The sequence below is a fragment of the Mya arenaria genome, chromosome 5 (assembly GCF_026914265.1).
Source record: "Mya arenaria isolate MELC-2E11 chromosome 5, ASM2691426v1".
In the NCBI taxonomy this organism is placed as follows: domain Eukaryota; kingdom Metazoa; phylum Mollusca; class Bivalvia; order Myida; family Myidae; genus Mya; species Mya arenaria.
In genome coordinates this window covers 12,560,248-12,704,426 of record NC_069126.1, presented here as the reverse complement: position 1 = coordinate 12,704,426, position 144,179 = coordinate 12,560,248, and the positions used below count along the sequence as shown (strand labels likewise).

Genomic DNA, 144,179 nt, shown 5'->3' with positions numbered 1-144,179 from the left:
TTTGGAAATCGATAGTTGAGTGATACAGATGTTCTTATTATGCGTAAAGTATTTTCGCTGTTGGATAAGGAAATGGAAATTGATAGACATATGATAATTGTACTAGTTTAACATACTCCTTACATAGGAAAGCCTTTTAAATCATATTCTTAAATAATTTCAAACAGAAAAAAGTTTGGTATATGCAAACCATATATTTTAAACGGACGTTTTGGAGTTCTATGTATTTTACCACCAAACCGTTGATCTAATTTGTATTTGCTAAATATGTTCATCAGTTCTAGATCATCATGGTATGAGGTTACAAATTATGGAATCATACTATGATTATATAAGCATAATTCTCATTACGTTTTGTGTGCAATTATACCTTTTTGGCAGGTCGGTGGTGTTGTAGACCACGTCTTATCATTATTGCATTCGGATGTTTCGTCCCCTACCAACTGGTACCCATTAGAACAGCTGAAAGTGGCCTGAGTGTTTGTCACACTGACGCTGCCATCCGTTGGGTTCGACAATACTGGACAGCCTATAATATCCAAGATATAAGAGCAAGAAAACAAACACAGTTACAGTCTTAGAACTTTGTTTAAACATATTCATTAAAATATGGTGAATATGTTTGCCCTACTAGGTAAATAAATTAAATAGCGATATATATGTAGTTCTCACCTTAATTGGATTATCTATTTTAAAATAAGTCCATATTGTTTAGAAACATTAAAGGGCGAATTTACACAATAACAAATACACAGCTATTGGTCGGATGCCAACGACATTGATAGCAATTCAAATCCCTACAATATCAAACTCTAACAATATTTACACGTACGAATGCTATCATATGCATTCGCCATAAACCAAGAATAATATATCCACCTTTTCCCGTTGAGTAATAGTAACCGTAATAGAACTTACTTAGTATTGTTCGTATCGGCAATTTGTATTGCATTAATATAGATTTCTGAATGACAAAAACACAATTCAGTACCTAGTGGACAGGTCGGTGCCGCGCTCCATTGACCATCCGTACCACATGTCATTGCGGCATCTCCAAGTAACGCATATGGGAGATTGCATACAATAGTGACAGTATTTCCTTCAAGGTATTGAGCCTGGGTCCCACCTACGACTGAACCTTCACTTATTGAGGGTAGGGCAGCGCATACTGAAGAACACAAAACATTATACGATATTACAAGAAGTTTTAGTAATCATGCTAATGCATAGAATTAATTGTAATAATTATATAAATTTCCACTCACTAGAAATTGGCAACACAACTAATTACATTCAGGAAAATTGGCAAACGAACATATTTTATTCATACATGTATATACGCCGCCGCCAATTTAGACGCTGTCGTCGGTGTCAAAAGAATCAAAATGGAAAAAGAAAAAACAAATATTTTTATTTTCAATTATTTGCTTCTAATACACCTGTTTGTTTGATTAAACATTTACCAATACAAATAGTTCGATGCTTGTTTGTTGTGTTTATGCAGCCGCCTGTGTAAACGCATATACGTCGATACCGCGTAATGGTCGAGACGTATGCATGTTAATACACCAAACAGGAAGTGACACTGGTCGTCATAAACGCGTCCTATAGTGATATTCCTTTTAATGTTTGTCTTCGTTGACTATTTCCATCATTAAACGCACTTCATTCGGTTTAAAACAAGCGAAATTGCACTTAGATGTTACATGTAATTTCCCGGAATTTCCATGTCATAAATAAATCGCATTAATGATTTAGTGCATTTCGTTAACAATAAACTCAAATCAGCAATTGAATTCAATGCAAATCATTCATTATGAAATATTGCACTTTCTTGAAAATAACATGTAACTGAAAAGTAAGTTTATATTGTGAAAATAAACTTGATTAAACATCAGTCTGTAAAAGGTAGCACTCAACACATGTTACTATGCTGATACGTGTTTAAAAAACGATAGTTAAGTGATACGGATGTTCGAATAAGGCGTGAAGTATTTTTGCTGTTGGGTAAGGAAATGGAAATTGATAGACATATGATAATTTTACTAGTTTAACATACTCCTTACATAGGAAAGCTTTTTAAGCCATATTCTTCAATAATTTCAAACAGAAAAAAGTTTGGTATATGCAAACCAAATATTTCAAACGGACGTTTTGGAGTCCTATGTATTTTACTACCAAACCGTTGATAGAACTTTTATTTGCTAAATATGTTCAACAATTATTAATCACCATGGTATAAGGTGATAAACTATGAAAGAAAAATAATCATTCATGTTTGATTCATATCATGATTTTATGTATGCATATTCCTTATTACGTTTCGTGTCTCTTAGTCTTTCAATCTTTCACAGCATATTTCAAAGATAATAAGTACATAATAATATAATCTCCATGAACATATACCTATCTCAAATAGTCTGAATATAGGACTGTAACAATTCTGGTGTTTTTAAAGTAACGTAATAATTACAAAAAAAATCATCTGTCACAAAAGATTATTATAAACATATAAGATAATATAAAATATTGGAAGGAGCAAATAGATAAATAAATAAATAATCTTTTCCAAGCAGTACAATTATAGTGTGAATATTCGTATGTATTATTTAAAAAAAGTAAAAAGGGTACTGTATTCTAAGGATGATACGTTTATGCGTGATATTCTGGAATTATAACCATATCATATATTCATATATCCTAAAATGTGAAAACCAGTGAAAACTAAATAAATTTTGAGCATTTTTATTTTACGAAAGCCTATTTTAATTTTCCTGTTTTTCGGGTGAAAACACGGAAACATATTCATAATTTGAAATATAATTATAAAAAAATATAAAAAGTAGACAATTAAAATGTGCTAACAGTAGCCGAATTGCATGCCTGTATTCGTTGACGTTGTCTACATACCTCGAGTACAAGTTGGGGAAGTACCCTCTAATTGGCCGTTAGCTTGACACATCCTTACTAAATCGCCAGCAGTACGGGTGTGGCCTTCTGTACATGTGTACGTAACGGCGGTATTATAATCAATGTTTGCCCCGGATTCTGTGGTAGCGTCATTTACGTCCGATACAGGGCAGGTTACCACTATGACAAAGAATACAAAGGAAACAATAGCTCTTCGATTGCAACTTTTTACTTTAACCACAAATATTTTAGGGGATTTCACGGACTGTAATTCAGAACAGCGTTTTCTCATTTTGTTTTAATTGAGTCGTTTTATTTATTTTTTTGTGAATGAACGCCATACAATACAATCATTGTATAACAATTATTGCGTTATTAGCGCTTTGAAAAAGCAGTAAGCACCTCATACTGTATGATCATATAATTATATCAAATACAATTCCTTGGTTAAAATTAAATTAAGGTAATTTCCACCTCAGAGAGTTGTTGAGGTAGAGTTGTTGAGGAAAACTTCGACACTGGACACCCACTTAAAATGCTTTCTGACCACACCCAAACCCCACCATTATTCTCTTAACGCCACTGTACATAACAATCGGTTATACTCGCCAATACTAGTTTATGCAGTCTATAAATAAATGCCCGGCTAACTTTAAAATAAATCTTATTTATTTTAACATGAAACAGAGCTAACAATGATCAGCAAATATATCAATATATCAATTACAAATAACAACACGCACCTTCACACGTTCCATCGGGAATGTTTCCGTTACTATCTATGTAGCCAGAAGGACACGAACACAGTAGGGAAGTAGTACCATCGCAAACAGCGTTAGCATCCGTGCATGAAGTGCCCGTACACGTATACCCTAAATCTGTATATTTTTGGAAAACATACATCATTACTTTATCTAATTATTTTTATGTATTTGCAACATTCTGAAACGTCATATCCGCATGTCGAAAACGTAGTAGTATGCTAATTTCTTATAGCTCGAGTTTGTGACGAAAGCTGATACATTCACTTTCAAATCCGTTTCCTGGATAAAAAGCAGTGGTGGATTCCATTTTGATAGGTCGTAAGGTACCCCTTGGTGGGAATCAAACCCACAACTTCTTTGGTGAGATGCAGTCACCGAAACCACTAGACCAATCTCACTATTTTGGGATCGAACCCATAACATCTTGGGTGAGAAGCGGTTACCTATACCAATAGATCATTCTCTGGTGGTGACCGAAATCAGAACCGTTGGGGTAAGAGAGGCACTTTACCACCAGATCACTACAATGCTGGTGGGGACCGAAATCAGAACCTTTTATGTGAGAGGTGGGCACCTATACCACTAGACCACTATTAACTTATATTTTGTAACTGTAAAGAAACAATATTTGCTGCTGACAGTTGTTATAAAAATAAAGCATAACAGTAAAGTTTGCTTTTAAATGTCTGTATTAAGAACTATTTTAAAATCATTTAACGTTATTTTAATTTATTACATTATGTTCATTTTATATAATGATATATGTATGGTCGCTTGTATAAATGAACAAGATGTATACTATAACGTTAAAATACATTTGGGGAAAACACTTTAACAATGTCACTAATTGTGTTTAATTGTCTGAAAAAAAATGTGATTAAAACAACGAGAACACTAACAGCATCAAATATAAAACATTACCAGGAGCGGCTTGAGGATTTGACATAAAAGGGGGCATAACTAAGGGGTTTAAGCTTTTGACTTTCGCCCCTCCCTCGGAGGCGAAATTTATTTGGCTTAAGTGTTGGTGGGGGTGCTACTCCTCAAAGAGAATTGTTACAATTTCTAGTCCGTAATAGTGCATTTTGGGTGTATTTCATTACTTTTTTCTCCTTTATTGAAATAAAAAGTAAACTCTGACGATTCATGCCCCCCCCCCTCCCCACTATGAATCGTCAGAGTTTACTGGGCCGCTCATGAAAAATATAAACTTGTTTAAGACATGGTGATTAGTTTTTAACATGTCATAACGAAAGCCGAACAAGCAGATATTACATGTACGTTTATACACTCACCCAAAGTTCGTACGCATCAATTTTCAAATTGAAGTATTTTTCTTATTTCTTTTCTTCATATTATGAAAGAACAGATATTGTAAATGCAGGCAAGAGAAGCGAATATTTGAATTTCGGTATTTTTGACTCACTTCTGTTATTCGAAATTTCCTCAAATATGTTGCTTTGTGTAACGTTTATTTATAGCATTACGAAGAGCGCATTTTTGTTACTTTTGCCAAGCAAACATGATGAAAAATTGCAATTTCAAAAATTATTAGTTTTTTCTTGTAAAATAGATTTGCCATTAAAACAAATTGATTTTCTTTGCACTGTGAAATTTAAAATTTACTTTCATGCGCTTTTAGCCGTAACATACACACAAAGTAGTTTAGTTTGTTTTTTACCCAAATAATAGGTCCCAATACGTTGAAAGTGGGTTTATCAACTACTCATAATACAATATTAAATCACTATACCTGCTGTGCAGGCGCCACCGAGGCCGGCGATGGTATCTGTGTACCCCGGCATACACGTACATGTAGGACCTTCACCTGTACAAACTGCATACGGATCGTCGCAGCTAGACTCAGAACACGGGTAATCCAATTCTGGAAATTTATTTTATATATAAAGATGACGGAGCACTAGGAAAGAAACAACTGTTGCGTAACCAATATAACTATTTTAATCTATGTAAAGAATAGTTTTGTTTTGCTGACCATCAGACTAAAGATGAAATACACCTTTTAAAAACATATTTTATATGCTTAAGTGTCAATACAAGCATTTATTTGAAGATAAATACACCTTTGTATGGTGGATGGCATATGCAATCTAACAATGGCGTGGAGTACCAACACGTCAATACGAACAAAACTGCAAATGTCGTTTGGGCGCTTAAGCGTGTTGACGGGGCGCCAAAACTAGCGCCAACAAGCCATTAATGGGACGTAAGAACGACAAGACTAAGTATCGTCCTGAGTCGTGTCAAAATGTCCTATTTGGCGCCTTATCTTATCATTCTGGCGTGTTGGTGGAGCAACAAGCCACCAAGCCAAACGAGAAGGCAGACATCAGCCACCGTGTTTTGGATGTATCAAAACAATTCATAAAACAGTAACATTACAACTGGTTTACCTCTACAGCACCTTGTATACTTATATGATTCTAGTATACTTATGTTGCCCAGGTATACTTATGTTACCCTGGTATACTTTTATAACCCGTAGTATACTTCTATAACCCATGTCATACTTCTATAACCCCTGGTATACTTCTATAACCACTGGTATACTTATATAACCCGAGTAATAATAATGTTACCCTGGTATACTTCTATAACCGCTGGTATACTTCTATAACCCCTGGATATCTACTTTAACCCCTAATTTGCTTCTATAACCCCTGGAATAATTATGTTATCCTGGTATAATTCTATAACCGCTAGTATACTTCTATGACCCCTGGAATAATTATGTTATTTTGGTATACTTTCATAAACACTGGTATACTGCTATAACCCCTGGTATACCTCTATAACCCCTGGTATACCTCTATAACCCCTGGTATACTTCTATAACCCCTTGAATACTACTATAACCGCTGGTATACCTCTATGATCCCTGGTATACTTATATAACCCCAGGTATACTTCTATAACTCCTGGTATACTTCTATAACCCTGTAATAATTGTGCTATCCTGATTTACCTATGTTACCCTGGTATACATCTATAACCCAGGGAATACTTCTATAACTCCTGGTATACTTCTATAACTCTGGAATAATTATGTTATCCTGGTATACCTATGTTACCCTGGTATACATCTTTAACCCATGGAATACTTTTATAACCCCTGGTATATTAATGTAACCCCTGGTATACTTATGTTACCCTGGAATACTTCTTTAACCCGTGGAAAACTACAATAACCCCTTGAATACTACTATAACCCCTGATATACTAAAGTAACCCCTGGAATACTTCTATAACTTCTGATATACTTCTATAACCCCTGGTATACTAATGTTACCCCTGGAATACTTATAAAACACTTGGTATACTAATGTTACCCCTGATATACTTATGTTACCCCTGGTATACTTCTATAGCCCCTGTTATACTTATGTTACCTTTGGTATACTTATGGTTCCCCTGGTATACTTTTATAACCCTTTGTTTACTTCTATAACTCCAGGTATACTTATGTTTCTCCTGGTATACTTCTTAAACCCCCTGTATACTTCCGCATTCTCTGGTATACTTATGTTATACCTGGTATACTTTATACTTAGGTTATTCTTGGTATATTATATACTTATGTTACCCCCTGGCTGGTATACATTTTACTTTTGTTATCCCTGATATACTGATCATACCCGTGGTATATTTCTATAAACCCTGGTATACTTCTGTTTCCCCTGGTAGACTTGATACTTATGTTATCCCTGATATACTTTTGCAACCCTGGTATAACTATGCATGTCAACGTACACGTTTTTAGCATTTCCCTACCTCTGTTTTAAATTTCAAAGTTTTGACTGTATGCAGTTTATTTCAATGCTCAATACAATATCAAACAAAATTTGGTTGTAAAATGTAAAAGTCTTATTCCTATTTAACGTTTTTTTACAACTATGTTAGAACAAAAACATACTTAAGGTTATGAATGTAATGGCAGCCTGATTCAATGTCTGTTCGTGTTCTCGAATTTGAGAGAAATAGTTTGGTATCCAAAGTCATTGAGCCATCATTTTAAGTGCATATTTTGTAAATCTGTGCTTATTAATAACTGACTAATACAGTGAATATGCATCTTTATTCAGAGGCAGAGAAATGTATGAAATGTATTACATTTGAAATATCCTAAATTGTAATTGGCCAACTCAAACACCAATGCACAATATGTGTTAAACATAACAATGAAATATGATTTTTAACCAATATAAATATCAAGTTATTTTAAGTGTAGAGATCAAGAACAAAGGGAGAAAATGGAAATCGTAAATGCTTTATATTGAGTATTAATAGCAACACATCAACAGTAATGATAACAACCTTATGCACTAACATAATCAAAAAATGCTGTTACTTCCCTTTGATAAAAAAAAATCAAAAAATAAATTTAAGATTAATGTACACCGATAAAACCTGTTTTATTCGGTAATTGCAATATATTCGTATATGTTCTTTAAGTTTAAAGCTGCACTCTCACAGATTGAACGTTTTGACAACTATTGTTTATGTTTTGTCTAAGAATGAGCCAATTCATGCGAAAATGCATGGAAACGGGTGATATAAGACTACTGACAAAAAATCAGATCGCAGATTTTCATATTTAAGTTCAAAAATTGATGTTTTATGCATTTTTCTTAAACTGTTAGGTTTAAGCCATAAAACATTCATTTTCGAGCCAAAATATGAAAATCTGCGATGTGATTTTTTTGTCAGCAGTATTAAATCATTGGTTTGTTGATATTTACGCAAAAATTGCCTCATTCCAATACAAAAAATAAATGCGGACGGCCCTCGTTTGGCTAAAAAGTTAAATGCAAACGAAACATTCTCGAATTGTTTTTAAATTGTTAATCATATTATGATATAACTCCAAACTGTCCCCTTTTGTAACAAGAATTTCTGTTAAAATTCTGCAACTCCAAAGCCCTGATTTCAGTGACACAGTTTTTAGCCCCGTTTCCCGTTGCGTGAATCGTGGTTAATTTGAAGAACATGGTCCATATATGATATGTTGTACGAATGGTGGTTGGAATACGAATACTGTCAATTATTCCACGAAAGGACCACGAATGTACATGACAAGGGAAGGTTCCCTATGATTGCTTAAAGGTATGGTACAAGTTATATTCGTACAAAATCGTCATTAAAGTAATGCCACAATTAACAACGATTATCTTTGATTTTTCATGAATGGTCAACCATTTTTATCCAAAGCCCGTAAGACTATGCCCGATTAAGTTTAACCTGCACTAGATTTTGAAAAGAAAATCGTAATAATCGTAGTAGGACCACGACTGTTTTGAACTGCTTAAAACTGTCGTGGCCCTTTCCGATTCATCAGAACCACCCACGACTCACCAAGATGTACGAAGATTCCGTTACGAAAATATTTAAGGTGTTTCAAAATCAAGATAGTTTCTGAATAATCATGGCAGTTAGAGCCCGTCTTACGAACAATCAATAAACAAAAACAATCCGGCGACAACATCTTAGCATTGGAAACAACGAGGCGGTTTCTACATTACCTCTTCGACAACCACCCACCCCAACTATCCATTTTCATGAATCTTCTTCAAAGGCAGATTACAAACGATGAGGATACAAGTGTGTTTTTTTCGTAGGTCAATTTCGCCTCGGGTGACATTCTGCTCTCGGATTAACAATATCAATGTCACACATGCTGCCATATGATATTTATATAATCTTAATCTGATATCAACAAATCATCAAAATACATATATTAAGCTTACCTGTTCTGTAGAAGAACACGCCCTTCGGTGGTATTCAAATTTGACATATTAGTTAGGTAAAACTAGAAAATACTAGGAGTTCATGTACTTTTATCTTACGTTACAGTCAGCATGATGCTATCATGTTATCTTCGCCCGCGGTAAAGATAATGTGTGTTTACAAAACAGATGTATTGGACTCACACGCGACGTGTATCTGTTTGTTATGATTAGAAATTCTTCGAGAGCATTGACAAGAGAGCAAACACACGAAGTTTACGCCTGTCCTGCCATTAGAACACCACGTTTCGTGATGGTTGGTGTGCCATTCAGAAGTTACAGAGCAGACACTAACACGGTTTTCTTTGTCAATTCAAAAGTCATTGCTCTTGGTATTTCCGGCTAATTATTTTACTTGTTCGTTCTAATTTGAAAATAAACATGACAAACAAGTGTGGTGATGAATTTTTGCACATTACCAAAATTGGAAAAGAGAAACCGAGTCAATTCTTAAAATGGGTTTCAATTAAAGGGCAATAACTCTTGTTTGACTGCATTTTTCCTGCTTGTTATTGAACTTGTCTGTGATTTATTTTCATAATAACCCACTTCGTTGATGATCGATGTAAATGTGTTAAATATACAGAGCGGACACTATCAATTCTGCAATTTTGGACACATATCTTCCGGCTAGTTACCGAACTAGTCTGAGTTAATCTGCAAATAATAATTTGACCAAGTTTGCTGATTATGACCATAGCGGATACTGGCAATACACTGGTTAAGCCTAAGGGATGACTTTCATTTCTTGGCTAGTAATCTGATTTATGATTTATTTCTAGACATGTTGCCAAGTTTGGTGTGGACGGCTGTACATTCGTCCGTAAGGTTGGACTCGGTATTAAGGGGCGGACAACTTCTGTGCGCTGTAATCCTTCAAAATAGAACAGCGTTTAAGCATTCTTGCATCTTCCAATGTTGTCAATGAGCAGTATCAAAGAAACAATGAATTTAAAACTTACACCAATGATTATTTTTATCGGTTTAACCGATACGAAGATTCAAATAAGGTTACTTGTATGCGAGAGAAATCATTGGGTCTAAGATTCGAAACACAACAAACTTGAAAACATACCTACCTCAGTATCCCTGCATATATAGGCATATCAACCAATATTTTTTTCTAATAGGAAATTCGTTCATTAACATTTTTATTTAAAAGAGAACAGCAATAGTTAGACGAATTAATCGGGTGATTTTAAACATGTGTAAACTTAACTATACGGATGAGGACTTTCAAATGGTCAGACAATAACTAGAAACTCCTGCTGAAAAACATTTTTAATTGAATACCACCTAGTAGGCATAGAGTACACACCAGCAAGGCAGGTGTCCGTGCCATCGGCTACGTATCCCGTGTTGCATATACACACGTTATTGACGCACGAAGCATACGGTATGGTGCACAGCTGGGTACTGCAGTCACCATCAAGAACTGCAACAAAGAGAGCATAATATTAAACCGTCGTTTAAGGGTCGATAGCAAATTGATTCGCTGTGGAATATACAGTGGTAATATTTTGTGAATTCTTAAAAAAGTTATTTTTAAAGACATATAAAATGGAAAGTTTATCTAATTGCCATAATTCAAATCTTAACTGGGTAATCAATCTTATTCAATCGGTAACTATTGATTGTAAGATTTGTTTTTGTTTCTTTGGCAATAACGTACCAACCCGAACATGATATTATCCCTTACCCGACATCATTCGAACTCAGTTTTACTTAAGATGTCCATGTATTAAAGATTGGATCAAAAGTATGGTGGCTTCCTAGCTTATGATATATACAGTTTATTCGTTCCCTATGGGCTCAAAAGCATGTATTATGGACGATATGATATGATCCAACTAAAAGTTAAAAAAATGCCAATTGTTCAGTATTATTTTACCGTATCCACTTACTAGCAGAGCATGTGTATGTGGCAGTTCCTACCACCTTTGTGTATCCCGCTTCGCAGGCACACTTTTTATGATCACATGTAACCGACTTTTTGATTCCAAAACCAGCTTCCTCACAGTCGCCTGCGTTGTTGCAATCTGCATAAATCACAATAAACATGTCTTATAGCCATTCCTTATTTTCATCTTAATATGCATTCTACTTAACAGCAGAATCAAAACGATCGGATGTATCTGTGGTTTAAAATTATCCCGGGAACTAGATTTCTGCAATGCATGTACCGTGGGAAGCGGCACTGCTAAATGTGGTATTCGGCTCATCACTAGAGCAGGTGAAACCAGTTATGTCGGTTTTGCTATTTTTACTGGAAATTATGTGATAAAAAGAATCTTACACTCGTCGTCATATAAAACACAATTTTAGTCAACTCGTCCTGATATGTATTAGTAATCTCGCATAAGGCTGTATACTAACATACTTCCTGAAATCGTTCAATAAAAGTTTGTATTACATGACGACTCGTGACAGATCCTATATGCATGACACTTGCAAGAAAACATACGGGTTTTTTCAGTTAATTACCATGCCATAAGGGGTCGTTTACCGATGTTATTATCTAATTGCTTTCCAATTCAATCAGGATTCGGGCTTGTTTCTAATGTTCAAACAATTGGAATACAACCTACTTTCTTAGCCAATGAAATTGCATGTAGGCATTAAATTCAAGGCTTTATCATTAAGAATGTAAACTTCCGAGGTCCGCCTACTGTCAATCATCGGATACACACTCACTGCATCAGATTACACATTACAGATTAGTTGTTTTCTAAGTCAGTTAGATAACTTGAAGTAGTATCTTTATAATCAGGATGGCTCGTTCGCTTCGCCAAATACGTAATCATTAGGATCTCACATCATGTCATCTAACTGTTGCATAACACAGCTGGTTCATGTCATCGATTTTACCGCGCTAAACGTAAACTCGCTATGTGGGTCTTTCGTAAATCATACCAAATATAACACTCAATGTATTTCTTATTAATGTAAATGTTTATTTTAATGGAATTTTATTTTTAAACATATTATTCCATCAATTGAATTGATTTAATTGCAAAATCAATTTTTTTTATAAATAATATAATAAGACCAGAAACGTTACTTACTCTCACAGTGGGTTCCCCCTTGACTTTCAGTTAGGCCAATTTCGCACATGCATGTATATATTCCATCACCATCGCGGTCTACGCACTCTGCGTTAGTGTTTTCAGAAGCACATTCGGAACCATCTGGTACACATACTGAAATAACAAAATATTGTATTGGAAAAAATGAGAATGGAAAAGAAAAACTTAATAAAGGGATAAACGCTATATGAGATGTTTTCTATGACAGAGTAAAGTGGCACAAGAAAGATGCCAAAAGCCAATTATAATGAAGTAAGCAAGTTAGCATTGTGTAGTGGACAAGGATTATAAACCAGTATGTCCAAAACGTTATCTATCAAAACATTAAGATAATCGTCACCAATCATTGTTTTACCGTCCCCAACTTTATCCTGACACAAAACTGATCTGTTCAGTAGCACCAAGACGAAACCAATGGACACTTTCATACTGCCGATCTGAAATATGGATAATTTCATTATGAAATATTGTATATACGAACGCATGTAATTCAAAGCATGATGAGTAATGTTTGGTTATTTTTTTTATTTTTTAATTATATTTTCCTAAGTATTTTCACAGACTATGCAAACAGAGCTAAACGAAAGCAATGCATTGTTTCTAATTGCGGATTCAACATACAGACAACTACATAATTAAGTTTTGTATATACGAATGAGCTAATATGGATGCAAATACATGTATTTTAAAGCATGGTTCTTATAAAAAATATATTTTCACTTGCCCAGTCTATACTATACTTTCCCAAATATATTTACAGACTGAGGATTTAGTTGTTTGCAAGAAAACGTGATAACTACAACCATTCATGTTATAAATCAAAAACATTTAAACAATTAGTAAACATGTATCAACTTCGACTGTACATACCGTTTAATGCTATTGACAAATTTGCATCTACCTGATCTAGTACTAATTTCAGGACTATAAGGAACCAAGCGAAATATGAATTTATTCATATGTCCTAACGAGACGATATACATGTTACCACTGTATCTTGATTTGTTTAAATGGTACTAACAGTAGCATTAGATGGTATTAATATATGTGTATATATATGTGTGAATGGGAGCATGTGTGTGTTACCATGTATGGGTTATGTTTATGTATGGATATTTATGTTTTTTCCCGTTTGGTTTCTCTTTTCGTGTCTGTGAGCATATTTTATAAAAGCATGTATTTGCTGATATTGCCAATTAACTGAAACTGAACACGTCTTTAACATAATTCTGTAAGAACTGGTAAAATAAAGACTGTTTTGGAAACTTAGAATGACGGCTAGTGAAAAGGATTGGTATTTCGTCTGACAAGGATTTTGTGAATGTAACCACTGGATCTCAAACGAAAGTACCAATACAGTACTATCACATTTTAATACGAGGGTAAATAACATTTTACGTGTACTTTTTTAATTACCATTAAACAAAAACCTATCAAGTGAGCATTGAGGACTCATTGTACGAGTACAAACAAACTTCACAGCCAACGGAAACGACCACCGTAGTATGCAAAATAGCTATTTTTAACAGTTTATGTGATGGTAATTTGCAAAGAAAATGTTACATAAACATTTAACTAAACCGAAGTGAACGCGCATAAAAATGAAGGCAACTATATTTATTATAAAGAAAATTTTGCTCTAGTGATGTCACTTGATGTCATTGAGTTTCGTATTTGCCGACGTCACATATTCTTTGATTTAACTACATTAAGCAAATTTAATGAACCTAGGCTTATCTAAACAACCCTTTAAAATTAATAAATATAAATAGTACCTAACTCAATACATTATGTTTACTAGGCTTCTGTCAAAATAGTGTATTACTTCACGGTGTACCCACAAGTTAACGTTAATGTGTTTAGGTTAGAGTTAACAAGTAATTTCTTCGTGAATAAGTAACCTAAGAGGGCGGGGCGCAGCAAAACGACCGTGGTTTTATACTCACGAATAAATATCTTAATCATTCTAACCATGTCTGAAGTGTTAGTCCCAAATTGCATCAGCTTGCCACACTGCACACCACTGCTCCAATTTCTCAAAGAACATTATAACAGGGTCACAAGATCAAAATCTTATTTTTTGGGGTATAAATTGTGTAATTTTGACCATATAAGGGGTTTGGAGCCGTTACATGAAAATAATTTCAAAGGTAATCATGTTATTAATTACTTTGTTGATAAAATCATGCGTAAGCAAGTTGTTCGGCTAAAGACAGCATGAAAACTAAACCGGTTACCCTAAGGATATTTGGCATCAATGAAGATTGGGCCGTATCAATGAAGATCAAAGTCGATAGAATGATAAAAAATGCAATTATAAAATACAACAAAACCGAAAGTATAATCTAAATTTAGCGAACACAGAGTTATTACGAAAATCTGCATATCACGTGACTTTCTTGATAACTTATATTCTATGTAGCTTTGAATACAAATCATCTGCATTTTCTAAGAAGTTTTAGGTTTAAAAGGTTTTCCCGCTAATATAGTAATAACACTTATTTAATCAATATTTTACTTTATGATATCGAAATTGCGGTAAAAAAGATACGCAGTTAAAGTATAAAAAAATAATTTGGTTAAAGTTAGGAGCAAACCCAGGTCGGTAAAGTCAAGACAAAACAGATTCTCCAACACCTCCACATCTTGAGCATACATTCATAGAATCACGTGAAAATTAAAATAAACCAATCACGCAACTAAAAAGCATTGAATTGTGGTCTTCAAAGACAATATTTGAGTAGATATAACCATTTGCGAAAGGATTCCGGCATTAAATATCTTAGTATAAACACTCCTTTTGATTTACCACACTTTATTTCGGCATGCACAAAAAGCGCATTTTATTAAACCAAATAAGAAAATACCTATCTGCGAATTTTCACTAAACAACATTGGTGCTTTGTTCCGCCCATTTATCTGCCTCATAAGCATATACTAAGTTAGTGGATCATGATAGAATTATGTTGGGGTTTTTTTCGTACATTTCTAATTAATAAAGCATCGTATGGACCTCGGGAATTGATCAGACAATTTTTGAGTCGCTATTATAGTTATATACTCTCTTGGTTTTTAACTCATTATTTAATCTTAAGGCCAAATAAAAAAATAGGTCTGTTTCAGGTTACCCGACCGACCCTATTTTTTCCCGCCGACCCTAACCTATTTTTCCCTGAAAAAAATGTGATTTGGGTACGAAAAGCATTTGTTACGAAATGTATGTACGTAAAGTTGACAATATTAGAGTTGGATTTCTGAATGTATTTACCGTACTTCACCTTAGAGTTCGGACACCTTAAAATAATTAATTTTTCGCTCTCCGAATTCATAGAAAATAACCATTTTTTACATTTTATCTACATGTATGGTAAACCTGCCTTTTTTCTTCATGTCTGCATTTTACCACTTATTAATTTATCCGTAGTTATCAATGGTTATTACGCCTATAAGTGTAACTCCTTCATCAAGTTATTAAATAATTAAAATCCCATTCAACACCATTTTATACATGCATTGAAATGAATAAACATCTTTTATCGGCTTCAGATCAAACAGCCACATTGTGTGACGCCACATAACTCTCAGTTATACCCATGAGGATCTCATGGAGAGCATGGATATTGCTATGCAGGATTAATGTTTCTGAGTGGTGTTTTCGATTGTAACTTAAGTATTGCATTTCTAACTTTAATTCATCACATTAAATAGTTACCTGTAGCATTGAATGTGTTGATATTTATTGTTCTATTGATGTTACAATGAGTATTACTGTACGATTATTGCTGCATAAAGTCTATATTAAAAGTGTGGTACAAGTTTGAAAGTTTATTGGCGGATCGTTTAACAAACATGTCATGTCTGTGGTTTCTTAATCTCTTGATTGCCCTTGTTGTTTCTTTAATCCTCCATTAAATATATCACACATCCTTTTCAACAGGCAATAAATCGTTTAGAATGGGTAGTAACTAACTAACTTATTACAGTGATGTATACGGTTAGGTAATCTAGCCAGGCAATCTAGCCAGGCATTGTAACGATAAAGATCAATAATTGTTGTCTGTGAGACTTAGTAACTGTAAAAGTTACAATCGATGTCATTTGGGTGTCCGAAAATTAGGTACCTAAAATAAATTATTTTTGAAAATAATAAAGGATGTCTGAATTTTTAGATTATCCGAACTCTAAGGTGAATTACGGGTAGTTTGTGCTTGTGTGGCAGGTATATTGCATTATCAGGCACGGCCAGTCAGCTAACGCCTCGGTCCATATACACTTTCGGTGGCTGACTGGCCGGTCCTTATAATATCATAGGACACTCAGTGGTGTGTAATATTTCTTAAATTAGAAAACTTTACCTTATATAACAATGACTTACATGACCATTTGTATAATTAATAATGACTTTGTTTACTTAAATATTCCCATCAGCCCCGGGGTGTAGCCAATTTTGACCCCAGGGCCATGATTTGAACAAACTTTGTAGAGGTCCACTAGACGATGAATCATGCCAAATATCTAAGCTCTAAGCCACGTAAGTTCAGAGGAGATGATTTTTGAAGTTTTCACTATAAACATATAGAGAAAACCCATGACCCCCCCCCCCCCCCCCCAGCCTTGTGGTTTGGGAGAAGAAGATTTTTAAAGTTTTTCCTTTCCGTTGCCATGGCAACCAGAGTTCTGCATGGAATTCAATTCTTTGAACAATTTTCAAGGGGACCACCCAAGGAACATTCCTGTGAAGTTTGGATGAAATTGGCTGAGCGGTTTATGAGGAGATGTCGTTTAAAGTAAAAGTTTACGGACGGACGGACGGACGGACGACGGATGGACGACGGACAAATTGTGATCACAAAAGCTCACCTTGTCACTATGTGACAGGTGAGCTAAAAAACGTATGCGTGAAATCAAAGAAATTTAACATATCTGTATAATAATGTGAGATATTGTATCCGAAGGTCGAGCAAATGAAAGAAAAAATAATAAATAGAGGATATGTGTTTATTTCAGTGTAAGATCGTATTTTATTTCACGAGTGTCAACATATTTTCACGAGTGGCGAATTATTTCTGAATTACCCCCTTTTTTGAAAAGGGTGGGCTTTACGCCGCTACCCGTGGGGCGCCCCTCATGCATAACTATAGCTGTCAACTTTTCTACTTTCGGTTTGCTGAGAAATAGTTCTCTGCTATTCATTCTTATAGCTTAATATTCGGTCGTTTTTTATTGCAAAGTTTTATGAACAGTAAACAATGAAGTATTATTAGTGCACATATGTTCCAAAAAATAATGAAATCACTTTTTATTTTAAGATGGGGATGAATACATAACCACATTACTACGCCGCGATTTAAAGAATGAAAACTTGGAAGGTCAAATGTGTCAGCAAACAAATGTGGATACTCATTGGATTTTAACCATTCTTCTTAGTTTAAGACTGCATGTACGCGTGTTTTTATAGTAAGTTAATATTCGGTCATCTTACTGTCAGAGACCAGTCTGTTTCGCTTTAAAATGATTGTTTTCCAGATAAAGAGTAAATGTCACGCTAGTTTGTTGACACATTTTGAGGTGTGGGTGGGGTGAAAATTATCGGATCTATCTGTAAATTGTTATGTGAATTCTCCAGGAAGCTCATTTTACGTACTACAACGGTTAACAGTTCAAAATACATTTGAACGATGATATAAAATTTTATTTATGTTCGAACAGTTGTTTTTGTCTGTAATTTGTTTGGTATGAAAGCAAATGTTCGAACATTCAGCTTCAAAGATCAGTAAAATGTTTGATAAACGGGATAACCGGTAATAAACGGTCAGTTGTTAATTTCCAATTATATAATTATTTAAATTTATAAAATATTTCTTTCTTTTTTAAACATTTTTTGACATAATTTACTGAAGTCCAATGTTCTGTTTTGATCAAGGCAAGTTCATGTAACAACAAAGGAATTAAACAGTAGTTCTGAAAGTTGATATTTTCACTCCTTATTTTACAGTGAAAATATCAAATTGATATTTTCACTGTTGTTATTTCACTGTTAAAACCCCATATTTCATCATAAAGCATGAAAGAAAGCATTGAACTTAATGAATGAGTACCTGCAATTTCATTGCCTAAGAAAGTAGGTTGTTTTCTAATTGTTTCAAAATAATTCGATTTTTGAAATTCAAAAGTGATCTTTATAAGTTTTGTATTGCTTTTTTCACCAGCTAATCTCAAGAACGTAAATGTGTTATCAAAGAAACTTAACATATCTTTATTAAAATGTCAGTTACTGTATCAGAAAGTCGACAATCGATTTCTTTCTGACCATGGTTGTATTTATTGGTAATATATCACAATGACGTCCATAATCATGTTTGACATAATTAAAGTACTTTCATCTACGCATAGTAGTAATACGAGTGTTGTCTTTAATTATTGAAAAAGAAATGTTAACTCACTGACTTACTGTTCAGTGAAACATCAGTATAAATTGGCTAAACGACTGGGCAAAATTAAGTGCTGATTTCCATGATATTTATCATTGCATTATTACTTCTACAGAAATGGCAAGAAAAAAACACCATGTGAAAGGATTCTTGGGTTCGTTTGACTTTTTGAAACACTTTTAACGTTACGTCTTAGCAAACTAAAAATCCGCTGGGCGTTTGAATCATTTACACTGGCTAACATTAACATGCCTTACTTCGAATCTTGTCAAAGAATGTAGCTTTCAATTAGTTTTAATTACCATTATGAATATTATGCTGATATGTTACGAATTTGAAACACATAAAAAGTAGTGACAATTCTAACTGTTATAATATTTTTAATGTATGATATTGTGTGTATAAATGCAATATACTATTTTTAAAGAACAATAATGGCAGGCTCAACGCCTATAATATATCCACGACCCTGTTAAAATAAACACCAACTATTACGCAATAAGAAACCAAAATACACTGGCAAACATAAAACATTTTTGAAGATTTATGCCCATTATGAATAAAAAACATCCAAATACCGAAATAATCAAATTAGTATACAGTATTAGAAAAAATTAAATTGTTAAAATATTTCCAGAAAATTTAGAAAAAAACAGTGAATTCATAACGGTGTTATCGTTATTACTTGTTGCATATTAATTTATCAAGGTTAAAGATTATTTTAATGATATTTGAATAAAACTTTTAACATTATACATACCGGTCTATATTCTCATAATTCATATAAAATGCCAAGATAATTATTACAGACACAGAATGATGCTACTGAGACTTCCAAAGCCAAGCAAACGGCAAATGATCTCACGAGTAAGAAACTGGTGGTTTTGATACGTTTAAGCCTATGGTAGAATAACAACGCCCGACTACCTCAAATAAGCATTGTATGATTTATTATATAATACTTTAAATTGTCAAAAAAACGTTTGATCAGCCACATAAATTAACGCATGAGGTGATGTTCGAACCATTGGACATCATCTGTTAAAGTACCCGATTTTGTAATGATAGAAAAGTGGTTAATCATTTTGAATTATAAGTTGTGTGAGACATAAGATATTCTTTATATAAGAATATTGTGAAACAACTGTTTATTTCTTTAGCTCGTAACATATCTGATACAGACAAGACCACAATAGAAACAATATAATGCTGGACGAATTACTTTTTACAAACTTTTAAAGGGGCATTCGTCTGCAAACAGAGGGTTTTATAATTGAGCTAACGAATGTTTGCAAAGATAATTTCTCGAATTGATTAAGTCGCATCATTTAAGCATCCATATTTTGGAGTAGAAATTGATTAAACGATATTTAAGAACTGATAGCTTTGATGTTATTATTGAACTTGCTTGAGTTCAAACAAAGTATGTAGCCTATGAGAGATGATTAGTCTTGATCCTGTGTCATTAAGCAGATTTATGTTTAAACTTTTGGCTACTGAATTTGTTTCAGTATTTTTCACATAAGGTTTGTAATATAAAAGCAAATTACTCTAAAATGAGTGTTGTAATCAGGCAGGTTACCAAATTTCATTGGTAGACAATGCTTTTATGTGTGGTCAAGATCGGAAAAGTAGTGATTGAGGGATAATTTATCGTGAATTATGTCAATGGAAGAGCTGTGACACCTAAGTGAAAAGAAATAGCTGGCCCCACTATCAGGAAAAAACATAAGTCAATTTTCGATCCCGACCTAAATTGATTTCATCACATAGCATCATAAATTAATAAAAGTATCTTTTAAATGTATAAAAAAAAACATTAAATCATAGAATATCTGATAAATGATTTAAGTCAAGATCCCATTGGACAAATATTCAACAGTCAAAAAATACTCAATTCTTAACAATTACTCGAGTATATTTTTCGCTTTAGAATTAGTTTTATTTTAAATATTGATGAAACATTTTTATCAACACAATGTCTGAGAAAATACGTTTTCCAAAAAAAACCATACAATATTTTAAATTGTACAATGATTTTATGTGGTAAATTGAGTTCAGAATGAGATTGGACTTGAGTATTTTTGTGATATTGGGACCTGAGCGAATAGTGTGAAGAGGGTGTTAATTTATATAAGTTGAAACATTATCCATATACACATATGTACATATATTAACATCTCCTTTTCTATTCTTTAATATACCGCCTTCCGGCAATCGCGAATATCTTTCAATTTACGAAATATCCTTGGATAATCATCACGTATTAATATACATGTATATCTAAATTTGTTTATTTTTATTGTATGTATTGTATCAATAGGCCATGAAAAACTTAAATCAACATGTTGGAAAGAGTAAATTTATGATATGTTAAATGTATTATTGTAACGCGTTTTAAATTTACGTTAAAAAGTAATTTAAAGTGATTATTTTTCCCGCGTTATTGTGAAATAATATGATAAATTGTTTCCGGTTACGGTCGACTCGTTCTTTTTGCAGAATGGGTACGAAATAATTACTGTAAGGTTTACTTAAATAAAATGAAGTTGTATTTAACAATTCTGGAAAGAATTGATGAACTGTTATTTTGGGGGTTAAAATGGTCAAAAGTGTTAAGAGATGTCATTTAGATATACATCCACAAAAATATTTTACATAACTGAAACATAATGGGACTTTAAAAAACAACCACAATTTGGTAAAGATTGGATATAAGAAACGCCCAAGTTGAGGAGCGGACAAAATAAATGTGATCCACATCTTGCCAAACATGCTGTGTCATTTTCGCGAAACTTAAAGTGTCGTTAAAGTCGATAATGTTAAGTATTACCATTACATATTAAAGCTATTGATGAGAATAAGCTCATTGGCAAGTAGAGCATTGCAATTCAAACATCATAAAACGTGAATAAGTAAAGTTTATGTTGAGATGAACAATAATGATAATATAGATTATTTTCATACTATTGAGGCATATCCACAATACAAACAAAGCGCCGAAAGCGATGAAAGGCTGAAGGCGCGACAAAACCTAATTTTACTTTTCTTTCAAAATGTGTTCACATTCAATAAATATATATTCCAAACAAACTCTTGAGTTGTCCCAAAATATAACCGATAAGTGCCAGTCATTACCGAAGACAAGGTTATGAGAATTGATTTCTTATACAATCAGCTAGTTTCATAACAGTTACAGATATACATGTATGTATTAGGGCATATACACAATTTCTTCATCTCGTAAGTTTATTGCTAGTTTTAAATTAATTAAATAAAACTCGATATTGACTGAGGACGTTTGACTATGTGAAGTGGATAATGTAAGACAGTGGTCTTTTAGACAACATACAGCCGAAACCCGTTTGTTCGAACTTGCTTGGGTCGAAATCCTCGTTGGCTCGAACTAGATGAAAGGACCGATTTCTCTATCTCTAAAGTAAACTTTCCCGCTTGAGTCAAATTTTCCGAGGCTCGAGGTATTTTCGCCGGTCCCTGAGTGTTCGAGCGCACAAGGTTCAACTGTATTTTTATTTTATGATTATTATCCATAATACGTAATCCCCTTGGTTATTTAAGAATTTTAGGATTGCTTTTAAATTCACATTTATGTTGCACTCTTATGAACGAATTAAATAAAGAGTGTGTTGGGGGGGGGGGTAAATTCGCACTGTTTTAAACCGCATAACACCATACATTTTGTAAACTCGGTTCATTCATTTCTTTAACAAGTCGTGTCAAGAAATAGATCCGAAGATATTTGATTTAGATTTGCGGTACTAAAGTCTGTAGGCCGCCAGCCTAGAAAGTAGTCAGACAGCTGTTATGATCACTCTGTTGAATTGACTAATGAAATGTTATAAATGTCTTTCAGATATTCATTATTTTGATATAGACATTATGTTGTAGAGTATACTGTGAAGACTGCATCAATCAGATTTTCAGGATTAACATGGACGAACAATTCAATTTAGTTTAATAAAAACACAGTTAGAAATAACAGAGATTAACATTTTCAAAGATCTAAGAGTAACTGCTCCTACCACAAACGCCCCTCAACAACTTGCTTAAGACCATCCCGTTTTAACAGAGTCTTGTGCATTGTAAATTTAGCTTTAAAACAAGCATATGCCAAAGGACAAAAATGTGTGCAGAACTAGCAAGCCCTTAAATATTACACATGCTTTGCAATATGTGTACACTTGTGCATCCGATAAACCAGAAAGAAACTCAAATAATTTGAATATGAATTAGCAGACCATATATCTAACAACATGCTTCAAATTGTATTTCGCATTTTGTAATGTGATTCAGCTATTAAAATCTCCGCCAATTTGGGTTGTTTCGCGTTGCACCCAGTTTCAGTGGAACGCATGATTGCATGGCTACCCCGTGTGAATGTATAAACTGATTTTAAAGGTCACTGTTACACAAGTACAGTATCATTTTCGAACCGAATATTTTGACTGATATCGATCTTAATCGCTTCATGGCTGACATCATATGACGTCAGACTGACATAACCTTTTATAAGTTTCAACTAGTGGGTACAAACATACAAAGCAATGCCTAGTTGCAAAGAATGTAACAATACCGAATGTAAGAGACACAAGGTTAAACACACACACACACATGCACATACATTCGAGGATAAACACACAATGTCACAAAGACTAAGGACATAACATTTGCATTAAAATTATTATTTGTATTGTTAAATGTGAAGGTGACTGCCAATGAACAGTCAGCGAAACAGGAAACTCTACCTCTGAGCCATCCAAACATGCTTCAATGCCTGTCAAGTGGTCCCGGATTCAATTAAATATATATCATATATTCAACATACGTCACTGTGGAATTTTCAACTGAATTTGGCCTTTTTCTCTAAGTTGTATGAACTAAATGACCTGCCCCACTATGATTATGATATTACAGAAAAGAAATTAATAATTTGTATTGTGTTCAACACAACATGAACAACACCAGTGTATCTCAATATATAATTTAACCTTGGATTATGGCATTATAATTATAGTATTTCAAGTGGCCACGACATTTACGGACACTCCTATTAATAACGAGAAATGAATTGTTTACATGAGGTGGGTGGGCTTCAAATTTCAATACTTAAGACATTGTTATGTAATACGTACATTTGTTGAACAATGGGTATCATATTCAAATTACTTCAACCGTTGACGTCATTCTTATATGTGGTTTGCTGTTTTTGTCGAGATTCATAATTATATCGGTCATGAGTTTGGCTTTTCATTCGACATTAAATATGTTGGCGATGGAGCGGACCGGGCTTAAATGGTCTTTAATCGACGTGATGAAAGAGATTGTATAATTTACGACCTGTGTGAAGCAGTGCATAGCAAACCTTGCCTATGAAAGCTCATTTTCCTACTCATGCATTGAGAATTCTTCATAACTTTATCACACTAACACATAGCTATAAACCTTCAATCGGGATTGACATTGTCAAGGTGACACAACTGTGTCTCAATCATTTACCCACCTTATGTGACTCGATCCAAAATGTTTTAATTGAACTAAAGGTAGAGTCAATATTTTGTAGTATAGTTTTCCTTGGTGGTTAAGTGTAGTCCTGAGTCAATATTTAGGTTATTACGCAGTGGGTGTAAGTTGTTAGGTGGTTAGCACATTTGTGAGCGCACTCGCCTCCCACCAAGGCCAGAAATCGAACTCGGGTCGGCTTCGGATCATGGCCTAATTGCATGTTAGTTTGGTTGGTGGTCACCAAATCGGACAAGAGGGCTAACATTAACATTTAAGGTGTTGTCAAAAAGAAGCTGTATTGGTTTTCTCAAACAAAGCTTCTTTATTGAATGCGCGTAACTATATACATTTAAAGAGAATACAATGCAATGTAACAAATAAGCGTCTTTAAAACACTAATTTGTAATTTTAAACACTAATTTGTAAATCAGTGCTTTAAGGTTAAGGTATAAATATTGTTTTTTTGCATTAATAAATATAATGAAATGTGTTAAAACTCTTACCGTTCAGGAGTCTGCAACATTACTGAAGAAGTGAATAAATATGACTTCCGGCAGATGTCGCTGTAGAAGACTTTGATGTACGAAATACTGTAAAATGAACGCGGCCGAATAACCGAAATGTCTTGCCATCTTGAAACACCGCCGGATTAAATCAAAATCGAAACTTACTGTACTGTTTTGCGGGCAAGCGGTTTGTTTGTTAAAACCGTACGTTTTTCGCAAAAGGTGGAGCTGCGGATTTACTGCATATACAAACGTGCTTACATACATACAATAACTCATGAAAAAACAAAGCTTGTACGACTTTTCATACAATGCTTAGTGATGCATCTGTGGGAGTGTATATGCTAAGTGACGCATCTGTGGGAGTGTATGCTAAGTGACGCATCTGTGGGAGTGTATGCTAAGTGACGCATCTGTGGGAGTGTATGCTAAGTGACGCATCGATGGGTTAATGCTAAGGGACGTATGGGAGGTAATCACTGAATCACATGATATTCAACACAGTATATGTGTTAGGATTTAAGTCGATTTTTAATGAAAACACTTCGACCATAAATTGACGATACTGGATGAGGGCTTATACCTCCCAGTCGATAAACGACTACTTGTGAAACAATCGCAATAAGGGAGATAACCTTGACCATATATATATATATATATATATATGTTTAAGCAAACATATTCATCCTATCAAAAGTACAAATCTTACGTCATATATGCAATACTAATTTTAATTCTCAAAAAGGATATTCTGGCAGAATGACCGTTAAGAATTGCAGATAAAATTAGATAAATCCAAACGATTTCCGACAGAATTTTGCTTAACTTGATCACTACTTACGCATAACAATGCTTACAAATCCTCCAATCGACGAAAATAAAGAAATTAAGTCAATTTAAATGAAAGGCTGTGTTAAACGGTAAAGCAAAAAACACGACAGAATTTCCTTTTAAGCTATGGTCTGCCATTAAATGGTATATTGGAATCTCTTACCTGCAAGGCATTCTCCTCCTGCTTCCTCTATTCCGTTAGAGTCTGTGTAGCCGTCTTCACAAACGCATGTGCTTCCCTCGCATTTTGCATACGGGCCTGCACATGGCACAACTGATGAGCAGGCCTGTCCTAGTTCTGGAGGGAAAGCAAAATTTAATGTAGGCAAAATTGTGATGATAAATGTTGCAAACTTTTAACTTTTGTTTCAAGATATACCTGTTAATCAGCATACTTGAAACTTGTTAAACATACACGAAATGCTTATTTTGGCTAACTGTACAGATAACATGAGATAATAGAACACAAAGAATACATTGCATTTACATGTTAACTTGTATTCAGTACACAGTTTTAGAATGTGAATAAGTAACATATTGGATTGTGTTATTATGTTGTCAAGGAAATGCGTGAGTTATAACACTTGACATACAAACTATTCATACTCATAATATGCAGGCATTTCTTAGTGAACAGTACTGTTATTGATTGACTCGTTGGTAATTGTCATCTTTAGATATGCTTCAGTGATTCCATTCATTATATTGGTGGTTATTTTTGCAAACCAATCAAAGCACTTAGATTCTGCTATAAGGATGAAGTAAGACCTAGATTGGTTATCGAATACGGGCGCTAAGTAATAGGCTACCTGGTCCCTTGCCGACCTAATAAGCATGTATGACACAAACAACGCGACGGTACATAAGGTCAAATGGCTTGCTTATATTCCAGATTGCTTGACAAGAATTTGGAATGGACAAGGGAGTGAAGAAAATGTCCTGCCATACGTATGTGTTACTACTGGTGTTTGAAACACCCCAATATTACGGTAGTATTTTGCAATGCCATCGTGAAATTCATCCATCGGTGTCGAACCAGGGTGAGTATAAGCTTTGTCAGGTTGTGGGTCATGGTGTAAAGCACTGTCATATGGTACCCCGCATATCATCTATCCCGGATGACGGTCAGTTTTGTTAGTGCTGAGGCGGGGGATCAAACATAAGACCCCTTGATGGACAGTTAAATGACTAACCACTAGACCACGGACCCCCACTTCAACACCTCCATGCAAGTACTAGAATAACATAAGCATACGTATGTATACGTATACTTCACTCACCTGCTTGACATGTGTATTTATCTGTAGTGAAGACTGTTTTGTAGTTAGAGTTGCAGACGCACAGCTTCTTCGTACATTCTACGGATTCTTCAGGACCAAAGTCGGGCCAACAGTCCTTTTTACTGTTGCAATCTAAAAACGATACGTATCTTTGAAGCGCTTTTTAAATTTGATTTCTATATTGCCTAATACTTTTGAAAAAATCATGGACGATGAATATTTACAAGTATTGAATCGTATGATCTTAGTGGCTAGTGTTGTATAACGTTGATAGGCAACAATTTTATTTCAAGTTTAAATAATTTGCAATGAAAACCGTTGTTTAACAAACTAACTTTCCAAATCAATAATACAATGGAATTTACAGGGGCAATCTTTATGTTGTTCGTGTTCAGGAATAAGGATCGAACATAGTCTACTTAAAACGAGACCTATACAGGAAAGCACAACTTTATGAACACAACGAAGCATAGCGCAGTACTGTATCGGTCCAAATTCGACGATGAAGTGAACCACTAAACAAGATCGTAAAACGGTCGAAACATTCATCATTAAATCCAATATTAAACTAATGAACCTCATCGGAGTCAGGTTTTACATTAAAATGAAAAGAAAATTTTATAGAAGTTTAATATATTAAATTCCCGAAGTATCAGATACAGGAACTCGCTCCGATTTAAAATCAATAGAAAAAAAAATATGCATATTTCTAAATTTTCTTAATGAGTATGAAATTGTTCGTTAAATGATATGCTTATGTCACTTTTAAAGGACGATACCTTTTAAAAAATGTATTACATAGGGTGTACATTTACTCTGTCTGAAGGTAGTAAAGGTTTGACCCTGTCATCAAAATGGCCATGTTAAACTTTCAAAATAAAACTAAAGCCACAACAAATTGATCATTTGTTCGTCGGATTTGCCGCACCTAAAATTCGAAAAACGAAAAAAAAATAAAAAAAACTTTTTTTTTTGCGCCCGCACTTACTATTTGGCCGCGCATATTATTTTTTTTGTTTACTTCTGAATTTCCTCTATTTTCTGAAGTTATTTTACTAAGAATTTAATCCTTCAACGTCAACTTCGCCTTTTTTGAAGGTATTTCCATGCTTTACATTCTTCGCGAGCAAAATTTCCTCGTGTCAGGACAATATCAGGTCCGGGTAACCGCAAAACAGCCGATATTTGTTGACAGTCTTTTTTGTCGGGAATATTTTGCAGGACGCACCGTTGTTATTTATTTCCGGTATTAATTTTCGGGTTACTTTCAGTTTTTGTAATGTAAAATACACGTTTTAAATGAAAATCAGTGTCAAAGTCAATGGATTACAGTCTTCAGTAAACAACAACAGTTTCACAGCGTCGAAGTCAATAATTATCTATGTGTGTTTTAAGTAATTCATTGTTTTGTACTCAAAATTTTGTGTTAAATAATAACTAAATCGGATTTTGAGTGCAAAACTTATATTAAAATACACGGACACACGACTTAACACAATTTAACATGTTTTGGTGAGTTATTTTTTAAATTTTCTAAAATGCATTTCTCAGTTTTCATATAATCATAATCGTTATAAACAGATAAAAATAGTAGGACTTGTAAATGTTTTAGAAACAGCCTGTACATTGAATTTATGAACCAGTCAATCCACGCCCCCTTCCCCCCCCCCAGGTCCTGGGGTATACCAGGGATAGTCGGGGAAATGGGCCAAGTTTTTACCTTCCAGGTGGCCCCACAGTGCCGGGTGAATGCAGTGGATATACCCGGGGTTGGCTGGACTGAAAATCAAAGTCCCCGCTATTCCCCGGACCTTGGGGCGTGGTTACAATTGACTAGTGCATTACATACACATGGGCAGTATAAAAAAACATCAGTAAAATCAGAAAATAAAACCTTTTATAAGTAAAATGACTGTTTTAATTTTCTCAATTCTTCGTTTTTATCCACTTGTTTTCTTTGATCCATTTGTATAAAATGGCCTGTAATTAAAGTGGCCTGTTTCTTATGGGCATTGGTTTATACTATTTTTTTAGCTCGATTGTGACGAAAGCTGATAGCTTATATAATCACTCTCGAGTCCGTTTCCTGGGCAGAAACCAGTACTGTGTCCTTTTTTTGAGAAGCTATGAGAAAGTACCCCTGGTGGGGATCGAACCCACAACCTCTTAGGTGAGAGGCGGACACCTATACTACTAGACCACTCTCACCCTCTTATGGGCATTGAAGCTATGGAGGCCGACATGATATTATTTTTCAAGGCACGGACCTATAAACCATAGGTTCAGGGTAAAGGCGGGTTCTTTAAAGGGAAATATCTTTATTCCACCACCTGCTCTAATATAATGACTGGTGCCACATTTGCAGATTTGTTTGATACTGCTTCATTTATGTTGTCCCGCAATTTAATCCACAGTGTCTTTTTTAGATATGTTCTCTGTGTTATTTACATTTTCAATCTTCTGAAATGTCAAAGTCACTAGTAGTTGACACCAATTTAATCATGTGCTTCAAGAGGTTCAAATTTAGACCTGACCCAATATTTAGAAATGCTCAAATCATGAATAACTCTTACAAGTCTAAAATGTTTTTTTTTGTAATAGTAAGTTACGGAATGAATACAATAGTTTTCTTTTTGGTCTTCGAATAATTGTATGTTACTATGAGGAATGGTGTCTTTACAATAATCCACGTTTAAATTGAAGTTAATAGTAAAGCACTGGACCTTATTGCCATTTGTTAAATATTGAGAGAGATTTTCATGTCACTGTGATACAATCAAAACCTTTTCATTAATAACTGAACATATGTTTGCAATTAAAAAGCATTTCTTGACATAATTGTATGATAAATTTGGTAACAAATATACTTTTTTTTTAATTTTTCGCCTTGCGCTCGCCTCTGATTTGCCTTAAATTAAAAAAAAAGTATTTTTTTTTTTTTCGCTCGCTCGCTCCTACTTTTTTTGGGCAAAATCCGTAGAACAAATGATCAATTTGTTGTGGCCTAATTGAAGTTACCGCACTTTTTTGAGCTGTTGAAATTTTAACTCTCTTATTTTCTGTTAGAATGTCCATACATAAACAGTTTTATGAAAGCATCATATTTTATATTAACTCTCGAAACAACTACATCATAATACATAAAGTATATAATTGTAAATGAGAATCCTTTGTAAGTAAAATTTTATAAAAAAAAATCAAGCAACTTCACGGGTTATGCTTTTAATATAACTGCTTAAATAACATACTGAGAGAAGATCTAATCGCAACTTTCATACAGTTCGCGAATTGATTTTATATGGCTAAAAGCGTTTTAACGCTTAAAAAAAGTGTTTCGGCATTTTCCAAACAACTGAGGTCCGTTTTGTTGTGAGATATCTTATATAACTCAATTGAAGGCATTGATGCCAAAATGAGCTGAATCAGAGACAAAAAAATAAAATAAAGTAAAACAAATGTCAATATGTGAGAGTGCAGCTTTTAAACATGGTTGAAAAACAGGGTGAAAACAAAACAGAAAACGGCCATATCTATAAAGGGTAAAGTCAAAGAACGCCTTCAAATCTTACTTCCGCAAACCTGTGAGGACGGTGACTCTCCTTCTGTTCCAATCATACAGTCACACATGTATCCGCCTGATGTCTCGTTATATCTACAGGCGTTGTTCATTCCCGAACATTCGGTTACATCGAGGGTACAGTCTGAAAGAATAATATCCCTACTATATAATGTTTTATCGTTCACTAAAACTTAGAGTTAAGTGCTGTATGGCGACTGCCAAGAGTCGCCCATACTTCGTCCACATTGTTGATAAAAAAAATCTCGACCTGCGTGCTATTCTTTTACGATCAAGTGATATATAAAAATAGATTACAGCTTGAGCCAGTGCTGAGGTAGTTGACAGTATTGGATTGTTCATTGCTGTCTACGAGCACTCTCAGTCAAACTGAGACTGGTGTCAATGAGCAGTCTTATCAAACCAAGACTACTAGAAATGAACAGTCGTCATCCAACTGAAGTTGCTGTCAATGAACAGTCGTAATCAAACTGAGATTGCTGTCAATGAGCAGTCGTAGTTACATTGAGACCGCTGTCAATATACCATCGTAATCAAACTGAGACTGATGTCAATGAGCAGTCGTAGTGAAATTGAGATTGCTGTAAATGAACAGTTCTAATCAAATTGAGACTGCAGTCAATGAACAATAGATTGCTGTAAATAAACAGTCCAAATCAAACTGAAATTGCTGTAAATAAACAGTCGTAATCAAACAGAGACTGCTGTAAATGAACAACAGTTTGCTGTAAATGAACAGTCGTAATCAAACTGAGACTTCTGTCAATGAACAAGAGAATGCTGTAAATGAATAGTCGTTGCCAAACTGAGACTTCTGTCAATTAACAGTCGTGGTCAAACTGAAATTGCTGTCAATTAACAGTCGTAGTCAAACTGAAACTGCTGTTAATGAACATTATAGTCAAACTGAGACTGCTGTCAATTAACATTCGAAGTCAAACCGAGACTGCTTTCAATGAATAGTCGTTGCCAAACTGAGACTGCTGTCAATTAACAGTCGTAGTCAAACTGAGACTGCTGTTTATGAACAACTGTAGTCAAACTGAGACTGCTGTCAATGAATAGTCGTTGTCAAACTGAGAGTGCTGTTAATGAACAGTCGTAGTCAAACTCAGACTGCTGTCATTGAACAGTTTTTTTTAATGAAATCGTAGTAAAAATTGGCAACCTGCAAGACTAAAATCTGCAGTAAAGCAGTTAAAACAAAATGAGCAACGATAATTTGATTGATTTTGATGTAGATTTTTATTTCATGATGGATGGAACAGTTAAAGAAGTGTTAAATGACAATGATGACGACTTATTTCGGAATTTGGAATTGACATTTAGGAAAAATTAAAAGCATATGACAAAACATGAGGAAATAAAACAATAACATATTGTTGTGCACCCAGCAACGTGCAGAAGAAAGAGCTTAGTTCAATACTACTAATAATAATATAATAATAGTCTTCTCGCGTTCTACGGCTTTCCTTCCGCGAAAGTTCCCATTGCTAAACACGTTACCCCATCCACCGCCACTGTCGTTTCATCCAAATTTAATGTTAACTTCCAAAGAAATGACAATGCACTTGCTGATTTGTCCAACACCGTATTCCAACATGGTTCATACACCAACTGATTCTTCATTATAACGCTCAACAAGTAAATTAACTGGAATTTCTCTCCAATTTCAAAACTCGTGACTAACAAACGCTAGTATCGCGTATTATCGCGAGATATAATGAGAACTTTGTAGGTGGCGATATTTTTGTTGTTTTCTTATTATTGTCAATTGTTCATAGCTCAGGTTGTATTTTTCTAGTTGTAATACAGTTAAAATATGTATTTATAATATACTTGTCCTTGAAATATAGAAACATAATCATATTAATAAGGAACTATTTTATCTGCGCATTCATTGTTGTATAAAATTATGTTACGGTAGCTGTTCTAATTTACCCACCGTTGAGAACAACCAGAGAAAGAAAAAAGAGAAATTGCTCTTGAATAATCTATTTATTTTAGCAAATATGTAGATTTAAATAAATGTAAATATAAGTATTAAAATTCGACACGTTTAATTTAAATCCTTAGACAGTCCTAATCAAGCTGAGGTTGCTGTCAATGAACAGTCTAAATCAAACTGAGATTGCTGTCAATGAACAGTCGTAATCAAACTGAGATTGCTGTCAATGAACAGTCTAAATCAAACTGAGATTGCTGTCAATGAACAGTCTAAATCAAACTGAGATTGCTGTCAATGAACAGTCGTATTCAAACTGAGACTGCTGTCAATAAACAGTCTTAATCAATCTGAGATCTCTGTCAATGAACAGTCGTTTTCAAACTGAGACTGCTGTCAATAAACAGTCTTAATCAAACTGAGATTGCTGTCAATGAACAGTCGTAATCAAACTTAGACTGCTGTCAATGAACAGTCCTTATCAAACTGCCAATGAACAGTATTAATCAAACTGAGAAAACTGTCAATTAACCGTCGTAATCAAACTGAGATTTTGGTTGGGGTTCCGACAGTGGTGCGTTTTTCATCTCTCATATTTTTGTTGTATTTCCGAATGGTATTTTTTTCTCAAGATTGTATTTAAAAACGGTATGCATTACAGAACGGTAAAATGGATACATCGTATAAGCTCGTTAAAGGAGGATTTTTGTAAATTATAAAAAACGCTGCAGTTTTTAGATTGTGTCAATGAATAGTTCTAATAAATTCGATGTACTCATTCTTTAGGTGTATTTAGTAAGCCAAAAATGAGGCATATTATATATGACATGGGCATGTCATAAAAGAGTTAGTATTTGATTACATTTTTCGAATTCAATTATTTGATTCGATGTGCGTACTATAAGTTTGCTAATTCGTTTACAAAACATGGCGTGTGCAAGGGTATGTGTTGTTTCAAATAAAGACTTCATTCGCAGAAAAACAAAGTTATTCGTACGTTATATTCAAATTTATCATATGTTTGAGTGGTCTTGTGGTATAGGTGTTTATCTACGATCCATGAAGTTGTGTGTTCGATTCCTTCTTGTTGAATGTCCACGTTGCCTTTATAAAGGAGACATGTCCTGGTTTTCACCCAGACAACCGACTCGTACGGACCCATACAAGGATTATTCATATCAGATTTAAGCTGAATAAAAACTAAGGCAAAATAATGTGAATTGTCCTACTCATTAAGAGATTGTACAGATCACTACACAACTCCTAAATGGGATCTATTAGTATATGAAGTATATGAAAAAACTTTTCCATTTATGCTCCGGACTAAACATAAGTTTGAAAATTAACAAAGGGCAATAATTCAAATCATACTAAAGCCAGAGTTATATTTTATGCAATGCACTTCTTCTCAATGACATATATATGTTTATGAGTCAAAACCTCATTTGCTCCGGAAAAATAATAACTATAAAAATTGACAAAAAGCAAAAAAACTGCAACCAGAGTAATGGTTTGTGTGCACTCAACCTCTCCTTAATGAGATATATCTGTGTTTTGATTTGAATTTAATACCTCATTAACTTTTTAGTTACGCTCTTATCAAAATTTAAGTAGGAAAATTAGCAAAGGGCAATAAATAAAAACAAATCCGCAGTCAGATTAATGGTGTTGATGCACTGCACTTCTCCTCAATGAGATCTAACTGAAGAAGGAGTTTGCAGACACAAGCTCATAGACTTTCCAAATTCAACTCCGGACAAGATTGTCACTTGGAGAGAAAAAAAAGTATAGCAAGGGCAATAAGTCTTAAAAAAAAACATACTCATTTTTTCTGTGCACAGCACGTATCCACAGTCAATATGTTAATGAAGTCACAAAACCTCAAAGACATATTGAAGAATGGAAAAGGGTAGACTTAGACTTGTCCAGATGTTCCAGGACGAACGGACGGATGGCCATACGGACGGGCGGACGGTACTAGGCGATTGCTATATAGCCAACACCAATATTGTGGGTATAATTAGTACAAACATCCAACAATTATGCCTTAAAATAATAATTACCATCAGCTGTATTAGGTTAAACTTGACCTAATACGCCTACGTCATATTTCACACATACCTGACCTGGGTAGTGTTAAGGCTAACAGTCACTAACGTTTGCGATTTGGTTGCTCGCTTGCAGTGTATTCGCTATGACAAAACATGGCCGACTGTCAGCCTTAACTGAACACAGGGCATCTTTCAATAAAAGAAAAAATATTTTTTTATTGCTCATGAAATTTGTTGATTCTCGTTTTATCTGAACCTTTTTCCCACTTATTTTCATATTTTGGGTATAAAACAACGGTAGTTTTCTTCAAATTAAAATAGAAAAGAAGCATTTTTTCACTTCTAAGTTGACTTTTTCACTAAGATGCTTAATGAATACGGCTCCGGGGACTAACTTCAATTTCGTTCAAAATAGCCGCCAAAATTCTTATTTTTATCACTGATAAATCATCGAAAAGCTCATAATAAATAAACATATTTTATAAGGGTGTATTGAACCACTGGGAAAAGGAAATCAGCAAATGTATGTGATTTATGCACCAGTCAATTGTAACCACGGCCCCCCAGGGCCGGGGGTATACCGGGGGTAGCCGGGGAAATGGGCCGTGTCTTTACCTTCCAGGTGGCCCCTCAGTGCCGGATGACTGCGGCGGCTTTATCTTCGCGCCAAATATAGCGGGAAATTGGCATTATCTAGGGTCCCTTGGGTGCGAGGGCATTTGGCGGGGGTTTTACCAGCAGATCGTCCCCGCAGGGCGGAGATTTTGCCCGGGCTTAGCTGGACCGAAAGTCAAAGTTCCCGCTATTCCCCGGACGTGGGGGGGGGGGGGCGTGGTTACAAATGACTGGTGCATTAATGCAACAACGACTTAACGCTTTACACTGAAATCGCAGATGGTCCTCGCGAGAACCTTAATTCTCCCACCTCAGAGTAGATCCAATAATTTAACCATGCTAGATATTCTTATCTTGCCTACAGGCGAAGATAAAATGCCCGTATGGAGGTATGGAGGTGGGAGAAAAAGCATCTACCATAGCCGCTCGTGTAAGATAGTTTCATCCCGACCCTCGTGCAGGGTGTTTTGCGGAAACTCGGTAAACCTCGTTTCCGCAAAACACCCTACGCTCGGGTCGGAATGAACCTATCTTACACTCTCGGCCATGGAAGATACTTATACGCTACCGAATTTTATTTTAATCGACATAATTACTTACATTGTCATTACAATCAGGGGCGTATCTAGAAACATTTAGCATGAACTCGCAACCAGTTTGTAGGCGGTTCGAGGGCATTCTCCCCGGGATGTTCTTTTAAACGGTGCAATTCGGCGCATGTTTCACGACTTTTTTGTGCATAAAACGCTAATATTTTACACAAAGCACATGTAAAATTCAAACAACGATAAAACATTGCGGCCTTTTTCAACCATTACTTCTTGTCATCAACTGTAACATTCGCTTTACATGTTACTATTATGGGTATCATTGTGCCTTAACCGGGTAAGGGTTGGGGTTTTACATCAAATTTCGCAATTAAAACGTTTTTTCAAGTGTGTGTTTTTTTTCAGAAGTACGCGCTCGAATATTTGCGTAACGCTTGGTACTCCGCTGACAACCGTACAAACAAGACTTACCTTCGAATCTGCCATACACCAACACACACAACTTCATCAGAACAAACACGGCGACGAGGTATCTCATTTTGGAGCCGTTTTATCGTAATCTAAAGATCAAGAGAGTATTGTTAACTTTTCAGCCATAATTCTAATTAAATATAGTTGTGTAATGCAGTGATACAATAACATTTACATGAATAAAACAGATAAATACCTTGAAATATACAGTAATGATATTGGACATGCTTTATACAGAAACACAGTGGTCAATTATCTGCAGCCAATTTAACTGCTTTTATGCGCTTTTTTCAAAATTACTCAAAATGTATACTGATTGGTCAATATTTATCAAATACAAATGATTAACCAATCAAATAATTTAAATATGCAATGTCACCTTAAGGTAACAACTTGTGGACAACTCATCCAAATGTTTAACAACTGGCTATCATTCCAATTTAAGGAGTACTGTAAGTCATCGCGACGAACTTGGTCCAGATAATTTATTTACAGGTTACAATATGAAATAGTACTTGGGTCAAACGTCAAGCTTAACTGATTTTTCCAAAGCACAGAATGACAAAAATAACAATTGCTGTGATATTTTCTAGTGCATTATATTGACAAACATCATTGCCAAATGGTCTGTCGACACCTATTTCTAGAGCACAAAATAAAATGATATATACAAAAAGTAAACCTGACTCTAGCACATTCTTTGGTTTTGATTGTAAAGATAATTTATGTGATAGTTCACATTAAAAACAGGAAACATATATACAAATGAACCATGTTATGCGGAAATTTGGTATTGTGACATTGAGATTGAGGTTGAAGATTGACTGAAGTATTTTAGCGATGTTTGTTTCTAGTTCTTATGTATATGCCAGAGTTCATTTTGGCGATCTACAGAAAATTGAGCGAGCGCAGAGAGGCCGCAAGCCGAAAAGCTCGCATCGTTTGTTTGGTGTTACACTTATTTGACGCGCCACTTGCCCTCCTTTTATGTAGTGACGTTGCATTTTGGCGCGAAAGTTAAACCGCCTCGGGCTATGGTTAATTGTAGAGATTTTTGAAAATGTTATTAGAAAATAAAAGTGATTGATGTTAATACAAAATATGTAAACGCATCCAAACATAAACGAATATTATATATAATACTTTTCGTTTATAATTAACAATATATTGATATTTAGGTTATTAGGATTACCTAGGTATGTTTCTATAGTACAAAACTTAACTGGGATGACCTCATTCAGTTTTATACTGAAAATAATCAACACAAGATTGCATATTTTGGTACTGAATTTGCATAATTTATTATGTAATATAAAGAACATATAGAAGGATGAAAGTAAAAGATATTTGTATTTGAGTATTGTCACATAAATATTTTAATTATGCACTGAAGAGATGTCAATACGATGTGATAGCTGATTGCACATCTATTTTCAAATTTGGGTTCATGGTATAAACTTCATAAGCCAATCATATTCATTTCGAACATGCGCAAAGGGCAAGGCAATCTTTACAAAATCGTGTAGATCGACAAGATACTCTCTACGAATACAAATTTTGTTATTCACCGTCAAATCTCCCCTTCACGATATCAAGCTACTGTAAAACGGTAAATGGCTCACAAATATGTGGAACACCAAATCAGGTTAGCGGGCATCAACACTTAACATTATGGCTTTTGGGAAATTACTCATTTGAAGGACTGTGATTCATAAATTCATTGTAAAAGGGTTTGCGATATTTCCTAGACCGGTCTCTCAGCGCCTCAAATAGTTGCCGAAAATTGTTCGTAAGTGAAACGTAGTTGTCATTTTATCGCCATCTTGTCTAACTGTTACTAGTTACCAGTAGTTTCAAAACAATTGGTGTATTTGGAATATATTATTGTAGATAATTCAAGTATTTATAAAAACATTTATTTAATTCATAAATTCTACCAAAGACAAACAAAAGCGAGACAAGTGAAACAGTCCAATCTAATGAAATATAAATGGGATCTAACATTCGCATCTGTTTATAAGAAAAATATTACAACATTTTAGAGCCGATATTGGGCTTTAATCCCATTGCCAAGAAGAATGTGGTTGTTTTTTTCAAATGTTGAATACAAACATTTCATTACTGTTTTTCAATGGAAGAAAATATGTTCAAAAATGTGTTGTTTCCATTTGTTGAAGTTATAAAAACCCACACATATATAATAACAAATAGAATATGAACATTTAACTTACAAAATTTTTAAATAAGGGAAGAGGTCATTTCCCTAAAGTTCTGAGAATAAAAATCTTCTCCGTCAAGAGTTTCATAAGTTTTCATATTAAATGGTAACAAATGTAAGGTCCTTTTAACACATGAAACATACGTCGCCAAATATCATATCAATGTTCCGGAAAAAGTTAAATAAATAAGGCGGTATGGCATCAATGACAAGTTATATTACACTAACAAAATATAAGAAAATAGGTTATGATTGTATATAATAAACTCAAAACAAGCGACATAATGTTATGAAATAAATACAGATAAAAACGATATTTTAGAAAATGAAATCCTTAACTTACGCTAGCATCACTTTCGGTATATGTGTTTTTTTATTGTTTCATTTTCTAATCCCAAAAGATAATCATACTAACCTCTTGTTATATAAAAATAATTCCTTCATAGACGAAACATGTTACATTCGAAGAACTTATCTCAATTAGTTAACTCGCGCGACGATGCTTTGCTTTTAAATGGGATTGATATTAATGGTTTACGGGGTAGGTTTTATGATGTGCGCGCGCAGGTTAGAATAGCAATTTGTTTAAATTGCTACATACTAAATGCTTTGTACTTTAGAGATAACAAAGCAGAACATTAGTTTTTATATAATAATTTCATAACCTAAGTATTGAGTCTTACGTCAGTTGCCACTTGTTACAAAATTTATGAAACGTGTTTAGGAAAAGACTAAGTTCTGAAGCAATTTTATAACAACAAATTTCAAAACATCTTCTATTAAATGGCAAGGAAGTTAAGGTTCTTTTTTATTACATGAAATGTTCTTAGTCTAAATATTCATTTTTCGATGACAATTTCGACGCTAAATTAGTAAGGCGAAATAAGGTAAATTTAAAGTTATGAGGAAATGTTAAGGTATGAAGATTAACATTGAATTTTGCTTGACGACATTTGTATTTTACCTTATGACCACTCCATTCTGCTTGTTAAAATTGTATGTTCCATTCTGATTACTGCTTCTTTCTTTGTTTCTTTCTTATATCAAAGGCATCGTATGTATTGATATGTGTTGTTTATCTCATTATAAGTACCAAATATATATATATATTAATTAAACATTTTAAAGAATGATGCCTGTGGTTGTTAGCACCCATTGTAATAGCGTCGAAGGCATCTTTGACTCTGTCCAAAACGGATGGCACATCAACGTGATAAGACAGCTGGGTCAGAACGGACATTACTGTATAGCCTTAAAATCGTTTTCTACAAGGTATTTTCCATGCGGTAATTCGAAATAATACGCTGCAAAATCATGTCCCTTGTCTCATCTGTCATCGGCAGAATTTCTGGGATTTACTGTTGATTCATTTACGACAGTGTTATAAGTGAAGGTTAGAATGCAATGCTCGTAGGTTAGAATGCAATGCTCGTAGGTTAGAATGCAATGATCGTAGGTTAGAGTGCAATGCTCGTAGGTTAGAATGAAATGCTCGTAGGTTAGAATGAAATGCTTTCAGTAGATACAGAAAATGCGTCTCATTTAAGTTTTGAATATATAAATAAACAGCGTACACAAATCACAACAACTAATTGTTATGACGGATTTAGAATAAAGGTAACGAACCATCACTCCGAATATGTACGGAAACAAATGAATATGCATACAGTGCCTCCTGTTGTCATAATTCGTTATGCCTGTTTCTTGGCAACCGCATTATGGTTAGTTCATTTGGGTTGCATCATTCAGCTCGTATAATTTGGACTGTTTTATTCTGACAGTTCTATAATGCTTGGTGATTGTTGCATTGTGCGTACTTGTTTTTTTTTATTCGGTCTTGTAAAATTTCGAGTTTTATGATAAAAATAAGGAAGTTATGTAGATTGTAACAAAAGATACATTCGTTATAATTAAATGATGTTCACATGCATTTAAATAAAGTGAAGTTAGTACATGATGATGTAATTGTAACAGCTCTAAACAGGATTGGAATGTCAGCATGCGGAACGCAATTGCCGTCATACAATACGACATGTGATAATGCATATTGTAATTCTTTCCTTAATACCATTCTATATTAAGTCATATTACACTAATGTAATATAATACAACTATTAACATATTAACTGTGTCATATCGACCTAAATATCATTATTTACCAAGGCAAAAGCCTCGGTCAATAATGATGTTGCGGTCGCACTGGCACCGGATTTTCAAACTGAATTATTTTTTTTAAAAATCTAAAAAAATACACGTTTAAAGTGATTTTTCAAGAGTTAATATAATGTCATATGGTTAACTGTTTCCGGTCTATTAATAGACTTGTCAATATTGCAATTTGATACTCTCTTCGAAAAATACTTTTCCGGTTTACGAATGGTATATGAAGAACAGTGTTCATTGTAGGCCTAAACCACTGGCACCGGATTTTAAAACTCAATTATATTATACAGTACAGAGTGCATATTTATATAAAAAAAAATAGTTTTCAATATTTTTTCTCATTTTCGGTATTATAATTTTTAGTACGGAATTTAAAGGGTTTTTTATTTTTTAAAAAATAATTGAGTTTGAAATTCCGGTGCCAGTGGCTTTAACCGATGTACGAATGTTTCCTGAAGAATATAGTTCGTTGGAGTTTTCAGCCGGTGTGCGAATGGTCAGTGAAGAACAAAGTCCATTAAAGGCTTTAACCGGTGTACGCAATAAAATATTTAAAACTCTCAAAATATTTGTATCTGTTCTTTTTCCGTTTGTTTAAAGATACTTGCACTACTGTAGCGGATTTAAATTGCAGTTTTATATATTTCATGCTAGTGTAAAACATCAAAACTTGCAGAATATCTTAAATAAAGGGAATCAAAATGTTACTGCATGACAAACTTGTCCTGTTAAATATTAACAGTTCTATTCAACATTTTATCATTTGTAGTCCATAACTAAAATCGAATACATATCAGTATTATAAAATACTTTATATGATGAAATTTCGTGATGCCTAGAAAATAAAACCATCACATAATATAAAGAATTAGTTATATGATATATTATGCAGGAATGATTTTCCAATTAAATATCGATTGGATAAGACTGATTATCCTTCAAAAATGTTTAAATATCATAACCGTATCTGGTTTATCAAGTAAAACCCATTAATCATTATTACTTACATAAACTTTTGTAGCTAATGGTGCGTACAATTTTATGATTGGTAAACCCTTTTAAAATGTTTAATGTTTCAAACATAAATAAGTCGTAGTTTCATAATAGGGACTTTACTTTACGTCCATCTTTTTTGCTATTGATCGCTTGCACGTGTATGGTTTTAATGCTCAATATCAAAACATACTTCAGAGCGATGAGCTTTTGTAAATCTCCGTTTGATGTTCCTTTACTAAAATGAAAACTGCTTGTTCAAACTCGTTACAAATTCTAAACCCTTATGACATATTTATAACAGACATAATGCATTTAAATGAATTGTCATTGTATACCCACCAATAGTACTCTGTTGTTTTAGTTTATAGTGATTTATATATTTTCCAAACAATCTTATAACATAATCACACAATATGATAATTGCCATAACGAAAAAAAAAATGATATAATAATTAAATAATCAAAAACATACTTCATCTAATTAACTTTTAAATTTTTTGATCGCAATATAAAACCATTGAGAAAAAAATGGAAGCCATTATATACGGCAAAAAAACGAACGAATACGTCATGTCTGACCAAAATCTATTGTTAATATAACGTCAGATCATTACGTTGGTTTAATATCGGGGCTAAGATGTTAATCCGATGTTGGATTATGGTCGCCGACATCGTGATGTAAATCCAACTTTGATACAACGTTATTCTAACATCTGGTGTTTGCTGGGATATTAAAATGATGCATATATGTTGAATCTAACCCTGTTAATAATTATGGTCCTACATGTACACATTACCTCCACACCACATTCTCTTGTGCTATTCAACTTTTTATTACTCGAATTAAGGTTCCTATCATACTACTATATATCTCGCCATTGTGATCGATCATATGTAAATCAACGTATAGGATACCTCCCCCACCTCACCTTGATACTAAATGTTGCTTCATTTTCTCTGCTTTATTCATTCGTTAGCCCAACCTTTTTCACGCATGTCCCCACCATCCGCACCATTTTAAATCAACCCTAAGGCTTGTCGGAACAACCTATTTTCATTCTTCCTTCTATCAAACATGCGTACTTGTCTTACTTCTTGTCATTTCTTTCTCTTTACTTATCTTATTCGTTTTGCTCTCGTCACTTAGCCCTCAGAGATGAAACACACTATGTTCTTCATCACACAGCAATCATATGAATGTAGATAATTAGTCTATAGACTTCGTATGGGTATTTTCAGTTTCTGCCAATTGTAGTGTAAAAGTACAAAAAAGTCTGAGCAATTTCGAACTGGTGAAATGGTTGTGTATCTCAATCGTTTTTACCGTCAAAATATCTTTATCGAACGCGTTTCCAACATCCACAATGGAATCCACATCACTGCAGTCATTTCGCTCGGCGTTAAAGAAACATGCTCGTGGAGTACCTGCTCACTATTACCAAGAGTCAAGGGTCAACAGCATCTACCTAAAAATGCATTGCATCTTTTCTCTTATCTAAGAATATCGTAGAAAGTACTATGTGTACACGTGTGTGGAGCGACAGATGACACTTTCCATTTTCTTTAACATATCCATTTATTTCTAACCAGATAATGGTATTGTCTGAAAATCTCAGTACCCGTTACATTATTAATACACAACTATGAAACGTTTATGCTTTCTTCTCAATTCTGTAAATGTGTACTTTAATTGCTAGTAGGGCTTAATTTTGCTATCTCATACAAATATTGACTATCATTATTGCTTTGTGATTACCTGTCTAATTGCTATTATATGTGTTTTGAACGTGTTCTATTATCAATATAAATACTGGTTTAACCAAACATAAATTTTAGCGTTATTATTTTAGATATTACTTTTTTGTGGTTATGCCTACTAAACTGGGATGAATTCTTCATGTAAAAAACTAATGGAACCATATCCTTATAAACAGGTTATTTCTAAGACAGCTAGGTCACATGTGAGAAGATTAGACCAAGCGGTTGTTAATTAACCATTGACGCATAAAGATATGCCGGTTTCAAGTTTTTACCATACTGTTATTATGTCCGGAATAAGATTGATGTATATTTCATATAAAAGAAAACTATTGGTACCATATTTACATTGCGACTTGTCATTTACCGAAAACGTTCCATGGCATCTGGAAAGGTTCCAGGTGTATGAGTAACACTTTTAAATTAAACGTGATACTCAAAATGCAGGCAGACAGAATATCTATGCACATATTTACATAGTGATAAAAGTTTCGTCAAAATTAACACGATTTAAGACGTAATAAAACTAAAAGTATGATGGCAAGTCATATAAGTTATTTTTTTAATTTTATAGTTTTTTACCACATAAATATATCTAAAAGTTTTAAAAAATATCTTAATATAATATTATATTGAAACACAAGTGGATGTGTGTTTACGTATTCATATTTCATAAGTAATCTAAATCGAATCAGTTAATTGCTTTGTACAAACAATAATCATATTATCGCACCATAAAATGTGCATAAAATATACTTATTTAATACAAATACCTCTCTTAATCCATTATCAGACAAAAACAAGAATTTGACATTCATGATACTACATTTATGTTATAGTTCAATAAATTTTAGTACGTTTTACTAAAGGAATCAGAATAAAGAAAACAAGCTTATTTCAATATGACTTTTGAAGAACATTCTTGTGTACCGATAAGGCTGATAGCCGTACAATTACGCAACTTAAAATTAATTGCTAGATTTGTATCCCCACCTGTCTCCTCTTTTGTCGCCACCCCTTAAATTTTGTAGACTCAAATAAAAAATGTTGAACTGGAGTCTGTATTTGCGTATCGGTACGGGAACGGCGTTTATTCATACCAGCCGGCGCCGATACAAACATTCGCATATAAAAAAGAAATTTGTTACGATGGTGTTCGTGGTTTAAAAACAAATGTTTATGGTCCTTTATGCAATAAGAAAGAGCTTAAACACACAATCTACGGTGACACAGTCATTTAGGAAACATAAATATAACAAATAAAATGTTAAGATGAATATAAATGGATGCAAATCCATCAATTAATTTGATTGGCATTTTGAACAGTTGAAGTGGCAATCACTGGCTGTATAAGGATACTGAAATGTCCATGAAAATATGCAATGCAGTTACATCTAAAGATTCAAATCATGTTTAAACTTTAGAGAAGCGATCTACCCGCAATAATAAAAAGGTCACGTAATGATTTGAAACCGTATGCCATAATCGCATTTTCATCAAATAAATGAGTGCTTTGTTGGTTGTCTGCTTAAATTTGATAGTGAGTGTTGTGTCTGCTGACTTGACCTTTTATTTCAATTACTGCAGATGAAATAACAGGCCAGATACACTCACTGCTGTGGAACTGTTTTATTTCAAATGATCATGTATATACCGCACTCACCCTGTGTTATTATCAAGGAAAGGCCAAACACACACACTTATATGTTCTTGATTGATTGAAAATGATCAAGGACATACAAAACGCATCCACCGTTATCTTCAACTTTGATTCTAAATGATCAAGGGGAGGGGAAACGCTCCCATTGTTATGATGATGGACAGGCCAGACATATTCACTGTTTGAATAACAATGATCAAGGGCATACCAAATAAACCCACTGGTATATTCATGTTTGATTGCAAATGAACACGGACAGGGAAAACACACTCACTAAAATGGTCTTCATTGATTGCAAATGAATTTTCACATGATCATAACAATGGGTGAGTCTGGCATATCATTAATCATTTGCAATAACACATGCATATGACAGTGGATGTGTGTTGTAAACACATGCCAAAATCACCCATTGTTATGATAATGTGTGCTTGCAAATGATCAAGGACACAAAAAAACACACTCACTGCTAGGTCTTGTTTGGTTATAAATGGTCAAAGACATATCATTCATTCCATTCCATACTTTTATTGTAGAAAAACAGCACACTGTTTATAGCAAAACATCAATACATACATATGAAATGGATAAGCCCATTGAATTAACAAGAGCATAGAATGATTGGATTGCATTCAAATGCTTTTTTTAAGACATAACATTTATGAGATTCTGGTTTGATTTGCAAAATATGTAAGTTTTGAAATATTATTAAGATTTTTATTTGAAGTTGAACTAAAGAAATGTCAACTTTGTTAATTTATGGCAAATGACAAACATATGTTTTTAAACATTTGTTTTTTAGTTCTCTGTGATGTTCACATACTTACAGAAAAAATATATTCTGTTTCAATTCAATTTATATTACATGGTTTACACAGACTTTCAATGTGTTGTGTTTGTATATCATTCCGTTTCAATAGCACAGTTTTGTTTTTTAGTTCTCTGTGATGTTCACATACTTACAGAAAAAATATATTCTGTTTCAATTCAATTTATATTACATAGTTTACACAGACTTTCATTGTGTTGTGTTTGTATATCATCCCGTTTCAATAGCACAGTTGATGCGATGATGTTCAAAAAGTTTGCTAATGCATACTAGCACTTTTCTATCTGATAATAAACTTAAAAACCTATCCAATGTTATAATATTGTTTAATTGCAAATGGTCAAGGGCATACCAGACACACTCACTGTTTTGGTCTTGTGTGATTGCAAAAAAATCAATGACATACCATACACACTCACTGCTATGACCAAGTTAAATTGCAAATGATCATGCAGATACGAGTCACGCCAACTGTTATGAATAAGTTAAATTGCAAATGATCTAGGACATACCAGACACACCCACTGTTATATTCTAGTTTAATTGCAAATGATGAAAGACCTTCTAAGCACACTCATTGTTATCATTTACTTTGATTGCAAATGATCAAGGAAAGGCCGGACACATTCACTGTTATGGTCTTGATCGATTGCAAACGATCAAATTACCACACTAAACATTCTCATACAAATAAGAAACATAAACGACAAGCAGAATCATTAAATTGTCGGACAATTTATACTATAGAAATATCGACTTCCTCGAGGGGAAGTGCATCTTTTGAACTTGAGCGAATACTTTCGATCAAAGCTTTCAAGTCAAAAATATTGCAAAAATATAGCAATATCTGAATAATCTAAACAAAATTTTCGAAGACTATCAAAATTCGTTTTAACCTTCCAAATTACACGGTTATTTATTTATTTAAAGTCTCTAGAAAATTAGAACATTATCATTCGCAAAAATACATTTGGAGAATTCAAGCGTGACGTTCAACCACTTGTGTCCGTTAACCTGTACTTTTCATTCAAGTGTGAAAGTAAAAATATTACGCTTGGATAATTCGGAATTTGAATAATATTAGAGTACATTAGTTTTTAACTTTGAACAAATAAACATTTGTTCAAAGTTAAAAACTTGCATTATGTCAATTAACAGTACGATCTGACGCTGCACGCATGACGTCATTTAGCAGCAATTTCAAAATGTTACCATTCTCGCCGTCAACAGTATTATTGCAGAATTAGCCTTATCCACTCGTGCGTTATAGGACCCGTTGCGGCCTCATGCCGTTCATCGTCGCCTGTTCTCGGCGTGCGATAACATCGGCCGTGTCAGATCGACAAAATACGACGCTAGACGAGTAAAGTACGACTTTTGCGACATACCTGCGGCTGAGGTACGCCTGCTCTATTTCCATCGATCGCACAAATTGAACTTAGGGATACCTTTAACGTGATCCTTTGGGTTAGCAGAAACAAATGTGACATACAAGACGAATTGCGGAATGATTCTGCAGATACCGATTACCGACACTCTACTACGTCGCTTGAAAAGCTACCTCAATATCATACTACCATATCATGTACTATCATATAAGTACATATTCAAATGAAGTAAGTTTGAAAATAGGGTATAAGTCAGTCAAAGCTTGTGATCGATCGGAAGGAATCCCATAGAGGAGTTGATAAGAACACGTGATATTCTTCTGTGTCCGTATAGAACAAATCAAGCAAGGAACGAATTATGCAATGTGTGATTGTTCGCGAACATAAAACAGTTACCGATAGGATTTTTTATCTACGATTTTTCTTAGTGAGCTTCATTTCATAGAGATTGTTTGCGATGATGCTTTTAAGCTTTTTTCAGAATGTTTCGTTGATAAAAATTGTGTCAGTTAATCTACATTTTAAATATTTATTGTATTTGTTGTTCTCTTCATTAATTATATGTCACATGCAGACATCCTAGTGTTTGTTGTCGGACCATTGATTTCTCAAATAGCTATGAGCAATAAATAATTTCGATCTTTTCTTCTCATTATAAATATCATCAACCTCTACCTTGTTATATAACTGATGGATATTGCTTTTACGGCATTAAATGAATGACCATTTAAAAAACTTATCTGGTCGTTTGTTGATTACTTACTAGTTATGGATATGAGAGTCATAACCGAGCCTGATATACTACATTGATATGTGTGTGTGGGTTGCGCACACGCATAATTTATTTCATGGAAAAGTCAGTGACGAAAGAAATCACGACTAGTTACGAAGCAAAAATGGAAAAGGATGCGAATCATGCTAGTACATGTGTAGATTAACAATAATTGCAAGGTTCAATAACTGCAAGTATATTCAGACTAAGTGCTTAGTTTTGATCTCAATAATTGTACAATTATTTTGAAAATTATCATTTGTTCGCGCACTTTATCGTCATGCTTTGCTAAAACGTTTCAAGCGTGTAAACATTCAAAACATTTATTGTTATTTTTTTCATTTTGATCATAGACCGTAGTGTAAGATATAATGTCGAAATTACCACAGTTTTAATAAAATACAGTTTATCAGTACCTAGACACTTCGTCATGAAATATGATTTATAATAGCTACACCACATGAACACATAAAATGCGCATCAGAATGCGCAATAGGGCTTGTCAATGTGACGTTTGCGTAAGGAGTCAGTTGTTAAATGAGGGTTTGTCGAAATGTTAAACCACAAGTCGCCAATGCAAACATTTTAGTTTCGACTGTTTTCATTTGAGTCAATCCTTACAAGACGCCGACTTTTACGAAAGTGTCTCTCCCAGACTGTGGTTCAACCATCAACCATTTTGTTCGAAAGTTTATGTTTTTCTCCAATGTTAAATGCTAACGACGACGGGGTTTTTTAAAGTGAATTTCCCAAACTGTAGTTCAACCATTTTGTTCGAAAGTTGTTCATGCTTTGCTTCAATGTTCAATGCTTTTGAGGGTGTCACCCTCTCCTCTTGGAATCTGGAATACCGCTAAAGTTTGGACCGTAAATCGGGCCCCAATATCACAAAAATACTCAAGTCAAATCTCAATCCAAACTCAATTTATCACCAGTATTTTCATGGTATGGGTTCCCGGAGTATAATCGAGTATCCATATTTCTTAAAACTGTTCAATATTGCTTGATTTTCGTATATTTTATTAATATTTTGGCTTTTCTGGTCATTTTTTACAACAATTAGTTATATTTATTGGTCTGTTCGTAACGTATTATAGCATTATTCCGCGTAATATTTTGATTTATTTATTATCAGATTTAACTTCCATGTCAACTATACGTGACTAGCAGCAGTTCGTGTACTTGAGGTTGAGAGTCGAACGGTTGTAAACCATAGAAGACGTTCTTAATTCATGAGCAAATTGCAGTTAATTTCTTCCTGTTTTTTATGTTAACTTTTTCTTATGGAATCCGAATCCGGTTTGATTTTTAAGTGGAATCTGGCGCAACAAACCTCGGCATCCGTAATACCGCCCAAAATGGCCTGAAAACTGGGGACATGGGTGAAGGGGTAGGGGGTAAACTTTTAGACGTCCAAACTTTCTTACCTAAACTACTGTATTATAGAGTATAACAAATAAAGTGAGTCTCATTTTGGTACCAGTGGTTGTCCATATGCTTTATCTCTTATGTTAATGAAAGTTCAGTTATATGTATGTTTCTTGGTCAACCAATTACAAAGGGCGAACATATAATGGAATTCTACGTTTTATTCAAATATCAAATTATGATGTGTTGAATGTTTAAAGTCTAACTTTGTATATTAAGCAATAGATGGGATTTAAAAAGTTAAAAGTAACTAACTTGAGGTTGTTACTTATCTCTCCTCCCTCCCACCCCGTCCCCATTTTTTAAACCATAAACTTATGGTTGAAAACATTTACGACTTATTTTCATCTTTGTCAATACTTTTTAGTTATCACATTGACTTCTTATGAGTTTTTTTAATTGGAATTGTTCTAGTTCTACAAAGTAACTTCAATTCCTTAATCACTTTTCAATGGAGACGGCACCGAGCAGGGCACAAGTTTATGGTTCTTGCGATCTGCACGAGTCAACTATGTCTTATGTCTTTAACACTTTTAAGTAAGTGACAAATGCCTCACAAGTTCATTCTAGTTCATTTACATAAGATTATGCAATAACTAATATGCCTACATTCAGGAAGAGCTATCAGAAACTCTAAGCATACATGGCATATGATAGACCCAATGATGGTTGACCTCAAATGTTGAGTGAAGGTGGGGGAGGGTAGATGCAATTAAAAGTAGGGACGTGGGATTATCACGTGACATATCACCCTTCTATAAAGAACATATACGCCTATTTAGTTTAAAATACCCAATTACATGACAAGGTTAAAACCCACACATGAACAACTATTCTTATACTGCAAGTGTGACCTTGACAGTTGAGGTAGGGACGTGGGTATTGCATGCGAATTATTCTACAGAGGGGAGGGGTACCCGGGGGTGGAAACCAAACAACATGTGAACGGTCAGTCGGACGGCGGCCAAGACTAGCACATCACTTTAGGCTGGAAGTAGGATTTCTTATTGGTCCTGTGCACAGTTTAGACTCCGCAAGTCAAAGTCAGCTGCAAGCAGGTACGCTTAATGCATTTTTAAATCTGTCTGTTCAATCAAATAGTTACTGGTAATTTATTACCCGAAAATGTGTTTAATGGATCATATTATGCTAAAAAGCATTAGTGCTCACACAGATTACGTGACAAGTGGCGTTTAAGAGAGGTTTAAGCAAACATCGTGTTTCATTTTTTATTAAATGTGTGTCTCACTGCATGACATTGCCATTTTTTCCGAAGGAAGCATCTGATGCAAATCGTCACAAAAAATATTATTAAATAAATGCCTTTTAAGTAGTCCGACCAAAACATGTGTGAATTCTGGACGCCTGGTGATCCGACGTTCATTTTGTATCATTCGAAAAGTGTTGTGAGCGGAAGAAGAAAATGTGATTTTTTTGCCACAATGATTGCAAAATATGTCATTTATTTCCGATTTCCTTTAAAAATAAAGAGCATGTTAACTTACAGTAATAACGTTATATATGATGTCATTTCAGTCCATATTTATTGTTTTTTAATAGTTCATGTATGTTTGTTATTCATGTCGGAAAATAGCTGATTGAGCTTATATTTCTTGTTAACATATACCTGACCTCAAATAAAGATTCTTGTATCATGTATCTTAATCGTCTATTTTTAAATATTGGGCGTCAGTAAGCAAATACCTTTCGAATGATACCAAATTTTATAGGGTCACCGTGCATTACATTAAAATATTGGTTTAAACTTAAGTTATGTCACTCTCGTTTGCACGATGTTGCGCGGGGGTGGGGGGCGTCTTGTGTTTGGTGGACACAGGAGAACGCGAACACTTGTACGGCTTGGTAACTACCAACCAAACTCGCGTGCACCAAGCCGGTGATAGGAAGAAAAAATATGTAAATTATTATTTCACATTAATGGTAAATTGGTCCATCCAGGATATTTGTGTGTCGGGTGTTTGAAAATTACATATATTTGGAAAACAGCGATCAACAAAACATGTATACATTTTGATAGATTACAATTATTATTCTAAATTATTACATAATGATTCTCTCAGCATTAATGGAAGTACCAAATACGGCAGTAAGCTCGTTTTAAAGATGAAAAACAAATCAGAAAACAAAACAAAGAGAAACAAAAGTGGCTACAAAAACTGGAAAATTCATCTCATAGCATTGTCAATGTCAAGGTGTTTAAAGCTGCACTCTCACAGAAAGACAGTGTTGACATTTAAAAAAAATGGTTTATAATACAATTATTTTGGACTCAATGCCTTCAATTCAGTCATGTAAGGTAACTCACAATAGAAAAGATTTGAAATATCGACTTCCATGAGGGGGAGTGCATATACTGAACTTGAGCGAATTCATTCCAATAAAGCTTTTAAGTGAAAGGGATTAAGAAAATAATCCATAAAATATTTTCAGAGACAATAGTTAGGCTCAATATTTCAGCCTGCTTTAACTCAAATATATATATATATATATATATTGGATGACAAGTAAGCCTTTATAACCACTGATGGGTAAATTATTGCGTTAATGTTAAAGAAATACTACAATCAAGTTGCAATAAAAACTGTGTAAAAATGTAATTTTGTTTTACTTTTTATTATATTAACGTTTTAATGGGTATAATCATGTTTAAGTTTATTTTACGCACAAGTTATTTAATATCATTACTGTATAGTTTGTCAATAAAAAGGACAGCATTGCTTCAAACGATTTGCTTTGAACAGACTTGAAATCGAAATTCATTTTAACCTTCAAAATTACAACGTTATTCATTTACCTATAATAGCTAGTAAATTATTACATTATTATTTGCAAAATACGTTTGAAGAATTCAATCGTGAGGTTATACTGACAAACAACCACTTTTGTCCGAAGTGTGATGAAAGTGAAAATACTACGGTTGGATAATTTCGGAATTTGAATAATACTATAGTGAACTAGTATCGCTCACGTTGAGTAATCATTTGTTGAAAGTTAAAAAACTTGCCTTATGGCGATGGGATAACATCATTTACTTAAATATCTTTATTGGATCACAAGTGAGCCATATTAACCATTGATGGGCAAATGATTGTATTAATGTTAAATAAAAACTAAAAATCAAGTTGTAATAAAAACTGTGTAAAGATATACATTGTGTTTTACTTTTTATTATATTAACGTCTTAATGGGTATTACCACGTTTAATTTTATTTTACGCACAAATAATGTCATATCATTATTTTAAAAGTTTGACAATAAAAAGTACAGGAAAAAAAGTTTAAAAGCATTTCTTTAAACGATTTGCTTTGAACGGGAGACGTGAAATCATTATTCGTTTTAACCCCCCAAATTACACGGTAATTTGTTTACTCTAGAAAATTATTTCGTTATCAGTTGCAAAAATTCATTTGGAGAATTCAAGCGTAACGTTATACTGCCAGTCAACCACTTTTGTCCGTAAACGTGTACTTTTCATGCAAGTGTGATGAAAGTGAAAATATTACGGTTGGATAATTCCGGAATTTGAATAATACTATAGTGAACTAGTATCGCTCACGTTGAGTAATCATTTGTTCATGGTTAAAAACATGTCTTATGTCGATGGGATAACAATGAGATGATTTCATTAACAACATCGTCTGAAGTTGAAAGCATGACGTCATTTAGCAAACAGTGTCGGGAACGGCCGACGATAATTTCAAAATGTTACCATTCTCGCCGTCAAAATTTGTTTTATCCACTCGTGCTCTATAGAACTTGTTGTGGCCTCATGTCGTTCATCGTCCCCTATTCTCGGTGTGCGATAACAGCTGCCATTTATGAGCGACAAAAATACGACTTTTGCGACATACATGTACCTGCGGCCGAGGTACGCCTGCTCTATTGTCCATCGATCGCACAAATTGAACCTTGGATTAGCAGAAATAAATATGACATACAGAACGAATTGCGATATGATTATGCATTTACCAATTGCCTGGTGATTCTACAGATACTTTCACCTTTGCGGGCCAACACTCTACTACGTTGCTATAAAGGCTACCGCAATATCGCGACTTTATTAGTTCATAGTGAACATGAAATAAGTTTGCAAATAGAGTGTATGTCAGCCATAGCTTGTGACCGCTAATGTTCTTTCTTTGTCATTGCTATTCTCAACCGATAACAGGCGATGAACAAATAATGGAATTCAACCTTTTCTTGTCCAAATATCAAATAATGATGTATTGAAAGTTTTAAGTCTAACATATTTATTTTTAGAAATGGAGGGATTTTTTTTTCAGATGCATCGGCTTTCGAAAAAACTCCATTCTTATGAAACATAATGTTTATCGAACTATCAGTTTGTCAAAGACTGAGAGACGTGACTTACTTTTTAAAAAAATTTAGAGGTAGTTTTAAGTAAAAAGACATATTTAAATGCCCGGCCTCTTGGGACGTTTTATAATATAAACCCCCAAGGTATCCTCTAAAATAATTTGAGGTTGTTTCTTATCTCTGCCCCTTCCCAACCACGTTCCCATTTTTTTTAAGCCATGAACTAATGATTGACAACATTTACGACTAATTTTCTTTTTTGAAAATAATTAAATAATTAAGATATTATCGCATTGTTATCTAATTACTTCTTTATTATTTACTAAATCGGAATTGTCCAAGTTAAAAAAAACTATTTAATTCCTTAAACACCATTTCACAATAGACAATATGGGAACAATGGGCCACAGAGTTATAGTTCTTGCGATCTGCACGATTGATATATATAATTTGTTTTAAATTTCCATTTTTTTTACATCATACTGTGTTTAAGTTTTGTGAAAGTAAATCGATTCGCTGACGTGTTTATATCGTTAATTAAGGGTCCAAAATCTGACTTGATTCAAGTTTGAGCAACATGTATTGTAGTAAAAGTGCGTATTATTACTGTGCGCTGATTAATGTGGATCAAAGCTTATGTCTTTAACAGTTTTAAGTTTGTGACGAATGCCTCACAAGTGCAATCCAGTACGTAAGATTATACAATGACTAATATGCCTACATTCAAGAAGTGCTATCATAAACTATAAACATATGTCAGACCCAATGGTGGTTGACCTGAAATGTTGAGTGATGGGTGTGTGTGTGGGGGGGGGGGGGGGGGGGTTGATGCAGTTAGAAGTAGGGACGGTTTGTACAGAACATATGCGCCTTTTTATTTTAAAATCTCCCCGTGCATGACAAAGTTAAAACCCGTACACAAACAACTATATTTATACTGCAAGTGTGACCTTGACAGTTGGGGTAGGGACATGGGTCTTGCATGCGACATTATGTCTACCGACATTAAGTCTACCGAACACATGTACCAAGTAATTTAAAAGTCCCTTCTTGCATAACAAAGTCAGTCTTGACACGGAAAACCGGTCAGACACACGGTGCGATTTTAATATGCAAATCTTGGCGGACGGGGGGGATAACATCAAACAACATGTGAACGGTCAGACGAACGGACTGAAAACACTTTAGGACACCAAAGATTTTGCAGGGCCAAAACCTAAGCTCGTAACTATAGGCTGGAAGTAGGACTTGTTATTTGTCCCAGATATAGGCAAGTTCATACATGCATTGTATAGACTCCACAAGTCAGGTGTATGCGGGTACGCTTAATAAATTTTGATATCTGCATGTTCAATAAAAAAGTTACTGGTATTTCATTTCCCAAAATTGTGTTTAATGGATCATAGTATGCTAGAAAGCTTTAATATTCGCACAGCTTACGTGATAAGTGGCGTTTATTGGAGGTTTAAGGAAAGATCGTCAACTTAAACAAGAGGGCCATGATGGCCCTAGATCGCTTACCTGTAAAACGGTCTATGACACAGACCGTTTTCGATCTGAAGGGCCAATTCGACCCTCATTTGGCACAGATCCAACAGAATCTGCAAAACTGCAGTACGTGCAAACAACCGCAAATAGGATTATATCAACATGCCCAACAGATGAGGAATCAGATGCTTTATCCTTACATCCCAGTGCCATCCTTGACGAACATGAAATTAATACTGAATAGTGAGAACTGAAATCTGTGACCTACTTTTTGACCCTAAATGACCCATATTTGAACTTGACCAAAAAATTATAAAAAAACCCAAACCTTTCTGACAAATTTCCAGGATATTTGCGGTGAAAATGTAGCCTCTAAATAGTTTACAAGGCTTTTCAATACTAGGGCCCTGTGACCTAGTTTTTGACCCCAAATGACCCATAATCGGACCAGACATAGAAATAATCAAAACAACCTTTGTAACAAATTTCCAGAATATTTGGGCTGAAAATGTAACCTCTAGAGAGTTAACAAGTTTTCTTCCATATTTGGGCTCTGTGACCTAGTTTTTGACCCCAGATGACCCATATTCGAACTTGACCTAAAAAATATCAATACAACCTTTCTGACAAATTTCTCGGATATTTGGACTGAAAATGTTACCTCTAGAGTGTTTACAAGGTTTTTTTCATATTTGGGCTCTGTGACTTAGTTTTTGACCCCAGATGACCCATATTCGAACTTGACTTAAAAATAATCAAAACAACCTTTCAAAAAAATTCCAGGATATTTGGGCTGAAAATGTTACCTCTCGAGTGTTAACAAGGTTTTTCTATATTTGGGCTCTGTGACCTAGTTTTTGGCCCCAGATGACCCATATTCGAACTAAGCTAGAAATCAACGAAACAACATTTCTGACAAATTTCCAGAATATTTAGGCTGAAAATGTTACCTCTAGAATGTTAACGTTTTTCCATATTTGGGCTCTGTGACCTAGGTTTTGACCCCAGATGACCCATATTCGAACATGAGCTAGAAATAAACAAAACAACCTTTCTGACAAATTTCCACGGTATTTGGACTGAAAAAGTAGCCTCTAGAGTTTTAACAAGGCTTTTCTATTTATGGGTCATGTGACCTAGTTTTTTTTTTATCCCAGATGACCAATGATTGAACTTGTCCGAATAACTACTGGGACAAACATCCAGACCAAGTTTCGTGACAATTGAGGCAAAAATTTGACCACTAGACGGACGACAGACGACGGACGTTCATCGACCCTAATAGCTCACCCTCAGCCTACGGCTAAGGTGAGCTAAAAATCAAGAGAAACTGCAAATAACCATGCGTTTTATCAGTTGACTGGATGATGTTCTTGTTATTACATACATTTAAGTAGTCTGATCAATACATTTGTGAATTGTGGACGCCAGGTGATCCAATGTTATTTTTGTATCATTTTGAAGTGTTGTGTGCGAAAGAAAATGTGATTTTTTTGCCACAATGATTAACTTTTACTAAGTCACTCTCGTTTGCACGATGTTGCGCGAGGGTGTGGTCTTGTGTTGTGGTGGACACAGGAGAACCCGAACACTTGTCCGACTTGGTGACTACCAACCAAACTCACATGCGCCAATGCCGGAAATGGGAAAAGAATATATTGTAAATTATTATTTTACATTAAGGTACATAAGGCCATCGTGGAATAAGGTTATTTGAACGTCGGGTGTTAGAATGTTGCATTTATTGGGAACACAGCGATCAACAAAACATGTATTTGATTAATTCACAATAGTTTTCTTAGATATTACATAATGATTTTCTCAGCAGTAATGCAAGTACATTTTATGCATGAGTAAGCTTGTTTTAAAGATGAAAAACAATTTAGAAAATAAGATAAAAGAGAAACAAAAGCGGCAACAAATACTGGAACATTATTCTCATAGAAATGTCAATGTGATTAAAGCTGCAATCTCACAGAAGGACAGTTTTGACATTTTTTTTTAAATTTCTTAAAACCTATTTTGGCATCAATGCCTTCTTCTATTCATAACTCACCATAGAAAAGCTCTTAAATTTCTTATCTCATTTTTTATATTTCTGAAAGAGTTACTAACGCTTTAAGCCATAAAACGTCCATTTTCAACAGTAAATATGACAAACTGTGATCTTATATATTGTCAGCAGTCTTAGATCTCTGGGGTCGACTCATTCACACAAAAAAATGGCTCATTCAAAGACAGTCATAATGGTCAATCTGTGAGAGTACATCCTTAAACATCACATTTCATTTATAAAAATGACGACACTGAGGCGTTGACAAATACAGTGTGGTGTTCTTTCCTTTTATAATTATGTTTGAAAATAAAGTACATGTAGTAAATTATGAGCATTCATCAACAAAACTGCTCATTAATGAGTTAATGCTGATACTCTCCATCCATAACTTGCACTCAAAAAAACAACCAACATGCCAATTTGACACATGAAAGCGATAACATATATAATAGTAAATGCTACCACAACCTGAGTTAATGAAATTATACAAGAGCACTATAGCACTACCACTATGGGTGAAGTGACCTGTTTGGTATCATGTTGTCAAGGACAATGTTCAATAACTAGCATGTCGTATAAGTGGAATTGCGTTGTAGTTTAACTGCATGATAGTTACTAAATTGTTAAGGCTTGTGTCATTGTTATTGATTTCAACTGGGAGTTGACATATAGACAAAAAAGTAAACATGGTACAAACAACATTATGACATAGTTCGGGGCATTTTTCCAGTCTCGGGGGACGGGTACAAGCACCCTTGTGAAGAGGGAGTTTTTCGAGATTTTCCCTTTTAGGGAGAACTTTGAAATTTATTATTTTAACACAGGATTTAAAAATGTAACATTCTTTAACATCTTTCAATAGAAAAAATCTTTGAAGTGCATGTACACGTGTAGATACCTGTTTAACAAAGATCGATTATTTTTTTCAATTTAGTTGATGTTTATTTAGTAAGAAGAATATTGGCTGTCTTGGGAGAAAATTACATACTTTTCGAGGGTGGGTGGGGCTAAATTCTGGCCCCAATACAGGCTGAAATAATGCCCTGTAGTGGTTATAATGGCAGGGGTGCAACACTGAACAGATATGATAATGCCCTGTTCAATATGACTATGTTTGATATTAAAATTTTATGTACATTTCACAATGTGATATTTGTTAATCTGAAATTAAAACAAATCACTACACACTAGTTTCTTGACAAATTCTTCAGTAATCGATTATAAATTACTTCAACTTATTTGACAATTTTACACCCTATAATTTTTTTGTTGTTGCTTACACTGTCAGAATCATATTTCATTGAAAAATTATATTGATATAGATTTTTGGTCAAAAAGTTGCAAAAAAAATTGATACCATGAAATATACTCAAATAATTATTCCATTGTTTTAGTTATGCTTAACTGTTTTCTTGCATACATAACGACTTTATATAGAAATTTTGATACACATAAATTGGTAAAAATATTAAGAAATAATCAATTTATGAAAGGATCAGAATTCATTTTCTTTCGGTTGACAATATACACAGAATGTAAATAGTTTACTCAATTGATACTTCTTCTGGACCTGTTAAGCAATAGTTACAACATATCAAATTGTAAGTTTAACAATCTCTAAAAACTATGTCACGTCCGAAAATCCAAACATAAATAAATCTAATATCAAGTCTTAAATATTGTTTATTACAAAGTCAAAATATAGTAACATGATTAAAAAATTGTAGTTTTGGGCATTATCTGAGAATAAACACCTAAAACAATACTAGCAAAACTTATGATACTGTTAATATGGTTTTTATTCACGAAATTTATGCCTCATATTATGTTGCACCAAGAGACATGTGGCAATAAAAATGGGGAAAAAAAAATCCTCTTTGACATAAAACAGACTGTTGAACAGTGCAGTAGGTTTTCAGAACTGTATAGTTGAACAGATTTGTTGAGCTGTGCTGTGGATAAGATAAAGGTTAAACAATAAAATACTTTGCACCAAGTGGGGAAATAACATCAATACTTTTGTCATAAATAGTTATACAGTGCAGTTGGTTTTCTGAACTGTACAGTTGAACAGATTTGTTGAGCTGTGCTGTAGATAAGATCAAGGTTAAACACTTCACTTCATCTGATTGTTTTAATAGTGTCCTAGATTTGACTGGTAGTTCAACTCTACTCTGAATCTGATTGGTTGAATGCTAGAAATTGATACATGCTCCAATTGGTTTAACTGGTTGTACATGTAAGTTGCCCTGTTACTTTAAGAGTAAACTTAATTGACTGGTTTTCTTAAAGCTCAAGTTCCCTGTCCTGAGGTAGTGGAGAGAAATACCAGTCTACATGTTCTTTTGTCACCTCTTCAAGTGTGGCAGGTTTCCATTTTGGTTTCTGGTCCTTGTCAATTAATACTGAAAACAAAAAAGTGACATATATAAATGCATCTACCCTCAAACTGCACTCTCACAGATTGAAAATGCATGGAAACCAGTTATATAAGACTGCTGACAAAAAATTAGATCAAAGTTTTTTATATTTAAGTTCAAAAATTGATGTTTTATGCATTTTTCTTAAACCGTTAGTAACGGTTAAGCCATAAAACATTATTTTTCGGACGAAAATATAAAAATCTGCGATCTGATCTTTTGCCAGCAGTCTTTTATCATTGGTTTGCGGATATTAACCCAAGAATTTGCTCTTTCCAAGACAAGAAATAAAGAAGTTGTAAAAACGGTATATCTGTTAGAGTGCAGCTTTAAAGCTGCACTTTCACAGATTGGACGTTTTAAAAAAAAATTGTCTTCGAATGAGCCATTTTTTGCGTAAATGTCTGGAAACGAGTAAAATAAGACTACTGACAAGAGATCAGATATAAGTTTTTTATATTTACTTGGAAAATTGATGTTTTATTGCTATAAGTGTAACAAATGCTTTAAGAAAAATGAAATATTCTAATTTGGCAGTTTATCCGACAATGAGATCTGACTTATTGTCAGATATCTTATATGACTGAATTGAAGGGATTGATGCACAAATCAGCTGATTTTGAGACAATTTTTTTTTTTGTAAAAACGGTCAATCTGTGAGACTGCAGCTTTAATACAATATTAGTAAAGTGTACATATTGACTGGAGCCATGGTGTTTCAGATGAATATACATGAAATGAAAGTTGTCCTGCACTGTCCAGGCCAAGCGAGGTTCTCACAAGCTGTCCTGTTCATTACTACCAGTAGCAATATGACCTGTTAATATTATTCTCACTTTTCAAACATCCATTAAGTTATGTTAATTAAAATATGTGTATTATCATTTTTACCATTAACTAGACAGTTTGGCTAAAATTTTGTCATTATCAGTAATGTTCTGACTTTAGCCAACTCAATATTAACAAGAGCTGTCACAAAAGTGACAAATACATTCAGGCCCAAACCTGGACACAGGAATGGTAAACAATTTCTTTGAAAAGGAGCCATAACTCTGTCAAACATTGGTGGATTGTAACCAACGTCAAATTTGACCTGTATTTTATAGTTATTAAATGCGAGTACCAAAAGAAATTATGCATATATTGACTCTCATGGATGTTATTAGTTACATAAGTTGACCCTCATTTAATGTGTACCACAACTTTGGTAGGCATTGTGTCCAGTAGACATGGAATGCACACGGAAACGGATGCCTAACAATTATTTATTTGCACATGAACAAAGCTTTACAATTAAGTTGTGCAATAGTCAGTGGAAAGTAATGTACAGAAGTTCATAAACAGAACACAAAAATGGCAATTAGTTTGATCATAAAACCATTTCTTTACAGTCAACTGATTATCTGTAAAAAACTTAAGCAAATCCTGTCAACATTGTAAGAGGAGTTCAACTCACTCGGTTGGACAAACACGAGGAACTTAATTTTAATGGGAGGCATAATTAACCCTTAAGCAAACATTCTCTCTACCTGCTCGGACCCCCTCATAGAAATCGTTGTCCTCAATACATCGCTGACTAAGCCTGTATTCCACCTGAAAGTTATCCTGGAAACTTCTTTGTTCACCCTCAATCAACAGTCGCAAGGTGATCTTCATAGACACTGGAGACTGTGGAGAGACAATGAGCATATAGCATAACAAGAGCTGTCTTAAGACAGCACGCTCGAATATGGCGCATTGACTTAGAAGTGAATACAATAATGATGTAATATGTGCCTGTCAAAAGCAATAAAACAATCAAATTAAAAAGTGAACAAGAATCGCGATGTGACAAAACCAGGTTTTGAATGATTGGCAGAATAGATTCAGTTTCAACTGCTTTCTTCTATTTTTTGTAACAGTGACCTTGATCCTAAGGGGCCTCAAACACAATCCCATGGAAGTCCTCCATAAACTCTTCCTACATATCAAGTTTGGTCACAGTATGTCAACCATAACTGAAACAGTAATCTATTTTTCGAAACAGTGACCTTGACCCTAGGGGGCCAAAAGGCAATCCATGAAAGCTCTGCATAAACTTGTCCTATACACCAAGTTTGGTCACACTATGTCAACCCTTACTTGAGTTATTCAGTACTAAGCATATTTCTATTTTTAGCAACAGTGACCTTGACCTAGACCATAACTCTGGGGGCCCAAAACACAATCTCAGGAAAGGTCTCTATAAACTCCTCCTATATACCAAGTTTGGTCACAATATGTAGACCCTTACTTAAGTTATTCAATACCAACCCTTTTTCTATTAATAGTAACCTTGACCTTGATCCTAGGGGTCTCATACGCATTCCAATAAAAGGTCTGCATAAACTCTTCGTATATACCTAGTTTGGTCTCTTTATGTCAAACCTAGCTAAAATTATTCGATACATAAGGTGACTTTGACGCTGCCCTCCCACCAGCCTGCCCGAACATTGACGCAAGTCATTCAAATAACTTGTTTTCCCTTTATGAAAATGTGGTTAAGAATATAAAAATGTGCCTTTCAAAAGAAATTAAAAGTAAAATTAAAAAAAAAAAAATCATTAAAGGGCCATTATTTGTATGGAGGTATGTTCCTTGTTGTTAGATGGTCGTCAATAATTCTGCGTAGTATAAAGTGTATTGAATGAAGGGTATAGAAGTTTTTTTATTAAAATCCCAACTTGCCCTAAAACTTTAACCGAAGTCAATCAGGGGCCAAAACTTGTATTAAGGATAATATGGAGTTATGTAACCTTATTGTGTGATGGTCCTGAACAATTGTGTGAAGTATTAAGTCAATTAAATGAAGGGTATAGAAGTTATCAATAAATATCCCAACCTGCCCTAAAACTTTAACCTAAGTTCAATAGTCAATCAGGGGCCATAATTTGTATAAAAGATAATATGGAGTTATCTAACCTCATTATGTGATGGCCCTGAACAACTGTGTAAAGTATTTAGTCAATTAAATGAAGGATATTGGACTTATAAGTGAAAATCCCAACTTGCCCTAAGACTTTAACCTGCCCTAAAACTCTAACCGAAGTCAATCAGGGGCCATAACTTGTATAAAGGATAATATGGAGTTGTGTAACCTCATTGTGTGACGGTCCTAAACAACTGTGTGAAGTATTAAGTTAATTGAACGAAGGGTATAGAAGTTATTAATAAATATCCCAACCTGCCCGTAACCTTAAACTTAGTTCCTTAGTCAATCAGGGGCCATTATTTGTATAAAGGATAATATGGAGTTATTTAACCTCATTATGTGATGGTCCTGAACAACTGTGTATTAAGTCAATTGAATAAAGGGTATTGGACTTATAAGTGAAAATCCCAACTTGCCCTAAAACTTTAACCAGACACTGACGCAGACGCTGGTGCGAGTAGTATAGCCCTCCTTATTCTTCGAATAGTCGAGCTAAAAACCTTGTAGGATTATATACTTTCAACTTCTGCAGTGCTGATTTGAAAAGAGCAGGGTGCTAGGTTAGAAAGGCCACTTTTGACGCGCATTGCATGAGCCTTAATGGGGCACTTGCAAGGGCAAATGTGAAATTCATATTATGATTGTGTTGTAACTACTTTCAATATTTTCAAAACTAATAGTTTGTTATAAATACCTTAGCTGTTATTTTTACTTCAGTGTCAAAATTATGTGTATGTATTATTAATTTTAATACTTATTTCTAAAAATTAACTCTGTCAAACAAAAGGGCACAGCGAGATGTAATAAAAAGGCAGTTGGGGACCAGAAAAGGGCAGTGGGGTGCCCCAGCCTGCTATTTAGGCCTAGTAGCTGGAGCACTGTCCTGTATATGATGCTTTCAAGGGTGTACATCTATCCTACGCAATAGAGGATTAAACTTGTCCAGGGAATCTCTACTTATGTCAATATTGCAGAAAATCGTGATTGAGCTCCAGTATCACTATTTGGGACTTAACAACAGGGAAACATTTCGTCAGGGAGGACCCCATACCCACATTCATATCATGACATTTTAGGTTTTGGAAAGGAGATGCATGTTCAAAGAGGCAACCCAAGAGTGCCCCCTTTGTGCCAAATCATAGATCTGCCCCTGCTTTTACCCTTCTACTTCATCCTTTGAACGTGGATACACACATGATAAATGGCTAGGGCAATACTTAATGCAACATGCAATGTAACATACTAATGTTCTATACACTAAAACAATAGGGAAACATGACAGTTAAGAATATTAATTACCATTATAATTGATATTAGTTCTTTTAATTGTTTTGCATAAACCATATCAATAAACTTTATGTGTCAGAGGTTCTAACAGCAGATAAGTATTGTCAATCCTGAAAAATAGCAGGGGTCCGTTTGAATATGAGGGATTCATGCCCAGAGCAGGGAAAATGTACTTAGATTTTTTTTGAAATTGTTTTCAAAGTCATTTATATGATTTTAAAGTCTCAATACTTATCTCAGGATTTTTCTCATTCTTAAGGACCTCTCCATGAATGATACATTGTACATTATTCAATTAAGATCAGGGGTGTAGCCAGGCTTTACTAAATGTTACGCACGAAAGGGGGAGGGTGTGGGAGGGGGAATATCCCTGTAGACGGAGGGGGGTTCGGGGGGACCTCCCCAGGGGAAAAGAAAGTAAAATGGAACTAACATGCTGAGCGCTGATGTGATTTGGAGGGATTTACAGGTTCGAGGCCACCGACTTCGTAGTTACCAAGTGATTGATTTAGGCTCAGTAAGCCATCTAGCACAGAAAAACAATGCTTACTATAGCTAATCTTTCCTTTATTCTGATATCAATATTTAGCTAAGCCCTCGACTTTGATGCCATTTTTGGCCATATTTATTTTTTTATTTTTCAAATTGATGTTACGCACATGCATAAGTGCGTAACGCTGGCTACGCCCCTGAAGATTACAATATAAAAGCAGTTAACCATTTTGCTGAGAATCTCCAGCTGTGCAGCAGCCCAAGGTGAGCCATCTTTCCTGAGATTTTCTATGATTTCTTCCACTGTGTTACCAGCAAACAGCCTGTTAATGTCTTCCATGTGGTCAGCCAGAACAAACTCGTTGTCCAGTACATCTGTGCTCTGTAAATATAATGTCGATCTTGATATAATGTTAAAATGTAAATGTATGTATATTAATCTAGATCTAGCTTTTTCAATATATATTTTTAATATCAACAATAGGATGTTATATATTATGTTTTATTGCTCCAGAAAACTTTGTTTAAGTACTTTCTTCATTCATTGTACCATGTATGTTATATGCTATGAACATTGTATAATGCAATAAACTTATTGTATCATATCGTAGTCGAAGTTGCACATAAATCGTACAAGTTTTAGACAATTTGCAGTCATACTTTATACTGCTTAATAAATCAACCAGGAAATTGGCAAAGTTTTATTAAAGTTAAAACCAAACTTTGAAACTTGCTTTTGTCAATATGTTTCTTTCTATTTACGCATCAAGAAACAAACGAATACTGGTTGCATAAGGCAAATTGATGGCTTAAACTTCATAACAGTGAAATATAGCAAATTGTTACTTTACTGTTGGAAACAGTGCAATATTTGTTTTCGTTTCACTGATAAATTATCGGAACTCATCCCTTGTCAAAATAAATATCTAAATGTTGACAATTTTCAATGCATTGTTGACAAATCAGGTATAATCATGAATTGTTTTTACAGTATTTCAGTGGTAACGACCATGATAAGCAATCCAGGGTCCCTGTTTTGAGTTCTGCTGCCGATTCAAACTTCTTTTTTATTTCCTTTGTTTGCTTTTTCTTTGATTATTCATATCCTTAAAATCTATTGCCTTTAGTCTTGTGAAAGTATTTAAAATGTTCGAAAAAGTCTTTTAACTAATTTTTTTCAATACCACAGCTTATGGGTCTTTAAGAACTTCACAGCTGGCAGGCTATTAAAAGTGAAACACAGGTTGTAAACTTGCTACTATGTATTATAGATTATATAGTGTGCTAACAAACCTCTTCCTGGAATTTGTTAATCCATTGATTTCGGTTATTGGACTACAAACCTCTTCCTGGAATTTGTCCAGAGTGTGCGCTATGTCCAGGGCCTCCGGGTCGTGAAGTTTCAGTAGGGCCTCTTCCAGAGCTTGAATCTAAAAAATATAGAAGAAACAAATATCAAAGAATTGGAAATTCACAATTATCTGTGCACAGACCAAATATTTTCATACAAAGATAAATCACATTTCTTTTTTTTTAATATTTTCACACATCATTTTCATTTTTATTCTCTGATATAATCCAACTACGAGGGTTGTCTGGAAAGTTTTGAGACTGCATTCATAAAAAACTTACCACTCATACGATGCATTTAAAATTTTACCAGCTGTCAATTGTATCTAATATAAACAAATCCTGAAAGTTTCAACAATATACTATGAAATGAATGTATACAACAAACATTACAAAAAGTACAGGTTACAAGCCAAAGAGCACTTCGTTTTCTCATTGCGTCACGTCATTATCAGTTTTTCAAAATAAGCTCCTTCTGCACGAACACACTTACGGTGACAATCAACCCATTGCTTGAGTATCTGTCCATACCACTCTTTTATGATATTATGAACAACTGTCCTTTTTAGCCGAACAGATTTGTCAATTTCCCTCACTGTCCTCCGCCGGTCTTCTTGTAACATGCCCCGAACTGAATTTACGTCACTTTCACTCATAACTGACAGTCTGCAACTCCTTTTTAAATTGTACACATTTCCATACCCATCACTGAAACGTCCATGCCAGCGAAATACCAAAGCCCTTGAACATGTTGGCTTTGATTTATCCCGAGGTAGAAACGTATAAGTATTTGTAGGAGTTATCCCGCTGCAAACACAGTGTTTGATCATAGCGCCCTGCTCCTTGTGTGACGTCAACGTTGGATTATTTTCCGACATCTTCGAAATACCTCTCTACTTCTGCTGAATGTTACAACCATGTCTACAGTTAAATTGCGTCAATAATTTGCGCAGTAATACAGCTGATGTCATACTGTCGTCATATGCTTTGACGTGACGTTTTGGAGTCTATTGTTCAGACAGAGTAGTATATATGAATTGTGAACAATTTTTAGAAAACGTCAATTTCAAAGTGCTCTATGAAGCGCTAGATGAGTTGTCTTGACAACCATTTCCTTCCTTATTATGAGATTATTAAATTCTATTTTTCAAAAGGAAACTCGTGAACAGTCTATATTCACAGCTGTATATTGTTTGTTGATTTATATTAAAAACGTTTTGAAATATAGACACAGTCTCAAAACTTTCTGGACAACCCTTGTACATAGCTGAAATTACTTCCAAGACATTTGAACCTCGATAGCGTCAATGACATCACTTGTTTCATCCATGTTACATTTAATATTTGGCCAATCACAAGCACAATTTTGTTATAACAAAGGTATTCCAAAGACGTTGTGTTTATCGGCTTATAACACAATAACTGCAATTGCAAAGATACGCGTTCATCTAAGAAAGGGCATTGGGAGTGTAAATATATCAATATGGCAGCTATTTTTTTAAACATGAAACAATCGTAACCTCAAATGTGGATCAAATTTAGCCATAGAAAGTAATAGATATTGAAACAGTTTCCGATAAAAGAAATTTTGAACACCGGTATCTTAAAAAAAAAAGAACAGAAAAACATAATTTTTTAAAATCCTATTCAAATTTTTAACTGTCTTATAATCTAACAGTTTGTTTCATTTGTAGTTAACTCCTCATTTAAACTAGAACATAGGCAGCACCAATGTTACACATTTTTTAACTAATACATGAATTGACTGACAAGACATTTAAAAGATTTATTCTAAAAAAAATATAAAAAAGCGATCATCAGTCTAATTTTAACCTTCACCATAGAGATTCATATCTGACTTCTATTTAAACTTCTCTGCTCTACCGACTTAGCTATTTAAGCTTGTGAGTAATACAGCTGATAAGTCTTTAATACAATTATTATATGGAACCCAATTAACATATCACCTAAATATAACTTCATCGAGGATGAAAAACTATCGTAAGTAGACCTCTGATTGACTGACGAAAAGCTTGCCTGAAGATGACCTTTTAATGGTGAAACTCAGATTCTAATGGCAAAACGTGTATCATGATATGATTTTAATTAGATTGTCATGCCATCAGCTATGTTGAACCTTAAACTGATTTGCAACCTTATCAAAAGAAGAATGGCTTAACATCACAAGAATGATACAACTTGCCAAAGATATATTATACAAATGTGTTTTTAAAACTAACAGATAAGGTTCCTCTACCTTACTAGACTGTACAAAGTGTGTTGCAATGCCAGCTTTGTGGATGTCCCTGCCCTTCAGCCTGAACCCAGTTAGAGCTAGATACACGCCCAGTCGCCCGCCCAACCGGGGTAGGAAGTAGCCACCTCCAACATCAGGGAAAAGGCCTAAAAAACAAGGGATGTTTGTCAAACATTATGCCCCCCCTGAGCGCCATGTTGTCAGGATTATATGGACAATTGAATGAAATATGCATGGACCGAAATGACAGCTGATTTGTCGCTGACATTGGATGCCGTTGAGGCAGTTTTAAGATTATGACCATTCAAAGTTTGAGGATAGAGTGTGTTATGACCATGACCTTTGACTCTATGACCTCAAAATCCATAGGAGTCTTCAGCTGGTCACCAAAATTCTAAATGTTAAGTTTGAGGGCCATGGGTGCAGGCATTGACAAGTTATCACACAGACAAGCTTTTTTCATTCAAGGTCACTGTAACCTTGACCTTTGACCCGATCACCCCTATAATCATAAGGGGTCATCTACTGGTCAGACACAACTCCAAGTCAAGTTTGAGGGCCATGGATGCAGGCATTGTCCAATTATCACAAAACCTTAACATGAAGGTTGGGCCTGACCAGTAAATGACCCCTATTGATTTTAGGGCTCATTGGGTCAAAGGTCAAGGTCACAGTGACCTTTAATGGTAAAATAATTATAAAGCTTGTCCGAGTGATAACTCAACAATGCCTAGACCTATTGTCATCAAACTTGATATGGAAATTGGGCCTGACCAGTAGATGACCCCTATAGTTTTTGGGGGTCATCGGGCCAAGGGTCAAGGTCACAGTGACCTTGAATGTAAAACGGTTGTCCGAGTGATAACTAGACAATGCCTGCACCCATGGCTCTCATGCAAAACATCATTTATTGTATTGAAATCTAATTAAACTGTTAAATTAGATTTCAATGCAATACATGATGTGCTGAGATATTAACATAAATGTGGTTACATGCAAAATTTTAACCAGAATTTTTAAGTGTAATAATAAAGAGCCATTATTTGCAAAATACAGTTACCTAACTTGGTTAATCAATTATGTTGGGTGGTTGAATACCATTGTATAAAGTCTCAATGCAATACAACAAGTAGTTGCTGAGATATTATCCTATGTGTGCTAACATGCAATACCTTAACCAGAATTTCTAAGTCGCATAAAAAAGGGGCAAAAATTATATAGTATGCAAGATAGATTTATCTTATTAGATTAATTAAGAAAGTGAATGGTTGGGAGCCTGTGTATAAAGTTTTAATGCAATACATGAGATATTGACTTAAAAGTGGTTACATGCAAAACTTTAACCAGAATTTCTATGTTGAATAATAAAGGGCAATTATTTGAATTTAATGCAAACTAGAGTTATCTTACTTGGTTATTTAAGTAGATTGGATGGTTGAGTACCATTGTATCAAGTCTCAATGCAATACATCTAGTAGTTGCTGAGATATTAACCTATGTGTGCTTACATGCAAAACCTTAACAAGAATTGCTAAGTCAAATAATAAAGCCCCATTATTTGCATTATATTCATATTTAGTGTTATCTAACTTCATTAATCTAGTAGGTTAGATAGTTGGGAATATATGTCCAAAGTTTCATTGCAATAAATGATGTATTTACTAAAATAATGACTTATATGTGATTACATGCAAAACCTTGTCCAAGGTGTGACGCCGATGCGGAAGCTAGGGTGAGTAGTATAGCTCTCCTTATTCTTTGAATAGATGAGCTAAAAATAATAATTCAATGGCAAATACACCTTATACACTCACCTATTGCAGTTTCTGGCATGGCAAAAACAGTTCTCTCAGTGGCCACCCGGAATGCTCCATGTACAGACAGGCCAACACCCTAGAACAACAATCAAGATAGACAATGTAACTTCCATCCTAAACTAGAAATGTGTCCATAGGACACGGATGCCCCCACTTCGGTTTTTTGTCACAGAAAATAAGCCATAATGATTTTTGAAGTATTTTTGGCAAAAAAGGGCCGTAACTCCTAAATGACTAAAGCGATTTCCATGACTATCGAACTTGATCAAGATATTATGGTCACAAACATGTGTTTAAAGTTTGGTGAGGATTGGACAAACAGTTTTCAAGAATTAGATCGGAAACAATCTTCGGGACGTATTTTTCAAGTCTTTTTTTGCAAATAAAGGGCCGTAACTCCTAAATGACAAAAGCGATTTCCATGGCTATCGAACTTGATCAAGATATTATGGTCACAATCATGTATGTAAAGTTTGGTGAGGATTGGACACATACTTTTCAAGAATTAGATTGGAAACATATATTTTTGAAGTATTTTTGGCAAAAAAGGGCCGTAACTCCTAAATGACTAAAGCGATTTCCATGACTATCGAACTTGATCAAGATATTATGGTCACAAACATGTGTTTAAAGTTTGGTGAGGATTGGACAAACGGTTTTCAAGAATTAGATCGGAAACAATCTTCGGGACGTACGTACGTACGTACGTACGTACGTACGGACAGACAGACAGACGTACGTACAGACAAGGGCAACCCTATATGCAGCCACTTTGTGGGGGCATAAAAATCATATTATGTTTCACAACATAGAATAAAGGAGGTGAGAGTGGTCTAGTGCTTAAGGGGTCCAACTCTCACCAAAGAGGATTTGCGTTCGGTCTCCACCAGGAATACCTTCTCATAGCTTCTCAAAAAGGCCACAGTTCTGGTTTCTAACCAAGAAACAGACCCGAGAGTGATTCATATCAATTTTAAGCTGTCTTCACCATTGAGCTAAAATAATTAAGTTTAAACCAACAAAGAATGAAACTGGCAGTCTCAGTTTGATCGAGACTGCCTATTGACAGTGATCATGGTATATGCAACACTGTCAGCATCCCTTAGCAATGATTTAAGAGGTATGCATTTTCATTCAATTTATTTCTCAACAAAATATTACTAGTACTAGCTATAGCAAATTGGTAAGGTATCTGTTTTAGATGCAAAAGGTCCTGGGTTCAAACCCGGATCACGTCATACTTAAAGACATTAAAAATTGAAACCAAAGTGAGTAGTTGCTTTCCCTGTGTGCTGTAGTATCTTTTGGTCTTCACAAGGTTGTTTAACAACCTAGAAGTTTTGTTTTTTTATGCCCCCACAAAGTGGCGGCATATAGGGTTGCCCTTGTCCGTACGTACGTCTGTCCGTACGTACGTACGTACGTACGTACGTCCCGAAGATTGTTTCCGATCTAATTCTTGAAAACCGTTTGTCCAATCCTCACCAAACTTTAAACATATATATATAAACACTAAAAAATATATGTTTCCAATCTAATTCTTGAAAAGTATGTGTCCAATCCTCACCAAACTTTACATACATGATTGTGACCATAATATCTTGATCAAGTTCGATAGCCATGGAAATCGCTTTTGTCATTTAGGAGTTACGGCCCTTTATTTGCAAAAAAAGACTTGAAAAATACGTCCCGAAGATTGTTTCCGATCTAATTCTTGAAAACTGTTTGTCCAATCCTCACCAAACTTTAAACACATGTTTGTGACCATAATATCTTGATCAAGTTCGATAGTCATGGAAATCGCTTTAGTCATTTAGGAGTTATTTTTAAACGGTTACACACCCAAACCTTCAATATATTAAAAAATGTCAGTCTTGTTTATAATATTACATGTGAACGGAGAAACACCAGTCCTGTTCGAGCATTTAATGCACAAGTTTAATTAAAGTATAAATGATGACTTCATTACAACAAAACTAAAGAAGTATGATAGGAAACAACTTACCCCTCCCATAGTGATTCCATCTATAATGGCCACATAGGGAAGCAGATATGTACCTGCAATTTGTCTTTTATATAATACTCTAGGCAACATTTTTTTGGTGCATGAACATTTCCTTCATATTAGCTAGACCTATCAATGTTATTTTCCACAAAATACACAATAAATTAAGCTGTAAGAGCCACCAATACAAGTGACAAATCTGTCACATTACAATGTTTTATAAACAGATAAACATGTTAAACATTATTCAACCTAAATGTAGCCATGCAAGAAACATATCATTTCCTTTGAAAGAAAAATTTGAAAGACTAAATAAAGGGTTTTTCAAAAGAAAGTCTGCAGACCGTTTTCATATGTCTGTTGACCATGACCTTCAAAACAAAACAGGTCACCTACTGATCAAGGACAACCTACCATTGAAGTTTTATGGTCCTCCATCTAGCTGTACTCAAGTTATTGTGTGGACTAAGTATTTTAGGACCATTGACCATGACAGTAAATGACCTATGACCTACTGACCCCAAAGAACAATAAGGGTTGTTTATGGGTCAAAGGCAACCTACCACTAAAGTTCCATGGTCCTTGGTCTAACTTTTGATTAGTTATTGTGAGGACAAAGTTTTCATAAGACTGTACACTGTTACCTTGACCATTGACCTACTGACCCCAAAACAATAGGGTTATCTATCGGTCAAGGGCAGCCTACAGCTCAAGTTTTATAGACCTATGTCGAATGGTTCTCAAGTTTTTGTGAGGACAAGACTGAATGACATACCAACAGACAGCCATTTACAAACCTCAATGCCCCTTTTTTTCAAAGAAGAAAAAAAACAAAACATTTCATATTGAATGCAGAAGTAAGCCAAATGATGATAAATAATTATAACATTGGATTTAAACTTATTCATTACTAGGGTGACATTTGAAAAGTCATTAAAAATATGAAGTAACTAGCAAATATTATTTCATTAATTTCTTTTGACTTTTATATATTATAGAAAACTAATTAATTATTCGCCCACCTATTTTATTGTTGAGAATGTATTCCTCCTTGAAGAAGTCCCTGGCTAGATCTCCTCCCACCTTCCCTGCCTCTGTCACAGCTGTCACATAGAAATATAGATAGTTATACAATATATACTACAGAACTGAGAAAATCTTTAGCAGACAAGATTTTAACCATCAGAAAGTTAAAAAGCTATAGTTATAGAAGACATACGAGACGAAAACTCAATGAGACACACAATGACTGAAGACAACTGACACTCAATCAGACACACAATGACTGAAGACAACTGACACACAATGACTCACACAATGACTGAAGACAACTGACACACAATCAGACACACAATGACTGAAGGCAACTGACACTCAATCAGACACACAATGACTGAAGACAACTGACACACAATGAGACACACAATGACTGAAGACAACTGACACACAATCAGACACACAATGACTGAAGACAACTGACACTCAATCAGACACACAATGACTGAAGACAACTGACACTCAATCAGACACACAATGACTGAAGACAACTGACACACAATGACTCACACAATGACTGAAGACAACTGACACACAATGACTCACACAATGACTGAAGACAACTGACACTCAATCAGACACACAATGACTGAAGACAACTGACACACAATCAGACACACAATGACTGAAGACAACTGACACTCAATGAGACACACAATGACTGAAGACAACTGACACACAATGAGACACACAATGACTGAAGACAACTGACACTCAATGAGACACACAATGACTGAAGACAACTGACACTCAATGAGACACACAATGACTGAAGACAACTGACACACAATGAGACACACAATGACTGAAGACAACTGACACACAATGAGACACACAATGACTGAAGACAACTGACACACAATGAGACACACAATGACTGAAGACAACTGACACACAATGAGACACACAATGACTGAAGACAACTGACACACAATGAGACACACAATGACTGAAGACAACTGACACTCAATGAGACACTCAACAAGACACACAACGGCACTCATTGAGACAACATACACTCATTGAGACAACATACACTCATTGAGACAACATACACTCATTGAGACAACATACACTCATTGAGACAACATACACTCATTGAGACAACATACACTCATTGAGACAACATACACTCATTGAGACAACATACACTCATTGAGACAACATACACTCATTGAGACAAACATTGCTTTTAATAAATATAGTGTGTTTTTTCTGATATTATAAATACACCGTCATTCATCAGATACTAAACATTTGTCAAGCCATTATTGGCACAATGTCATTTATGATAAATTGTATGGACAGTGATTGATTTTGTACAATTGAAAACAAACCACCTTCCAGAAAAAAAATGCAGCATGTTTTCAGATTTTATGTAATAAAGTTCATAGCTTATTTATATAAAGCCCTTTATCAAGTGGCATACCTAAAATGTCACCTCCCGCACAGAAAGCCTTGCTTCCGGTCCCCTTCATAATGACCATATCCATATGTGGATCATTTTCCCAGTCCTGCAAAATACACACATAATACTGGGGGTTAGCTAACAACAATCTATCCTTTCCCATTGATCATAAATATATTTAAAGAATGAAGATAACATGTTTTGAGCATTTAAATTCTAAGATATGTTTGACATTTGTTCTGCGACATGGACCCATATTACACCAATATTGAAAAATAGTTAACAAGAAATTTTTGGGCTACCAAGTTGGAATGCTCCGTGAATACAGATGTTAACTAAGGGGCAAAGTAGATCAAAATTAGCTCTTATCAATATTGTTTTTAATGATATAAACATTTCTGCAGGTCTTTGCAATTTGCTAAGTCTAACTCTTTATAGGATTTTACTTTAAAAGGTTAAATATAATGTTAAAATCAGACTTTTCAAAAGCCCTTGAAAAATGCATTGTCATTCATTGACGAACTCTAGGTGTTTTTCACAACAGTGTTTTTTCTATTTAAGCTAACAACCCACTGACATCAGAGTTGACTTCTCTCTTTACCACCGGCATTTTAATTATTTCAAGGCAAGTGTCATACAGGTAAGACCAACAACGTCATGTGACATCATTCATACGACTGAAACTGTAGCCGAGTCCGAAATACCAGATACAGGATTTGTATTGACAACAAATACAAACCACATGTAATATCTGAGTTCATGTGACTTGTATAAACATATATCACATTAATAAATTAATTACACTAAAAGTGTGTTTTTCTTCAAACCCATTATTGATGTTGAAGGATACTAGTTAAATAACAGGTGATGAATGAGCTGAGAAAATTATTAGTATATGCGATGCAATGAAAGAATGATGCTACATCATCTATGAACTCTGCTGCTGGTATTTCAATGTTTGTCAATTTTGTGACTTAATGACACAATAACATTATCACATTATTCATTGAGTTATCAAGTTCTGCCCGAGCCAATTCCCTGAATTCTTACTCGACCCCACAGTGACGCCATCACAACTTATGTTGTGTTTAAATGCCAAAAGTGACATGAGATAGAAGTGACAGCGATTCGCAGAAAAATCCAGGGATTGGAAGACTTGAAGAAACAGAGTGATATCAAGAGATAAGGGTGCAATACCCTAGCTCTTCGCGATGAGTTATCTTGGTTCTGTTACTGCTCTGTATATCACTGATACACGGTCTGTATATCACTGATACACGGTCTGTATATCACTGATACACGGTCTATATATCACTGATACACGGTCTGTATATCACTGATACACGGTCTGTATATCACTGATACACGGTCTGTATATCACTGATACACGGTCTGTATATCACTGATACACGGTCTGTATATCACTGATACATGGTCTGTATATCACTGATACACGGTCTGTATATCACTGATACACGGGATACAATTTTTCTGGCTTTAACCCATACTGAGTACACCATTTTCCCAGTACTACCCTACAAACCAATAGGCAAGGGAGCTACTAACATATTTTAAGATCTTTCGGTTTGATGCTGCAAGGGTTTGATCCGATCTTCCACACCTGAAGCAACCGCTCTACTACTGAGCAATCGAGGCAGTATTGTACACATTAAGGTATCAAAATTAAACTTTGCCTATAGTTAAGAAAATAAATCTTTTATCATTCTGATCTAGGAATACATTATAAAGTTGACATTTAATAAACCAACATGTCCTTCTAAACACAATCATCATACACCTACTAAAAGCTCTCTTTATAGCATTTAGGAGACCTACTGTTAATACTGGCATCATCTTCCGAATCATGCGGAGGTTCAATGCGTTAAGTGACTTTGGTCTGTTTAACGTCAGCACACCAGAGTTTTTGATACGCTGAACAATCACTTCATCGTCAATGCTGGAGGAGGTTGAATACGGTGCTGCCAGCCTCTGTTATTAGGTAAATAATTGTAAATGTAATAAAAAAATAATAGTAATAGCAGAATTGTACTAAAGCACATACAGTGAAATATTGTGGTCTACCTCAGTTAACCTTCTATCAGTTTATGTATAAATCCAGTGTTTTTTACAACCATTTTGGAAAAGGGTCTGGTGCCTTTCTGTGGGAATACCAATTTTACCAAGATATACACAAAAAGTTTTTAAAAAAGATAGAAGATTTAAAAGAATGTTATAAAGTTTGTTTACCGTAGTTAGAAAAACACCAACCCTGCGATACAACAACTGTTATGGGTCCAATGTTGTTTTTTTCAAACCATAATCTGGTCATTTTATTTTGCACATTTAGAAAAAAGTTTATGTTATAACATATGAGATGGCGCCAAATTTTGGTCCAGAATTGTTGAAAAAACACACACACACTGAAATATATGACTAACTCACTATGGTTTACTCCATGTACATAATAGTTGATTTTTGAATACATAGCAGATCGAAATATACTTTTTGATTAACAGACTCTCAATTTGGTTAGAAATCAAGTTTGGTAAGCCAGATTCAGGCAGAAACAAGACCAGTACACTAGCAGGGAGGTGTTACAACCTCACAATTCTTGCTGGGACAAAATCCTTTATACTGTCAATTTTTTAGCATTATGATATATATTATATAAATCAGTCATCAAATTAAACTTTTGGACGAACCATCCCATGTTCTTACTTGCTTGGCATTAAAACATATTCAACATTAGCCCTGCTATGTATAATTCAGAATTCGAGCAAGCTCTGTAAGCATTTGACAATAGGGCTTGCAGGACTTAAGTGCTTATTTTGATTACTGTATAAGACATGACAAAAACACTTAAATGTAATGCACCAGTCAATTGTAACCACGCCCCCCCCCCCTCCTCCAGGTCCAGGGAGTAGTGGGGACTTTGAATTTTGGTCCAGCCAAGCCCGGGAAAATTCCCCGCCATGCTGAGAAACCTGCTGGTAAAATCCCCGCCAAATGCCCCCTAACCTCAGGGGCCCTAGGTAAGGCCCATTCCCCGCTGTTTTTGGCGCGAAGACAAAGCCACGGCATTCATCGGCACCACAGGGCCACCTGAAAAAAACACAGCCCATTTCCCCGGCTATCCCAGGTATACCCCCTGATCTGGGGTAGGTGGGCTGTGGTTACAATTGACTGGTGAATAAGCTTTAATCACACATACCGCATGGTTCATCATAACACACAGTCTTCTCACTGGCCTTAACAGCATTGTGTCTTTGTTTTCCACAGTCTCTTTCTCACATGGATCTGAAATGTTCAAATGTCCTTTCATAGTAAATATAATCATGGTTAGATATGTCTACTAGCTGTTACAGTAGATGATAGCTTGTGAGATGTAGATTTATCAAAGATTGTACAACACATTATCATTTATTTTCATAAAAAAAAAACACCTTAAAAGCAAAAATAAATCTTATTGAACACAGTTCTAGTTAGGGACCACAGACAACTTATTCACCTTTACCAATTATACACCAGCAGCAGCCCTGTGAAATTCTTCTCTAGCAATTCTTGTATGGTTGTTTTTCTTAAAAGATGATATTTTGTGTTCAAATGAAGATACATTATAATTGCAGTTTACCAGATATATTGAAATTGCAACAGGTTGCGCCATATTTCAACGAAGTGGAAAATATTTCAACCCTAAAAACTTATTAAAACACAGCAACCTGCTAAATTTTATGGAAAATAGAAAGAAATATTAATTCCTTCATTGTCAGTCAGAAACATTCTTTTGAGAATTTTCAAATGATTACAATTTCAAAAGTCTGAGCAAATTATTGGCACCGTACAATGTCATTTCAGTGGACATTACGGAGTAAGTTTGGCATGTGAGTTCATTCTTATAATAAGCATTCATCATAAATCTTATCATACTGATTTTTAGATCAGGGGCCTAAAATATTTCCCTATAAAATTCATTTGAAAGTTTTGATTATTTAACAAGTTGTTGAAGAAACAAGAGCTGTCACAGAGACAGCGCGCTCGACTATTCCGCCGCTTTTCAGTGTAAGGATTGAAAAGTTTTGGCGAAACATGCATGGATCACTGTTAAATTAGATTTCAATGCAATACATGATGTGCTGAGATATTAACATAAATGTGGTTACATGCAAAATTTAACCAGAATTTTTAAGTGTAATAATAAAGAGCCATTATTTGCAAAATACAGTTACCTAACTTGGTTATTCAATTATGTTGGGTGGTTGAATACCATTGTATTAAGTCTCAATGCAATACAACAAGTAGTTGCTGAGATATTATCCTATGTGTGCTAACATGCAAGACCTTAACCAGAATATTTAAGTCGCATAATAAAGGGGCAAAAATTATATAATATGTAAGAGTTATCTTACTTGATTAAATAAGAAGGTTATATGGTTGGGAGCCTGTGTGTAAAGTTTCAATGCAACCAGAATTTCTAAGTCTAATAATAAATGGCAATTATTTTGCATTAAATGCAAACTAGAGTTATGTAACTTGATTAATTGAGTAGGTTGGATGGTTGGGTACCATTGAATAAAGTCTCAATGCAATACCTCAAGTAGTTGCTGAGATATTAACCTATGTGTGCTTACATGCAAAACCTTAACCAGAATTTCTAAGTGGAATAATAAAGGGCAATTTTTTGCATAAAATGCAAACTAGAGTTATCTTACTTGGTTTATTAAGTAGGTTGGATGGTTGAGTACCATTGCATCAAGTCTCAATGCAATACGTCAAGCAGTTGCTGAGATATAAATCTATGGGTGCTTGCACGCAAAACGTAAACCACAATTTCTAAGTAAAATAATAAAGGCCATTTGTTTGCATTAAATGCAAACTATAGTTATCTAACTTGGTTAATTAAGTAGGTTGGATGGTTGAGTACCATTGTATCAAGTCTCAATTCAATACCTCTAGTAGTTGCTGAGATATTAACCTATGTGTGCTTGCACGCAAAACCTTAACCAGAATTTCTAAATCATATAATAAAGGCCTATTATTGGCATTAAATGCAAACTAGAGTTATCTAACTTGGTTAATTAAGAAGGTTGGATGGTTGAGTACCATTGTATAAAGTCTCAATGCAATACCTCACGTAGTTGCTGAGATATTTACCTATGTGTGCTTGCACGCAAAACCTTAACCAAGGGGTGACGCAGACGCTTGGGTGAGTAGTATATAGCTCTCCTTATTCTTTGAATAGTTGAGCTAAAAATGGAGGTTTTAGCTCAAAAAGGGGCCCCAAATCAACATTTTAAGCAAAAGCATAAAGAATCAATAAATTAATCACTCAAGATGAATAATCACTACACATGTGCATGAATGTTTATGATAAGTTTATGCAAAAACCCGATTGATTTTGAAATTATTTATATAATGTCAACTCCTTCAAATTTCACTGATCATAAAGATGGGAAGGGTTCAAATTTGGACACCCATACTCGCAAATTCAGACATTGAGAAAATCGTCCGTCTGAATGTGACCTGATAGGAAAAGTTTGACGACTAAATTTGAAATTGGATCTGTCCCTCTGACAGATAGTGTTCACATCCAGATGTAAAAAATTGCCAAACAAATCAACCATTCTAAATTTTCATTACGATTGAGCATGAATGGCAAAATCTTAATACCTTTTTATTCCTTGTCAATGTTATATATATATATAAGCAACAAAGGCTGTGAAAAAGCAAGTTTTCAAACAAATATTGTCAAACCGGCAAATTTTCTCTCGAACCGACAAAATATCGGAAACTTTTTCTGAACTTTCGTGATGTCTGCAAATTGCAAGTAAAATTTGAATATTGCAAATGACTATTGCCCAAGCTTACAAGTTGTAAATAGAAATAATGGTTCCAATTTTTCATTCGCCAATTTGAATGCTTAAAGTACATGTATTAAGTTTAACAATATAGATTAAAACCCTATAACAAAAGAAAACATTTGTTTATCTAAAGCAGTCAATTCTCAGAAGAAATAACAGTGCCTATGCTGGCCTCTGTTAGGGGATGCCACCAAAAAGGGTCAGGGTGCAGCATTCTCCTATAACTCTTTAAATAGCTTAAACCTTTGTTTGCATACATGTAATCGGCATTATCAAAATGTACATGAAGTACTTCAAAATTAATATACGTACATGTATGCAAATAATTGACAACAATACGTTTGAAAAAAATGAAACAATCTGCCATAGATACATAGAGCATAGCTCAATCAAATACATTACCAAATCTACAGACCAGCTGGTATAAACCAGAACAGTTCTACAGAAAACAGAAAAATGTACATGTATACAATTTCGTTTTATTTACCCATTATGATTAAGCATTTACATGTGTTGTTTTAATCTTAAATTAACAAACAAGATATGTTAACAAACGAAGTACTGTTTACAGTCTATCGCTCTTTTAAACAAAGATACTCATTTACTGAAAAACATATTTCTAATGCTAGTGGCCAATTTACAAATTATCAACTTCGTCCAGCAGATATATTAGCGGGTGTCATGTCAAAATCTAGAATGCCATATTATAAATAGATGCTATACTGTAGTAAATGTATGCAAAGATAATTTATACCTATGATCGTTTAGTAGCCGCTAATTTGTTATCTTAAATTGTGTCAAAAATGCAAGGGCAATTTCAACCGGAAGTTCTCTCTTTCTGGAGGTTTTTGTTTACAATATGGCGGAAGCAGTGGATTTCTTTAACAAAACAAGTGAACCACCTGGATTTCAAGTAAAATGTGATAAAATTAATGAGTTTTGTCGTGACCATAGGACTTGCAGAGATATACCAATAGTCCTTGTAACAGTAAGCTTAATTTCGTGGCTTGTCATTGAAAATGAATTGAGAACAACCGTTTTTAGTTTTTAACAGGAAATTACTTCGGATATGCTATATTTCGGACAGAAATTTATTACTATATCCCGGAACAACCTATTTTCTTAGATATAAGAACATAGTCTTTGTTTTAATTTATTACAAGTTATTGAGTACAGTGTACAATGTATGTTTTTGTCGACTTATCTTATCGTATTTAACCTTTATAGATTATTCAAAGAAAAGTTTGTTTTATTGTTTAAGTCTGGCGGAACAACTGTCCCACTAGAAGGCAACACTGTCAGATTCATAGACAACTTCAGCATTGGCACTCGGGGATCTGCATCCGCAGAGTATCCTTTGGTTATGTTACAAGACTTTTTTGTTCATCTGTTTTTCATTCGTTAACATTGGTCATAACTCAAAACCTTAATAATTTAAAAATATTCAATACTAAGAAATATACATGTAGCCTGAGACAAAACATACATGTATAGCTCTGCTTAAAATAATTGTCAAATTATGCGCCTTTTTTGGACTTAAAAGAACAACAGACAAGCATAAGCGTTGCTCCTTTGCTCTCCTGTCAATCATTTTGCTTTTACTAATGCACGTACAGCGTTTTACTTTTATTGTCAATAATGATCTATTTTTTTAGCACTTCCCTCATTCTGATGCACATCGTTTTCCTCTTATAAATTGGCAATTAGCAAATAGGAAAAACATTCCCCTGGCCTGAATGCAAGTTATAGTATTTGTATTGGAAATAATTTTACTAATAAAGTAAAAAATATAGCTCAAACGCCATGTAAGAAATGATATTAATTGTGAAAATCATGTCTTTGAAGTTGTTGGCTTTGAACTGCTTTAAGAATGCGATTTGATAATGATAGATATGGCCACACATGCACAATTGTCAATACTTCTTTAATTAATGCTCTGATATTAGAACAGATGAAGATAATATCACAATCACTGGGCATATTTTGCTGGAATACTGGAAATATCTTACCAAGATCAACATCATCCTAAAAGAATTTGTTAAAGGGACTAGACACCAGATGATTCAAATACAAGAAAAAAAGAAAATTTTCAAAAACTTACATAAAATTGATATCGTTGTGTACAACACCTTGAATCTTACTGATATATCACATTGCTTTCGACACATGTATATTTACAAGTTTTTGCATATTTTTCCAAATCGAAATTTACTGGGGTTGTCTGCCATGTAAATCCAAGTTAATTTAAAAATAGCATCGTTATATGTATCTGTACTAATCATATGACTCCCACATGCTAAATTCACACACTTTAAACGGGAAAACCATTATGCCCTAAATATAAACGAGTAAACTCATCTTGGACAGTGACAAAATATTTTTTTGACCATGTAAAATAATGTGTTATAAGCCTCATACTAGGTAGTATTGACAATTATAGGCTTGCCTTATGGAAATAATGTATTTGCCAATTTTGGGACCATCTGCTGTCTAGCCCCTTTAAAGATGTTTTAATATTGATTAAATAGATTATATCGTAAATCTGGGTGAGCATCCTGAATAGATTATACACACAGTGTGACAATTACAGGATAGATTGGTTAATCATATTTTTGATCCGAAAGGTCATACATATTATGTAATGGCACTGGGCATCCTTCACTCAATCAATCTGTTAGGAAATTCTTGTGTGTGCAATTCCTCATACATTTCAAGGTTGATCAAGGTTGATCTTCTTAATAATTTCATTGTGATCCTATATGTCCTGCCTATTCACCAAACATCGTCTCCTGCTATCTGTCATCTACAATACACTGTTTATGACACTTGCTACAGTGAGTAAATTAAGTTACAAGGGACTTAAAGGGACTGTACACCAGATTGGCACCAAAAACGTTTTTCTGAAACGAATCTTAGGACAATTATTTAATAAAATGTTTTACTCTTTGATATTAAAATTGTGAAAAGAACAAGCCAAAATGTAAAAAAATAATTGAGTCGGAGACCAGGTTCGAATCGGTGTCGCCAAAATTGCAGTCCAGTGTTTTATCTACTGTGGTGCGTAGGCTAACGGTAAACGCTTGGAATATTTAAGCTATATACCTAATTTGGTAATATCACGTGATAACTTTGACTAGCCAATCACGCATAAGGAATGAATTCTACTGGGTAGACATACCTAGTAATCTTTTTTTAATGGAAAAATACAAAAAAAACTGCGAAAATAAATTAATGGTAAATTATGTGGTACTTCAGTTAGTAAGTTTCAATGCATTATACCCATCGACACCAAGTTTATGTCAGTTTTCGATAATTTTCTTTTGTTTCGTTATTTCATAATACGGAGTACAGACCCTTTAAAATTGTTCATTAATTTGTGCCTGGTTATCATGACAAATTGGATATTGAGACAAAATAATGGCATATTTTTTAAAACTTTCTATTGGTAAAAGTTTCTTTAACTTAAGCTAGATATTTCCTGGACCAAGGTTATGCTGTGATATTCCTGCACCGAGCTCGGTCATTGCAGCCTTTTGCCCGACATCTTCCTCAAACTCATCTCTTAGACATTCTACAGATTCAGCCAGATGGATGTCTCCAAGGTAATATATTCAAATTCATCTCTGACGTAATTTTAATTTGTCCAAATTAGAATACACATTTGTACTATTTGGAAAGTATCCAATATGAATATTAATGTTGTAATGAAATGTTTCTTCATAGTACATGTAAATGTGTAAAATCATTTTCATTGATTTTACATTTAATATTTCTCATTCTTGCTCAAATAATCAGAAAAATATCTTGTAGCTTTAACCAAGAAGATAAGTATCTTCCATGGCCGACAGTGTAAGATAGGTTCATTCCGACTCGAGCGAAGGGTGTTTATCGGAAACGAGGTTTACAGAGTTTCCACAAAACATCCTGAGCGAGGGTCAGGATGAACCTATCTTACACGAGCGTCTATGGTCGATGCTTTTTCTCCCACCTCATTTAAACAAAATTAAGTAAAAATGTATATTTTGCTGGAACTCTTTTGTGCTTAGTAAAAAGAATTGCGTATGGATATGCGATTATTTGTGGTTGTCATGGACATACGCGCAGTGATTATGTTTATGTTACTAGTCAAATCGGTCTTTAAATAGTTCCAAGGAGAGTGAAGCATTATTTCTTGAAAGGTGCGTGAAACTGTTTTATGGTGACATTTGAAGCGAGAAATACTTAATGAGCGTTCTAAATATTGCCAAATTACAAGATTTCCATGATGCTACAGACAAAAGTGTTCAACAAGGGAGGGAATTGCAATGTGATGACCATTAAAAAGGAGTTCCATACGGGCATTTTATCTTTGCCGTGGGCAAGATAAGAATTTCTAGCATGGTTAAATTATTGGATCTACTTATCTGAGGTGGGAGAAAATGTCTAACATTGTGATACTAGTAAGCTATTTCAAACAATATTTTTTGCTGCAAGAATATAATGTGGACACTTTGTTATACAAATATTTATATTATGAAATAATTATTTAATTTAAACTGATACATAATCATTTTCTTAGACTGTTTTCAAATTCAGTTCGAGAAGAAGAAAGCCAAAAGATTGCCAAAGTTGTAGAGAGATACCATTCTGTCATGAGGGAAGGGAGACTACTCCTGGTGGATTTCACATCACTTGGGGATTACCTCCACTTACTGAGGGCCACATCACGAATTCTTAATCCCCTTGGAAAAAGGGCTATTCTGTATCTGGCAGCTGCTGTGTCTGACTTTTATATTCCTGTTGATAAGATGGTAGGCTTTGACTGCATTAAGAACCATTGTTTTCGACATTTATTGGAATATTAAAACTATATTAATAATTGTGGTAAATCTTATCTTGGAGTAAGAGCATTTCACGGTATAGGTATGGTCATTGCCTTTGTTGTGTTGGTAGAGACAAAAAACATTGTAACTATGATAATAGCTCAAACCATTCAAGAATTTTACATGACACTAAAAACATACCGTATGTTACCAGTGGCTGTATGCAATTGTATAACTCTGGCTTTTATAATTATTGAGTTACCACCCTTCATAGACTGAAAAAAAATGATTTTTTTTTGAAAATTGCCTGTGATGCTCTTGTTCGAAAATTTAAACACTGGGAAAAGATGTTAGTTTTTGTTACACCACAGAGAATAGTATGCATCAATACAAATCAGTTTAAAGGATGAGAGTGTTCTAGTGTCCACCTCTCACCTTAGAGGTTGTGTGTTCCATCTCAACCATGGGTACTTTCTCATTGCCTCTCAAAAAGGTTTCTGCCCAGGGAATGTACTCCAGCGTTATTCATGTCAGCTTCCAGCTGTCTTCACAATCAAGATTGAATGAATAAGTCTTATGTTTACAAACACCGCTTTAAAAACAACAATTATGTACCTTTATACAAATGGAATCTGAAGATTCTTAAAAAATGACCAAAGATACTTTTATTATATTTATGAATGTTTTTCCGCTCTTATCAATAACATAATCATGGCATTTATATGTTTATGTCTCATGTACTCTATGGACAGCCTGAGCACAAGATTCAATCAAGCAATGGTCCTCTACAACTGTCACTGGAGCTTGTACCAAAAATGTTGGAGGCCCTTGTAAAACACTGGCTTCAGGAGGCATACATTGTCTCCTTCAAGGTAATTGACTATACCATGTTAAAGTGTTTGTTGTTTGTTTTTTTCTCTTTTGGGTTGTTTGGTTTAAAGGCCTAGTTTAAGGAATGTTTGGCAAGACAATCACCTGCTGTGCATCTCCTGCTAATTGCATTGATGTCACAGTAGGGGCTAATTTCCTGTGTATTTGTTTATTGGCTCAGAGCCATTTAGGGTCCATTTCTTTAATAAAACCTCCAAAACTGCTCAGCAGGATATTTTTTTTTGGGGGGGGGGGGGGGGCACTTGTAGAAGGATTAAACTAGGCCTTTAAGCAAAAAAAAACGTTATAAATTGGAACCTTTTTTGTCTCATCTATGGTAATGATCAATTATAGTATGTGAGATTATGGATTATAAAGTTTTACAATTTGTTAAGGCATAAAATAACTACAACAAACTGCAGAAGCCTGCAATTTTTCTGTTGTGGCTAGTGGTTAGTTTTATTGGTTGTCTTAAAAAACGCCACAAAAAGGAAATAACTATTTCTTTGTAAAATGTACCTTTTAAATGCATACTTTCAAAAAGGTGCCAAATATGCTTTAAATTTATACATGTACTAAAGCTGGGCTCATTTGTTGCATAAAAAGCTGGAAATTATTAAAAATAAATCGACATCATGTAACCCTGAAACTGAGCAAAACTTGACCTTGACCTTTGTTTGCATTAAATTACGCTGTTTTTACTAGTTTACTATTACTATTTGTGAATACGATGCACTTAAGTAACTTTGCACGACCCTTATAAAATCTATTGTGATTAATAAGTCATTTCCTAGTTGAAGTCATTTTTCTAAGCAGTGATATCTTAGTGGTCATATAAAATACTTAATTTTCATTTGTTGTATCTGGGACCAATAACAAATCCTACTCCCAGATTGTATTTAATATAAATATGTTTACTAGTGTTAAAAACACTTGAACATTATTTCTTTAAATTTGGCTATGAAAATTATGAAATTGACCTTAGTTGAGAAATGTTTTATGTCTTATCAATACCGGCCCTGTTAGTAAAACCATTTCTGATTACAGCTTGAAACAAACCCAGACCTTCTTATTGGAAAAGCCAGACAGGCCCTCAACAAATATGGCCATCAGCTCGTCATTGGCAACATACTTACCACGCGTAAACACTCTGTGGTTATGGTTACACAGAATGGGGAGGAGAGTATACAACTAAATTCAGGGGAGATCACTGCTGGAGTTGAGATCGAGACCAAGATTGTGGAGAACATTGTCACTCGATATAATAAGTTTTGTGAGGAACAAAGTCATTGATGGATTTTTTATTTTAAATATGAATTTATTTTTATTCTTAATTTTACATGGGTAGTCAAAAACAAGTGTATCAAATGTTCATGATCATCATTGATGTGTGATATATAAATCAAACATCATGGCTGTACATACTGGTTTTATATATTTTTCGTTTCATATCGTTTTTGACAATTGTTGTGTTAGGGACATATAGCTTATCTGTTGTTGTTGTTTTGCGCAAAAAGGTCGACTTATTGTGAAAAAGATACACACACGGAAGCCAAAATGTTGTGTGGTCTTGTTTCATGACATAATAGCCCCAAGATTGTGCCTATAGACAGGGATTATTTTTGAATCGTTGACTACTGGGCTTGTCCCTGAAGTTTTCATCGTATTATTATCATTATCTGAAAATTGAACAAACAATCATCTAGAGACACACAAGATGACAGACACAGTTTACGTAGGTATGTGAATTGTTATACCTTATTTCCTTGTACAATTTGCATTGTATAGGAGCGTAATAAGGCACCAACCAAATAGACTGCATGATATCCACATTTTTGAAAAATTATGAGAAGCAAAGAATGGTTTAGTATTTGGAAATAATAGCCAGCCGAAGTTATTGGCCCGCTACTAGTCAAAATTGGCCACTAAACTAAGAAGCTACTAGTCTCCGTTACCCTTGATATGCGCATAATACACGGCCAGGTGCATGTAGTCACTCCAAATGGAAATTTGGCATAGCTTTACCTAAATTTTGCAACAATGTTTGCTGATATTATCTGATATTGGCTCTGTTTGTCCGAAGCGACCAATTGTATCTAAAAAAAATGATTTGTAATAGTATTTACTATTGGGAAATAAACAGTGCAGTTGACCGGCAAATACTGTTTAACTTTTGTCAAGTGCTGTGTTTATTTTACTAGTACCTTGCCTTGTTGCTATGGTTTACAATAAATCATATTACTACTTTTTGCAAACAAAAAATGTTCGTTTTTGATGTCACTCAGATAAATGACGACATTATGTTTCATCCGGGACCAATAAATCCTACTCCCTGTTTATACAAATGTACAGCCAAAACAGGATCAGTCACACCCATCGTTTCAAACTGGTTTGAAGATGCGTTTAAAGTCACCCCAATGCGTTCGTATTTGTAGTTCTGTCTGTTGCTGGCTGTCAATCATTTAAGTGTCGGAGCCAAATGCCCTAAATTTTAGTGGAGTGTGGCAGTTCAATTAAGCGGGTTTGTCACTTGATACTTTTACATCCATTGATGTTCTCGAAATTTAATTCGTTCAATCTTGGATTTAGGGTTTGAGTACACAAAGCCACTTATCACTATTAACTGTGTTTATTGTTTCTTATGCCCCCCTTCGAGGAAGAGGGGTATATTGCTTTGCACATGTGGGTAGGTCGGTTGGTCAGTCTGTCGGTAGACCAAAGCTTGTCCGAGTGATAACTCAACAATTCCTTGACGTATGGTCATCAAACTTGACATAAAGATAGGGCCTGACCAGTAGATGACCCCTATTGATTTTAGGGGTCATCATGTAAAAGGTCAAGGTCACAGTGACCTTAAATGATAAATGGTTGTCTGATTGGTAATTTGACAATGCCTGCACCCATGGCCCTTAATCTTGACTTGTAGGTTTGGTCTAACCAGTAGATGACCCATATTGATTTTGGGGTTCATAGGGCTAAAGGTCAAGGTCACATTGACCTTGAATGATAAAACGTTGTCCAAGTGATAACTCCACAATGCCTTCACCCATGGCCCTCAAACTTGACTTGGAGGTTCGGCCTGACCAGTAGATGACCCCTTTTGATTCTTGGGTCATCGGGCCAAAGGTCAAGGTCACATTGACCTTGAATAATAAAAGCTTGTCCGAGTGATTACTCGAGAATGCCTGCACCCATGGCCTTCAAACTTGCCTTGTAGATTGGGCTTGACCAGTTAATGACCCCTATTTATTTTGGGGGTCATCAGGTCAAAGGTCAAGATCACAGTGACCTTGAAGGCAAACTCGACAATTCCTGGACCTACGGTCATTAAACTTGACATGAAGGTTGGGCCTGACCAGTAGATGGCCACTATTGATTTTGGGTTTCATCGGGTCAAAGGTCATGGTCACAGTGACCTTTAACACGAAAAAGTTAACAAAGCTTCTCCCAGTGATTTCTCAACAAAACCTGGACCTATGATCATCAAACTTGACTAGGTGGTTGGGCCTGACCTGTAGATGACCCCTTTTAATTTTAGGAGTCAAAGGTCAAGGTCACAGTGACCTTGAACGCAAAAAGCTTATCTGTGTGATATCTTGACACTGCCTGCACCCATGGCCCTAAAATTTGACTTGTAGGTCCATGCATATTTCATTTAATTGTCCAAATAATCCTGACAACATGGCACTCAGGGGGGGGGGGGGCATAATGTTTGACAAATATCTCTTGTTCGTATTGTTTTACTGTATAAGGCGTTTTCATATTCAATTAAATATTAGACGAAATAATTTTTACATTATTCGCGATTTTCTACCGAATTCATTCATTTCTTGTTATTAGAACATTTTCTCTTTGGCAAAACGTAGATTCATTGTACCAGCTAGATTATATAATGTTTGCATGCATATTTTTTTCAAATGCTATTCCTTAAACCGTCTCGCATATGTGCCACCACAGACTTATGAACAGAGTATAGGTCAGTAGTGTCACGCGGCCTTTGTACAGAAATAACATTGTGCTAAATCAATGGCATTGCTTTTCACTTGAGAACGATACAGCGTCGCTGATTTAAATGCTTGCGTCTCTATTTAGATGCAAATCATGCCACTGAAATTGATACAATCGTGTTGCAGAGAACACGTTATTTATCACGAATGGTAAAAAGTACTTAATAACAAAAAATTGCTAAAATAGGTACAAGCTTAAGAATGGTGCACTTTGACAAACAAACACAGTTTCAAGTCACGCAATTTTCTATTTTCACTTTGTTAACAAGTAATCGTTCAGCTTTCTTCGTGTTAATGAGAGCAAGACTGAATAGTTTCACCTGTTGTTGACAGAAGAAGCTTCAGGCAGAGACCTTCCACATAAAAAAACAAGTCTTCAGCACGTACTGGGACAACCTGCTTTCAGCACCAAGGAGTTGAGATATGCAGATTTGCAGATTAAAACAATGCACACAAATGCGCGACAGAGTGGTACATAACTGGTCACGATATGGACCTGCGACTCTGATGTAGTCGTGAACATTCTGTCCAAACAAGCAAGCATTCCAATGCCACGTGAAGTCTTTATATCGTTTGGTGTAGGGAGAAACTTAGAAAGATAAATTGCAGCACATACTATTACAACTACTTTAGGCCCACCTCGAGAACCAGCATTGACCTAATGCATGTGTTCACGGGAAGTTACGCAATGTCCATCATTTTAGGCCTCAGCAAGAAGACAGCATGGAAACATGGGATGTATTTCCGGATTATGCATTCTCGTTAGTCCCTGCTGCCCCTCTAAATTTATTTGTCAGCACAATGTGTTCTCTTGCACGATAAAACAAGTCAACAGACTGAGGTAATCGAAGCAAGGCAGCATCTCTTTACACATCAATCAAGAGCATTGGAAAATATTCCTCCAACACAGGCAGCCCGGAAACCGCATAAATTACGAACAGCCTAACACGCACGGCATGTCTGGGTCAATCACTACAAACATTACCCATATAACAAGTCCTGTAAATTGGGATGTCACCAAAGTGATGGTTCGTGGACACAGATGTGGACCACCACTGGTCAAGCACAATACATGTGTAATGTACTAATACACTGAAACTGTCGCAAGGCATGCGGAAGTTTGTGCAAATGCAGCAAGGCTAGCCATCAGTTTAAAGCCCTTTGTCATTGCAAAGGCAACTTTTACCAGGAGTGACTATAAATGGGTAGTTTTAATAGTGATATAAACCTTTATTCATGATTCTCATGCGAGATGTACAATAAGCGACGAATGCCGTATGTCATCCTCGGCACCCCACCGTATCATAACCTATATACTGTCATATAGGATACGCTGGGGTGCCGAGGATGGCCGTTTGTATGAAAACCCTTAGTATTAATGTTTTCATACAATAACTTGTAATGTCGCTCGTACTGGACATGTATAGTATTAATTCCGCACTGTTATTTGCTGTGGTAATACAAGTCCTTTAATTGTTATAAGTTTTTATAACATAGTATACATATGTGGGTTGATTGGTTGGCACAATTCAAACCGTCGTTTTTATTTTTACAACTTACAATGATTCACAGGTTGTATAAAATTTCCATCTTTAATTAAAAAATGTTTTTAAAATGTAAATACTTTATATATCAAATTATGTGTGTGCCCAACGGCTTCCTTGGCCTAAAATCTGTATATGTAGACACCAATAACATGAGTCTATGACATATAGTTACAAAGATATTAGCATTTGAAGAAATGGTCGGCCATTTCGGCGGCCATTTTGAAAAATGGCCGCCACGGTCACCAGGGGGCGCTGCTGACTTGGGTCAATATGTAAAACTAATCAGTAGGGGATGTTTTATATGTGTGCCAAGTTTCATGCTTTTAACCCAAAGTGCACAATTCTACCAAAATATGTCCTTAACTACTATTTCTTCACCATTTTAAATGAAACATAGCGCAGTCTACGCTGCTTACGGAGCCCCACCTTCGGTCTTTTACCAGAATTTGATCGAGAGTTTAGTTTCTTAAGACACTTCGACAAACCTTTTCACAATAAGGCCGTCTGACGGAGCACTGTCAAAACATTATTTTGGAAACAGGTTTGTCGAAGTGTTTGATGAAACTAATGACCTCATCAAATTTTGGTAATAAAACAAATGCGGGGCTTTTTAAGACTGCCCTTTGTTTCATTTAAAATGGTGTTGTATAAGAAAAGTTATCGTTGATTTAAGTCTTCATTTTAAGCAAAATTTTGCCTTCCGACGTAGCATGTATGACGTCATTTATCACGTGGTATATACACACACTGTGTTTGCGCTCAACCTTACAGTTGTCCCAATATTTATGTACAAAGACGAACTATTATACCGACACAAAACAAGACATAACAAACAAGAATCACAAAAAAAACAGCAGAAAAATTAAATACATATATCTTTGTTTATCTTTGAGACAAGACCGCATGGTTCGCAAAGCATCGATACGAAACACAACTTTCCTGGGTTTAACAGGTACTGAAGACAACCATATCGAAACGTGTTTATAAATGTTGAAATCTTAGATGAATGCTGAATAACATATTTCGGGATTGGAAATATTCTTGCATACCTGACGTGTGTTTTCGGTCATGTGACCAGTGCTGGAAAAACCCATCTTACATGTAAGATGAGTCACGCGTAACAACGCGCCACTTCTTATTTCATTTATTGTATGGTTTATGAAAAATATATTATGCCATTCCAATAAAGGCGCAATCAAGTATATATGTTTGCCTAATTAAAATTGAACATAAATAATCGTTAAAAAACACTATTTTTAGTTATTCAGAATTACTGCGCTCTATGACGTCGGTAAACAACGTCGCACGCGTTTTTTTTGGTGTAATTGGACAAAAGTTAGTCACGCTGCGTTATCGGCTTACGCACGTGCCCTCGGGTCGGATTTCTCTATCCGTACCGGAAACGCATGATAGATACTCATGAATTTGATTGTTTTAGACTTGAAAGAGAGACGTTGTCCTAAAACGTTTGCAATAACATTGATTTACGGCCCAATATGTTTTTTTGTCATTTAAACATACACATTTCTTAGAAAAAATATTTTTTATAAAGTCGAAAGCCTACAAGGAAATAGGGAAAATCAAAAATAGCTTTTTGTGATAAAACTTGAACTGAAACTTAGATCACTACTGCCTGAGTGCGTAACAATTTACTAAAGGATGCGTTTCAGGAAGCTGGCACTTACTGATGTTTGTTCAATTATTTAGGAAATGAATAAAGCTCTTGAATAAGAGTTGGAGACGCTGACTCATTGCATTAAAGGCGCTTGTTTATAGTTTAAAGTTAAAAACATAATAATCATAGTACGTACGCAATTACAACAAATACATCAAATGTACGTCATGTTGTGTTTCATAACATTGTTTTATTATTACATTTCATTGTCTCTCATACTTTGCGTTATTGTGTTATTATATGACTTACACTTTGGGGCAAAAGTCTAACTGTACTAATATAGTCAAACAGAATCCGAGATGCGCTGGTGCACATTTTTGTTCATACCTTACAATAAAAATGCACTTCTTTATTAAAGCTGCACCTCTGTTTTATTCTGATACAATGCGGATGCATTTTTGGCATATTTTACTCGTATTAATTCTTTAAAATAGAATATCGTTTAGTGTAGCTGTAGCTGGTGATAGAGGCTGTATATAGCGTTTGTACCCTTCGCTGTCTACGATACTAAACTTTTCTTACTTGTGTTAACAAAGTGCTTTCGCAGGTACTCTCAGAAAGTATTTGCTAATTTAACATGTTTGCCATGCACTGTTGTTACAGTTGGTCTATCACCTAATTAAATGCCACCATCATATTCTATTTTAGCAGAACAACATATTTTTATGTATTACTAAGAGCTAAATACAGGTTTTCTATGTTCATACAGAAACTTGAAACTGTAAAAAACGTATTTAGTATTTAAGACTCCTAGTTTTTGAGACATATTCTTCTTTTAAAGGCCTCGTTTATGTTATTCTACTGTAATTGTACCTCTCTCAAATTGTATGCATACCTGAGATTCCATTATCAGAGCGTGGCTGAGTGTGCAAACAAACTGACCAGCTTTTTTATCCTCAGCTGACCATCCACCAACATGCCAACAGACAACAGAGGACAAAAGATATTAGGTCCAATAATCGACATTGCGTTATATCTCAGATTTATTTGCGGGAGATGGGGTGCGAGTTGCCACTTATGGGAGGGTTAAATTAGGCCTTCATCTCGCTATAAGGGGACACATTTTTGTTGTTTTTGTACATGGTAAAGAGCCTCTTGATATATCAATGGTCTTTCAAGAGAGATACTTGTTCCATTTTGGTCTAAGATGTAGCTGTTTAGAAACATGGAATTATGGTAAACAAACGTTGAATTTTATCACATTTTCAACTGGGTTCAAAATATCACCCCTGATAGCAATTGCAGCCAACTAATGGAAACTCATACATTAAATGTCAGTTACTATTTTGTCAAAACTGCGTTTTCAAAACACACTGTTTTGTATGAACTGACTTCGTGGAGTATTATTTTTTTATTTTTGCATGTTATTTGGGCAGTACTAGGGCCTAAAAAAATTGTTTGGTTAGGGTTACATTCTTTTCAAAAATAGGTAGGGTAGGTAGGCTTTTTATTTTTTTTAATTATTTTTTTTATTAGGCTTTATATAAGAATGTCATTTTCATCATTGGATAATAGTGTTAAAGTTATCGTCTTTATAAGCATTTAAGGTTTTAAACTACATATTGAAAAGCAAAAACAAATTATTTGTTTTAGTTTTTCATTTTTTTTCAAACTGACTATAAAAACGGTAGGGTCGGCGCCTATTCCGTAGGTAGGGTCGGATAACCCGAACCAAATGTATTTTTTTAGGCCTAGTATGACAATCAATTTATAACATATAATATTGCGACACTTTATGAACAGAACAGAACAGAACAGATATTTTATTAGACTTATACAATTGTACATCGTCTTAATACATATAGTTATACATAAGTTTATGTACAGCTATTAAAACTAATTTCGAGTGTAAATACAGGCGACTTCCTTTAACACCAATAAGTGTCACACAATTCAGTGACATGTTTTTATGCATACCGTTCACATGTATTTTTAAAGCCTGTTTTTGAACAGTTTAGTGGTGTGAAAGACACAAACTACCTCGGAAAATCTAGGACTAAATTTTTTTCCAACAAGGCCGCCAACAACAATAGAAGGAACATGTTATAAAATGGCTGGGTTAAATAATGAGACAGTTGAAGAAAATGGTAACTGCAATTTGTTTTTTTTATCTGTCTGTTGATTATGTTGAACTAGTTATGTGTATGCTACACTTGATTTTTGTTTGTATATAATGCGTTTATTTAAATGTTTGTGTTATGTTTTATTCTCTGAAGAATCTGTCGTATATAGGATATCTTGGTTCATAGATGTATGCTATAGAAGTAATTGTTTGTTTCATAGTAAGATCGCTATATATGCATATTTCACTGAGTGCTCACCAAAATCCATATTTCACGAGTAGCGTAACCAGTAGTGAAATGTTTCTTTTGGTGTTCACGAGGTGAAAGTTATTGCGATATTACACTGACCCACTTTATATTTTATTGAATGCTTTAAAAGAATATCAAATTACTGTTAATTGAACTTTTTTTGAAAACGTTTAAAAATAACGTTGTATCGGTCGCTGGAATCGTATCCAAGCCATTTGTGCGCTGACGTTTCATTTTGAAGTGAGAGCGGGCTAAACGATTTTTTTTCATTATGCTTTTAAAATTATAGCGTTATACTTAATATAACGCCATTAAATAATTCTATGAGCATAATCGGAATAAGTCTTCGAAAACAATATGCATTTTTTAGTTCTCATGTTCTTGTTTAACCGAGTGCACATTCTATTTAACGTACATTTTGTAAATAAAAAAAATCAATTCTTGTTCTTTTATAAACAAATATATTTTTATATTTTGTTTAAATATTTTAACCAAATTGTTTGCGTTAGCGTCCTTATACATGCACTGAACACGTAAACACCAGTTAAGGACAACCTTTTTTGAGTAAAGTTACTCAAAAAGTTGCTCTATAACAACTTTTTTAGCATTACCAATATAATGTATAGAAGAAAACAATAAGTATTTTGAACCATACAAGACAGTAAGACGATAAAATAAATTGAATTAGTTATCGAGTAAGAACTTAAGTAATTTCTATGACTATGACTATAACTATGGCCTCATCGTACTGGATGGCAGCAAGAAAGTCAATCCACGTTGTTATCTCCATTCAATGTCCCCAGTTTAACATTGTACGAAAACACAGGGAGTTGACAAACATTTACTTGGCATTTTATGTTGTCCTTCTTCATTTTATCGAGTATTGACTTAAAATTTTATTTTGTATACTATGGCGGCATATAACTGTCGTATGGCGGCATATAACTGCCGTAAGATAATATGTTCGCGAATTGTTTCGTTTTAACTACTTAATTTTCGCGATAAGTATCTAGTTATCTAGTTAATATTCGCGAAACTCTCTCTGTAAGATAAATACCATAAGACTAAAAACAAACTTAAATTTGCCCAGGACTGCCACGTCTTACCTTTTTTAGTTGTACAACATTAACAGGTTAACTAGTTATGGTTTGCGAATTCCACTTAAATTCAAATCAAAAGTGCGTCTATCAAGTGTGCCCTTTAATATACTAAGCACATTTACTTGATGTGACACTCTTATTCAAAATCAATACATACACATGTATAACAAACATAATTTAATTACTTACTAAATAATGCATCTATGGATATTATCAATTACTGATAACAAGATTGTAACCGTGTATTTAATAGCTGAAATGCAAACATATTTAATGATGAGTGAGTGCTAAAACATTAACTGTGATCTACTATCGTCTCATAGGGTAGAAATACACATGTACCTTGTTTTCTGCACCTTTCCTTCAAATAGAACGCGGCATCCTTCATAAGAATCATCGTTTTCAACATTTATTCATCCTTTTCGGTATATCAAAACAATTGCATTTATTGTGGTAAATCTAATTTGGGAGTAAAAGTGCATTTTTAAGTAGATTGTATTGGAAATCAGTAGTTTTCTTTTCTTACAGCCACCGAAAACACAACGGAGGTGGTCCCTGAGATGTATCACCACTGTAAGCATCGCTTTCAATGTTTTGCAATAAAAAATGAACTAAAGTGTATGAACCCACTCTATGAATTGTAATCCATTTCATTTCGTCGTAGTTTTGGTTACAAATTCTGATCGGTATAATTAACTGACTATATGAATTAAATCTTTTAAAATCATAATGAAATTCATACAAACGGTATTTTTTTTCGTAAAAAACAAACACTTATAACGGCATGTCTGAGGGTGTCACCCGAATTTCGGTAAGCTGAATGCAGACCATTTTTGTCCGGTATTCCGGACGTCGAGGTAAAGTACGCCGGATTCCACTATGAGTATATAGCAACTGGAATCTGATTCCATATGAATACTATCAAACAAAAATAACAGTCATACAAATGAATTTACAAATAGTTCGTTAATCTTGCAACCATTTCTAGAGATGTATACAAAAACTTTTTGGATATAGGACATTTACACACTTATATAGTTCATACGAAGAGCATGCTCCGAGTTCTTCTTTAGCCCAACCGTGATTTCCAGGAACCGCCGCTAGTGACATTGATGCAGTATGGAAGTAATTCTGTTATTGGAATAGCGTAAATAATTCAGAACAATATATCATTTTCAACAATATTTATCGGTTAGATTGAGTACGTGGTATAAACAGCTCTTAAAATAAATTGCATGCGGCCTTTTAACGAATAACACTTAAATTTCCTTGTCCCTTTGGTATAGTTATATGTAGCCTTTAAGTGAATTGCCACTAAATTGACCTAAGAAGCCATTATTAAAGTAAACAATACGAAATTCATCAGGGCGTTGTATTAGTGAGTGCTATTAAAAGGTATACCATATTCCAGTTCTAGAATTAGCGACATTCCTGATTCCGACCCAAAAGTAAACGGGGTTGCGGAGATTCCGACCTAAAAGCGGTATTGCAGAATCCGGCCCAAAAGTAACCAGTATTGCGGACTCCGGTCCAAATGTAAATAGTATTCCAGATTCGGACCCAAATGTCATCGGTATTCTGGAATCTGGCCCAAAAGTGAACGGTATTCAAGTTTGATCAGGTTATCATTGAGGCGCGGTTTTCTGACATATAGCAAATAAAAACACATTTTTCGCACAAAGAAATGCCCGACAGCAGTATAAACTTAATTAATACGCGGATTTTTAATTCGACCTTCCTGCCATTCCTTAGATCCCGGACAAAAGTAAACACTATTCCGTATTCCAACCCACAACTAAACCGTATTGCGGCCAAAAGTAAACGGTATTCCGGATTCTACAGGAGGAAGGGATGACACTCTCATGTCCGTATAACGCAAAGGCTAACTTTCAATATAATAATTCATATCGTTAACTCATGCCAAAAAGCTATTTTGCTAAACATATTTACTTATTTGTTGTTATGAAACTGTTTTGCCAATATACACAATTTACTTTCCGTCTGCGTGTTTCAGTAACCCTCTATATCGGTGTCAGCGTGGGTGCTGGGATTGCAGTCTGCCTCATCATTATTCTCGCCATCGTCTGTTACAAACGCAGGTACATATCAACAGGCCAGAATAAATAGAACAGCAAATATATCATAAATGATATTTGTATGAACACGCCGACTTGATTGAGCTCACCAGGACCCCCCAAAAATGTGTTTGTAGTCTGATGTCTTTAGTGTATCGAACTACTTCAAAATGCTGCATGTGAAGTTGTTAACGCTCTTAACAGTTGCAACTTCTGCCCTTTCGTCCTTAATTTAAGTGTGAGAATGTAGTGTAGTCAATGCCACATTCACTTACGGTTAATGGGGCAATCTTATCAAAGCACTTATAGTACGATCACTTTTTCGAATTGTTTTCTTTTCTGAGAAGTTATAATATATACATATGTATTTAGAATCTAAGAGCTTTATTGGTCCGTTATGGGACAGTTTATTTCAATTTAATTTGTGACACTCGATTGAATGTAATTCTTGATCTTACGTTTCTTTTTGGCATACGCTCGTAAATATACATCCTCGGCACCCCAACGTTAAGAGCTTCCTTTCATATACAGTCGAACTCGCTTGCCTCGAAATCCTCGTTGGCACGAACTTGATGTAAAGGACTGATTTTATTTTAAACTGAAGGCAAACAATCCCGTTTTGCTTGAACTTTCCGAGGCTTGAGGTATTTTCGCCGGTCCCTGGGAGATCGAGCCAACGGGGTTCGACTTTTTGTATGATATATTCGCTGGGGCGCCGAGGATGGTTGATTTAAAACCGACAACAGGGAGGTCATTAGGTCAAATGATAAAACAACAGTTATATATTATTATGGCTTTTCTTTTAACCAATGTTCATTAGAACTGTTAAGAATGTAAGCCTCTGTGACATGTAGTGGCTCAAGTTATAGTATTCATAATACTTTGTCATAAAATAAGCTACTAGGTCAAATATTCGAATAATTTTGTAAACAGTCTAAATATCATTTCTTTCAAATCTAATGATCTTTTATCAGAAAGTTTATGTCTAAAGACTTGAGGTACAACACGCTCACAAATCAAACAAACAAGTTCGGCAAAAAATATGGTCAAACTGTTAGAAAACTTCGTTAACATTACAGAGATCACATTTGTAGCGCATGTTTATGAAAGGTAGTGAAATTTTATTTTGATTTATATGACAATTTCTTATACGTAGATTATGTTTGTCAAAACGTACGTAGCGATGTCAGCTTAATTTAGAATAACGAAGCGTTCTCTGAACTGAACATTGTGAAACCTTTTCCGTAAAAGGATTTTTGCTCAAACAATTTTATTCCTAATAAAATACAGGCTTCACATTCGGTATGGCGGAGACAGAAGATCCAGTTCGAGACGACTGTTTCTACGTGGATTTAGCACTGTTTCCCAGCGTGGTGTTATAGACAGTACTGCAGAGTTCGAAATTTCCAACATACATGGGGGAACCAGCGTATCAAGTAGTGTTGATAATAGACCAACTTCCGGTGGTTCAAAATCTGGACAGTTGCCTAAGAAACCTTTGAGAAAAAAGACTCGGACCTCATCTTCGGCTGTGCGTTACGAGAATGTGGCCGTTGACCCCAAATGTGGTATTGTGGTTAAAAGCACTAGTTTGGAATCGGATATACCGTACATGGACCGAACTTTAGAGAGCAGGTTGTCGTTCGATGGTGAACTGCATGACGAGGTGTTTGAATAAATGAAGTTCTATGGTCATGTAGACTGATGTGATGTATGATTTATCGTTGTAATTCCAATACAGATGTTATAATAAGAACATGCGGATCATACTGTCCGCAAAAGACAGTTCAACCACGACAAAGCGTTTGCAAAACCACACACTAGATTAGTTAAATATTCTTGTGAATATAATGATTGACGCAATTAGACTCATTGCTGCTTGTAACTTTCTGTGTTTATCTGGTATGAAACAGAACACAATGGGCCGATTGCTCAGGACTTTGTTAAAGTTGACAACGTTTTTAACGTTATCAATCGCCAGGCGCCGTATTCAATAAGCATCTTAGTAACAATTTTCAACTTAGTGAAAAAAATGCCTTTTTTCTAATTTTAATTTTAAGAAAACGAACAATGTTTGTACACACAAAAATTGAAAATAAGCAAGAACATGGTCTAAACAATATATGAAAGTACGGGGTATTTAAAATATTTGATGTCAAAAAGTACGAAATTCTCGCTAAGTTAAAAATATTCACTAAGATGCTTATTAATACGGCCCCAGGAACTTTATTGGACACACTTGTAATCTACAGTTATTATAACAAAGTTCGTGACGACCGTTTCAGTTATGCATGTTTCATTTAAACATTTAAGCATATCACAAACTATTTCACCATAGTGTTAACAAAGTTGTCAACGAAGTTCTGAACAGTCAGCCCAATATGTGAATACGTCGTTAAGATACAAGAGGTCATTCATGAACACCCTATATATTGCTAGCTTTTGTGACTTTGCTAAATTGAATCAAGTTAACAAGAACTGCAAACTTGATGAACATGTTCTTACTGTACCAATAACGTTCTAAATTAACATGGTACATAACGAGTTGGTGCACAGTCCCTTTAGCTTCTTAGGTACGATGTTTCACTGCGTGTCATAGTTTGTTTCAAAACGGTATGCTATAAATCGATTAACAAAAACAAACACATATTGTAACAACATTTAAAGTTGCAAAGGATTAATTCACATGGAACGTTTTGACCGAATTTGACCTGGTTTCCAAACTGATGTGACCATTCGTATAGCTTGACCTGGATTTGAAGCGAACTAAGCGAGTACAAATGTGTACATGTTTAAAATTAAAAAAGTTATCAGTAATACTTGAACTTTAAAAATCAATAAAATGAAATTTTTGAAAAAATCTGCCAGTCGGTGTTTATTTTCCACTTTCCTAACACAGAGTTTTCATGGGGAAGGGCGGTGTGTAAGCATTTCCAGTTTGATCCTTGCTATTAAACTGTCAAGCATGTTGAAAAATACCTCTCACACAAGGTGGAAAGTCATATCATTTTTTAATGTCACTGTAATCTTTAACATAAAAGATTTCATAACAATTCTTTTTATATGATATAACCGAAATACACTTATAGAACGATCCTACTTTACCTTCCCCTCATTACACTTGTTTGCCGTTGTGCGTTTTTTTTTTTTTCGTTATTTCCTAATAGGTGAACATTTATTGAGTGAGCATGTGTAAAATGTGACCATTTTATATCTTTATAAAATCTACAAAAGTGAATTACCCCGATGTAGGTCGGTTTGGTTAAGGGTCCCGGTTCTCCAAAATAAAAAAAATAAAACAGAAAAAGTTATGCCTACATACCTTACCTATTTTTGTTTAGATTTTACTGGAAACAAAAAAAAACTCTTTTGGCATTATTTCATTTTAAAGTAGATTGGTCATTGAATAAAATCTTTCAATGAAATCAAAAATGAACGAAACAACTTTGTCTTTAGAATACACATGAGGATCATAGAGAGGTGGATTGCATAAAGCAATATACGTACATAATGCATCGACAGTTTAACTCTTTATTCGTAATTTGTCAATGTAAGTAAAGCACAACTATGCACTTGTGTACCCGTAAATTTTCATCAATGCTAAAACAAAGGAATCCTGATAAAAATGTAATAGTTGATTACACGGTTCGCGTTCATGGTGTTCGCCAGGAGTACGCTGGGTACCACAAAACATTTTCCACTGGTAACAGACGCGAGCTAATGTAACGGTCCACTGTAGGAGGTGGATGTGCGTTCGTAGTATAACATTTCGTTATAGACGGAAGTATGTTCATGGTACGTATGTTTGCTTGGCTGGTAATATGCAAATTAGCAAAGCACGGATTCTGTGTGGATTGAGAATTTACTGTATATAAAGACCAGTCGACCCTTCTAGGTCGAGCATGCTTTTCTCTGAAGGGATCTGTAGGGCTTGTTGGTCTCGCACGTTACTTAATGTCGGCAGTGGTGGGATGTTGACAACTGCCGAATTGGAGTTGCCTTGACCAGGAGTTTCGGAGGCCTAGACTCGGGACGACTCTTCTCGTAATAGACGGAAGTATGTTCATAGTACGTATCTTTACTTGGTTAGTAATATGCAAATTAGTAATGGACGGGCTCTGTGTGGATTGAAAATTTACTGTATATACGACCCCTTCTAGGTCGTGCATGCTTTTCTGTGAAGGGATCTGTTGGGCTTGTTGGTCACGCACGTTACACTAGTATAACGAGAGCGTGAACCCCTCCCTGTTCATAGGATAAGATGAAACTTAGATTATTTGTATTTTCCGCTTATACCGTTAATCTTAGACATGTCATTTGGTTAAAAATTGACGCCTCTTTATGAGGGGTTTAATGGTTTTTGAGCTCTGGCCAGAATATTTCGCACGACGACGGAACGGACCCTATAATGTGGAGTTCCTTCCCCTAGCATTATCGTTATCGGGGCGTATTTGTATGAAATATCAGTAAGCAGGGAACAAGATTTCGGAACCTATGAAAATATCCCGACACTCTCCGATAACAAGGACATAGTTAACAAAGGGAAAAGCAACTTCAACACATATGAAGTACATGTATAATAATTAACAAAAGGACAATAATTGAAATACTGCACAAAGCGTTATGGTTCCTTTGCACTGTACTTCTTCTACATGAGATCGATCTAGATATGAACGTTGAAGTCAAAACCTCAAAAACGTTTTCAAGTTAAGCTCCAGACAACATTGCCTGGACACATACACACGCCTACCATTTCCTTTTTGCCTGTAGTCGGCGTTGCCAACACTGGAGCTTATCAGGCTAACGGCGATCTATATCGATTTCTCCTCTCAGTGCAATGGTAGCGTAGATATTAGCGAGTTGAGCAATTATTAATCTGTTGGACGCATGGCTAGATTAAGGCAGATAAGCAATATAGAATTTAAGGGGGTCATTAAGTTGACCAGTCTTCATAGCTTATAATATACGTTTCGATAGAACTTTTAGTATTAGCCATAATTGAGTAGAGGCAGCTAATTTGCAGAGGAAACGTTGTTTGAATGACTTGACTTTGACTTGCTACAGGACTGAAATCTCAAATCATATCTAATTAGTTTACTAGACATTACATTAAAGCCATTTTCACACCATTCTAAAAAGAGTTTGATATTTCTTCAGAAGTGTAAAACAAAATAGGGTGTGATATTTCGGAAAAGAGAGATAAAATAAACTATAATCTGCTGTTGCTATTATTTAGTACCGGTCTTTTAGGACAATTTAAATGCCATTTATGTTGAAAAAAACGTGAGAACGTTAACTACAACGAATGCATGAAAGAGGATATCTTCTATATGACAAGCCGAAAACAATCAATGTTGAGTTGGGTGCAAAAGAAAACTGAACCAAAGTGTATACAATTAAGAAGTAGAACTTGTGCATAACTAATTAAACATGACTTCTCTCCTCTCTCCAGTGTTACAAACATGCAGGAAAGTCTTGGTTGGCGCTCACTTGAACAACGTAGACTAGATTCCCGACTTGTACTGTTTTACAACATATACCATCATCATGTTGCTATTACGCTGCCATCTTATATTCAAACACCAATAAGATTTACCAGACTAATGCACCCACTATGTTTCAGACAAATTCAAGTAAAAACTGACTATCACAAATTTTCATTCTATCCTCACTCGGTTGTACTTTGGAACAGTTTGCCAAATCATATTGTCACTATCCCCACCCCTGACACATTCAAGGGGGCTGTGGCAACCATTAAGCATTAGATAAGCGAGCAGTGTTTTTATCCTTCTACCAGTTCACCAATCACTTTTTATCATTTATAATTGTGTTCTCTTTCATACCCTAGTTCTCACTTTTCTGATGTGATTTGCCGCATCAGTGTTTTATTTTTTCACTAACAAGCCGGCGCGCACCGTTCATGTCAGTAACACTCGGAAGAGGAGTTGACATTAAACAGAGATAGATAGAATTATTTGGTGACTCGATGCAGTCATGCAAATTAATATCTTTCAATACCCTATTATCATGTATCATGTTTCATAGCCCATATTTATTGTCAAATTAAACTTGAAACATTAACATTTTAAAAGAAAAAAAAATCAATTCAAAACGTTATATAAACTATATTTCGGTAATTTTAAAATTGTGAACATCTGTTACGCAATAGCACCTGTCGCCCTGTCTAACTCTATAGGCACGTTGGCTACATTGGATTTCTCCAAAGTTGGCAATGCGGGGGGGAAATAAATTAATCCGAACCTTATGGAGGGAACTGATAAAACACAACACTCTACCATCTAACTTTTATTTTGGTATATATAATCACAACAATAACCCATCCTCAAAATATGTGTATAACATCAAATTTGGCTTAAATGTATAAAGGCAGCCCTGGGAGATCGAAAGACTTCTGTAATGGACATAGCTGTGTTGACATTTTATGCAATAAACATTTGTATAAAAAACTATGAATAGTAAAAGGCAGCCAAACTTTTATAGTTATTAAAGTAGTCTATTTTTTACAAAAACATTTTGTCAAGCTTAAAAGAACTATCAAGTGTTAAATTAACTTATACTGTAGTGGTCAATTCAATGTCTATTTATGTTATTTCATGATTTTTATCATTTAGAAATAAGAAACATTTGAAATAAAGGCGAAACACAAGAGTGTCACAGTGTCCAAGGTATATCATATGTTTATGTATATGGATTTTTTAAGTTATTCCAGTTAATTTCTAACATTCATTCTTGCAATATCAATATATTTATATTTGAGTATTTCTAATAATCAGCAGATAAACGCACTAAAGCTTATATAGAATAAGCACTAAGCTATATTGAATGAGTTCTAATGCTACAATGTATTTCGAATACATATCTGATTTTGCTTCTGTAACACAGAAATGCGATATTGTGTGACTAGAACAAAAAGTGGATAGGTATGTCGTCAAAAATGGAGAAATTGTTAAATTATGACACAGCAAAAGCCCTAGCTTTGGTCAACACTGGTCTTAATAGTAGGTAATAATTATAACAAAACTCATATTTTCCAACGTTTTGTCTGTTCCTGATGCAAACATTAATATTGAGTCTTCAGTTTAAATTTTAGCACATATATAATTCAAGCTATGAGATTCATTATACACAACACTATCTATAAATTATAAAAGTGAAACAGATTGAAATTTGTCCACTACTTTACAGACTTTAGAAAGCCTGCCCTGTACTCATAAAACAATTTAAGTATTTACCTTAATTAAGTGGATTTCCTAAAATTGTCATAGCCTGTCAAATTAAAAGAAAAGTAGAAGTGTTTTTAACATAAAAAGGTGTTTTTACTATTAATTCTATGAAAATAAAGTATTAAGGAAATTATTACATCATAATGTCATTTGAACAATGATATACTTAATTTACGAAAATGACTTAAGATAGGAAATGACTTAAGATGTTTAATTAATACAAGCTACGGGCAACCAATAGTCTTTTCAACTTGTGTTAACAAAGTACAGAACATTTCCATGTATGCAATTTATGTAGCGAAATATATATGTATGAACTTTCAGATTTGAAAAATGTCACACTACTTTCATAAAAAAAGTACTAACAAATGCATATCATAAGGAACATTATCAAATCATAATAAAATTTATGATTGGTTTACTATTACACAATGATATCCAGCAAATGAATAAACAAAATAGCAAATATATGTTTCCAAAAAAAAAATGTGATTTTAATGACAATTTGATTAAAATTAGCTTTGAGGCAAGAACCCATATTCAATACATTTCTAATCCTTATCCTTAAAGATGACCATGCAATTACATTCAGTCTATTGGTCAACTAGTTTTACTGTCCAATCATAGCACTTGATCATAAATTTAAGTTAAATCTTATTTTTGATATCAAATTTAGCCCTAGAGCATTCGGAACTCCTCGGCCATTTTCCAGCGAACATGATCTCAGATGTTTATGGATGGTTTACAATTTCAGAAATCTTTATATTTAACTACATTGCAGTAGATCCCTAGTAATTTCAATTAAGCAGTTAAACCTAAGGACTTTACTCAGGAAATCTTAATTATTTATGCACTTAAACACTTCACTTACAATCACTTTAAACTTAGGCATATATATATGATACACATTAAAACACTTCAATTAATTAAAACTTTTATTTAAAATTTTCCAAACTACTTCTACATACATGCCATATTTCTGAGAGGCTTCCCAGGGGATTTTGGTCTGAATTCCAGGGGATTTTGATATTACACCAGGGGATTTTTATGCGACGAAAATTTGCACAATATCTGCATTTATAATATAAGAATAAATACAGAAATACACTCAAATTACAATAATTTTTGGACTTAGTCATCATGGTCCTTCATGGAATTTCACACTCATAATATTATTGATGCTTTCCACTGTTTGTTTTTTTTTTAAATTCCAGGGGATATGGATCCCCCGGCGGGGGACCAAGGGATGGGTCGAAATTCCGGGGGATTTTTCCCCCCGCCGGGAGATATGGCATGTATGCTTCTACTGATGTACGGGCATACATTCAAGGTTGTTTTTGATGCAAAAAGGCTGAGGAATTCAGAATGGCCCCAGAGTAAATGTCGCAAAAAGTTAAAAAAAAGTGTAACTACCACCAACAATAAGACAAGATATATACTTGCTTGAACAATATTGATACATACAATGCTCTCTTTAAAGACTACATGTACATGCATTCTTGCTTGTCATATGTATTGTATTGCTAGAAACATGCTTATGATTACAGATAAAAACATGTATGCTTTGGTTGCATATTATTAAGAAAACTTTGTAAATTTGGAAATAAAATAATCCTCAAAAAGAACTTCATTCATTTTTTATCACACTTTTTAACCAAAAAATGTATTACAAACTGGAATGTTTATGTACATGTAAAATTGTAAATGCATTTAGAATGGTGGTGTGTGGCCATAAATGCATATATGGTTGAGTGTAGCCTGAGAGAGCTTAGGAAGACTTGGTAGCAGCAGCGGCAGACTCTATAAATGTCGCCAGTTTGACATCGCGCTGGGACAAACCTCCACAATCATGGGTGCTCAGGGTGATTTGAACCTGCAGACATAAAATAAGTAAAAATCATTATTATAATGCATATACTGTAATACACAAACTTGTAGTAGTAGTTTATATGTCCTTTTTTCTGTATTATCAAATGTTAGCTTCAGCACCAAATAAACAATGCTTAATGCGTAATTTTATATACAGCAAAGTCTTAGCAAAAAAAAGTCCAATTCATCCATCATTTTTTTCCCTTGTTTCTACTAAAAAAAATAAGATAGGAAGATAGGCTTTCAACTGTTGTTGTTTTTTTTTTTTTTGGAGAACCATGATTCTGTTCCAAACCAACCTATATTAAGGTATATAACTATTGTAGACAACTTAAGATATAAAATTGTCAAATTTTGACATATTCACTCAAATTAATGCACATTTTTTATGAACTAAGGAAAAGAATCCACAATATGGCAAACAGAAAGTGTAGGATCGGGAGAAAAAAATGGGTTTTAAGGCAGGTTTATAATAGTGGATATGAACAATTTCTTTTTACGTCTTACCAAACAATAGGGTTGAAAAACAGGATTATTGTACATAGTACAGTAAACACACACTGTTGCAGTGTTGTATATAATATTACTACTGTATGCAAATGAACAATGAGCATTTCAAGTTATTGAAGCATTTAGAGATAATAACATTTTGACATTTTTATAATGATTGTTGTATTGTTACTGTAGTGGGTCTCTCAGTTTCGAATTGTTTGACAAGGGGCTGACTGTTCAGAACTTTGTTCAAATTAACTACATTGATAATGTCATAATTGTTAACTTTCAAATCTTTACTGCTCTGGAAGTTAAATGGATACACTTGTGATCTGCAGAGCTCCTCACAAGAGTCAACTGTAACAGCTGTACATGTTTTTTTTTTAATATCTTAGCACATAATCAAATATTTCATGTCTGAAAGTTAAAGCTGCACTCTCACAGATTTACCATTTTACAACTTTTTTTTTTGTCTTGGAAAGAGCAAATTTTTGCTTAAATATCTGCAAACTAATGATTTAAGATTGCTGACAAAAAATCAGATCGTAGATTTTCATATTACCATTATTAATGTTTTATGGCTTAAACCGTTACTAACGGTTTAAAAAAAATGCATAAAACATAAATTTTTGAACTTAAATATAAAAATCTGCGATCTATTTTTTTGTTAGCAGTCTTATTTAACTGGTTTCCACAGATTTTCGCAAAAAATTGGCTTGTTCCAAGACAAAAAATAAAAAAGTTGTCAAAACGTTCAATATGTGAGAGTGCAGCTTTAACAACCATGTCATTAATCACTTCAATATAGTTCTGAGTGATTGTTTGCCTTAAAAATTGGATCTAAAATTTGAGGCTAGGCCAAAAAAAAAAATAGGTCTGTTTCCGGTCGCCCGACCGACCCTCTTATTTCCGCGCCGACCCTATACTTTTTATTGGTGTAAAAGTTAACTGCGCGCATATTTAGTACTTTTCGGTACTTTATTTCCGTTAATTTTCTTTTCTTTGGTCACAGTGCTCCAGCTAAGCATAATTAGCGTGGCGGGGCGCCCCGCTGCCCTTTTATGGCGCCCTGCTGCCTTTTCAAACGCCCCGCTGTGCCCTTTTCATTGACAGAGCCGCCTTTGATGATAAATAAAACAAATAAATCGCCCATTTGTGTCATCAAAGCGACATTGACCTCGCCGAAATTTTAACACATTGTAAATCTGTCAATCAGCGAGTATTTGGCCACTGTCCCATTAGTCAAAACATCGCAATTAGCCATAGGGTAATCCCCTAATCCGATAATTGGGCCGTGTCATCCAATTACCAAAACATCGCCGGTAGGCGGAGCTATTGAAAGTTAACCAATCAGAATGTACATTGAGAAGAACCTGATAATATGATATACGTTCATTAAAATGAGATAGAAAAGGCGACATAATTATGAAAAATCGTGTCAAGCATTGATGAAATTAAAAAGTAATTGTTATATGTATTGAACAAACAATGCCAGACATTTTAAACATTGATGTTTTTGAAGCAGACGGTCATAGCCATCTCGGGCCATCGGCAAGGTGGCGCTAAGAAAATCAAAAACATGACGTATCACCAAATATTTAATTGGTTTTCGTGAAATGTTCATGATAAAAAATTGATTTGTAAACACAAAAACATATTATTTTTTTTGCTTTATGTAGAGTTTTAATACTTACAGTATTTTTCTCCTGTTTACGATGTCAAAAATATCGGCGAGATCGCCATTTTGTCAGAACAATTTTCCGAGTTAATTTCTCAACCTCCCATTATGTATTGGTAAGTTTTCATCAAAGACAGTGATTTAAATGTCATTTGGTTCTTAAATGTCAGCATATTATTTAGCCAGAGACAAGTAAATAACAGCATAGCTGAATGTGACATTCGTACCCTATCCCGAACGTACCAAAATAAGATTCGTCCCCCTACTATATTGACAGGTCATTTATTAGTCATTTTGATTGTTTAAAATCCTTAGCTGTCTTGGTTTTTGTTTCATTTTTAGATGCTATTTGGAGATAAACTATGTCACATTGACACATACACTTTTGCTGAGCCAAAAATGATACATTTTTTATGAACATTTTATATAGTTATAGCAATCAGTTTGAATGTGAATATAAACTGAGGTGTGTGTTATGGCATAGTTTTTGTATCAGGTGTTACGAAAGTATCACTTCTCCTTAAAGTCTCCCCACTTCTCCCTAAATTGACTGAAGGGAGAAGTCACTTCTCCCAAAGTTTTCAGGAGAGTTTTAGAATTTTAATATTCTATCAAATATAAGAATAGCATTATAGCACAAATGTGAAATTGGTAAATATGAAAAATTGACAAATCTGAGGCACTCTTTTTCGACATCTGTCATACAGACAAACATGTTCAACAATACATGCATTTATATTCTAGAAAATGTATATCTATACATTATAATTAATACACATTATACAGTTCTTAATAAATGAATGGACTTGTATTTACATTTTATGCTTTAGTACCTTTTAAAATTGTCTCATATGCAGTTAATATGGTTGTTTTTGAATAAAAGTCAGCCGCCTTCTATTCTAGATCACTTCCCCCCCCCCAAAAAAAAAAAAAAAAAAAAAAAAAAAAAAAATGCCTACCTACCTACCCTCTTTTTTTTGGGAAGGAGACCGGAAACGAACCTATTTTTTTTTTTGGCCCTACTGAGCTTGTCCTTAAAGCTTCCATCGTCATATTCAGATCAAGTGCAAAATTAATATATAGCCTGTTTAAAGCCTGATTAAAGAAACCACGTACTGTTGCTATTTGCCTAAGTATGCAACAGTGTCACATCACTTGGCTATTTAAATATTAACATAGCATTACATGAATGTCATGGTGGCATAGAAAGCTTTAACAAATGATGAAACTGGGGCGCTGTTTTGGAGGGGGGGGGGGGTAAGGGGGGGGGGGGTACAAACTGACTGTCTCTTCAGTGCAAAAAGGCACTGTCAGCTTTGTTTAACTGACTCGCAAGCATATTTTAAGTTTATATAAGGCTGTCTTCCAAGTATTTTTTTGCCCAATTCCCCACAAATGAAATACAACCCTGAGGCAGTGGTTCATTTTTTTTGCCATTTTCATTATTTGTATATGAAAATATCAAGCAAGAAGACTGACCTTGTTATAAACGTTAAACCATTCTGGGTGATGATCCATCTTCTCGGCTTGTAAGGCAACACGACTCATAAAACCCCATGCCTGAAATAAAAAACAAAGTTGTCTATTATATTTTTTGAACACTTTATTTATAATAGGAATTTGAGGGACTTTCTTATTTATGGCTAAATTCATAATACAAGCAAACCTAATCATAATTATTATGCTGGGCCTGCTCGAGTGAGCAAGCAGCTTTCAAACAAGAGCTTTCACAGAGACAGCGCGCTCGACTATATCGCCGCTTTTCACTGTAAGGATTGAAAAGTTTTGGCGAGACATGGATCACTGTAAACTTTGATTAGATTTCAATGCAATACATGATGTATTTGCTGTGATATTATCATAAATGTTGTTACATGCCAAATCAAAACCAGAATTTCTAAGTCCAATAATAAAGGGCCATTATTTACAAAGTACAGTTATCTAACTTGGATATTCAATTAGGTTGGGTGGTTGAGTACCATTGTATAAAGTCGCAATGCAATACATTAAGTAGTTGCTGAGATATTAACCTATATGTGTGCTAACATGCAAAACTTTAACCATAATGTCGCATAATAAAGGGGCAAAAATTATATAATAGGCAAGATAGAGTTATCTTTCCTGATTAATTAAGAAGGTTAAATGGCTGGGAGCCTGTGTATGAAGTTTTAATGCAATACATGATGCATTTGAATTTCAATGTTGAATAAAAAAGGGCCATAATTTGAATCATTTTTTTGTGACAGCTTCCAATAAAAGCTAAAAAGTTCACGAAACTTGATTTAACCTGAACTTAGATATTCTGTTGAGGTGGCCAAGATTTAAAAATATTTGCCGAACAGTAGTTTTACTTGTCCCAGGCTCTGAAAAAGTGGGTTATTTCTGGCCAAGGTTAATAGCTTACTTTGTTCTTTACCAACAGTGGCCAAATGGTTTGGACTATTGACCAACAAGCTGTTCAATAAATGCTTTATTACATGATATATATATAAGTTTTAAGTAATGAAAATTGAATGGAATTTTTTTGTTAAATTTTCAACGATAATTTTTTTATTAAATACAGCAATATGAAAAAAATATGCAATATAGCAAAATAAAATATTTTGCCCACAAGAAAAATCGGACATGATGACTGGCTATAGAATTAAAACAAAAAAATATTGTATCGCATCATCGCATGAAAAACATCTCAATATTATAAAAGAGTATATGAATATGGAATATACATGTATAACAGTGTATGAATATTGAGAGAATTAATGATATAAATGTGAATTTCCATCCACTGACTGTACAGTGTAGATGTATAAAAATATTTGTACAGCACACATGGCATTCAGTGAAGTTACACAAAGGTCGTTGGGAAAATGGCGGCCTTTAATTGAATAAAAAAAATTGGCATGTACCTCATTGAAATTCTTGAAGAGAAACTCCTTGTAGATCGCGTCCCTGCCTTCAACCATCGTCCAGCCAGTGGTTTTCAGCGGTGACAGGGAGCTTGTACGCTCCTCCTCTGTGAGCTTAGCACGCTTTGCATCTGATGCCTAGGGAAGAAAATAACACCATGAAACTAGATTGAATCAAATCTTTCTAGGCATTTCTTACACAATTTAGATGAACAAATTTAGGCCTAGTCCGATGATTGAACAGGACCTCTAGTCTGGCAGACACCATACACAACAGGTACAAACGGTAATGTGTCGTACTACTGGCAGAAATATCTTTTTAAATTTGCCTATCATTTTTCTCGATATCCTTATGCACCAGTCAATTGTAACCACGGCCCCCCAGGTCCGGGGGTATACCGGGGAGAGCCGGGGAAATGGGCCGTGTTTTTACCTTTCAGGTGGCCCTGCAGTGCCGGGTGAATGCTGTGGTTTTGTCTTCGCTTTAATAAATATAGCGGGGAATAGGCCTTACCTAGGGTTCCTGGGGTGCGGGGGCATTTGGCGGGGATTTTACCATCTGTTCGTCCCAGCAGGGCAGGGATTTTAGCCAGAGTTGGCTGGACCGAAAGTCAAAGTCCCCGGACCTGGGGGGCAGTGGTTACAATTGACTGGTGCACTACCCAACACATGTCCTTTTATGAGAGACTTGCCTTGCCATAATAATGCGCATTTAGGGCCTTCTTTCACATTTGGGCATTGATTTTGTTCAGGTAGAGTGGCCAATACATGAGGTATTGACTTAAAAAAGTGGTTACATGCAAAACTGTAGCCAGAATTTCTATGTCGAATAAACAAAAAGGGGCCATTATTTTAATTTAATGCAAACTGGAGTTATCTTACTTGGTTATTCAAGTAGATTGGATGGTTGAGTACCATTGTATAAAGTCGCAATGCAATCCATGTGTGCTTACATTCAAAACCTTAACCAGAATGTCTTAAGTCAAATAATAAAGGCCCATAATTTGCATTATATTCAAAAAAAGTGTTATCTGGGAATACATATCTAATGTTTCAATGCAATACATGATATATTTGCTGAGATATTGACTTAAATGTGGTTACATGCAAAACCTTAACCAGAATTTCTAAGTCAAATAATAAAGGGCAATTATTTTGCATTAAATGCAAACTAGAGTTATCTAACTTGGTTAATTAAGTAGGTTTGATGGTTGACTACCATTGTATAAAGTCTCAATGCAATACCTCAAGTAGTTGCTGAGATATTAACCTATGTGTGCTTACACGCAAAACCTTAACCAGAATTTCTAAGTCAAATAATAAAGGGCAATTATTTGCATTAAATGCAAACTAGAGTTACCTAACTTGATTAATTTAGTAGGTTGGATGGTTGAGTACCATTGTATCAAGTATCAATGCAATACCTCAAGTAGTTGCTGAGATATTAACCTATGTGTGCTTACACGCAAAACCTTAATCAGAATTTCTAAGTCAAATAATAAAGGCCTATTATTTGCATTCTATTCAAATAATTGTTATCTAACTTCATTAATTTAGTATGTAAGATAGTTTGGAATACATATCCAAAGTTTCAATGCAATTACTGATGTATTTACTGAGATAATGACTTAAAGGTGCTTACATGCAAAACCTTAACCAAGGTGTAATGCCAACGCCGACGCCAGGGTAAGTAGTATAGCTCTCCTTATTCTTCGAATAGTCGAGCTAAAAATGCTCAAAATATAGCTGTTAATACGGTAAGCCTTGCCCTAAACTCAGCCAATGGAAATTGCGACACAAAATTGGTCAAAAACATATACTTTAAAAGGTTGGAAATGTACCCAATGATGCTGAAACCCTTAAATACATGTATAAACAAATGCAAAGTCACATCAACATCATAAATGTACATTACACGAACATCTATAGGGGGACTAATAAAAACTGAAATGCTCACGTCTGCCATATTCAATAAAGAATGTGCTCCAGAAGTTAGTCTTCTATTAAAGAATACCAAATGAAAGCTTTTGCGTGTTTTCAATTTAAAATTACTGAGTCTAGAAAGACGCCTAAACTAGCCATATGTTGATTATCCGAAATCAATATCATCCGAATAAATTATAATTGATAAGGATGGTTCAAGGTTAAAGGTTTAAAAAGAGATGACATCGATATTTATACCCTTGATATGTAAGATACATACCATCTTTGCTAAGGAACGGTAGTTTTGCAATGAAACGATACTTCTTTTTGAGAACAATTGTAAAAGCATCTATCCGGCGAATATCAGGACAATATTTTCGAGGTAAATAGGACCGTAACACCGTCAACGGTAGCAGTCAATACTTAGTTTAAGGTTACACAAATCTCGGCAACTGTGCGTCGATATCGCACAGTATTTTCTTAGCAGAAGGTCTTAATATAAAGGTAATGTATTATACTTATTGCACGAATGATAAATATAGCTTTAAAATTAATGATTGAAAACAATTATTTATTCCACGAAAATGAAAAATGATATTAATTCAGTATTTCATATTACATAATCTAATTAATTTGATTATATTACTATAAAACACCATAATTTTATACTAGATGTATAAGAAAACACCGTTTGAGCATATTACAGTTAATTAACAAGGTCCATGAAAGAAAATACGATTTTAAATTTGCCCATTTATACGATGTGACTGAGCCCTTTTGACTTAGTGCATGAAAGCTCATTTCAATGCCAGTACAGCCCTTCATTATTCAATCAATTATATATTGAACTCAAAGTTTGATTTTGATATGTACTTCTTTTTTAAAACCTTCTTGGATGTTTGGTTTTACTTTAACTTACTCGTTTCATTCTCCTTTCCCTCTATATTGCCATGCATCGTTGCAACCATACTGACTATATGTATCTATATACATAGATCTAGCTACAACTTTGCAGACGATGCCGCAGTGATATATGAGTTGAAAGAATGTCTAGTGTAATCATTAAATCGCCTGCAGAGTTATTGTAATCGCTGGAAACTCACAGTTAAGTTGAGAACACTAAACAAATCTTCCTCAAAAGGTGGTACACTGTCGAGAACTGACAAGTTGAAATATGACGGTGTTGATGTTGATATAGTTGACTCTTTAAATTAATAGTACTAACGTATGATTGTTCCTTTGCTCAAGCAGGTAAAACTTTAGCTGGTAAAGTTCTTCAATAAATAGCCTATAAATGATACAATTGCTCAGGTTAGCATAATGTTAAATCTAGTTGATGTTGCGTCTTTACTTAACTAACAATAAATATGACTGCAGTTGTACATATATGCTTAAAAAATAAGAAATAGGTTACGGAATATTAGTATTTCAGACTGGAGAGTGGGTATGGAAAGTTGTAGTTCATTATACGTACAAATGTATATACGAAGTTTCAAGCTATATTTGTAAATTAGATAAAATTAAGTACAAACAAATACTTTCTAAATTACGACTATCGTCCCATAGATTAAGTCAAAAATAAATTTCTTTTCTGTTCTGCTCTGTATAATTTAATACTTATTATATTTTGTCAAGAATATGTTTTTAAAATACTAACGAAAACAAAGTTTTGTGTCCGTCTGTCTGTACTAACGATAAAATACGAGGGCTGCACGTCCAAATTTTCGTCCTCTAAATTGCATCTTCTCTTAAGCCGAATTCTGGAACCGCCCATCGGAGTGGCAATACATGTGTAATAAAAATAGGTATGAGTTTCGAAATGGCTTAAACCTTAAGGTTTTTCCCCAAAAAATGTTTGTAGCAATTTCGCATTTGAAAGGTTAATGTTCAAGGTTTCATGTGTTGGGGTGATATACGTACATCTCAAAAATGTGAAAAATCTGTTTCTCTTTATGGTCTGCTCAGCGAATATAACAATATGGAACAATATAAAAATGGAAGAAAATTATCTGATATAAGACATTTTAAATCATTATTGTAAAGGGGTTTTCATATATGTATAATGAGAAGATTTTTTTGCTGACAAAAATATCAAAAGGGAAAATGTTATAAAAATCTTAGTTTTCTCATTTTAGTCTATACTTAACCATGCATGCTTGAATGGCCGTGAACTGTGAATGCCAATGGACAGTGAAGGCATTTTAAGCGATATGATTTTTATACAAAGAATAAGTTATATTGTTGGGAGTTGGAAGTATATACATACAAAGAAGTTTTGTAGGCGTTTTCTTGTGCTATAATATCTACAAAGGACTGGGAGAAAGTGTTTCGACTGAAAGACATATGTATTGTCCAATAATAAAACCGGTTGAAACAAAGGTAAACTCACGGTGCGTATACATCCATATCGGTACCCTCTTTGCGAAATCTACTGAAACGGTACCCTTTTTGCACATGCACCGGTCATTCTCTGCTGAGAACAAATCGGCGATGGACAACAATCCAGTTAATGTTCGTTCTACTGATGAAAGGAGGTACGTTATTTGCAAAAGAAGTATACAACGGAACACTAGAATGTTATAGCTATGTCTTTTTTTCGAATGTGCCCATTTTTCAATTACTGCAACTCCACAATAAGTTACACAATATCGATATGTCTTGCCTCGCCCACCGCCTCAGCATGTTCTGCGGGCTTAAGTGAACCACTGGTTTGATTATGTACACACCATACATATTACATGTATTCATTTATATGTCATATTCACACAAATTTCAATAATTTGTCAAAATATATGTAAAATTCAATAAAACACCTTACTTGTATGTGTTTTATTGGGAATAGTGGTCACGGTATGCACCAAAAGTGATTGAAAGTACTCTAAACAATTGACCTTGTCACTTCAAGTGTTTTGGGCAAAACACCATTGCATACTGCGCAGCAAGTGTGTAAAATTTGAGAAAATATTTCTTAAACGGTAATATATAGATAGACTTGTATGACTGGAAACGGAACTCATCGACATCGCCTTATTATTAGTATTTACCCAAGCTTCTTAAAGTTAATTCCATAAATGTTTGAAAAATGATAGAGTCATGGAATGCGTTGTACAATTAGCTTGGCATTGAGCTGAGACAGTTTCGAAACGTGATGTGATGTGTAAAACATGTTACAGAAGTTTAATGATTCTGCGAGCTATTTAATGATACGGAATTAATGTTTAAAAAAACGGTATCTGTTTAACTAACATATTAACTAGAGAGTGATAAATGTCTTTCCCTGACAAATGTTTTGTTTCCGAAAATAGAAAGATTCTTTGACAAAATAATACTTTCTGTGTTCAACAATTCTTAGTTTTATTCATATTTGGAGGAGTACAATAGAATCGTGGTATATCTAATTTACTTAATATAGTTTTACCATCTACATACCAGTTTGTTTTATTTCAGAATTTAAAAACAGTTTTGTAAGATTAAACTGGTATTTAATGATATTTATTATACAATGCATCATTAAAATATACTTTCCAAGTCCCTGGTTATACAAAATCATTTTGTGTTGTTTATATTACAGAAACTGAATTTGTTCACTGTATTTTTGCAATTGCTTTGTAAATCCCAAATTTTTTGTACTATAGATGAAAATAAGCCTTCATTTAAATATTGCCTTATGTACTTGACTAAACATAGTTTTGGCATTATAAATGTGATCCTGTTATTAAGTCTTAATTTGTAAAGCTTTCCATGGGGATCCCTGACACAGAAATGAACGATTTAAAGGTAATCTACCATACTCTTTGTTTTATATGTGTTGACTTAAAGTTTCATAAATACATGGAAATTTTCTGCCGTAAAATGTTGAGAACCGACTGTTGATCATGACCGAAATTTATTTTCCCGAAACAATTAAATACTCGGATTCCTAGAAAATTCCAATCCTAGTTTAGAGTGCTCTGTTTATTTGTTGGAACTGAAATGCCCTAAGTCCATATTTCCGGAGAATATCAGAGAGTTAGTAATTGATTGAATTACCTTAATAAGAAAAACGATATATTTGTTAAATGTATACCAATAAATCATTTTATTCGATCTGGCCCTGGGGCGATATTCATAGATCATACTATGTCATTTCTTAACTTAAGTCGATTTAATTAGATTTTCATAGTCATAATAAGCCTTTTTACAGAAAAGTATGTATTTTGGATAAATTAATGTAAACAAAGCAAATGAGATATAAAGATGTGAGTATATCATTTTATAAGTGACATACTTAACGAAAGAAAATGACTAAAGATGTTTTATGAATCCCGTTCCAGCACTTTTGCCCACATTGAGATTTGAAATTGTCTATATAATTTTGTCCCCATTTATCCTCAGTAAATAGCAAATGTAGTTAAAATATAACATTTATTTCATATTGTTAGTAATACTGAGGAACATTTCCACAGTGTACATTAACGATAGTATAGTGATCTAGGCTTGTATAGAACACTTAATGTATTATTTTAAAATGGCAAAATGTAGGTTGATGTAAAAAAAACTTTTTCATTCTAATTCATTATTATGTTTTACTTATTGATTTTAATGATCAGAACAAAGCGTATGATTTGTGTACAGATAAAATGATTAGCTTTTCAATACTAGCCTCGAGGCAACACAGTTCAAAGTTTAAAAAGCGCGATGTTTTATGTTTTGCCAATATTGTGCCCCTTTACTTATAAAAATCATTTTTTGACAGGTAACTGTAAAGTATGTCGGGTATAATTTGAACTTCTATCAGTAGTACTACGGAGAATATTTTCATATTCTTTCAACGCGTATAGCAATTCAAAGTACCTCCCTATCATGCATTTACAATGCGAACAGACACTGATGCTCGTATAAAATAACTTTGAATTTGACAGGTTCACTTTTAAAAGAAGTTAAAAAGTCCGTCGTATCTACATTTTGCCAGCTGCATACAAGTAACACAATCTTACATGCTATACATTCATGACATCTATCACATGTGAATTCTACAACCAACTCTATCCTTAAGGGCGTAGTAAATAATGCATTAGTGACAAGCCCTACCAATGTATGCGTTAGGCTGTGATATTTATCCTTAGCACGGAACCATTGTGTAGGCTGAAAATACTGGAAGACATGTTTGTGTTTTCCTTGTTCCCAGATGGCCCATCGTAGTCACAAGGCGATGCAATATTGATGACTGAGCCATTTTCGTATTTTTATTTAAAACGAGCTTGGTCGTTAATGGCGATGAACAAACAAAGCGGTATCAATCGAGTTTCATTTCATGACTGATGTTTTGGTAGCTTGCATCAATCATCTGTTTGCATTCCCCACACAAAGGGCACACGGTGATTTGTGTACACTAATAAACTATCAAGGGACGCCTTATATTTTTACCATAGGAGTTCATTGTAAATCACTGAAAATATAACGGCTCAAATAAGTTGCAGTTTGGTTGCAGCTCGAAAACCCTTATCTGAAGCGTACTGCGACACAAGAAATGTATTTGCGTTGTTCGCCGATAAAAACAGAAAAATGATGGCACATTAATAGCGATATTAGATTTTTAAAAATGTTTTCATAACACAGCTGTTTCTGATTAAGTCCGTTTCAGTCTAAAAAAAAACAACAATTTACGCAACAATGCTGATTAAGATGAGGTAAAACGTTTAATTGTCGGAGATAAATAATCAGGTTTGTTTGATACTTTTCATTGACAGTAACGGTAAGTGTCAGCTTACACCGACTTAATTAAGCATTCTAATATTTCAACAACCATTGGAACTTAAATGCTATAAATCCTTAAGGACAGAAAATAACCAAGGGCGCTTCCAGGATTTGTCGTTAGGGGTTCGTAACTTATGCGCGTAACGCATAAATGCATTACGCATGTTCGTTATGTGCTTGAAATAAAATTTCCTTAGGGGTTTTAGGTTGCTTCGTTACAAGATGCAAATTATACGCTCAACCCCATACACATGACTGAAATCGTTCGATGCTGATAGGTCTTTTAACGATTTGCACAATGCTATTTTCTTTTATTCCAATCGTCTGTAAATGATAAGAAAAGCATTGTTTTTGCTACATAAACTACAAATCAAATATACCATTTGAGACATACTTGTTTCTGTATGAGGTTCTTTGTTTATATGTTTGTATTATTATTATTATTATTATTATTATTATTATTATTATTATTATTATTATTATTATTATTATTAATAGTACACGTTACAGAAATACTTTTTGCACACAAATACAGTTTTGAGGTAATTCAAGAACACGCCTTAGAAATATGGTATAGACCCTAATCAATAAGAAACGTATCTCACATAATACCGGCGATTTTGCTTAATTAATTAGTATATCGACTAATAATAACTCTCTCTCTCTCTCTCTCTCTCTCTCTCTCTCTCTCTCTCTCTCCACAATACCTATGATTATGAAAGTCTCATACAAATCAAGTTCCCACTTGTCGGTAAACTACGTGTAAGGTCACGATATGATTTCAATGAGATTTAAGCATTCTGGTGGCTGAGTATAGTTTTCCTACAAAGATTGAGAAAATCATTATTCCCAAAAAAGGAAATGATTTTAGCTTTAAATGACCCTGTTTTCCTAGAGGAAATGAATTCCACACACCACACGAAGTTAAACAAGAACTACATGTAATTTTGTGATTGTCTTTGGTCTAATTCACAAAAAATGAAAGCTGTCTCGGGAGACAATAAAGATAGCATTTTGATTGAAGTAGAACAGTGTTAAATGTACATTAGTATTTTAAATTTTCGACTCTGAAATTAAAAATCAAACAAGCAGACTAAATTAAAGAATGTGACAAATATAATTCGAGGGATCACAGCAAAGAACAATGGTAATGCATTTAAAAAGAAACCTTTTCTGAAACATAACTCTTTCCTGGTGCTAATAATGAAATGAAATTCAAAACGTTTAAATAATGGTGTTTGATTCTCATGTTATTGCATAACAGTGTGTGTATACCATGTGAAAAATTGCGTAATAAATGCTACGTCGGAAGGCAATATTTTGCTTCGAAAGAAGACTTTAAACAAAGATCCACAATTTTTTTCACCATTTTAAATGAAACATAGCGCAGTCTAAGCCGCTTACGGAGCCCCGCCTTCGGTCTTTTACCAGAGTTTGATTGCGAGTTTAGTTTCTTAAAACACTTCGAAAAACCTTTTCACAATACGGCCGTCTGACGGAGCACTGTCAAAACATTATTTCGGAAACAGGTTTGTCGAAGTGTTTGCTAAAACTAATCACCTTATGAAACTTCGGTCATAAAACGAAGACGGGGCTCTTTAAACGACATAGACTGTCCTTTGTTTTATTTAAAATGGTGTAGTATAAGAAAAGTTATCTTTCATTTAAGTCTTTATTTTAAGCAAAATGTTGCCTTCCGACGTAGCATATATGACGTAATATATCACGTGGTATACACACACTGCATAAGTATTCAATTTCTTTAATGTTGTTTTTTGTCTTTAAAACGTTTGATTCCTCCCTACAGTCAAAAGCTTAAAAATTTATCGACCGGATTTGAAATATTTTATTTTTATTCAAATGTAGGTAAATCGATTTCGGTTTGCATTATAGTGGAAATCCGTTAATAGTAGATATACTTGCATATTTTCGTTACTGCTTATGTGCTAGGTAAATATTATAAACCTGTTACCCATGATCATTCATTATCTACTTATTTTAAATAGGCCCTTTTTTAGTTTATCCAGATATATTTTTCTTATAAATCAATTTGGAAATTATTCAATCATACTTTAAGGTGCTGTTAAGCTGATAGTTTAACCTGTTTTCAAACCGAAAGTAAAACTGTGTCGAAAATGTATACCAATTCTCTAATAAAACTATATTTTTTTCGATCAGGTCAATCAGTCTTTAAATAAGAAAAAAATACAATGTTTGAACCATATTTTCAAATTATCACATTTCTATGGGTAAAAAATGATAGCAAAATCCCTACCTTGATTATCTTGTTTACCATAAAATAGTTTCATTGAATATTTTCTGGATTGGAATCTCTAAAATCCCTATTCTAAATGTGATACGAACGACTCGGGTTTGCAATATGCCCATTTCACTCAAATCATATTTTAAATGCTAAGTATGTGGACAGGCGGCCCTCCTGTAATACCCACACTTAATTGATTTTAACGATTATTGACAGGTGCCAGAACATGTAAAAGTAGAATAGTTTGCAAGACACCTCCCATTTGAGAAAATGTTGTCCATAAATACTGTTTATGAACTCTGCCATCTTTTGCCTCGCAACATTCGCCATTTAATAGCCATTTTCTGTGGTTATTCTCCCGTAGGCGTTCATAATTCATGCCTAAAATGTTCCAATCCTCTATATTTCTTCGGTTGTAATGAATTAGAATTGGATTATCTCCTTGCCATGCACCATTAAAACTATATGATGATAGTTATTGTTTAACCAAACTATCAACAATGCCAATAACGAGGGCTGTCCAGAAAGTTTTTGACTGGGGTATATTTTTTATAAACTATTTTTAGCAGAAAATTGAGTATATCAGAATGTAGAAATATTATTTATGACATGTTATGGCTGATATTTAAGTCGACCTCTTTCGAAGTCAATGAGCAAACTAGTGCAACCCATGTAGCGTCACATGGAGCACTTTGAATAAACCTATTCTAAAGCATGATCACTGGTCTAAATATAGTAATGCTTAAAGTTGTACCCTAACTCCCTAATAAGTTATACCACAAGCAATACAATTTTTTATTTACCAAAAAGGATGAATAGATGTCGAAAACAATACGGTTTTTATAAAGTATATCGTGTTGGATTTGAAAGGAAATGCAGAAAACGCTATATTTCTACCTGATGATAGTTGATGGCTGTAAATCTTTTATTATCACCAACCATTTAATATTTGTGCGTATTCAGCTATTAAATACATGGTAACAATCTTGTAATCAGTAATTAATATTTTGCATAAATTATTTAGTAAGAACTAAGTAGTTTAAGCGTTATCACTCAAAATTTATGTTTGTTATAAATGTGTATGTATTGATTTAAAATACGAGTGTCACCTTAAGAACAAGTCAGCAAAATCCGCGTCAATAACTCTGATGATAAAAAGATGCCAGCGAAAACTCATTTTAAGTATTTCATGTTCTTTGTTCATAAACAATTTTGAACATAACAACTGAAGTGTTGTTCAAATTACAGTAAAAAGAACGCACGGAGCAACAAACTGAACATTATGGGTATTTTGAGAGCACCAAACTTTTGATTTTGCCTTTTTTTAAAAATATGACGCATTTGATTTGGGGATACAAGATGTAAGATGCAAGTTTTCTTATGATTTTACCAATATCATCATGATTGTTCAGAGTGTATGTTCAAGTTCCTGTGCAATTATTATTTTGCTCCATAGTTATTAATTTCTTTTCATGTTTATAATTCCTAAAAATCTATTTTTGAAACTGTTTTTGATATGATAAGTTGATGGCCCAGTTGCAAGTAAAAAGGTCAAATACGAGGTTGCAAGTCGGTGCCGACTGCCTTCCTGTGCCCGGCTAGCTTAAAGGACAGGGGTCGGTGTAAAGATGTTAATCGATCATAAGTCTCTCGGAATGGCCCTTAAAGGAATTCGCTCACGTTTTGTTCAAGTATTGACTTTAAATCCATGATTTTAAAAAGCGTAAGTAACGCGATTTCAAAAAAAGGCTTAAAGGTTAAGTTGTCTTTATGATCTTGTATGAGTCCTTGTGGGAGTGAAGTTTTTTTGTCAGTTATCTATTTTAGTCCTTGACAGTATCGGTAATGAGTGGCACTACACTTATAACAGAATATTGCTTCATACTTCAAGTGTATTTTTTTTCTGCAATTTCGGTAGGGTAAAAGAAATATACGCAAAATGTTTTCAGATGCATAAAAAAATGGTGCAAAAATATGAGCAAATCCCTTTAATTGAGAGGGGTGACACTATCAATAATAAACACTACTTTAGTTACTGTTTTTATGAACATCAAAATTTTAAAGGGACTGTACTCCGTATGATGAAATAGCGAAAAAAAATTTGTCGAAAACTGACATAAACTTAGTATCGATGTGTACAATGCATTGAAACTTACTAACTGAAGTACCACATAGTTTACAATTAATTTAGTTTTTCGCAGTTTTTTCGTATTTTTCCATTAAAATAGATTACTAGGTATGTCTACCTAGTATAATTAATTCCTTATGCGTGAGTGGCTAGTCGATGTTATCACGTGATATTACCAAGTTAAGTATATAGCTTATATATTCCAGTCGTTTAGTGTAAGCCTACGTAGCACAGTGGATACAGCACTGGCTGCATTTTTGGCGACACCGGTTCGAACCCGGTCTCCGACTCGATTTTATTTTACATTTTGGTATTTTTTTACAATTATGATATCAAAGAGTAAAACATTTTATTTAATAATTGTCCTGAGATTCGTTACAGAAAAAACAACTTTTTTGGGTGCCAATCTGGTGTACCGTCCCTTTAACACCTGCTCCTCAACAAAAGCAGTATCCAGCTACAATAAAATACGTTACAAGTTTTACATAAAGAAATTCACTTCGAGGGTCTTATTTTGATAACTTTGATTTGCTTTATTCAGTTTAAAAATTGCACAATATGTGCCAGTCTTTCTAGATTAACCACTAATTGTTATTTAAATACTATAGCTATTTTAACGTATATGTTTATATCGGCCGGAAGGAAAATGTATATCATGTGTCAATGCGGTCACGTCTTTTTTTTGGAAAACCGTGATTCTGTACAAAACTGCTTAAATCAGGATATATCACTATTGTAGAAACTCTTAACTATAACATGGCCATATTCTAACATCCCCCCCCCCAAAAAAAAAAAAAAATAATAATAAAAAATAAATAAATAAAAAAAATAAAAATAAGAATAAAATAAAATAAAATAAATGCATAGACTTTCGGAAATTACGAATACAAATCCACATTACGGCAAAACAAATGTATGGTCGGGATGAAAAATAGGGTCGGTCGGGTAAATTAAAACAAACATTTTTTTTCACGCTTCATCACTCCGAATATTAGAGGAGGCTTTTTTCCGTTTGTTTTTACGATTCTCTGCATTTTTACATGATCTGCCTTTTTGAAAAATCGATAAAAGAATAGCTAACAAAAATAAATAAATGCGTAGGCTGCATTTCATAAGAAAGGGGCATTCACAATCCTTCTAAGACCTTACATTCCTTCAAAGTTGATGGTATTGTTTTAAAATATATCGTTTGAACATATATCGCTGCAATACATATCGAAAACTTAGATCTATAAAGTCACACACAAAAGCGATGACAGAGTGAGTGTTATTGAGTAGGAAACGTTTGCATTAAAAAAAATAATAATAAAATGAAACCCTTAAAAAACTTTCTTGATAGAGTAAAAATTATTTCGTTACATACACGTGGAAACACGCGACATAATTGTACACTATTCTTGCGTTCTTAACTGAAGAATTCGTTCAAGTTAGAGCCTTTGCATTCTTATTTGTAAGTTTAAATTCGAGGGGTGAAAGCGAAAAGGTTCTATCTGCTTCTTTATTTAATGTCACTTAGAACCTTTTCGCATTCACCCCTCGAATTGAAGATTGAGACCATAGTTAAACAATGTAGACTTTCATGTAAATGCAATCTTAAGAAAAACTTTTTGAAAAGATTGATTTTCTTACTTTAAGATCTACTTAAGACGTATATTGTATACCGACCAGTAGGTCTACAAATGCTACTCCCACACGATTGATAGATTTTATTTTTTACATCAAATCAAAACAAACCTCCGTTTAATTCAGAGTGTCCGCTGGACAAAATGAATGGTTAAATGAAAAACAGAAACCCCCTGGTATATAACAAAATACATTTAATCTGAAAGTGAGTTTAAGTATTGATATAGATTGGTTTATAACGACTTGCGTTCGTTTGATTAACGTTTTTATGTTTCATAGTGGCACTAAATGTGTCATTCGGACATTGTTCGAAATATATCTATTGTAGCCTTAAAGAGTCATAACGTTTCTGTAAATGAAAACTCGATATTTAACGAACCAGTGAGTCTTGCGAGGCTTTATTTCTTGTTCGATTGTTACAGATATAATAGCTAGTATTGTTTTTTTTCGATAAAGACTAATGCTTTCTTAAGTCTTATGTATTGGCCTCTTGATAGTTCATGAACACCATTATTTCTCTTTCATTATGTTTGCGTCCGTGTGATACATGTATAAATGGCATAATTTATGATGCAATATAGCCAAATTTTTGTGTGTTTTTAATTTAATTTTTTATTTCGGGGCCGGGGGGCGGAGGGGGTGGGGGCGGAATCCTTGATGTGCCCGTGTATTACATATCCAGGCTTCAGTGTGGACATGTGAAGATTTCCTACTTTATAGAAAAGTAGTAGATCTCGGACACTTTTGAAAAATAATGATATAATATATATATTAGTTAGTTTGTTCTTGTCAGTTATAGCAACCATTTTGTTATAGAAACAAATTACGTGTTACATAAGGCATCCTGAAATGATACACTATCATAATTATCCGTATGGCACTTCGTGTGGACACAGATCTTATGTCTGTGTCAAAGCACGTACACGTGTTTCCTGTTCTATGACTTCACTCTTTCGCAAATGACTCCGTGTCGGTTATGACTCGATGTCGCAGGATAAAATATTATCATTTACCCGAAATACTAATTACATGATCAGTAAGTTACCACACACAGAAAGAAAAAGAAAACATTATTTCTGAACGATTCAGTAGTATTCTTGGTATCATTTGTGATTAACTAAAATTAATAAAATACGTAATACGCCGTATAAACTGGAATAAAATGAAATAAAACTTAATTTTCATTGGGCCAAAACAAGAAAATACACGAAACTAGGTTGATGTAAAGTTGAAATAAAACAAAAATGTGAATTATATTCTGCTGTAATTGTGATTTTCTCAGAATTCCTGTTTCAAGCATTTGTACTCGAAATAATACGTTTCATTTATAATAATTAGAAACAATCGATAAATTCATTTCTATTATTTTGTTATTTAAACAGAATTAAAATTAAAAAAGTGAGGCTTGATAATTGCAGCGCAAGAATTAAAGGTTAATTCTGCACGATGTGCCGCTAAAAGTTTACATCACTATTAATGCAGGTAGCTTATTTTTTAACACCAGCCAACTCAACTGAAGTCTATTTTATAATATGCCCTAGTTCTATCCTACGATTTAAATCCAATGTTTATTGTTCTACAACTATCTGCATCTATTAAATTTCACAATAAATAGTTTTAACGTTCTACAGAGAAAGGTAAGACCTCTATCGGGCTGCACCCTCACTTCATGCTTTCTAATATCGGTCGAATGTTAAAAATAAACGAATATAATAATACATAACCTTAATTTCATGATTTAACCATAAACACCCGAAATAAGGCTTATTGTACACATATCCTGCACATTTGGTGCTGTAGTAACTTTTACGTTCCTTTCATTGTTAATTATGAATAAAAGATACAAAACGTCTTTAACAACAGACAATTTCGGTACGTTTCGTTCGTTTACTTAAAGTAACACTCGTATTTAAAATCAATATCTATGTATGTATAACAAACAAAATTTATTGAGTGATCAACCTTTTATAATTTATTAAATAATGCATTTATGATTAAATTATTTAATTAATGATTACTGATAACAAGACTGTAACTGTGTAATTAATGGCTGAACACGCACACATATTAAATGGTTGGTAAGTGCTAAAAGATTAACAGTGATCAACGATCGACTTCTAAGTAAGACATATCGTGTTTTTTGCACATTTCTTTGAAATTAAGCAAGGTATCCTTCATAAGCACCACTGTTTTCGATATGAATTCATCCTTTTCGGTTAATTAAAACAATTGTATTAATTATGGTAAATCTTGTTTTGGGGTAAGAGTGCATCCTTAAAATTCAACTTAAAATTGTTATTATGTTTATTAACGAGACACGTCGCCAAACTTAATGTATTAAAGTTTTAAGCTCTATAAAATGTATAATACTATAATTCGTCTATACAATGCTCATACAATGTATAATGATAAAACCTGTCTCAAAACGGTAATCATAAATACATCATAGTGACACTTCGAAGTTATTTTATAATGCTCTTTCAATACGCAGCAATGTTTTTAAACACTTTGTTTCGTTCTGTGTTTAATATAGAGTCGTTAGAATTACTAAAATTCTTTTAGCATTTTTACAAGCTCGTTTAGCTAACATTCGTGAACAATTTTAATATTACCAATATATATGTCAGTCACTCTTTTACACCAGGGACTATACAGACGAAGCATGTAGAATAACAAAGTACTATGTATCTTTTCAGAATCTTACGCATGCCCTAGGTTTATAAATAACGAACTATTTTTCTGATGATTTTATTATATTGTTCGCCAAGAAATAACAAGCGTAATAGATATTAAACAAATTATAAATCCATTTACATATGTATTGCAATGTGATACATACCATCTCTAACTCATGTATTCAAAATATACATTAAAAGATCGTTTTTCAATTCGGGAAAGTCTCAATTTAATAACGTGAATAACTGTCAATCTCATCCTTTTATTTCTATCACAATGCACCTAAGTAGCAAACAAAATGGCAGCCAGTTTTACTCTTGACTGTGCAACTAAATATATCATTTATTGTACCTCTGTATAAAGTCTTCATCTAAAATTTGCGGAATAATTGTTTCTATTTCTGTCAGTAGTTTAGCTTCATTCGGACCAACTTGATCTCTTGGGTCTTTTTGCAGAGCGATCTTGTCGTTTTTCTCTAGAATTTTGTATAGAAACTCCCTATCCGTGTCGCCGTCTCGATAAAACGGTCCTGTGTCGCTGTCGCGGTATACTGGTTCGGTGTCGGGATCCACTGGGTTATATGCCCGTTTCCCAGCAAAATGAAATCCATTACACCTGCAAACGTTGCCGCCTTTTCCAATGTTGCATCTTCTAGCGCAAAAGCTCCGTATGAAGCTACGTTTGTCCATCACACGTTTCGCGAACTCTTCTGGTGAGGTGTCCATCAAGTACAAAGATCTAGCCTCATATAACAAGCAGTTCGATAAAATCACTAAACACACTGAAGCACTAATACACTTCTTGTTCATAATTCAAATTTCTTCTCGCTTCCTCCAAAAACTAACCGCCGTTATACAATCCAGCAATACAAGTGAACACTTGCTATCTTTCTGTTAAATATATCACAAAGTTCGGATTATTCATTCGTTTGATTTTGAATTACGTCAACCAGATAATGATTAAGAGTGTTGTTCCAAAGAAATTCAATGAACGTTTCGTACTTTTTTTGTTACGTCACCACACACTGCCGTTGAAATATATTTAATGTTCCCTTGAAGTAGTTTATTTGTATGTTTTCAACGTGATCTCTCTAGTTCCTGATGATGTCCAAACTTGTCTTGCACGATGGGGCGCGTGACTTAACCAGCCCTCTTGTATGAGAAAACTAAAATTAATTAGAAGCTCGTCGGTGATTAAATACACAAACTGGAGTCATTGGTGATATCACATGACAGTGTGCCTAGGTTCGTCACCTAGGAGCGAAGCTGACGGACGCAATAAGGTATCTATTTCACCTAACGGGTGCCTACTGGTGAGATCAAATTCATTGGTGGTCGTATTGGAAAGTGATCGGGAACCGGGCGTCGCCTTACAAGTTTTCATTAAGAATTACGATAGTTGCTGCGCAAATTAATTGCCATCCAGTATCTGGTTTTTGATGTTATATTTATGTACGGGAACGACTATATATTTCCTCTCCTCGAATAGGCATGCTAGGAGAAAATATATTAACAAAATGAAACAATTTCCATGGCTTTAGCGAATATTATTTATTCTAGTTTTGATCATTTTATAATAGAAATATTTCATATGTGAACGCTCGAATAAGCCTTTCTGTTGAATATTCACCATGTTTAAATGGATTCACTCTGATTGGCAGTTATGAAATGAATTTTTTTTTTCTGACAGTTTTGATTAAATGTCTTCATTTATTATTTTTGGATGTCTGCAAGTTATAGTAAAATTGTAACTATTCCGTAATAATTATTAATTTAATATTCCTTTTGTAGACCCTGAAACTGGACTTATACTTGATTACAAAATAGAAAATTATGATTCCAGCGAAAGGATTTCGAAAATATAGCCATTTTTTTCTGGTAACTACCATTATACCAATGCATTCAAAGTAATGTTTAAAATTGTATTTGTATATTTATTAAAAATACCACTACATGATATATTGTAGATGCCGTGAATATTCAGTTCACAATTATGTTTGTAAGTGATAGAAACTTCTGCTTTTTTTATTATGTTACATTTTCACCACTATTTAGCTGTCCCTTTCGTCGAGTCCATGAACACAAACTGCGTGCAATTAATGTCTATTGCATAATATTGAAAACTGTTTATTAAGGATGTACATAGTACATTTAAATCTAAAAAAAGGCTTGAGTACTTGTGGGTTAAGTACAGCATCAAATGTACGAAAATTCTTAGGATACAAGCACTGACTCTTCACTGACTCTGATGTGTTGTTGTTGTTTCCTTGATAATGCTTTTTTGTATCATGTATGTTTCATAAAAATAAGACTTAAAACTATGCTATATGCTCATAAATTGAATATTTGTTATCATTTATACAAGTATAATATTTCCTTTGATAATATGCTTTGATGCATGTTCTCCTTAGCAATAGTATATATTTGATATGTTTGTAATGTATTCTAAATGTAATACTAAATGGTATATTGACTATTGTATATATGTCTGATTATGTTGATGGATGATAAACTGTATGTTTAAATCCAAATAAACTATTTTTATTATATTATATTCTATTATAAACAACACGTGATATCCAGTTTCGCTTACCTTTCCACGGCGACAACGTACCTAGCATTTATTTATATATTGTAATGTATATGCAACCACAACCAGTAGGTAATCTATACATTGTATATGGTTTTTATATATAGTAATATATATTCGTCATGTTCTACAGAAAATTGAATAGCCAAGAATGAGAGCACAACCCAAACGACACCTAACCATTCCCCTGAGGATTTCTATTTTCTGTAGAACGTTGATATTTTAATAAATGTAGTTATTTGTGGCTCAATTTTTATCGAGCTTCATTCAATTTGCTATCCCACAGCACGTTTTTAGAGGAATGACTTCAGCAAATATTTAAGTAAACTGTTCAATGGTGGATTGTGTAATCCACAAAAGCTCAGTCGAGAGAGCTCAGAACTATTGGTCACAGAGTATTTTTCGTCATGGGTTCGAATTTCACCAAATCGAAAAGTATAATTTATTTTTTTCTTCCATATACATTTGGCGACGAAGCGATCTATGACATATGAGGAGGCGAACATTTAAATATTACTCAATTATCATGGGTCTACAAATTATTGCATACACTTGGTACAATTAATACATCAACAACTAATGGGCGTTTTTTACTCAGGACAAACAACAGAACCATCTCATAGAACCCGACGTCCTCTCTAGCCATTATTGGTATAAAGATAGTCTGCATTAAGCATTTCCTGACATAACCAATTACTGAAGCAATCCCGAACAAGAACAGAGTTTTATAACAACACATTTGATGGATGATTTGACTTGACACAACCGCTACCAGCCTGTTTTGGGAAACAGAAGCTATTTTTTTGAATAACATTTTCTTTTTGTATTGCAATAAAGGGTGGGGAATTATGTAGTTTACGCACCTTATATACATGTGTATACTATATAGACATTTAAGCAATGCCGCAAACATGTGTATATTCAACAACACTATGATACCGATAGATTAAGATCTTAATGGATCTTAAAATTGACATTGATAATGCACGATGACCAACGCCTTATAAACACACAGCTCCACATTATAAAACAAACACTTCAAATAAATATTAAAATAGGTACTACCTTAAAACGGTCTGTGAGAAAGTAGAAGATCATTGCGTTGACAAATCGAACTAGTAGTTTTGCATTGGTTTTATGTTCTTCAAACATGTACGTTTTAAATGAGCATTTGGATTTATAAGCAGGTGCTACATAAAAACGTTCAATTGAAAGAATATAGTTAAATTAGGTGGCTATTTTTTCTTTTGATTTCTCACGGGCATTAACATTCAAAGCACGAGATTACCCTAAAAGTAATTCATAAGACCTCATACAGCCCTCACGCTGTCGCCATTTGCGGTAAGACGAATTCAAAACTCGTGTCAAGGGATAGGTGCGACGATAATATGTTATCACTTGTAGTGTGAACTCAATCAGAAATGATTTTATTTTTTACTTTGTATCACAATAAGTGCATCATGTGTCCCAAGATGCTTTTTACATTTTCTTAAGTCATGAATTTATTCAGATTGCTTCTCACTTTTTTAAGTATTACCAGTTTAGCAGTATAATGTACATTGCTTCTATTAACCTGCTTTTAAATTTATTTTATTTATTTGTACAACGCCATTGAATATGTTTTTACGTAAAAATAGGAGTTTTATCAAATTAAAATGTTTCATGTTTCAATCCAGGTTCTTCGTCAGTAATTGCGTTCGAGACCTTCTAAACGATAACAATCACCGCAGTTCAATATCGGTTCGAAATATCGCTACTCACACGTTCATCGTCGTACATGGGTCGTTGAAATATAGCTACTCACACGTTCATCGTCGTACATGGGTCGTTGAAATATAGCTACTCACACGTTCATCGTCGTACATGGGTCGTTGAAATATCGCTACTCACACGTTCATCGTCGTACACGCGTCGTTGAAATATCGCTACTCACACGTTCATCGTCGTACACGGGTCGTTGAAATATCGCTACTCACACGTTCATCGTCGTACATGGGTCGTTGAAATATAGCTACTCACACGTTCATCGTCGTACACGGGTCGTTGAAATATCGCTACTCACACGTTCATCGTCGTACACGGGTCGTTGAAATATCGCTACTCACACGTTCATCGTCGTACACGCATCGTTGAAATATCGCTACTCAAACGTTCATCGTCGTTAACGTATCGTTGAAATATCGCTACTCACACGATAATAGTCGTACACGCTTCGTGGGAATATCGCTCCTCACTCGTTCATCGTCGTTCACGTATCGTTGAAATATCGCTACTCAAACGTTCATCGTCTTATACGTATCGTTGAAATATCGCTACTCATACGATAATTGTAGTACACGCTTCGTGGAAATATCGCTCCTCACTCGTTCATCGTCGTTCACGTATCGTTGAAATATCGCTACTCAAACGTTCATCGTCGTACACGCGTCGTTGAAATATCGCTACTCACACGTTCATCGTCGTACACGGGTCGTTGAAATATCGCTACTCACACGTTCATCGTCGTACACGCATCGTTGAAATATCGCTACTCAAACGTTCATCGTCTTATACGTATCGTTGAAATATCGCTACTCACACGATAATAGTCGTACACGCTTCGTGGGAATATCGCTCCTCACTCGTTCATCGTCGTTCACGTATCGTTGAAATATCGCTACTCAAAACGTTCATCGTCGTATACGTATCGTTGAAATATCGCTACTCATACGATAATTGTCGTACACGCTTCGTGGAAATATCGCTCCTCACTCGTTCATCGTCGTTCACGTATCGTTGAAATATCGCTACTCAAACGTTCATCGTCGTACACGTATCTTTGATATATCGCTCCTCACACGTTCATCGTCGTACACGTATTGTTGAAATATCGCTCCTCACATGTTCATCGTCGCACGCGTATCGTTGAAATATCACTCCTCACACGTTCATCGTCGTACACGTACCGTTGAAATATCGCTCCTCACACGTTCATCGTCGCACGCGTATCGTTGAAATATCACTCCTCACTCATTCATCGTCGCGAATATATCGTTGAAATATCGCTCCTCACACGTACATCGTCGTACACGTATCGTTGAAATATCTCTCCTCACACGTTCATCGTCGTATACGTATCGTTGAAATATCGCTCCTCACACGTACATCGTCGTATACATATCGTTGAAATATCGCTCCTCACACGTTCACCGTCGTAAACGTATCGTCGAAATATCGCTCCTTACACGTACATCGTCGTATACGTATCGTTGAAATATCGCTCCTCACACGTACATCGTCGTATACGTATCGTTGATATATCGCTCATCACACGTTCATCGTCGTATACGTATCGTTGAAATATCGCTCCTCACACGTACATCGTCGTATACATATCGTTGAAATATCGCTCCTCACACGTTCACCGTCGTAAAGTATCGTTGAAATATCGCTCCTCACACGTTCGTCATCCTAAACATATCGTTGAAATATCGCTCCTCACACGTTCGTCGTCGTAAACATATCGTTGAGCGAACGACAACAAAACATAAGAATCGCAAATTTTAATTACATACTTGGCCAGTGTCTGAAATATAAAAAAAAAAAAAAAAATCTAAATCTAAATCTAAATTAGCATGAACAACATTTTCAGCCAAAGTTTTTGTTTCAAAATATATCTCGTAACAACAAAATATAATGGATTCGTAAAATAGATCGTACGATTCGATCGTTGAAACGATGGCCTCTTTGTCACTTTTACCCATGTGAAAATGTAACGACAGAGAATATGAGCTGCCTGGAGTACCTAACTCGCCTAGCGTCTATATTTCTCAGTTCGACTAACAAAGTCCAACTAGGTTCGTCGTTTCTTGCTTATGTTTGGAATATTGAATTATTTTAGAATTGTTTCGAGAAACTCTTGAACATTTCGATCAGACCTCGCCATATAGCGTTCTAAATATCATACACATACGCAGTTACATTTTCTCAAATTCCTATAATATCGCACAAGCCAACAGAAACTCGAACCATATTGTACAAGAGCTATATATTCTCGCGCGTCACCTTATTATGAACAATATACATCGCAGTAATCGGAGTAACCCTTCTAGACGTTGCAAAATACTTGTCTCTATGGCTCACATAGTCACAAAGATGTCGTATAATACCTGGGGAAGGAGTGTTAAATGTTTGAGCGATTGTTCAACGATATTATTACGTAATTTCCTCTAAATAGTATCAATATAACACGGTAGGAGTGGAATAATCATGCTTTGTTGTAAAGATGTCGAATACACTCGCGGAAAAGTTGTATTATATCCAAATTGTGTCGCATTTTGTTGCAACTGTCTTGGCAAATGTATGTCGGTGGTAAGAAAAGATTATACGAAGATATTTGACAATGTATACGGACGCCGTACGACAATGCACGAGTGAGTCGTGAGATTCTTATAGAAGTTTTCTGGTGTGTGAGTCTTTAAGTATTTGTTAGAGTTTATTTAGTATTTTATCGTGAATAACTAAAGCGACCGTGGTTTCTTGTTCACGAAAAAGATTACTTAATTGTTACCCCCTTCCAATTTGCATCAGCTTTAGAATAAGGTCGTGCGCCTGTAAAATAGACCTGTCAATCACTGCAAGATATCGCGACGACATCAGCGCTGAACCTGAAATTGCGCCAATTAGCATGGCTATATGCGCTAGCACAGTTATAGCAGTTTACTAAATCATTAAGAATCGTCTTCAGCTATAATTAACTATTCAGAAATAAACATTCTATAAAATATATCTCCTCTGATTGGCTGACAATGTAGGGTCTAACACTAAAACTGTTTAAAGTTCAGGTAAAAACGGAATCATGGCGATGTGCTTTCGACTTCTACACGACAAAATGCGAGTCATGAGCTCACTGCAGCTGTTTGTGGTTACAGTGTGACAGGGGTGAAACACGTTCAGACATCTCAAGGCTGTCCCCGGCGCTTTAGGGGGAGGTCTTTCTCGCCGTTTATAGCGACATGTCACGTAAAGTGTCGTGACAGTGTGACAGGCCTCATACACCTCGAATTATATTAATTAAACTAGCGTTCATTTGAATAATTGATTTTGGGTGATAAACCAGTTAATTATACAACTGTTTAACTGTAACCATGCCCTTCGATTAACTAAAGTTAGAGTCGCTCACGTTAGCAAACAATTTGGTTTTGTAGCCCTGTTTTATCTTAGCACATACACTGCAATAGGGGAACAAACTCGCTCACGTTGGCTATTACGATACATTGTTAGCATTTACTGGGCAGTATTTGAGCAACAGAAGCGAGTCAGACTACACAATAGAAAAAGAACGAAATTGAAAATGACAAAAAAACAACAAAAAAACAATTTCATTGAATATAAAAAAAAATCAGCCGCTGAGCCAGATAAACTTTATCTATCCGGCACACTCATTGAAAATAGAAATTCCCAGAAAGAACCTTGGTTTCGGTCTAAATGGATATGCCTACTTTTTAGTGCATGTTCCAATAAGTAAGCTATTCAATATTGAAATATAGTTAAATTTACATTGATCGATGTTCCGGTTGAACAATTTTTTTAATATTCCTGTAATTATTGTAATTAATATAATCAAGCTACTGTATTTTGCATGCAACTTAAAAGGGCCGGTTTTAAATAAAATACTTATGATTAGATATGATTGGGATTTATACTATTTTTTATTTTTTGGTAAGTTTACAGCAAACGCTTGAAAACAGTAGCGACACCGATTTTCGACAAACAGCATCGGTTGTCGCCGACATAATGCACCAATCAATTGTAACCACGGCCCCCAGGTCCGGGGAATAGCCGGGACTTTGACTTTCGGTCCAGCCAACCCCGGGTAAAATCCCCACCCTGCCTGCGGGGACGAACTGATGGTTAAACCCCGACCAAATGCCCCCGCACCCCAGAGACTCTATATAAGGCCCAATATCTGCTAAATTTGGCGCTATGACAAAACCACCGCGGTCACCCGGCCCTGCGGGGATACCTGGGAAGTAAAAACACGGCCCTTTCCCCCGGCTATCCCCGGTATACCCCCGGACCTGGGGGCCGTGGTTACAATTGACTGGTGCATAACGTTATCAACGAGGATCATCTGTTTCTACTCGGTATTCGCTACATCTGTACGTTTACTGTATTGTTCTACAAACTGATTGTTTGGAAGTATCATGTTGTTGTTTTTTTCATTCGAGTAATCGTGTAGTGAGCGAACTTGGTTTTATGATTACCATCACAGCCACAATACAATATAATACCTTGATTGCAATACAACATTTTTATCTCAACAATCCGTAGAAACACTTCCCCGTCTTCTTTAAGTAGCCCTTATTGTCTGATGTAGTGCAATTATAGTGTAATTGTATTTTTTTTATTATAAATTGAAGTCCATGCTAACTACATAGCTTGTTGAAAACACGTGTAATGTGTAATAAAATTAAACATGTTTGTTAAATGCTTTATCACCCACCATAGAGATCATATATTGTGCGTTGATTTCGTGTAATCTTTGGCTGTTTATGGTGTTCGTAGAAGGTATAGTTTGCTTCACTAATTATTAAAGTCTGATGTCTAGTCTTGCATCGCTAATGCGTTTATGGTGCTCGTAGAGTACACAGTTGCCTCTATTATTTATGAAGATCTCCTTACTGACCTTGCATTGTCAATATGTAAATGTTGTCATTAGAATGTACCGTTACATTTACTAATTATACAAGTCTGCACACTAATCTTACATCGTTTATGTGTTGATGGTGTTCATAGAATGAACACTTGCTTTAATCAATTATGAAAGTCCGGATGCTTCGTTTGCACATGTAATGTGTTTGATATATTAAAGCTGCACTCTCACAGATATACCATGTTTACAACTTTTTAATTTTTGTCTTGGAAAGAGCATTGTTTTTGCGCAAATATCTGCAAACCAGTGATAAAAGATGTGTGACAAAAAACAGATTGTAAATTTTCATATTTCCGTTCGAAAATTAATGTTTTATGTCTTAAACCGTTACTTACGGTTTAAGTTACTAACGGTTTAAGAAAAATGCATAAAACATCAATTTTTGAACTTAAATATAAAAATCTGCGTTCTGCTTTTTTGTCAGCAGTCTTATATAACCGGTTTCCATGGATTTTCACAAAAACTGGCTCGTTCCAAGACAAAAAATAAAAATAAATTGTCAAAACGTTCAATCTGCGACAGTGCAGCTTTAAGTTAGAAATCGATTTAAGTGATATGTATATAATAACAGTTTTGTTATCTTTGTTAAGTCCTCATCTGATATAAACTAACTCTTTTTGGGTTGTACATTAAAAGTACACAAAATACAGCTCCAAAGGTAGATTAAATCTGTTTGAATATACACAAAATAAATAATATACTATAAATACTTTACGAAGAACGGTCGAAAGATAACTAGCCTTATCGGTCACACGACAGATTATGATTGGACTGAAAGATGAATAGATCAGTTCGGACAAAATCCAAAAGGGTTTATGCACCAGTCAATTGTAACCCCCCCCCACAGGTCCGGGGAATAGCGGGGACTTTCACCTTTGGGCCAGCCAACCCCGGGTAAAATCCCCGCCCTGCGGGGACGAACTGATGGTAAAATCCCCGCCAGATGCCCCCGCACCCCAGGGACGCTCATTACCCGCTATATTTTGCGCGAAGACAAAACCACCGCATTCACCCGGCACTGCTGGGCCACCTGAAAGGTAAAAACACGGCCCATTTCCCCGGCTATCCCCGGTTTACCCCCGGACCTGGGGGTGGGGGCCGTAGTTACAATTAACTGGTGCATTATAAGTAAAACCGTAGCGACTCAAATTGTCTAAGTTAAGCCAATACCTACCTAGATACAAGATAAGTTCAATAATAATATTCAAACTAAATTATGGCTACTTTTTATTCAAATTAAGATTGTATCTCTAGTAATTAAAACATATTCTAATAACTGTTGTGTTGTCGTTCATTAGCTTTACTATTTTTTAAAGTAACATTGCTATTTATTATTGAATTGCAAGTATTTTCCTTGTACACGACTTCGACTGTCAATATGTATCATGGCGAAATGTGTTTTTGGCTCTTGCACAAATAAACAACTTGAACGCTTGACCACGTTGAACCACGAGGGTCAGGTGGCAATAGACAAGCATTGAGAGTTCCTGATCTCAGATTACGTGTACATTACTTAAAAAACCAGGTGAACTTGAACATTATCTGATATGAGCACTTACAGTACCATGAAGGCAGAAAGTGTTAAAGTTTCCGCGAAGTACGCGAATCGTATGTGACATTGATAAAATAAATACTTTTAGGAATGTATATTATAACATAACTTGTCAACGTTGTGTGATTTACATGAACCGGTAACCGTTATATAAACTGTGTATTACGTGAAAAATTAACCGTTATATAAACTGTGTATTACGTGAAAAATTAACCGTTATGTAAACTGTGTATTACATGAACTTTTAACCGTTAGGTTAACTACATGTATGACATTGACATTTAACAATAAGACAAAACCCACTGACACCGGAGTTTAAAAAAAAATAAAATGAAATAATAAAAAATGAAAATATAAAGACAATACTAATTGCATTTTCATGAAATCATTTTTTTATATTTTTTCACAGTTTTGGCATCGTAGTTTTTAGTTTGGAATTTTACCATTTTATTATTTAACAAAATAATATTTTGAGCTTTAAAATCCGGTGGCAATGGGCAAATAGGAGAGAGCAAGTGTTTGTTTCAGTGTAAGATCGTTATATATTTCACTAAGTTAGCTTCAAAGGCTTTACTGTTGGTGTTCACGGGGCAGTGAAAATATAAAGCGATCTTTCACTGAAACCAGCTTTTATATGATAGGCGTGATTGTATTTTTCAGAAAAGCGCACCAAAGTGTATGAGAACGTAACTTTATTTCGGAAATGACGTTGCTGGAATTGTGTCCTGAGCCCTGTGCGCTCTGACGTTTAATTTGGATTTGAGACTGCTTTACAAAACAGTGAAAAACATCAAATTGTTATTTAACATTTTGAAACAGTGAGATCACATTTTTTATTTTGCTAATAAATCTCTATCAAAAAAGGAAAGCATACAATAATCGGTGTCTACTACACACTGACTTCCATCGTTCTCTGTCTTTCTTTTTTATGTTATTCATAAAGTCGCACGTAACACAAATCAATTCACGCCATTCTGACGGTTACAGTCTAGTTTTTATTGTTATTGCGTGTTCCGTTAACAGCAATTTGGATTCCGCTAACATTATGTTTTAAATGACAGGAATGTTCTGTTATCTTTTTAATATAAATTGTATTATTTTCTGGTATTATTTTGAATTAACTTTCATTTTCAAATATTAGCATATTAACATTAGAATATCCTTCACATTTTCTTTTAAATTTTATTAACAACATTTTCACTTATTGACATTGATCCGGGCAAAAAGTGTGACATATAAACAGACATACTCCGCTATGTAATCACAAGCTACTATATGTAATAAATTTAGAAAGTATACTTTATTTTAAAAGTTTTTATATAAAAAAAATACTATGGTTTAAAATGTATTGCAGCATAAAAAACGAGATGCAACAATAACTTCATACTCTAAATTCTTGTTGAATAGTAAAGAAACCCCAACAATATCGTTCTCGTAGAAGTGCGTTCGTTGGTGAAACATTAAACGCATGATACAATATAATATACTTAAAAAACTATGCAAACTCGCATTTAACATGTTCAAAATATATTTCAAAACATTTTGTAATTGCGACTAGAAGGCGTCCTTAGTAATCATCGTTCGTTCAGGCATAATTACTGAATTATTATTATAGTACGTTTACAGTCGTATAAACAAACATCTACGTACAAATGTATTTTACAAATATCAAGTTCAAAGTCATACGCAAAGCAGGCTTTTTGTTACAATAAATATAATTTGAAGATTGGGTTCAACTCCATTAACGCCGTTCTACGAAGACACCACCTCTTCAGAAAATGAGCTGCAGCCATTATAATGTACAATAGAAAACATGCCTATGCTCGTATTAAGGAATCACAATTATTCCTGACCGTTGGGCATGCTATGCCCTCCGCTAGGAGCTAGCATGGTGGGCTTGAACACTAAAGAGCAACCATGAAATACACAACAATTTATTCAACCTTAAACGTAATCAGGATGCACATATTATCGGGCATTGAAAAGATAATGAGAAATGTCACTTCTAAATGGGCATTAATGCTCGATCACCTTCCTCGAATTTTCATTAAATTACTGGGTATCATTTTAAATAGAATTACAATTTAATACATTCTGATAGATTACGCAATTTAATTCATGAGTGATGGTCTCGTTTAATGTGATCAGGACCATACATTATATGTGAATCATGTGGGCCTTGAAGGACAGATCATCAGATCACGGTGATGCTATACAGCCTTGGGTCACAACGTCCGCGCCACATCCAGAAACCGTGAATAATGGAGTATTGCTAGAAACCACATACTCCTCATTTTGTGAACTATGTGATATTTATGCTCGCCATGGGAAATTAGACTGGAAATTTGAGCAGTTTTAATAAACAACGTTCATTTCTATATCATTTGTTCCTAACGGAATCATTCATTATTCATCAAGGTGTATTGTTTATAGATACGCTTTTGTTCTTTGTTTTTCTTTCTTGACAAATTAGGAGGACGGTGGCGTTTGATTCCAACACATCAGACATCAATAACATGATATTAATAATGTGATTGAATTTTCATCCCAGTTTGTTTTTTTGGCTATGAATTATTTTATAGCAATTTATTTACAGTAACATCTCAGTACATCTCGGAAATTTCCGTTAAAATAGAGCCACCAATTTTGATTTTTCCCTATCCTTGTGGTGTATTTTCTTTTGTCTTATACAACTAACGTTCATATTGTATTTTGTAACGTTTTACTTTGCAAAATGATACAGCTAACGTTCATATTGTATTTTGTAACGTTTTACTTTGCAAAATGATACAGCTAACGTTCATATTGTATTTTGTAACGTTTTACTTTGCAAAATGATAAAGACGTGCTAGAAGAACCAACCATATATAGGTCAGAGTTTATTAAGTAATTTCTTTGTCAATAAGTTACCACCGGAAGCGTAGCGAAGCGATGGTGGTTTTTCATTCACGAAAAAATACTTGACATTCTAGCCGACTAAATGAAAGCCCCTCCAAAATTGCATAAGCTTTAAAATTAAGCTGTGTGCCTGTCAAAAAGAACTATCAATCACTGCAAGATTTTGTGTCGACTTTAAAATCAGAGTTGTCAATGAAATTGCGAATTTGCATATGTAAAAAGTAGGCGTGGCTATGTGCGCATGCGCAGTTAGAGCAAATTACTTTATGGTGATGAGTCGTATTTAGCAATAAGTAACGTTTTTTCACAAATAAGAAACCTAATATTTTAAAAAAAAAATAGCGCTCTAATTGGCTTACAAAGTAGGGCAAATACTTAATCTATATATCATTGGCATTCAGAAAAAATACATTCCATTTATTGCATGCACGTTCAGGGCGGATCGATGCTACTTTATTTCTATTATTGCTATTGATTGTGCACACCTTGCTGTATACGGATTTGTCAGCTGGATTATGGTGGTGGTGCGGATACCTATTCAATTCAGTATAACTGGTCAATCAAGTGTCTAGCTTGCACATGCTGATACTCTTTGCAAATTTGTATGGACATGAATAGTAGAAAAAGAAGGATTGCGTTTTGATACATCTAGACATTCTCTTGTTTATATTTCATTGCTATTATTCCGCAATAAATTCATTACCTTTGACACATGTTATTGTTTTATGGGTTTCCGTTTGTTACAGGTACAAATTGATTATCTCAAATTAAACCATTGAATTTATATCAATGAACACAATAAATAATTTGATAAAAGAAGTTAAGTTATTATAGGAAGACTGTATTTAAAGTGACACTCTTAATCAAAATCAATACATGCACATGTATAACAAACATAAATTTGGAGTGATAAATCTTTATCTACTTACTAAAAAAGGCATTGATGGAAAATATTGATTGCTGATAACAAGATGGTAACCGTGTATTTAATAGCTGAAAACACAAAATATTAAAAAATTGGTGAATGCTAAGAGATTTACAGTGATCTACTATAGTCTCATACGGTAGAAATACCGTGTTTTCTGCACATCTCATTCAAACGAAACTCGGAATCCTTCATAAGAACCATTGTTTTCGACATTTATTAATCCTTTCGGGTATATTTAAACAATTATTTTAATTGT

General features: G+C 34.5%; 4 protein-coding genes across 4 annotated transcripts; 2 read left to right on the top strand and 2 right to left on the bottom strand.

Annotated features, from left to right (window-relative positions):
- Window positions 1-57,107: 57,107 nt before the first annotated feature.
- LOC128234559 (3-hydroxyisobutyryl-CoA hydrolase, mitochondrial-like) lies at window positions 57,108-81,175 on the bottom strand. Its single transcript, XM_052948840.1, has 12 exons — window positions 81,091-81,175; window positions 77,690-77,775; window positions 76,315-76,467; window positions 74,500-74,584; window positions 73,037-73,117; window positions 72,015-72,067; window positions 70,007-70,085; window positions 68,193-68,338; window positions 65,929-66,015; window positions 64,812-64,967; window positions 61,386-61,524; window positions 57,108-59,841 (listed from the first exon to the last, which is right to left on the bottom strand). Exons 2-12 carry the CDS (start codon window positions 77,735-77,737, stop codon window positions 59,723-59,725), a joined length of 1,146 nt encoding a protein of 381 aa, XP_052804800.1. The 5' UTR covers window positions 77,738-77,775; window positions 81,091-81,175; the 3' UTR covers window positions 57,108-59,722.
- A 4-nt stretch (window positions 81,176-81,179) lies between these two features.
- Window positions 81,180-88,178, top strand: LOC128234560 (phosphopantothenate--cysteine ligase-like). The gene is made up of 6 exons (XM_052948841.1): window positions 81,180-81,324; window positions 81,598-81,686; window positions 83,808-83,938; window positions 84,912-85,126; window positions 85,891-86,010; window positions 87,056-88,178. Exons 1-6 carry the CDS (start codon window positions 81,196-81,198, stop codon window positions 87,299-87,301), a joined length of 930 nt encoding a protein of 309 aa, XP_052804801.1. The 5' UTR covers window positions 81,180-81,195; the 3' UTR covers window positions 87,302-88,178.
- Window positions 88,179-95,121: 6,943 nt separating this feature from the next.
- On the top strand, window positions 95,122-100,592 carry LOC128233502 (uncharacterized). The gene is made up of 4 exons (XM_052947202.1): window positions 95,122-95,324; window positions 97,178-97,222; window positions 98,664-98,748; window positions 100,015-100,592. Exons 1-4 carry the CDS (start codon window positions 95,288-95,290, stop codon window positions 100,400-100,402), a joined length of 555 nt encoding a protein of 184 aa, XP_052803162.1. The 5' UTR covers window positions 95,122-95,287; the 3' UTR covers window positions 100,403-100,592.
- Window positions 100,593-105,017: 4,425 nt separating this feature from the next.
- On the bottom strand, window positions 105,018-115,255 carry LOC128236094 (probable pterin-4-alpha-carbinolamine dehydratase). The gene is made up of 4 exons (XM_052950945.1): window positions 115,117-115,255; window positions 112,914-113,051; window positions 111,487-111,567; window positions 105,018-107,841 (listed from the first exon to the last, which is right to left on the bottom strand). The coding sequence occupies exons 1-4, from the start codon at window positions 115,183-115,185 to the stop codon at window positions 107,737-107,739; spliced, it is 393 nt and encodes a 130-aa protein (XP_052806905.1). The 5' UTR covers window positions 115,186-115,255; the 3' UTR covers window positions 105,018-107,736.
- Between the last annotated feature and the right edge of the window lie 28,924 nt (window positions 115,256-144,179).

Bases quoted from the DNA above. Each gene is read 5' to 3' on its own strand.
- LOC128234559 (XM_052948840.1), bottom strand. From the start codon at position 77,737: ATGCTGTTAAGGCCAGTGAGAAGACTGTGTGTTATGATGAACCATGCG. The intron at 70,086-72,014 runs GTAAGTTGTTTC...TTGTTGTTCTAG, and splicing joins ATGGAATCACTATGGGAGGG to GGTGTTGGCCTGTCTGTACA. The intron at 64,968-65,928 runs GTTTGTAGTCCA...TTATATTTACAG, and splicing joins TGGACAAATTCCAGGAAGAG to AGCACAGATGTACTGGACAA.
- LOC128234560 (XM_052948841.1), top strand. From the start codon at position 81,196: ATGGCGGAAGCAGTGGATTTCTTTAACAAAACAAGTGAACCACCTGGA. The intron at 81,325-81,597 runs GTAAGCTTAATT...TTATTGTTTAAG, and splicing joins TACCAATAGTCCTTGTAACA to TCTGGCGGAACAACTGTCCC. The intron at 81,687-83,807 runs GTATCCTTTGGT...AACTTAAGCTAG, and splicing joins CGGGGATCTGCATCCGCAGA to ATATTTCCTGGACCAAGGTT.
- LOC128233502 (XM_052947202.1), top strand. From the start codon at position 95,288: ATGGCTGGGTTAAATAATGAGACAGTTGAAGAAAATG. The intron at 97,223-98,663 runs GTAAGCATCGCT...TGCGTGTTTCAG, and splicing joins CCCTGAGATGTATCACCACT to TAACCCTCTATATCGGTGTC. The intron at 98,749-100,014 runs GTACATATCAAC...AATAAAATACAG, and splicing joins ATCGTCTGTTACAAACGCAG to GCTTCACATTCGGTATGGCG.
- LOC128236094 (XM_052950945.1), bottom strand. From the start codon at position 115,185: ATGCTTTTACAATTGTTCTCAAAAAGAAGTATCGTTTCATTGCAAAAC. The intron at 113,052-115,116 runs GTATGTATCTTA...TTTCTTCCCTAG, and splicing joins ACCGTTCCTTAGCAAAGATG to GCATCAGATGCAAAGCGTGC. The intron at 107,842-111,486 runs GTCAGTCTTCTT...TTATGTCTGCAG, and splicing joins GGTTTAACGTTTATAACAAG to GTTCAAATCACCCTGAGCAC.